We start from the raw sequence: 127,696 nt of genomic DNA, 5'->3' as shown, positions 1-127,696 counted from the left end.
CTCACCTTCCTCCTCACCTGCCGTTGACACCATTTCAGACATTAGCACTAACTGCTGATCTGTGAAGCCGAACAGGGTATGAACAGGAACTGAAAGGTTTAGACCTTACAGCACTATGGAGTAGTAGTACATGTCCTATGTAAATGGCACTGATGGTGGTACTCATATTCTTCTATTTCCCTGGCCCCCAAAGCACCACAAGCCTCCTTCAACAGCTAATTTTTCCTCTTTTGACACCCCATCAGCTTCCAACCTCCCTTGAAACCTTCCTCCTGCCTCCCCACAAGAGATACAACTTTTTGTCAGCTTCCTAACAATCCTGCATCCCCTTTTATCTGCCCCTCCTGTACAAAAGGCCCAACACAACACCCTCTCCTTCTTCCTCAGAAACATCCCCACTCATTTCTCCACTATCACATAATTCAGTTTTCTATATGACTGCAGATCTGTGGAGAACCTGGCAATCACACTTCCACCTGCTAGACATGCTCCCAAGGTCAACAAATTAGAGCCCCCTATCAAAGCCATCTGATAAAACCTAAATTTCCCCTCTGTGTGTGTTCTCTATGTGGTGACCAGCCAGTTTAAAAGCATGAGCATTGCTTTGTTTCCCAAATGGAATGTGTAGTTGTAATTCTTGTGTCAATATACCGCCTGCTCACAAGGAGGGAGCAGACAAACTGGCGGAGTCCTGGCCCCATGTATAAACATTGAGTGCACTGCTTACAGTAACTAGCTAATGAAAAGATTAAGATCTAGCAAGTCCCCTGTAAGGAGGGTGGGGGAGACATCCTATTCTGCACTTGTCCAGGATGGGTCCATAATCTGACAGAAGTGCACTAGGAGGCTTCCCTCTCTAGCAATCTTGGAAGTATGAAGCCTACCCCCGACCCCAAATGTTAAAAGGATTAGTCTAGATCAGGGATGTCCAACCTCTTCATAAGTTAATATGCAGCTCCTTGCATAGGCACTGACTACATGGCTGGAGCTATAGATGCTAACTTTCCAATGTGCTGGGAAGTGCTCAGCGCTCAACACCCTGCTCTGCCCCAGGCCCTGCCCCCACTCCATCCCTTCACCCAAGCCTGCCATGCCCTCGCTCTCCCCCGCCCTACACACCAGAGCCTCCTGCACACTGCGTAACAGCTGACCGCAGCAGGCGGGAGGAGGGAGCGGGATGCACTGATTGGTGGGGCTGCTGGTGGGCAGGAGGTGCTGCAGGTTGGAGTGGGGGGAGTTGATGGGGGACTGCTGACATAATAGTGTGGCTCTTTGGCAATGTACATTGGTAAATTATGGCTCCTTCTCAGGCTCAGGTTAGCCGCCCCTTGTCTAGATGAAGGACTAAGTTGGCCACCAAGTTGAGGGGGCCCTCAAGTTAGATACCAAAATAAATCAGGCCACTGTTTTGGGGTTTTTTTTAGGAGAGATACTGAGGACCCACAATTTCCATGGAAGTTACTTGCCACTTATTTGGATGCCTAAATAAGGTGCCTAACCTAACGTTGGAAATGTTGGCCTAATTGCCCTTTTTCATTTAAGACCAACTTCAGTTTTGCTTTGTTTTAAGTACTAAAGTCTCACACTAGAAAATTTAACTTTTTCTGCCACTCAAAATCATCGCTTTCCCTGCACATCACCTCAGAACAATTCTCATTTGTATTGGCCAGTGTCAGCCCAATGGGTTTGGAAGAGGCATAGGCTGAGGTAGGGTAAGATTAGGGGAGCTTGTGGTCCCTCCCCACTCTTCTCTCTGTCCATAGAAAATAACATTGCTGCCTCTATGGCAGTAGCTTGGTGAAGCTCATGTTACATGAGCCAGGCCTGCTAGAACTTGTACTGTATTTCAGAAACCCATAACCCCACAAAGAAAGCTACATGAGCAAAGTTAGCTTAGATTTATACACCCAAAAAGGGTATCTACCTCGTGCGCTAAGATCCTGACATAACTGAAAAATACTCCAGAGTTCAATGCACCGTACTCCTAACTAGCAACCCAGGGACAGTACAAACCTTAAGCATCCCTCCCAATTCTGTCCCACTTTCAAATCCCTGGGAAAGAAGGATGTGCTTTGCAGTATGCCCTTAAGGACATCAGACTTGGGCTAATTTGGACTGGCAGCCGCTTCATAGGTCTGCTCAACAAGACTTCAGCGTTAGCAGCCTACTGATTTCAAGTGTGAAGCTGGGAGGGAGGCAAGACTCCATACGCAGGTGAGTCCAAGGCCAGATGACTCTTCCCACTTGCCCACAACTGCAGCTAACGCCCATTCCCCGACTTCTGAGAGTGAGGTTGGAGGCAATAAGGCTCAGTAACCCTGTTCAGAAGTTGGTCCACATGGAGAAACTACTCCCAGCCCTTTTTGCCCATTCTGGCAAAGGGAATAGAGCACAAAGTCAAAAAGCAACTCGAGGTCTGAGCCAAGTCCCCCTCTAGCATCTTTGCATCTGCCTTTGCTCAGGCCCCTGCAAATCGCAAGGCTGGCCTGACTCAAGGAAAAAATTAGCTTAGAACTGTGTGTCATTAAGTTACCTCCCAGCAGGATTCAGACATGGGAAATGCTTTTTGATTATAGCCCCTCTGTGCGTGCTTAATGGTAAGAAGTGTCTAATTCAGAAAAGATTAGCAGAGGAAGTAGTTTTAATTGCTGATTTTCAGGCCTAGATAAATATCCCAGCAAAGGCTCCGAAACATGTTTAACTTGCCTTCAAAGTGATAATGTCTGTAGTACACAGGGATTCATTGGATCACAAACCATCTGCAGGAGCCAAAATGCATTTAGAAAACAAAGCTGAGAGGCCCCAAGTTCCAGTTCTTGAGATAAAAATATCCAGTTCAAGGGCAGCATTTAGCTACAAGGAAGGTATTAGACTGTGAAGCTCTTGGCACTAATAAATGTAATACCTCTGGGTGCATTCATCACAGATTGAGCAGCACATGCTTATAAGAAGGTTGTACGGTCTTCAGTTTGATGCAGGTGAGGGACTGAGGAGCAATTCCCATACAACGTTACCCTATGGCTTCGGCAGAGGCATGGCAAGTGGGGAGCTTGAGGCTTCCTGTCTGTAGATAGACTCTTCTGCCATTCAGACAGGCTACATGGGCAGTTAGGAAGGGAAGAGAACTGGGGAGAGGGCCAGAGCTCAGGTTATTGTGGGGGCACGAGCAAGTAGATAAAGGTGTTTGGGACAAGTACCTCCATGAAGAACACTGAGGACTAGGACCCATGAAATTATTTATCCATCGTGTCCTAAGACTTTAAAATGTTATACTAAGGAACAAGATTATTCTTCTAGACTTTTTTCTATCACACCAAAAATATCAACCAAACCCTCAATCAAAAAATGTTTATCCTGTGAGCACCTAAAAGGGTTTAGTGGGGCAGTCAGCATGTATATAGTACATGCTTGTGTTTCACTCTTGTAGTCTGATTTTAGACTCTCCCCCCTAGGAGCTTAAAACCTAAGACAACACAACAGAGATATAAGATGCAGCAGCAGATCCGGAGGGGAGTTTAATTTAAAAATAAAACAACAAAAACTAAAAGAGACACACCAGCATTTTCCCCAGGTAGCTTAGCATTGAGCTAGGCACGTTCACTGTAACACGTTAAAGTGCTCACCTACCACACCTATTTGAGTGTGGGATGGATAGATTAGATAGATGCTAGTGAGTTGTGGGTCTTGTGGAAGAAGTTTTGTGAAAGGATTTGAAAGAAGAGAACCTAGCTGCCAGGGATACAGCTATTTCTGATTAGTTGCATTAGTTTTCTCTTTTACTAACAGTAAAGCTGATGACAAAAATGGACTTGTAGAGTTAAACAATGATATGGAACCTTGAGACTGGGTGAGTTTCCTTTTGTTGCTTTCTGCCTAGTAATTTATTACTCTTGCTCGCATTATTGGTTGCTGTCATCTCTCTCTAATAGGCAGTAGACAAGATTCTCTGTTATAATTCTTTTCTGGGAGTCAGGCATCCCAGGGAATTTTTCTTCTTATTGCTCCACTGAAAAGTAAGCAGAAATCCAAGAAATTTACAGTTGGCAGTTATGCTCTAGATTTTTGATGGATCTGACTGTAATATACAAAGCAACTGAAACAGACTAGAAATACTCTGAATACAGTAACTTTGTTTCATCTCCTTTGAATTGAGAACTGGAGGGACTTCACTAAACAAATTGAAAGTGTCTGTAAATGCTGGATCTTTTGCGGAATGCTGTTTAACTTTTCATACTCTTACTCAGTGATTCATATCTAGAGCAATAATACACAATGAGGACTCTGAGGATGTGCCACCTTCTGAGGAATGATTGTCTTGGGAAACAAATAGGAGCTAAAAAATTACTCATCTGCTGGTAAAGAAGAAGGTGCAGCAATGAGATGCTAAATGGCAATTTTAGGGCTTCTGTTGTTTGTGTGCTGTCGGGTCCCATCCACCCCCCCACACACCCCATTTAAAGAGCCAGCAGTCAAAGGATTATGCTGGGAAAGGCTCCTATGAGAGTGTGAATCCACACTGGAGAGTCTGGAGATAGAGAGAGAGGGAGAGGTGTAAAGTCATCACCGTACCATCCCAGCACCTAGGGCAACTGGTTAAAATAACTTTAAACATAACTACATACAAAACCTAGATGAACATGTGACAGGGCCAAATCATGCCTCTCCAACTTCTTTGCATGTGCAATAAGAGAACAGAAAAAGGGAAACCAGATGCTTCCTGCATTTAATAATTTCCACCATCACATCCAACACTATTATTTTTCCTTTTGGTCTAGTAACAGAATATCTCTGTCACAAAGGCATGCTGTGATTTGGGGCCCAGGCTCGTACTACACTGATACCAAAGGGTCCTCTGCTTGAAATGCAGAGTGTGAAGCCTATTTCATTCAGAAGTGCATTAGTAACACCTAACTGTGAAGCTATGCCCAGAGAGCCCAGAAAGTTGTGAACATGACCATAATTTGTTTTGACTCAGTATTTGATGCCCATAAATTACAGTGAAAAGATGTAATATAATGTAACAGCAGGTAAAAATTATCTCCCCTTTATCACTATTTCCATGACAAAACAGGAAATAACAGGCCAGTGAAAGATGGAAGTAAATTTAGGTCTGAAACAAAGGATGTGCGTTGAGAGACGGTCAATGCTCATAATGGAAGGAAAATAATGAGGTAGCTGGAAAACTGAAGGAAGCTAGCTAAAAAGCACACCATGGTGAAGAATGAAAAACCTTGTTAAAATAAAAAAGTGGAGCAACACTCAGTAATCTTTCCCTCAACTAGTATAAAGCCCTTTCAAAGAGGATTAATGGGTTACACTGGCTGAGTGGGTTCAGACAATATCACTAGTATATTAAAAACGCAAACTTCTTTGAGTATGATTGGGAAAATAAGCGGTGCACAAGGAGATTGCAATGATTGAACAGTTCAATAATTGTTACAAAGGATGGAGCGAGAGAGAGTCCTGTGGAGGAAGAGCACAGTTTGATGTCCTTAGATGCTGGAGACTGGAGAAGGAAATGCAGTAATTGCATAGTTAGACGAGAACTCTCTTTTTAAAGGTAGGTGCAAAGCCAACTAAGACCTCACAATGACACAGGATCAGAATAAAATCTATAAAAATAAACTAGATAACTTTTTAAAAAGCTGCCCCTCCCTCCAGTTCAGTTTCACAGACCATGGACATTTAGTAAATTAATGGTACTACCTTAAAATGGGAATTAATTTCACAAGTAGGCACCATCACTTGCTACTAGCCCCAGTTAGTTTTGGGGATTCCATATTAAAAGGATCAATCCTGATCGCACTGAAGTCAATGGAAGCCATATTGGGCCCTAAATTACAAACTTAGGGGCATTCACTCTGCCCACGGAATGTCCAGTGGTGTCAATAGGAGTTATGGTAATGAATCAAGATGCTAGTTAAGGTCTTCGATGTGTCAGAAAGCTGCTTATGTGGTCTCAATCAGCTTTGCAAGAGTCAAAGTCTTATTTATCATAATGTTCCTACATTTTCATTATGAATGTGTGTAAATTTAAGGACTTGATCCTGCAAACATTTTCAGTGCGAGTGGTCCCACAGTCGGACTGAGACTTATTTCTGTATGAAAGTTATACAAAATTATCATAAAACATTTCAGTAAATGTATATTCATACTGTGTATACAAATATGTAAGATGTAGGTTGTAATATGTGCTGCTGGACTAATGTTTGCGGGGTGTCATAATTTAGGAACTTTTTGGAGGAACAAGCAAATGACTAGTGGAGATTCAGTAAGCAGGATTTAATTAAGAGACATTTAGGAGTATAGGTAGGGCCCTACCAAATTCACAGCCATGAAAAATGCATCACGGACCATGAAATCTGGTCTCTTAGGTGCTTTCACCCTATACTATACAGATTTCATGGGGGAGACCAGCATTTCTCAAATTGGGGGTCCTGACCCAAAAGGGAGTTGGAAGGGGGTTGGAAGGTTATTTTAAGGGGCTCTCCCTTATTTTTGCGCTGCCTTCAGAGCTGGGCGGCCACAGAGCGGCAGCTGTTGGCTGGGTGCCCAGCTCTGAAGGCAGTGCCTACCAGCAGCAACACAGAAGGGGGCAATATCATACCATGCCACCCTTACTTCTGTGCTGCTGCCTTCAGAGCTGGGTGGCCAGAGAGTGGCGGCTGATGACTGAGGGGCCAACGCTGCAGGCTGCAGCACAGAAGTAAAGGTGGCAATACCATACCATGCCATCCTTCTGTGCTGCTGCTGGTGGTGGCAGCGCTGCCTTCAGAGCTGGGATCCCAGCCAGCAGCCGCTGCTCTCCAGCTGCCCAGCTCTGAAGGCAGCACCGCCGCCAGCAGCAGCACAGAAATAAGGGTTGCAGTACCGCAACATCCCTTTCTATAGCCTTCTGACCAACTCTCAACTCCTTTTTGGGTCAGGACCTCCACAATTATAACACCATGAAATTTTAGATTTAAATAGCTGAAATCATGAAATTTAGGATTTTTAAAATCCTATGACTGTGAAACTGACCAAAATGGACCATGAATTTGGTAGGGCCCTAAGTATAGGCTAGGGAAAAGAAACTGATCTTGCTCTCTTCCTTTGGCCAGTCCTGGAACCTTAAAGACAGACCTCTAGCATGACCACATGGAAGGTGGCCAGCTGTGATGGACACAAGTGAGTGTGCCCATGCACTAACATCACATGGGGGTAGGCACTTCAGGACTGAACGGCTGTCAGTTAATAGGGAGCTGGTCGCACAAAGAATCTTACAGTTCTGGGTATCTTGTTACAGGTTTAACACCAAGTAGAAAGACAGGGAAATTAGTTGTCAGCTCAGTAGGACAGTTTAGGAAATGGAAGACAAGGCATTTTATAAGTGTTCATAGATATTTGGCAGGAGCATATAGGCACTTACCTGGAGCTCCCATACCAATTCATGATGTGAATCAATTAGCTGGATTTCCTCCCTGTTGTCATTATTTTCACATAATTAGCTTCAGCAAGCACAGATGAGCCTGTCTCGGAATCAGGCTACGATGAGCAGCAGCTGTCAGATGCATCTGTGGTTCATAGAGCAAATCACTCATCTCTCTGGATGAAAGCAGTAAATACACATTATATTAAATGGTCATTTTGTTTAGAAAATGTAATGGCAATTATTTGCTCTAGAGCTTTCTAAAGAAGTTTTGACAACTGAGTATAAATAAGTATCAGAGGGGTAGCCGTGTTAGTCTGGTTCTGTAGAAGCAGCAAAGAATCCTGTGGCACCTTATAGATAGACTATGTTTTTGCAGCAGAGCTAGCTTTAGTGTGTGAATTCTCTTCTTTCAGCAAGCACAGTGGAAATTTCCAGGGGGTATGTATATATATAAGCAAGAGCAAGAAGCAGGCTAGAGAATCAGGTAGATCAATCAGGGAGGATGGGGGGGTTGCTGCTGAGGTGTGAGAACCAAAGAAGAGAGGAGGAACTGGGTCTGTAATTGGCAATTCACAGTCTTTACTTTGTTTAAACTGATGTTGTTAAATTTAAATAAAAATTGAGCAGAGTCTCTCTCTTCTCTGTCTCTGGTTTTTTTTTTTTTTTTTTTTGGCCACCAAAAAAATCTATTATGTTGTGTGTGGGGGTGTTGGAGGTTGAGGTGTTCTTTGTTTTGTTTTGTATATTTTGTTTGATTTGTGTCCGTTTATTATTTTTTTTCCCTTTTCCTTGGAGTTTGGCATGCGATGTACATAGCATAGCAGGGCATGCATGGCATATGATATATATTTACATTGGGTGGATGGGTGAATGAACCGGTGATGGTGTGGGTGATGCTGATGTGGGTGTGTTGGTGGTGTGTGTGGGTGTTGTGGGTTGCATAGTGGGCAGAGTTGGTTGTGGTGCATGGATTGGGGGTGGAGGGGAGTTGCTGGTGTGTTGGTGTGGTGTGCAGGTGCTGCTTCAGGTTGGCAGGTTGGCCAGGTTGTGCCTGGTGTGGTCTGGTGGCCTGCCTGTGTGTGATTGTGTGTGTGGGATGGATGTCCAGATGGGATGGGGATGATGATGATGTGATGAGGGGGTTTGAGCTGGGGACTGTGACTGACAGCCAGCCCAACCAGAAAGAAAACCACTCCCACTCCACACCAATCCCCCCTCCAACCCCTCCCCCTTGCCCTTCTTGCCTGCTTTGCACACACCTGCCCTTCCACTGAAGTGGGGTATCAAAAGAAGTAAAGTACAAATTCACATGCTATCAAAACATAAACTAGTCTATAAGGTGCCAGGTGCCACTTGGTGAGTATAAATAAATGTAATTTGGATGCACTCACAATTATATCTCTGACACCTGAGTGTTTGAATACCGGACAAACCTTAGTAATGCCTCAGTTAGATCCTAATTTCCAGCAACCATTTTCACTGCTATTCCCAGAGTCTGCGAGAGGAAAGGAAGAATGGGAATGCTGAGAGAAGTCTTCCCACCCACACTTTTAAAAAGATCACATAATTAGGTATTTAAGAATAACTGTGTTTGTGGGTGACTGCAAATATGGCACGATAACTTCAGTTCCAATGAAAACAAAGTCATTTTTATCTCCTGGAAAAAGCAAAGTTATTGAGGAAAGAAACTAAGATACTGAAAACTATAAGCAAAGAAGGAGTGGGCAGACAGTAAGCTACAGTATGTTAGTTTCCTTGACAGTATGTTTAAGTACTAATGCTAATACTGCCTGAGAAATCTGAGCTCCACATGTAGTTAGTTCTGCGACTCCTAGTAGCAAATATCACGGACGACTGGAGAGGGAACACTAGATCGGGCAGGGCTCTGTGTTACTACCGTGAATTCTTTCCCTGATGTTTGGCTGGTAGGTCTCGCTGAGATGCTCAGGGTCTAACTGATTGCCTTATTTGGGGTCAGGAAAGAATTTTTCCCCAGGTCAGATTGGCAGAGACCCTGGAGTTTTTTGGCCTTCCTCTGCAGCACGGGGCACAAGTTACTTGCTAGTTTGAACAAGAGCAAATTTTGGAATCTTTAACTCATGATTTGAGGATGTCGGTAACTCAGCCAGAGGTTAGGGATCTATTACAGAAGTGGGGTGAGAGGTGAGGTTCTGTCATGTGCAGGAGGTCAGACTAGATGATCATGATGGTCCCTCCTGGCCTTACAGTCTATGGGTCTATAAACTGAAACCTTTCTCTGGTTATTCTTTTATTTTTTGTAGCTAGAGGCAGAAATCAGAATCTTCTAGCTTAGACTCCATTTCCAGTTCTAATTTCTTCTCTATGAATATTACTTTTACTTGACAAAATGCAAGAGCTTCAGTATAAAAATCTTGATTGGTACTGGGACTCTAAAAGAGAGGTTTGAGTTACTATGCCTCTTTCTTCGTTTTAAAATATACTGATTCTCTTTCAAACTACAGCATGTAAGTAGACTGGTATTTGACAGACTTGATGTTCATCTTGCTGAGAACATCAATATTAAGGTTGAAATCTCACTATAAATGTAAACACATACACAACTTGTTCTTAGATATGTTTTAATGTCAGTCATAATTCACAGTATGAAGAAGATGCAAAGTGTCCTGTAGGCAGTCTTTGAAGTATGAAAAACCTGAACGAGAAACTGCTTAAGATTCCTCCCTCGCAACTGTATAACAAATTTATGTTAATCTCTGGTGCATTAAAACAAGTGCTTTTTAGAAGATGGTTCTGAAAGATGTGCTATTTTCAAGACAATTCAGTCTGTGTGAAACACAGAAATAACCAATAAACACTTTAAAGTGGCAAATTAAAGTGAAGATTCTTTTGTAACTCACTAAAAAACCTGAAGAATTGAGTTAAAATGACAGGATAGCTTTAATAACAAAACTAACCCAAGGAATCTGCTGCTGTTCATCCTGTTCTTGCATATGTGTACAATTAAGGCCTGATCTAAAGGTCCCTGAAGTCACTAGGAGCCTTTCCATAGACATCAACTGGTTTTCGATCAGGCCTTTAGACATGCTATCCAACTAACTTTAATATTTTTATTTCTTTAGATCCAGCTACTATGACAAGTTTTCCTCTTTCACATGGAAAGAGTCTGTCTGGGTGTGCTGATAAATGAAAAACTCATTGCAGACTCGCCTTGCAGGCATGTCAGCTGATAACTCTACCAATGGAACCAATGAGAAGAGCCACCTTTTATTACTGAGCTGCAGTTGAATCCTCCAATATTTAAATATATCTAATGTCATAAGTGGATTAAAAAAGAAAAAAGGAGACAAAAGCATGTGAAATGCAGGCAGTCACAAAGCAGTTTCCTGTAAGCAAATTACAACAGACTTCTACAGAAGTGACGCAAATTCATACTATACTGTCAATAGAAGACTTGCATCAGAACTCAGTATCTAAGGAAACTTCTTGTTTCTCCTACAATTAAATTATCAAAATGCTAATCTGCAAATCCCTTAATTACCACAATAAAGCAAAGTAATTGACAAGATTAGTCATTTGTTTTGCTACTAGTTCTATATTTATGGCTCAACGCAGGGTTTTCTGAAGTCCTTGAAATACATTATTCCAGTAAACATACCATAGATGAGCATCCATGGTTAAGGGCAAATCTTCACACTAGGCGAAAGCAAATTGTTCAGAAACGTCTGAACAACTTGATTCATTATTTGAGCTAGAAAGTTAGGAGCTATTCCACGACTGCAGTTGAGTGCTGTGAAGCATGACAACGAAATCAGAGCGCCCTTCAATCGAATATCAAATGCCTGAAGTGCTTTATTGCCAATTAAAGCCAATAAAAATAGAGCTGAACAAAAAACTTTTAGACAAACATTTTCAGTGAAAAATGCAGCTTTGGGGTCTCAAAACATTTTGTGAATTTATTAATGTCACAGAATTGTCTTGGGTGGAATAGCCTAAAAAAAGAATCTGAAGAAAAAAATCAAAATGTTTTGTTTAGACTTCCAAAATGTTTAGATTTTTTTAAATTTGAAACTATTTTTCATTTTGAAATTTCCTTTAATTATATTTAAAGAATTAAACATTTAAAATGCTCAAACAAAACAATTCACACGAACAGCTGAGTGCAACTACTTTCATGTTCACTAGGGAGATGCAGCTGAAAAAAAAAGAACCACTCCAGGGCCAAGTACATCAAATGCTTCTTCCTGATCAGAGCCAAGACCAATACGACACATCCTGTTATGACTTTAGCCATCCCTGTTGCCCTACTGAGATTGCTCTTTTGAAGCCCTAGGCTATTGACTCACCAAACAGACAATTTAGTTTCCTAATTTTATTTGATACTAAACACTCCTCACCTGCATTAGGTGAGGTAAGACCATGTCTTCCCCCTTCCCTGCCCCCTGTGTTTAGCTTTAAATATCTGTAGTAATTTAAAGAACAGTTCAAGTAAGTTCCAGTAGACAAAACCACGTGTGTTTGCAAATAATGCCCATGACTAAGAGAATCCGTTGCAAGAAGAACAAAGGCTGGCCAACATGAGGATAATGTCCTTCTTGTTCTATCATAGGTGTTGTGACCAGATGGAGATGACAAGATTTAAAGGGCCAAATTCTGGTCTGTTACACCAGCTAACAATGGCATAGGGCCCAGCAGAACTTGGTTCAATAAGTTTTCTCTGCATTCCTCAAAGTGAAGTAACCTAAAATAAAAAAGGACTTGTTTCCTCAATTGGACGAATAAAAAAACCCCCACCCTTTTTTTAAACAGAATGTTGAATTAAATATGGTCCTTAAGGCACTGTTTGCAACACTTATGGAGGAAGATGTGTGAAAATGATGTTACATTATATTAAATACAGGGTAGGGAAATTTTAATTGATTGGGAATTTACACAGGAAATTATCTCCATTTTCTCCCCTTGCAGGGCTTCTCCTATCATTCCATTTGACCTCACATTCTCTCCCAGGACGCATTATGTTAAGACTGGATCCTCAATGCCGTGGTCGGGATTGCAAGTGAAGGAGATGGTAATGGCATAGCGAGTGCCCCAGCGAACCTTTTCCACTCGATGAAGGTTCTCCGACCCAGAGGTGAAAAAGGAAACCCGACCTGTAAGAGACAAAAGTAGGAGATTGGTGACAGGGCCTATACCACACCATTGACTAGTGGCTCTCTGTGTGATGTTGCTATGTCTTGGCCCATCTGCTATTTCTTTAGGCTTAACTGCTCCTCTAGTTATCTGAAAACTCAGGACTTTATCACCAGGAAGACAAATGGTATTACAACTGTGGGCTACACTGAGACAGTTTACTAAGCTGATTAAAAGATACATCAATCCTTTTTGCTAAAATGAAGACGACACGGGGTTCAACTGAGCCTTAGAGCTTGATAAAGAGTGGGTAGGGGCCAGGGAAAATATAAAGCCACTTCTAATTTGCCCTGATAAAGATATAGCATTTGTGTACTGAACTGCCAAGAACGAGACTCAGGTTTGATTTTTCACACTGGTCTCTAATTCTATGGACCAAAGGAGCAGGGAGTGCTGCAACGGTAGCAAAAAGTCCTCCAAAGAAGAAAGAAAAATTATGTACCCACTCCACTGAAAACACTCTAGATAACTTAGGAACAGCATGGACTGACTTGCCCCGGAGTCCCATCCACTGACATGTCTCATGGGTGGGGTAGCCTCAGGACTATGTACAGGCTGCAGACGACATCACCCTTTTCTCCCCATAAAAACAGATCCAGAGTTTCATACATCACTATGAACCTGATTCAGTATGGCCCTTACACCAGGGTGCATGGGGAGGAAAGGGGAAGAGCATGAGCAACCTTCTTTGGAAAAGTGCTTGGGTGATCAGGGCCAGACAGTATTACAGTGTCTGCATCTTTAGGGCAAATTGGGATTGTTCCACATGGCACCCTAAGGGGACAGTGTGTGTGTGTCATGGCTCCATCCCTCAAGCACAGGCCAGCAGACTTCACCTGCCACACATGGTGAGGATAAGTAAGTTGCACTCCACAAAATGGGGTAAGTAACTGCCTCCCTGAGGCAGCTTCTCTCTCATTGCTCCACTAGGGCAAGTGGCTCCATATTTCCCACTATGGGCTGCACCTAATTGCAAGAACCTAGCTCTCATCTGTTGGGTGTTTTTACAAGGACTAAAGTCATATAACTATAAAAGACAGTGAAAAGCAGAAGTTTTTAGCTTGATTCTTTTTCTCACTGCTGATTATCCAAGTTCTCAAATACTATCACTGGCTTGGCAACAGAGGCTCTTAAAAAAGCCAGTAACTTACCAAAATTTCTCATTATCAAACATCACAAATCCATCTCATAAGGTAATTTCCCATCCTGGAAAAAGCCAGAGTAGACTTTATAGGCAGCTGTGAAAGGGCACAGGCCATTGTTCAGGTATTTGCAATCGCTTTGTGCACTGTCAGAACATTCATTTTTCAGCTAGATCAGAAAGTTCTATATCACAATGCGGTTCCAATTGCTCTTTCCTTAGAAAGAAAGCAATTCCATAAATGAATGGGTTTGGTGGTTGCTTCATGATGAGCAAATGGCTCTAGTCCTGTAAATAAGTGCTTTACCACCTATGACTTTTCCAGTAGGAGTGTTCCAGAAGGTTTTTTAAAGTACCACAGACTTAGTATGGCCATTCATGCATTCCCAGAATACCGGACATTTTGGCACTTCCAGGAATGGCATGGGCTAACCCCCACTGCTGTGACCTCGCACGTAGGATGCGTATGAGGTCATGGCACATAGAGCTCACCATTTTGAAGAGTGTGCTGGTCTGCCCACATGACCTCACACGCTGAGGGGCAGAGAGGCACACTTTTCAAAGTGGCATGTCTGTTTTTGTCTCAGTACTGGTTAGGGGACAAACCACCCAAAAAGAGGACTATCTAGTTTAAAATCAGACGAATGACCTGCTTACACAGACTTAGAGTGCTATCAAAATAACCAGATAACATTTAAGGCAAAATGCTCAAAGTGAAGCATCAAGAAGAAGGGAACACTAACACTTGCACAATCTTTCACTGCTCCAAATTGCCAATGAACAACGTAGGAGTTTATTTATTTAACAGGAGTTAAGTAACTAAAGGCATGTCTACACTTACCAATAGATGGACATTGCTGCAATCAAGGGAAGTCGAAGGGATATGTAGCCACCGCGGTAAGTAGATCTAACTACATCGACTTCAGTTACATGATTAACGTAACTGAAGTTGCGTAAATTAGATCGATTTACCACGGTACTGTAGACCAGCCCTAACTCAGGCTGAAATGGCATGTTGGACTAGTATTTTTCTTTGCACAGTTGTCCTATCCGAATTCCATGTTCTCCTACTCAGGCAATTTTTCCACTGATCACAGTAGTCTGCGATTTGTTAGAAGTTCATCTTGGGGAACTCCCATATTGAGAATCTGACTCCTGCATGCAATATATTTATCTATGAGATGGTCACCTCTAAGCCACTGGAGTCATTTGGCTGCCTTACTATTTCACTACTGCAGTTTGCACCACACTGAGGTAAATTATTCCAATTATGCAATCTGTACTCCAGAACTGGGCACAAACAGCTAATTATGGGGGGAGAGAGAAGAAATGCTAACTATAAAGGTCCAAAAGCTTTGTCACTGCTGATGTAGGAAGTGCATTTAGATGCTCTAAGTGGCATTCATTAGTCAGAACTCAATAAAATGACAAGTCCTGCAGCCTCGGTTGGCAAACTAATCCCTGCTGTTTGCTTTGTTGAGGCTGACAGCAAATCTTGCCCCTGTGGATTCAGTTGCTGTTCAAATGTACATAGGGAACCTGTTCTAAGAACTAAACAAAAACATTTCAGCAAATAGTAATTTTGCTGAAAAATGCATTTCTTGGAGAACCAAACCTATTTGTGAATTTGGGTCAAATGTGAATAGTGTTAACAAAAAAACCATGAAAACAAAAATATTGGAACTGTCAAAATGAACAATTTCAACACTATTTCAAACTGACATTTCTGAAATGTTTCATTTGACCTCATCAACATTTGTTTGTTTCAGCAAGAAACACTCCCCCTACCCCCCAAAAAAAATCAGTTTAGGCTTGAAACAAACAGAATTTGTTTCTAGATTTGCGGTTTTGGCCACCGAACTGAAATCACTTATTTGGTTACCTCTGTTCCAAACCACTGAATAGCATCGCAAAATCATATGCTGCATTCTGCCCTGCCTGTGGCTGCACGTCAATGGTGGGTAAAGCTATATATAGTATATTAATTTACATGCACAGTTTGTAATGATCCTTGGTGTCCTGTTCTTTTGAATGAAAGGCACTACACATAATAGCAATGTATTACTATCCTTTGAGCATCAACATGAACATGCTGGCATCTTCTCAAGGACTTAATTCAAAGCTTGTTTGCCCTGAGTCTATTTATTTATTTATCTAGTTTTCTCTTTATGCTCCGTCCATGTACCTGGTTCTCTAAATAACCCATTTGTGCTCACTAGCTTTGTCATTGTTCATTTAAACTGACTTTCAAGCATTTTTGTTCAAACTTTTATTAAAAAGATAATGAGCAAATCAAGGTAGTGATGTTTCAATTCATTGTTTAAGCCAGTTAACTAAAGTTGATTCTTTGAACTATCCAGCATGTGATTTTAATTTTCTTCTTTTACAACTGTAACTCTTTAAGTCCAGCTTTTGTGTAAAATGACTTTTATTGCTACTGTGCATCAAATCCCAATTAAACACAGAAGGAAGAAGATACTTGTAGGTACTGAGGCTACGTCTACACTACCGCCCGACGGCGGCGTAGCGATTCGATTTTCAGATCGATATATCGCATCTCACTCTAGACGCCGATATCGATCCGATCCTCGCTCGCTCGGATTCGAACCCACCGCCCACGCGGCGGTGGCGTCGCCGTGATAGGAGACGGAGAGCCCCGAGATCCGCGGTGAGGGGAGAGTAATATAGAAAGATAATATAAGATATATTCAGCTTCACGTTTTCACGTATCTGAAGTTTTATCTCGATTTATATTTTTTTTTTCCCCAGCCCCTGAGTGGCTGAAGAATTCACAATTCCTGCACTGGGGAAATGGAGTCTGTCCTTTTTCCTCGCCTGGGAAGCAATTTTGGTGCAAATAAATTTCAGACACATCTACAACAAATGGCTTTTACAGTAACACTAAATAGGTACCAGTGTAATTTATCAGGTGCATTAAGGGGTTTTTAAGGGTGTGGAAGAGAGAGTGGGGACATTTGAGGCAGAAAGGCTGCAGATAGCAGGAAATGGTAGGAAATGGCAGAAACAGAAACCTGGCTGTGGAGGGGGAAGGCAGCAAAGAGATGGGAAGGACAGTGGAGAGTAAGGGGTGTGAAGGAAAGGCAGGTTGTAGAAAGCGTAGAGTGGAAGCAGCTGAAGGGCAGGGATGGAAGCTGCAGGGTGTGTGTGGAATCCCCAAGAAGCAGAGTAGCAAAAGGTGCAAGCAAGAGAACTGACTCTTGGTGCTGTTCTGGCAACAAGAGAGCCATAAGGTTGGTTCTCTGCCAGCTGAGAATCTTTGGGTTATGGACAGCTGGCACAGCCTCCCTCCTTCTGCTCTTGGCAGTAGGGGGCACAGCTGGAGCATCTATGCTCCATCCATCCCCAGTTGCCCTAATTCTTCTTAGAAGGCCCAGGGAGTTGCTCTAAATTTTGCCAACAGCTAAGCTGGCCCCAGGCCTGGTGAAACACAAAAGTAATCATAGAAATCATAGAAATGGAAGGGACCATGAGAAGCCATCAAGTCCAGCCCGCAGCACTGTTGCAGGGCCAAGTATACCTAGACCAGCCCTAACAGATTTTTGTCCAACCTGTTCTCAAACACCTCTGATGATGGGGATTCCACAACCTCCCTTGGAAACCTGTTCCAGAGCCTTAGAGTTAGAAAGATTTTTTTTTTTAATATCTAACCTAAATCTCCCTTGCTGCAGATTAGGCCCATTACTTCTTGTCCTACCTTCAGTGGACATGAAAAATAATTGATCACGGTCCTCTGTATAACAGCCCTTAACATATTGGAAGACTTATCAGGTCTTCCCTTAATCTTCTTTTCCAAGACTAAACATGCCAAGTTCTTTCAGCCTTTCCTCAGAGATCAGGTTATCTAAACCTTTTATCATTTTTGTTGCTCTCCTCTGGACTCTTTCCAATTTGTCTATATCCTTCCTAAATTGTGGTGTGTCCAGCTGGGGCCTCACCTGGGCCGAGAAGACCAGGACAATTACCTCTTGTGTCTTACATATAACACTCCTGTTAATATACCTGTAATAGTCCCGCACGGGCCGGCCGAGCCAGGCCAACTGCCAACTGGCATTCTGACACGTATAAGCAATTACCTCTTTCTCACCCTCACCCAGCCAAAGCCCCAGATCCAGGCGCCAGCAGTCGTGCTTGTCGTGGTGCCCGCCCCCGTCCTCCCTCTCCTCGACGGGGGCGGGAGTCCTCCGGGGACTCGTGGGGACGGGGTCGGGGTCCCCTCTCCCCTCCGGGTCTCTGGCTCCCTCACCTCCCGCGCCCCGCGGCGGCCGGGGAGGGCGCGCGGTGGGTGGGTGGCGATCGGGGTGTCCGGGCCCAGGATCACCGGGTCCAGGATCACCGTGTGCCCCACCGCCAAGCCCACCCGTCATCCGTCGGGTGGCCCCATCAATAGTCTGGGGGGTGGGGGGCTGGGCACTGGGGTGGGGTCGATATCCCCGTGGATACACACTGCAGTGGATTCAGGTGGTGGTCCCGCGGGCGGCAGCCTGGCAGACCAGCCACGCGGCCACAGCCGGCCGGAGGCCAAGGGCGCCGGGCGCTCAACGACGGCGGCGGCGGCGGGGCGGGTCGCCCTTGGCCCACTGCCAGCACGGGCCCGGCCTTCCGACTTGGCTTGGCACCATGCAAGGGAGCAGGGGGCTCAAGGCAGCAGAACTTCGCCCCCCCAGGGGCCCAGCAGGCCCAGCTCCCCTCCCGCCACCGGCTCGGGCCACCGCCGGGGGTTCGGGTGTGGGGTTCTGGGGTGGGGCGGGTCCGGGCGGGGGGGCGGGGGGGCGGCGGCCGCGCGGGGGGGGGGAGCAGCACGGCGGGACGGGACGGAGCACTTAGCACTTCGGGGGGCGTTCCGCGGGCGGGCGCGCGGCCCGCCCGCCGACCGCCGACCCGCTGGACACGTGAGGCCTCACCGTGACGTGACACGACGCCACGGGACCGTTGGCCTGTGGTGTGGCTGGCCTGTGGCGGAGGACCCAGAAAGGCCCAAGGCGAAAGGAATGGGCCAATCCAATCATCACCGCGCTCGTCCCTCAGGTGTCTGTGTCATCGGGTCAACATTTCTCCATTTTGTAGGTCTCCCCACCTGTTCGGGGGGCCCCTGGCCATCCGCCCCGGGCCCAGGGGGTCGGTCGCGGACTCTCCTGTCGAGCGTCGGTTCAGGACCCCAGCGCAGCCAGAGTCCTGTCTTCGTAGTCCTGCACGTCCTCACGGCCGGCTCGGGATAGGCCTCGGTAGATCGGCAGGGCCAGGCCCCTCGGGCTGGGCCGGATGCTGCTCGGCACAGCCACGGCGGCCTCGCAGGACGAGCGACCAGCATCTCGGGTCCATCCGCCGGCCTCGCCCGGGATCTCCTTGGCTGGGGGGGGCGGGGCGGGGGTGGGTGGGGCTGGCCCGGGCGGGGTGGCGCCGCCGGTAGGGTCCGGCTCCCGCGGGGCCAGCTGCCAGCTGTGCTGGGGTCCTTGCTGGCGTCCCGTTGTTTGGGGTAACTGCTCTGGATGCTGCTGCTGCTGTGCTGCCCGGGCGCTGTGCTGCTGCTGCTGCTGCTGCTGGTGGCTGGGCTGCTGCTGCTGCTGGCTGCTCTGCTGCGCTCTGCCTCCTGTCGCGCTCTGATCTCCTGGGGTCAGGTCTGGAGCTGCTGTCTCTGCTCTCTGCTCTCTCCCGGGGAGTCTCTCTCTCTCTCGTCAAGTCCCGTCAGAAGAGTTCACAAGCGCAAAAGTCACCGAGGCAACAGGGTGCACGCCGGCACCACGTGTGCCGGGGCGCCAAAGGCTTTCGGGGCGCCTGGCCTCAGGCCTCTGAAGGGGTCAGAGAGGCGCCTCCCTCAGGTGGCACCCCCAGGCAGAGGCACAGGTGGTGGGGGGCAGCAGTCAACACAGGGGGCAGCAAACAGGCAGGGCGGGGCAGCAAACGGCAGTCAGGCTCAGGCACCAGCACAGCAGGCAAAGGCAGGCTCAGCAGTAGCGCTCAGCCTCCAGTCAGCTCGCGGCGCGGGCGCAGCCAGCTCGGCCGCAGGACACAAGGTCCGCGCCAGGCACCAGCAGTCGCAGGGCAGCAGCAGCACAGGCCCAGGGGGGCACAAGGGCTTCACACAGGCGGCAGGGCAGGGTTAAGGAGCAGGGCAGGCAGCTCCTCAGGCCGGCAGCGGCACAGCCTCCCCAGGCAACAGCTCAGAGCCGAGCAGCAGCAGCAGGGCGCAGTCAGCCAGCAGGCCAGCTCAGGGCAGAGCAGCAGCAGGGCAAGGCCTCAGGGGCTCAGCCCAGGCATCAGGGGCAGCAAAGCCCAGAGTTCAAGGCAGCAGTTCAAGCAGGGGCTGGAGCAGGAGCAATAGTTCAGGGCTCAATAGTTCAAGGCTCAGGTCAGCAGCACAGGAGCTCAGGCTCAGGTCAGGTCAGTAGCAGGGCTCAGCAGCAGCGGCCAGGAGAGGAGCAAAGGGCAGCAGGGCAGGGGCGGGCAGGCCAGTCCAGGGAGGGCCAGCCCAGGCCTCAGCCAGGCCTAGGCAAGGGTTCAAGGCTCAGGTCCAGTAGCAGCAGGCAGGGCAGGCGAGCAGAGGTTCAGCAAGCCCAGCAGGCAATCAGGCAAGGCTCAGGCCAGGCAGCCAAGGAGCAGGCAGCTGGGCAGGGAGCTGCAAAGCCCAGAGAGCTGGCCTTGCCAAGGGCTCAGAAGGAGCTCAGGTCCTTCAGCAGGGGAGCGCAAGGGTCCTAAGCCCAGGTAAGCTGCCAGGTCTGCAGCTCAGGTGCTGAGCCCAGGCTAGTGCAGGGAGCCTGGCCCATGCCTGGGGGTGGAGTCAGCGCAGGCTTCCAGAGGGTGGCAGCTGTGTCCCCCCAGCGCGCCCCAGTCTGTGGGGTGGCCCTGCCCCACGTGGGGGACCTGGGCACGACACACCCACAGCGGGCCTAATCCGCCACTGTCAGGGAGGGGCCTGGCACCACATCGCGCACTGACACATCACCGGGCGCCCCTGGCCCCGCGGGTCCCTCCTGGACCTGGCTCCTCAGCCGCTCGCGGCTCGCGCGGGCTGGCTCTGGCTCTGGGCTGGCTCTGTCCTGCGCGGGGCTCTCCTCTCGGCTCGGGCGGTCGGGGGGGCTCCGGGCCCTGGGTCAGGGGGTCTCGGGGGTCTCCGGCGGGGGTACCGGGGAGGCAGGGAGGGCGGTACCTCGGGGAGGCTCCGCTCGGAGGAGGCTGGCTCCAGGGGCTCGGAGGCGTCCCGTCCGCTGGGGCTCCGGCCCCGCTCTGGGGCTCGTCCGGTTTGAGCCAGGCTGGGCTTGGCGTCCCCCTGTCGGCGCTGCTGGGCGTGGCGGGAGTGGGCAGGCCCTGGGTGTTCGCCTCTGACTGGCAACACCCTAAAATCATATTAGCCTTTTTTGCAGTTGCATCACATAGATGACTCATATTCAGCCTGTGGTCCACTATAACCCTCAGATCCTTTTCAGCAGTACTGCCACCTAGACAGTTATCTCCATTTTGTAGTTGTGCATTTGATTTTTCTTTCCTAAGTGAAGTACTTGGAACTTGTTTGTATTGAATTTCATTTTGCTGAATTCAGAACAATTCTCCAATTTGTCAAGGTCATTTTGAATTTTAAAATTTGTCCTCCAAAGTGCTTGCAACCCCTCACAGCTTGGTGTCATTTGCAAAATGTCATAAGCATACTTTCTACTCCATTATGCAAGTCATTAAAGAAAATATTGAATAGTACTAGACCCAGCACTGACCCCTATGGGATCCTTCTAGAGTCGCCCTCCCTATTGGACAGCAAACCATTGATAACTACATTTTGAGTATGGTCTTTAATAGATTGTGCACCCACCTTATAGAAATTTCGTCTAGACCAGATTTCCCTACTTTGCTTATGAGAATGTCAAACCTTACCAAAATCAAGGTATATTATGTAAACTGATTCCCCCCACCCACTAGGTCAGTAATCCTATCAATGAAGAAAATTAAGTTGGTTTAGCATGATTTGTTTTTGACAAATCCATGCTGACTATTCCTTACAACCCTATTATCCTCCAGGTGCTTACAAACTGTTTAAGAATTTGCTCCAGTATCTTTCAGGTATTGAACTTAAGCTGACCAGTCTATAAGTCCTCAGGTACTCCTTGTTCCCCTTTTTAAAGATAAGTACTACATTTACCCTTCTCCAGTTTTCTGGGACTTCTCCCATCCTCCAGGAGTTCTCAAAGTTAGTTGCTAATGGCTCTGAAATTGCTTCAGCTAGTTCCTCAACTACCCTAGGATGAATTTCATCAAACCATGATGACTTGAATACATTTAACTTATCTAGTATCAGAGGGGTAGCCGTGTTAGTCTGGATCTGTAAAAGCAGCAAAGAATCCTGTGGCACCTTATAGACTAACAGAAGTTTTGCAGCATGAGCTTTCGTGGGTGAATACCCACTTCTTCGGATTCTTGCATCCGAAGAAGTGGGTATTCACCCACGAAAGCTCATGCTGCAAAACGTCTGTTAGTCTATAAGGTGCCACAGGATTCTTTGCTGCCTTAACTTATCTAAATATTCTTTAACCTGTTCTTTCACTATTTTGGCTTGTATTCCTTCTCTGGTTGTCAATATTAACCCTTGTGTTGAGATCTGGTCATCATTAACCTTTTTAGTGACGACTGAAGCAAAACAGGCATTAAGCACCTCAGCTTGATGCTTGAATCACAGCCACTGTAGTTTGATACTGTATATAGCCTTATCTGCCATTTAAAGGATTCTTCTGTGGCTCACAGAATTAACCTAAAGTGAGAAATGTACCTGGGAACTTTCTAGCTAATACTACACTGTAGCAAAGCACGTAACAGACTAAAATCCGTACCATTCCAGGAGTTCATAAGACAATTTGCAACCTCCCTAAAAGTTGTATGTGATGAATGTCAGGACAGGAATTATACTATTAATGGGAATATTTTCATCTTGATGCAAGGGAATTTATGCATCCAGCTCTCATTAGCACTAGAGATTTATTAACAAAAAAATTCACTTTAAAACTACACCTCTACCCCGATACAACGCTGTCCTTGGGAGCCAAAAAATCTTACCGTGTTATAGGTGAAACCGCGTTATATCGCACTTGCTTTGATCCATCGGAGTGCGCAGCCCTGCCCCTGCCCCCTCCCCCCCCCGGAGCGCTGCTTTACCGCGTTATATCCAAATTCGTGTTATATCGGGTCACGTTATATCAGGGTAGAGCTGTACTAACTGCTTTCTAGTACTTCAAACTCATTCTTCTTCTTCAAGTGATGGTCCCTATTGGATTCCACTGAGGGTTTCACATGCATACCATGTAGGGTGACCAGATGTCCTCATTTTATAGGGACAGTCCCGATTTTGGGATTTTTTTTTATATAGCCTCCTATTACCCACCACCCTCTGTCCTGATTTTTCACACTTGCTGTCTGGTCACCCTAACACCATGCACCCAGAGTCGGAAAATTTGGAAGTAGCGTCCAGTGGCCTACACCCCCACCACACTGCAGTAGTTCTTTATTCTTAACAGGCTAAAAATGCACAAAGGGAGAGCAATCTCCAGAGAATGCTTAATTCTACTCCCAGCAGAGAAAACATTTGAGGAAGCAACTGTATCATCATTATCCAGAGAATCCTGGGAAAAAGACATCAATGAAAATGAAGTGCTACAGTAACAGAGAGACTTTGAGAAGTCAAACGGTTCATAGTTACTTCATCTATTAGACAGAACAAGGGCATAATGAGACATGCATGAAGGCAGAGCACTTATGGTCCTGCTTAGAACAGCGACCGAAGGCAAGAATTATGTATTGTGTGAAAACATCCTGCTTCTTTGGGAACAGCTGGAAGACCCACTTAGAGTTTGAATTTTCTTTGCAGCACCATGTGCTTGCAGTATGAGAGCTCACCCAGAACTGCTGCAGAAATTGCCTAACCAGAAAGATTTTCAGGTAGAACTACAATTTACTTCTCTGTGTACACATGCAGTACAGGCTTTAGACTTTAGACTTCCTTATTGAAACAAGAACCTTCTCTAAGCCACATTCAGGAGCTGTTACAAGTTTCACTATTACAAGAAAACAAAAGATGACTTAGAAAACAGCTTCCAAAAAAAAAAAAAGGGAGTGAGGTCAGACTTAGGCTCTTCCTACATTGTCAGGTTTTCATTTGTCCTAGATACGAATCAACTTTTGGTCCAAGATGTTACACCAGCAAATCTCAAGCTGTGAACCACAATCCACAGAGAGCTGGCCAGTCCCATGCTCTTGGCTCTGTTTCCAGCTGTTAGATTTTGTTAAAGGCAGTTAAAAATATATAACAGAAGATAATATATATATATAATATAGTTAACATTACTTTCTCACATAGCCAACTGCTATAGTTGCCACATGGATGCGGTGATTGGGAGGGGATACGTTCACAATATAACCTCTCTATTTAGAAGTCGTGCAGACTGTGAAAACCCCTTGGGCTGCTAGACTCTATTTTGAGCTTCCATGCAGAAACACAAACTAGTGATGTCTTACACATGGAAAAGAGTAGGTGAGCTAAGAATAGCCATTCATTCCATATGAAACTTGCTTATTATATACCCTTGCATTTCCCTGCCAAGTGTGACTTTTGTCTTACAACTTTACACTGACCTCCTGAGTTTCTGTTATTATCTCCTTTGTACTTTTCTTTCATTCTCTGAGTTGTGAACTGCCTTTGATGGCTGTTTCCCCTCCCTCCATCTTAACAGATTTCTTTTCAAGCACACTTTTCTCCTTCATTAAAGAAGACTTGATTGTTATTTCTCAGCACATAAATGTCAATTTGATTTATGAACACTTCCTGTTAAAATGGCAACACAGGGTGCTCAATACAATCCATGACCAGGAGGTTTAAAAATAAAATAAGATGTATTATCTTAAAATAAAGAAGGAAAATTATGTTATCCCAGTGAGCCTTAAAGAACGAGGAGACATTTTTCCTCCAACCACTTTTTCTGAGTTTTCAGGGAGAAATTGGTCTCTACGTGAGGCCAAGGGAGGCTGCAGCCTGGGATACACGCTTCCCTGAATCTGGAATTTGACACCCAGGCATATAGTCCTACAAGAATGGTCAGTTCTGTTGTTGCAGAATAAGGAGTTGCAGTGTAAGGATGCTGCAAAGTACTCACCAGACCTGACAACACCCCTCTCCTCTCCCACCCCACCCCCCCAAAAAAAATGGCCAGCAGAGGTCTTGCATCTGCAAAAAGGAGACTGTTTCCCATGGATTCTCCAGCAAGCTGAACTGCCCACCAGGTCAGCAGCAAAAATACAAAGGTAGCATGAATCATCCTTTTTCTTATCAGAAGAGCTAACCTGCTGTCTGAAGAATAACATTTCATCCAGAACATCCACAATTCAGTCATTAGTATTTTCCCTGTCACTGCAACTCCTGGACAACTCAGTACTTGCTTAGTTTTAGGAGTCTTCATACCCAGTGGCCTGACCCTGCAAGAGAATTTCTAGACTCAAGGTGTAATAGAAAACCATGGGCCACTCTCTCCATCTTCTACTTCTCCCCTCCTTTGTACAGCTCTGTCCCTCCCTGTAGTGCACAAATTGCAGAGATCAGCGTGGCAGCATGGCACTCCTAGTACTTGGACAGACAGGGCTCCTTGCTACAAGCAAAAGGCACTTGCACATTTTAAATGCACTTAAAACAACAATTTCCTCATAGGGACTCCAGAGCCCTAAACCTTCCCTCCCATCATCTCAAATGCTGCCTGTTTTTCACCCACAACTCTCACTTCAAAATCCTTTGCGCCAGTTCCCACTGAGCTCCAATGTTTCCGGGAAGGCGTGGCACCCCACCCACTTCCCCAGCTACCAGTCACTGTACATACATAGAGAGAATTTAACTGTCCCCTCTGGATACTCTGTGAGGGGATCAAAAGATCCCTCTCCCCTTGTTCTCTCCTTTCCTCCCCATGGACCATATGAAGCACTGATTAGGAGAGTGTGTGGGGTGTAGTCTTGTGACCCAACAAGAACCTTCTGAATGACCATCCAGCCAACAGGTTGAGAATCGATGTTCTAAAGGAACATGGGTCCAGGGAACAAGCCTCATCTGCAGTCCTTCCTGAGAGCCCTACAATGACTGTGATGGCCTTAGCAACCTCAGTCTTTCCATGGGTTTCTAGAACCACTGAAATCTTGCGATAAATGAAGTGTGTGTGGGGCGGGGGGGGGGAGTAGCTCCCTTTTATGGACACCCAGCTAGGCATTAGCTATAAAATCCCTCTTAGTAGCTCTTCTCTAATTGCTCTACCTGTAAAGGGTTAAAAAGTCTCTCTGAAATATATAGATGAAAGGAGTGGGCACCTGGCCAAAACAGCCAATGGGAAGGCTAGAACTTTTTAAAATTGAAACAAGACTCCTCATTTGTCTGTCTGTTCTCGTGGAGAGGCAGACTGATCAGTTATGTTGTGAGAAGCTTGGGCCAGGTATGAAAAATCGTTAGTATCATACCTAGAAACTACTCATCTAAAACCCCAGCTATGTAAGTAGATCAGGAAATGTCTAAGAAGACGTAATTAGGTTTATCCCTTTTATTTCTTTATAGCGTGTGGATTCCTCTGTGCTAACCCCAGGTGCTTTTGTTTTGCTTATTACCATTAAGCTGGACCTCAAGAGAGCTATTCTTGATGTTTAATCCTTGGGGGGGGGGGTTAAATCTAGCAAAAGCCTACGTTTCCAGATGTATTTTCTTCTTTTTTTCTTTATTAATAAAATGTACCTTTTTTAAGAACAGAATTGGATTTGTGTGTCTTAAGAGGTTTGTGCACGTTTAATTAGCTGGTGCAACAGCTGATTTCCCTTTTTCCCCCCCCCCTTCTTTCTTTCTCAGCTCTTCCTCGGAAGGGGGGGTGAAAGGGCTTGAGGGTACCCCACAGGAAGGAATTCCCAAGTGCGCCCTCCTGGGCTCTCAAAGGGGTTCTGCACTTGGGTAGTGGCAGCCTCTACCACTCCAAGGTCAGAGAAAAGCTGTAACCTTGGGAGTTTAATATAAGCCTGGAGTGGCGAGTAAGTTTTAGAGTCTTTGCGGCCCCCACCTTCTGCACTCAAAGTGTCAGAGTGGGGAATCAGCTTTGACAGATGTGCACAGGTCTGGAACTTGGCACGACAAGACCTCAGCTAAGCAGTATATATTTTCCTTCCAAAAAATATATTTAAAATAAAGCTGAAACCCCCTCCCTTGGGGTTCAGAAAATAAACCACAAGCTCTGCTCAAGGGGGTGGAGGGCGGACAGAGTCAACACCCCAATCTCCTTGACAGTACGAAGGAGCCTTGTGGGTGCTTCTCACTCTATTTCTGTCTCTGTGTACCCCAGTGACACCTGCTCTGCTGTTACAAAACTGCTGTAAACAGAAAACTGAAACTGTGTGGGGGAAAAACTGTCACAATAAAACCCCATCCTCTCCACATAAGCCACTTGTCTATGGTGAGAAACTGCCAACAAGATCAATCCCAAATATCTATAAAAGCTGTGCTTTGTCATGACAGGCACCGAGCGCATTAAATGCTATCAGGCTGAGGGAAGCTTGTGTTGTTAATAAAAACAGAAAAATAATGGGGGGGTAGAGGGGAGGAGATAAGAGCTTTATCATTTAGAAAACTTTCCTTCCCCCACTTTCTTTCCTGTTCTTAAGGAGCCGATTCTTTCTCTGTTTCACAGGAGTCTCTTGATTATAAGCCTGAGCATTAGACACAAGATTCAGTGCTGTGAATTCCATTTGATCTTAATTCTGATCAAGAAACCACTGGAATTCCAGTCAGTGACACTGAACAGACTACAGAAGTGAACAAGACTCCAGTACATACAGTAGTAGCTGCTATGTTAGAACAATCACTCAAACTGCATTGGGAGTGGAAACAATAGACAAATACTGGTACACTCTGCAAGCTTTTGCAAAACACCACATTTGTTTTCCCAGTTTTTACTGCGCTGGCAACACTTGCCCCTTGCTGAAGATGAAACTGAAAGAGAATTAGTTTTAATCTCTTTGGCCATATTCAGAGGAGGTAACCACCACTAGAAGACGCTGATGGATAGGTAAGTATCGCATCTGCAAATACAAATCATGTAAGAATCATCTTCATTCCTATCTGGTTCATCCTCAGAAGATGAACCATTTTCAGTATTAACATTATTACCTTAACCTCAATTTGAGAGGCAGTGTAATCTAGTGGACTGAGAAAAGGGAACATTCGAACAGTCCCAGCTATGCTACTGATCTGCCGCATAACCCTGAACAAAGCACTTAATCTGTGTATATTTCCCCATCTGTAAAATGAGGATAATACTTACTGACACCTCCTAACAGGGCAGCTGAGAGGATTAATTCATAAACATCAGTACAGTATTTTGAAGATGTAAATCAGCAATATACATGTTTAGTATTATAACATCCTTCTCTTCCTCTTACTCGGACTGGAAAAATAAATAAAGCAACAAAGTTATAGTATAAATAGTAGAAAATACAAAAACAAAAGGCTCTGGGAGCATAATAAATATAGTATTGAAACAATGGAATGGTCCATCATGAAAAGGAACTACGCTGACTGGGTAATGTCTCTAAGGGCTAGTCTACACTTACCAGCCGGGTCGACACGGTGAGTTCGACTTCTCGGAGTTCGAACTATCGCGTCTAATGTGGACGCGATAGTTCGAACTCCGGAAGCGCCGCGGTCGACTCCGGTACTCCACCACTGCAAACGGCGGTGGCGGAGTCGACAGGAGCGGACTTGATTCCGCGGCGTCTGGACGGGTGAGTAGTTCGAACTAGGGTACTTCGAATTCAGCTACGCTATTCACGTAGCTGAATTTGCGTACCCTAGTTCGACCCCGCTTCTTAGTGTGGACCAGCCCTAATATTAGCATGTGGAAGGGCAGCATGAGTCCTTTAACTCAGTAGCTAAAGGTCATTACACCCTAAACCGCAGGCAATAACAGGCTTCTATAGTTTGCCTGTAAAAACCTATCTGAACTAGCATTGTCCTCTAGGTCTCCCACTGCATTTTGTAAACACTCTCCACTTTAACTGTAAGCTCCTGGTGGCAGTGACAGCACCAGGATGGACTGCAGACTTTGGGTTAAGCTGTCACAGCCTTTTCTGAACCACACAGGAACGTAAAGGGAATAAATGCTCCCCCTTTGCTACCCGGCTTTTTTCAGATTGTGACTAGCCGTGAGGAATAACAGGGGCTACTCACTCAACACTCCACCCTGCAAGCAAATGGGTGGGAAAGGGGGTAGAGAGGAACAGGGGAGTTGGTAGGAGCTCTGTTCTGTCCCCTCTACTCACTGGCTAGAGTAGCTGAGTGAGCACACAGGGGAGACTTAAGCTGCTCCACAGGAGGATGAAGTAACTCTTCCAAAGCAAGGGGAAGCAGGAACTGTTTCTTAAGGGTTCCAGACCAAATCAGGCATTTCCCCCCCTGTGCACTGACAGGTTTGACTGTCTCATATTTACCAGTCTAAAGCTGTTACTCAGGAAAGGAAGACAAATTATGTCTCAGATGCTGAGTAATACTAAGAGAGAAGCCTGAGAAATGGAACAAAATTATTTGGTTATTGTCCTTGTCATCGGTTTAAGATTAATTGCAAATTCATTCTCATATAAAATGTCAAGAAACATTGTATCCCGAGGGAAACAATTGGATCAAAATATTTGCTGTAACACAAGGAGACTTTTATTAAATACGTAAATATAACATGAAATAGGGATTGTTTTATGAGAGTCCCTTGGAACTGCAGTATCCACAAGGGCCTTGACTGTAATGAAAGGTGGAAGCCATACTTCTCAAGTCCCTACTTTCAGGCTGTCTGCAAACTCAGACAACCTCTATTGCTGTACCAGACTATGCTTTCTTTATATTTTCAAGGTTGCTTTCGCAGTCATAAGGACTGGAAACTTATTTTTTTAAATGACTGCTGAGATTCTCTGGCAATGGATGAATTCCAGGGCTGCAGAACCATAGAACATGTGTGGTTCTATGTACAGGCAATATGGCACAGAGCCCAAGCTCTGTAGATGCAGTACTGGACCCTACAGATGTGCCAGTCAGACTCCTTGCAACTGCTTTTCCAGAATTTCTTTGACACTTTGACTTGAAAGCAAGCGCTCCTGAGGTGTCTTCTCATAGCAATGTAGCATTCTACAACCGGCTGCAGAGTTGGTGGCGTGCACTCCCTATGGACTTCCCAGCTCTCAATTCTTATTTTATTCTGCTAATCTGAATTCAGCTCAGGCATGGGCTAAGTTTAACAACTGTCTCTGGATGCTAGAACAGACTAGTAGGTGTTCTGCTAATTTGCAGGCTAAGGTGCAGGAGAGGAGGGAGCAAGGGCACTGGCTGGGGGTAACCTCTATCCTTACTTACAGCAAAGACTTAGTGAAGTCAGTGGTGTTACACAGTGATCAGGCCAAAGCACAATTTGGTCCCTAGGGTCAAATGCTAGTTTATACAATGAATGAAAAGGAGTTTGATGGTGCATAGTGAATATTTCTCTTTGGGTCAAATTACGTGGTGGCTTTTGTGACAATTTGGTACCACTGGCAGTGTGCCTAAGAAAGGCTCAGACTAGCAGGCACACTACAGGACAAAACTGAGGTTCTTTGGTTACGTTTGCATAGAAGGGAAACTTGAGCAGCACTTTGCATCTAGCAACATCCCAGGCCACTGACTCTTCATTTTTATTAATATGAAAGCCACACAATTAAAACACACACCCTCCATATTATAGAAACAGGAAACATGAATTCCTTTTGTAGAATCATAGCTGGCTCTGCCTTCTGTAACTTAATATAATGGCAAACATGAAAAAAGAAACAGGACACAAACCAATAAACATCTGCATCACTAGGTTAACTCTCATGGTACCCTAAATTCTGATTAGCCTGACATAATACAACAAAGCAACTAGTTGCTTCACCAGTGTAAGAAAATGCTATGCTGCTCACCAATGCAAGTCTGATTTCTCACAGAAAGACTGATGCAAGAATAGGATCTGAATTCATCACAGTCACTTTGAGGTTGAGGTGTTTTGGAAAATGTTGCCTAATCTTGGTCTTGCAAACATCAGAGTTGCACACACTAAAGGGACTGACTACAGCTTAGTAACTGAAAAAACAGAAGCAGGCAATTCCTCCTGGCCAGATGCCCAATGTTAATGCCTCATCATCAGAGCTATTGTGGCAGGGACATCTCTTACTCTTTTCCCCCTCAGAGATAGCTGAAAAATCTGTCACACGCTGGAGAAATTAATGCCCAGAGACGACTAAAATTACCATAGATACTGAATAATTATTAGTTAAAATTATTGCTCTGAATTCATTTTCTAGACCCAGAAATTACTAAATCTTTATTAGTAAAATTGGTGATTGACCTGCTGAACTCTTTCACAGCTGGCCTGTAATTCTCTAAATTATTATTATTACTTTCATGCGAACGTTTTTACTTTAAATGCACAAGCTTTTCAAACTTTTTTAAATTATAGTTTTTAAGTACAGAAGTAATTAAGCTGTCCATTTATCACTAAGCATATACATGCTTTTTTAGATTCAACAGACTCCCTCCCTGTCTGTCTTTTTCTATCACCGCAGTTGGCTGCTCAAAATATCAGCAGTTCATACTTCACATTTTAATTCCCAAAGGAAGGCTAACAGTTTAATGGGTCACCTACAAATGAAAACTGCCCTCTCTGCATCTCATCATGACCTCTTCACTCTACTATAAGGTGACCAGATGTCCCGATTTTATAGGGACAGTCATGATTTTTGGATTTCGTATATAGGCTCCTATTACCCCCCACCCTGGGTCCCGATTTTTCACACTTGCTATCTGGTCACCCTACTCTACTACTTCTCCCCGATCCCTTCTTCTCATCCGCATCCTGGTGCCCCAACTCCAGGGCTGTCCCCCCCATTGTCTCTCTCCCAATCTATCCCGTTGCCATCCTTCTTACCATATCCTTGCTGCTGTGCATCACCAACCCCTTATGTGGGCCACTTCCTCTCTCCCTCTTTTTGGAGATGCCTTGAGGGGTGCCCTGAGTTTTTGTGGAAAGATGCACTTACAGCTGGCTCCTTGCAGCAATCCCTCATGTGCCTATCATTTGCTCCCCACACCAGGTTGCAGAATTTATAAAGAAAGGGGTGTTTGGGATCATGGTGAGCTGTGTAGTACAGACTATAGGTGTAGGAAATGGGACTTTGCCTATGTACTTTTTTTAAACTCCATCAATTGTTTCATCTTTATGGGAGAGAGTTCTGGCTTCAATGCAGTGTTGAGTTCAAATGGATGAATTTCAAACTGTTTTTATTACTGGACAACAAACAGTAATATAGCAAATCAAAAATAAAGTTTTATTGAATTGGACATGCCATTGGAGGCATGCAAAAGTGATATGCAACTGTTGCATGCACACGAACAACAAAACAAATTCAATTCTCAGCATACTTAGTTCATTTTGCAAGAGAACACCAGAGTTTGCAATAAGAGCTCCATTAATGCATTATGATGCCTTGCTTCTCAAATGCTAGCATACACATGATGCAGATTAACTCAATCTGAACCAGTTCAAAATCCCTATGTAGACGAACCCTAAGTCTTCGATGTGAACAGATAAAATGACTAACATTGAAGGTCTTTAGTGGGAGCTCTTATTTTAATGAACCACCAAGCTTGCATTCTGCTCCTGATCACAGCAGTGTAAACTCTCCTGATGCTGAAAAGAAATAAGTGATTACTAACAATAATGCTCTGAAACAAGAACCTGATTAAAAAGAATGAGGTTTATGATTAAACCCTAATTACTGACAGCAGAGGTGATGTCAGGAAGAGTGCAAGAGTGTCGAAGGTCAGAAAGCACTTTAAATACCAAAAGAATCTGCTCAGTTACTTTACTGAAGCTAGGGATGTATGTGTATATGATGACATCCTTCCTCCTCCTTCTCAGGATAGAATTTCATCTAGGTGTCATCCCTCCAATCAAGCTGGTTTCATTTAAGAGAATCTGTGATACCTTAATTACCCCCAGATGCTTTCCTCATTTCTGTTATGCATTTTCTTCTTCAGACAATGATGAAATGCTAATCTCCAGGCAAGACACCATAGGGGTCATCATGGAAGTTTAACCGGACATCCATTATCAGCAGACACCTCCATTAATTAATATGTGTAACTCTAGGAAACTAATTTATATGCCTGATTGTAATGGATTATAAAAATATTAACCATTTAATCTCTAAGAGAAATGTTTATTCTTCCACTCTCCCTTCAGCAGGTCCACTGGTAGGATCACTGTTAATGGCCTGAATAATGACTTTGCAACATGGTTCAAAAAAGAAGCATGCCAGTTTGCAGCTCTCAGCTGGAGCTTCCAGGTATCCATCACATTATGGGTCTAATTAAAAGACTAACTCATTTAATGACACCACTAACCCAGCATTAAGGATTACTACAGTAAGAAACTAAGGTCTAGAAGAATGTTCTCCTTCTCAAGAAAACACAAAAAAGAGAAAGGAAAAAGAAAATCCTCAGAGCTCTACAATGCAAAAAAGAAAAAAAAACAGCTGCTGTACAAATTTGCTTCAATGTATTTCTTTCATGATGTTGCTACATGTTACTTCTTCATACCTTTTTTCTACAATTTTTATGCAATCATCTCACCAGTCATCTTTGTAGCGACTTACAGTTTTGTGAGCAGTGCCACCTCAGCTATATGCCAGGTCTATGCATTGCAGTGCTGGTCAGCTGGGAATTACTGTAGCAGCTAATGTCCCCATACATTTACTATGATACTGGACTTCAATAGCTGCCATGTATCTCATGGGGTTCGTAGTTTTCACTGTTGGTGATCTACCACCAGACTGAGATGACCTAGGCCTACTGCAAGAAGCTGATTAAAATTAATCCCCTTGCATTCCAAACTACAAGGCATCTTCCAACTTCATATATACAATGTAAAGAAACATCAAAGCAACTACAAATTTGAGATTAAATGTTAAATTAAAAAATGAGTTCCTATGGCATCATTAACTTCACCATGCTGTGCGTATGTAATATAATACTCGGAATTACGAAATTTATGCTTTAAGTATCATTATCGTGGCTGCCTTACTGTTGCTGTGGGAACTTTAAATCTGAAAATTCTTGGCTTGTGTGTGTTTAGATTTTCCATCGTAGCGTTCTATTCTTGTAGTCTTTAGTAGTGAATTTCCTTGATTTGTTTTTTAAATAAGTTAACAAAAAATATACCCAATAATGCACAGCTAAGATCTCACTTTGAAAAACTATGAATGTGAATGTGAATGTGTCACTGGACAGTCAAATGATGTCTAACCACTGCAATAAAGACAGCCACATTTATTTCAAGAGGTGTACTTACATATGCAAAATCACAGAGAGATCCAGGCGACCATTCTTGGGCCCCAATTCAGAAAAGCACTTCAGCACTTGCCTAAACTCATGCATGTGCTTAAGCGCTTTCCTGAGCAGGAAAGACTGACAAATCAGGGCCTTGAAGCACAGTTATTTCAATATGAATAATGAATGTTGTGCTCTTAAGCTATACAGGATTTCTAAATAACTCAAACGTTCTCAGACTTATAAAACCCTACTTTTTCCAAAGAGGGCTCCATATTGCACAGGTAAAATTTGACAGTCCAAAACGAACCTGGTTTCTGAGTTATCCAGTCACAAAACATGCATCTGGACACATTTTTAAAGCATGAAATATTTGTTCCACAATCTAAACGCAAAAGTTTTCTTCCTCACATTCTCCCACCCATTTAAAAAACAAAATCAACTGTGAGTTGAGAACAAGCACGGCACAGTTCAGGTTAAAGGAAATGTTGTTTCTAAGCAGATAAAAACAAAAGTTTAGAATGGAGGGTCTATTTCAGTCATTACTATAGCATGACACGATCACAGGACTTGAACAGCAATCATGTCTCAAAATGTCAGTCCTTGTACCTGTCTGCAGTCCAAGATTCAAAAATCATGAGATTTTTCAAAAATATTCATTTGGGGATCTTTTTCATTTGCTTTCTGGCTTTTGAGCATTTAGGGTTCATGTTTTCAAGCTCTTCTTCACAGCCACGAAGGCTAGACACTTACTTTAAAAAATAAAAGTTAAACTCTGATACACTCATGTCATCTACATGACTCTAGGAGCTGCGAGTTCAAGAAAAAACATCAAATATTGCAAGAAATCAGAATCACTGTCTGTCCCGGTGTTCAATAGGCACATTATGGTCTTCCTGAATTTTGTGTTTAATCACCATAACAGCTCCACTGAAGTTATTTTTGCATTTCCCTGCACGGAATCACAGAATGGAAATTGTTCCAACTTTGTCATGATAAAGATCTCTCCCACACCAAACCCATTCCTCAAAAGTTGCAGGTTTTTCGTTTGCCTGGACTCCACAGTGGCAACATAAAGAGAGAACTGAAGTCTTGCTGATTGAATTAATGCCTCTGGCATTTTCTAGACATATACTATACGCCCCCTCAAAAAACAATATGTGGTAGGATGCTATCCCTTTAAGAGCAGGGCATGCTGAGAACCCTCTGCAGAATATAAAATAAGTAAGTTACAAGGAGGAAGAAGTCTGGATCAGGCTATCATGGAAAAAAGACATTCAGGCAATGCAGTAAGGGCATAGTAAAAGAACACTGTTTAGAAGTATGGAATGCATCTGATTCTTTTAAATTATTTTTCTCTCACTGCTAGTTAACTGGGATTTAGCCTTCTACCCCTTCAGTCTTTGCAAATTTATCATTTTTAAAACACACAAACAAAAATCATTGCAGGCTTTTTCGATTTGGCCAACGTAGCTTGGACCTAATCTTAGTTGCTCTTGCTATTGCCCTTGGCTAATTAGTTTTCATACTTTAAAGTTCTCTTGGCTTTAATACCCAGACCCCTCGAATTAATAGAAGCAAACTTATGAGGAGAGAGAGGGGCGAGAGTTCTGGCAACTCCGAGAAGTAACAAGGACATCTTTTTGCCAATAATTAGCACTGCCTGTCTGTGCTATTAGTTTTCATTTGCTTCAGGATCTTCAAGGTCCCTGCCTCTGATACACTGATTTTTTCCCCCTTAATGTTTGAAGAAAATAAAGCTTTTCTTTTAAACTTGTAAAGTATCAAATATATAGAACTTGAACTTAGAAGGAACTTGACTTCACCACATCTATTCCAGTTACTTTTATATTAATCAAAGTTTGATGATCTCCCAGAAGTATCCCAGACTAATGCAGTGGCCCTGCTATATTCCACCATTCTATGACCATAATATTTGACACAGAAGCAAATCTTAAAGAGAACTGTGCAGCATAATGTAAGCTCTTCCCTTACTGTTGTGAACAAAACCTTCCAAATGTGAACTGAGAACAAATCAAAGCGAGTGCAAATTGTCCCAAACTTCTTTAGTGGGCAGTTAACTCTGAAAACTAATGACACTTCCAATGCCAACACTTAACTATTTCACTGATGACCATTTTAGCAAATACATTCAGCTAGTGTGATTATCCACAGGGGCAGGCAGGAGGGCAGAATATAGTGGAGCAGGAGTTCAAGCTCCCACAAGAAATCTATAGTTTTTCCTTTGACATGTCTACATTGCAGTTGTGTGCTGTCAGCACACTGAAAACTTAGTACCAGTGTAAACTACATTGAATTTAATATCAACCCCCCCGACCACAAGAAATTCTGTATTGTCTTAATTATTCATTTTTAATGTCTCTAAATCTACTCTGGCATTTCCAGTCTCCTGCAACAGAGAGCCACAGAAGCCAGGTGGGCTTGTCACAGTGTTCATGGAGCCTCAACTACAGAGGAATACTGCTTTGGAGAATCAGATTTTAATTGCTGCTGCATTTAGGTCCTTCTCTTGAGTAAAACTATCCTCATCTCAAGTCTATGATAGTTTAGATTAAGTGTTCTAACAACAGAGGTACAGTTTCAACTTTGGGAAAAGGATAATCAAAGTCTTCTTGTTTCATATTTTTCAACACAGGAATTTCTTTCAAGAACTATGCAGCTTCTACTAATATTCTTGTTGGAATTCTGCATTTCGCTCCAATTTTGGCTACCTTATTTTAAGAAAAAGATTACCAGTTTATACAAACCCCACTAACTTTTGCTGGCATAAAAAATAACTCAAGTATTTAATAGTTGTAGCTGTAATTGGTACTAACAACAGGCAAAAAAGAATGCATCTGGGATATGCTGATTTTACAGCGTTCTGATCATTACTGCTTGAAACGGGGTTCTGCTTTTTCTTTCCCATGAAAGAGTAATCTACTGAGAAATGCAAAGATTTATTGGAACTGATTTTATTTATTATTATTAAAATTATTTTAATTTGGTGAAAAACATTTATTTTTAAAGCACATTATGAACAATATAATCCAGACAGAACCCTAAGAGTTTCCAGTTACAACTGTAGTCAACCTTGTTGGTGCCAGTCAATATCTTCTTTTAAACGTAACTAGCCACTGATGAGAATTTTGACTTATAAACAAATCCCAGAAAGCAAAAGCTGGCAGCTTCCAGGAAGAGTAGAAAAGGAAGCCAGACAGACTGAATCTACATAGGCCAGTCAGTGCACAAGAGGTGGGGGTGCTTTAGAATTCACACCCCTATAGCACACATTGCTGCCTGGAACAGACAGGTCCTATGCAACAAAAACTCTTTAATGAAAGCAGAACTGGCTGAACTGCTGTGAAACGGGAACTGCATTCAGGAAGACTAAAGTTGACTGGGCTGGTGTTGGAGGGGGAGAAGATGGAGCAAATAGACAGAATATTTGAGAAAAACTCCAAGGTATTGATTTTGGAGATGAGAAGGATGAAAAGCAAATCATTTGGGAGCAATAGTCATTACCTTTCAACTGTTCTAATGCTCTTCATTTCAGCCCCAAATGCAATGTCATTCTATCGGGGAGTTCTCTCACTGGTAAGGTACTTACAGCAGGGTCTCAAATTAAACCGAAAGACATGAGTACACGCACACATTATTTTGATTGCATCCAAGCTAGCTAGGGAAAATGGGTTCCTTCCATACAGCAGAGTCTGCTGGCAATTTGCCAAAAGTCTGTACATGTGAATTGGTGAAATAATATAATGACTTGTTTTGCATATATAATACATTCAGCTCAAGGGCCTCTATATTAAGAAGGGATTTTAACTCCTTTAACTAGGTGATCAGCTATATAAAATATGAGTATGGGGCATAAAGGTAATATTAAATAACATGAGAGATGTTTTTAAGAGTTAAACTAGTCAGCATTGTAGTGATGCTAATATCTTTAAGATGGTCCGTATTGTGCTCTCTCTCCCATCCATCCTATTTAATTTGTGAGAAAAGGAAACTTTTATATATTTGCATACAAGTAACATTTTGGGAGCTGATAGAAAGTGGTTTAAAAATTAGTCTCCAACTGTAGTTTGCCATGTCACTGAGAAACTAGTGCATTCACTCACCCAGGAATTATACTCCACTTTCAGTCCTATGAAAAACATTCAAGAGGTAATAGTGAAGTGTGTCCTTGCAGCATTTCTACCCAACAGAAATCCTACAATGGTTTATTGTTCATTTACTATCTCCCTTCAAATGAGTAGTTTTTTGTTCTATTTCATCAATTTGGTACTGTAATCTTTGACACTCAGACAAATTATTGTCAGAGAAGAAACTTAAGCACTTATTTCAGCACATGGTATTGGTTTTCCTGCGCTGCATACTAAAACTGCAACAATAAGAAAGATAAATGTTTTCTACACTCAGAATGATATTCAAGCTATGACACAGCTAAGTTAGCTGGCAAGGAGTCAGAGACCACTGGAAAACAGTTTCTGATAAAAATGAGAATTAAGCAAAACTTATTGACAGAAATTTCATATAACAGTTTTTTTTCTCCCTAAACAGCAGGGGTCAGAGAACAAGTGTGAAGAGCAGAGAAGCATTCTGAAAGTGAAAATTATAACACAGCTTGCTTCCATGATAGAAAAGTCCTCTAGAGTTATTTCTTCTTGGTTAATCAAAAGGACCTTCTCATGCAAGTTATATTTTACCAACATTATTAATTACAGTAGTGCCTAAGAGCCAACTCCATTGTGCTAGGCACTGTACAAGCACCAGTAATAGCTGGTTCCGTCCCAAAGAGTTTACAATCTAAATATACAAGACAGACACAGGGTGGGGGAAAGGGCATACAGGGGTGAACAATGTGATGTGGCAGGAAACATCATGTTACTTGCACAAGTTGGGGGGAGGTAGTTAGAAGGGGATAAGCTACATGGAAAGAAAAGGGAAGGGAGAGGGGACAATGAAAGAGGAAGGGGTGAGGGGGACAGGGCAGAGACAAGCAGATAAGAAAGACAGGTGTGGCGTGAGTGAAGCTAAAGTGAAGAGACTTCTAAGGAAAGGGGAGGTTGGAGCAAACAGCCAATCAACACAGGGCAGAGAAAGTCCAGTCAAAATGGTAGAAAGTTCTCTGAATGTCCAGAGGACCAAAGGTCTCTGCTTTGGCTGCTTCTGATCCTACAGTCTGAAGCCTCTGGATGGCTCCTCTCTGCAGATTTATCTAAGGCCACACAATGGGGAGGGGTTGGGGAAGAGAGAGAGAAAGGCACTATCTGGGTCCTAGACCTGCCAGAGTTTGAGAGGGAGGTCTTCCCTGCACAGCTCTGGGTCCTTGGAGGAATCTTAGCGCTCCACAGCAAGACAGCATTTTACATTGTGCTTTTACATTGTGCTTCATCTCAAATTTCCCAACCCCTTCTCCTTTTCACTCAGGATTCTCCAAATCACTTATTGGTAATGATAATTTATGTAGCACCATAAATGTTAATATTGCTGTACTTAACACAGAAAAGACAGACCTTATGACAAATGACTTTACATCCAACACAATCTAGCTAACCCACCTAATGCCCAACAACTAACTTCCAATGGCAACTGGCTGTAGTGACAGTGCTGACTATTCTTTGGGACGTGTCTGGAAATTACACGATTATTTTCAACAGTCCCTCTTCCAGTTTCATGGCCTTTCTATTGGATTTCTTTCTCAGGAGAGAAGCAAAGCATCAGACTCACCTGAATCAGAAAAGGCCATGCACTTAGACTGCATGTTGTGAGCTCAGAATATTCTTTAGAGCTTTTCTTTTCTGTACCTACTAAACAGATGTTTGGCGTCACCCCACTGAATGAGCACTTATCTGCAAATTAGGCATCATGGCCTAAATTCTCAAGTAGTTAATGATGATTTTGGGTGCCTGTATTTTCAGGTGCCCCGTTTGAGGCACTTCAAAGGACCTGATTTTCAGATGGTGGGCGCTCAGCACTTTCTGAACATCAAGCTCCTTTAAAGTGCCTCAAGTTAGACACCTTATACAGCTGAAGCGTCCATAATCAGCAGTTACTTCTGAAAATTATTCATTTGCCAAAATGCTTAATTTGCCAATGATTAGGAGTTCATTGGAGTAACACCAAAGAGGCCCATATATCCCCACAAAACAAAATTAAGTGGAACTCAAGACACGGTAATGGCCTAATTGCTGTTATCACTATTCTTGGTTATTTGTATTGAGGTAACACCTAGAAGCCCCATGCATGTACCAGGGCCCTGCTGTGCTAGGTGCTGTATGAATGCAGAACAAAAAGACAGTCCTCACCCCAAAGCACTTACAGTTTATGTGATATATTCATTTCTTTTACGTGCCAGTTTTAAAAACATTTGAAGAACGCTTTCCACGTGTCAAAGATATCCATTGAGTTGTTGCAAATCTGAACAGAATAACAGATTACAGGAAAAAAACCTCCTCCATTCCCATAACATAATGCATATTCTTTATATAGCTTTATAAAGGTAATATTAAATAACATGAGAGATGTTTTTAAGAGTTAAACTAGTCAGCATTGTAGTGATGCTAATATCTTTAAGATGGTCCGTATTGTGCTCTCTCTCCCATCCATCCTATTTAATTTGTGAGAAAAGGAAACTTTTATATATTTGCATACAAGTAACATTTTGGGAGCTGATAGAAAGTGGTTTAAAAATTAGTCTCCAACTGTAGTTTGCCATGTCACTGAGAAACTAGTGCATTCACTCACCCAGGAATTATACTCCACTTTCAGTCCTATGAAAAACATTCAAGAGGCAATAGTGAAGTGTGTCCTTGTAGCATTTCTACCCAACAGAAATCCTACAATGGTTTATTGTTCATTTACTATCTCCCTTCAAATGAGTAGTTTTTTGTTCTATTTCATCAATTTGGTACTGTAATCTTTGACACTCAGACAAATTATTGTCAGAGAAGAAACTTAAGCACTTATTTCAGCACATGGTATTGGTTTTCCTGCGCTGCATACTAAAACTGCAACAATAAGAAAGATAAATGTTTTCTACACTCAGAATGATATTCAAGCTATGACACAGCTAAGTTAGCTGGCAAGGAGTCAGGGACCACTGGAAAACAGTTTCTGATAAAAATGAGAATTAAGCAAAACTTATTGACAGAAATTTCATATAACAGTTTTTTTTCTCCCTAAACAGCAGGGGTCAGAGAACAAGTGTGAAGAGCAGAGAAGCATTCTGAAAGTGAAAACTATAACACAGCTTGCTTCCATGATAGAAAAGTCCTCTAGAGTTATTTCTTCTTGGTTAATCAAAAGGACCTTCTCATGCAAGTTATATTTTACCAACATTATTAATTACAGTAGTGCCTAAGAGCCAACTCCATTGTGCTAGGCACTGTACAAGCACCGGTAATAGCTGGTTCCCGTCCCAAAGAGTTTACAATCTAAATATACAAGACAGACACAGGGTGGGGGAAAGGGCATACAGGGGTGAACAATGTGATGTGGCAGGAAACATCATGTTACTTGCACAAGTTGGGGGGAGGTAGTTAGAAGGGGATAAGCTACATGGAAAGAAAAGGGAAGGGAGAGGGGACAATGAAAGAGGAAGGGGTGAGGGGGACAGGGCAGAGACAAGCAGATAAGAAAGACAGGTGTGGCGTGAGTGAAGCTAAAGTGAAGAGACTTCTAAGGAAAGGGGAGGGTTGGAGCAAACAGCCAATCAACACAGGGCAGAGAAAGTCCAGTCAAAATGGTAGAAAGTTCTCTGAATGTCCAGAGGACCAAAGGTCTCTGCTTTGGCTGCTTCTGATCCTACAGTCTGAAGCCTCTGGATGGCTCCTCTCTGCAGATTTATCTAAGGCCACACAATGGGGAGGGGTTGGGGAAGAGAGAGAGAAAGGCACTATCTGGGTCCTAGACCTGCCAGAGTTTGAGAGGGAGGTCTTCCCTGCACAGCTCTGGGTCCTTGGAGGAATCTTAGCGCTCCACAGCAAGACAGCATTTTACATTGTGCTTTTACATTGTGCTTCATCTCAAATTTCCCAACCCCTTCTCCTTTTCACTCAGGATTCTCCAAATCACTTATTGGTAATGATAATTTATGTAGCACCATAAATGTTAATATTGCTGTACTTAACACAGAAAAGACAGACCTTATGACAAATGACTTTACATCCAACACAATCTAGCTAACCCACCTAATGCCCAACAACTAACTTCCAATGGCAACTGGCTGTAGTGACAGTGCTGACTATTCTTTGGGACGTGTCTGGAAATTACACGATTATTTTCAACAGTCCCTCTTCCAGTTTCATGGCCTTTCTATTGGATTTCTTTCTCAGGAGAGAAGCAAAGCATCAGACTCACCTGAATCAGAAAAGGCCATGCACTTAGACTGCATGTTGTGAGCTCAGAATATTCTTTAGAGCTTTTCTTTTCTGTACCTACTAAACAGATGTTTGGCGTCACCCCACTGAATGAGCACTTATCTGCAAATTAGGCATCATGGCCTAAATTCTCAAGTAGTTAATGATGATTTTGGGTGCCTGTATTTTCAGGTGCCCCGTTTGAGGCACTTCAAAGGACCTGATTTTCAGATGGTGGGCGCTCAGCACTTTCTGAACATCAAGCTCCTTTAAAGTGCCTCAAGTTAGACACCTTATACAGCTGAAGCGTCCATAATCAGCAGTTACTTCTGAAAATTATTCATTTGCCAAAATGCTTAATTTGCCAATGATTAGGAGTTCATTGGAGTAACACCAAAGAGGCCCATATATCCCCACAAAACAAAATTAAGTGGAACTCAAGACACGGTAATGGCCTAATTGCTGTTATCACTATTCTTGGTTATTTGTATTGAGGTAACACCTAGAAGCCCCATGCATGTACCAGGGCCCTGCTGTGCTAGGTGCTGTATGAATGCAGAACAAAAAGACAGTCCTCACCCCAAAGCACTTACAGTTTATGTGATATATTCATTTCTTTTACGTGCCAGTTTTAAAAACATTTGAAGAACGCTTTCCACGTGTCAAAGATATCCATTGAGTTGTTGCAAATCTGAACAGAATAACAGATTACAGGAAAAAAACCTCCTCCATTCCCATAACATAATGCATATTCTTTATATAGCTCACAGACTATTTTTTCCCTGCTTTATTCAGTTTGTACTAATGTGTTCATTCAGTGCCTAGGCCACATACATTCAGTATAAAAACTATTATGAGAAATGTGCAAAAAACTGGTCCTCCTAAGAAAAAAGACTCTTTCCACTACCCCCACATCCTTCTGCTCCTCCGATCTCTCCAGTAAAAGCCTGGGAGAACAAATGGGTCTTAGAGTGTGACCTGGAAGTTAAAAGGCTTGGGGTGAACAGAAGTGGCTTCCAAGCTGACGACCTCTTGCAATTAAATCACGGGAATGTTAACTAGAGCACCTCAGCTGATCTCAACACCTCAGGATTTGGTTAAGAGAGAGCTGCTCTCCACACTAACCAGAATCCAACACATTTAAATCTTTATTTGTTAAAACTGACACTTTTGAATTACACCCAGAAATGAACTGACAGCCAAGGTCCCTGGAGCAAATACTTCTCAAAATACAGGTGGCAGCATTTTGCACCAGCTGACGTTTCCAAGTTTAGCCTATCTTCACTCCACCCTCAAGACACAACAAGGCAACTCTCCTCATTCTTGTGGCCAAAGCCAGGATACAGATACCCTCAGAGCCCAGGCAAGCCTCTGCTTAACTGGACAGAGATCAGCAAGAGATGAACATTCACACAGCTCCCTCTTCCCAGGAACAATTGCCTCCACAGCAGTTCCAGCCCCAGCTGGCTTAGGGAGTAGAAGACTGGAAATCAACCTTAGGGAAAAGGACTTCTTAGCCATAAAGGAGAAGGCTTTAGAAAGACAATCTTGTGAATCCTATTTAAGGAAGGCTGTGACTTTTCAGGCAGTTATTCCATGTGTCTGGCCAGTCTCAGGTGAACTCAAACCTTGGCCATTTCTAGTCTATTTCACCATTTCTTCCTAAGTAACTGAACTTTTGCCAGAAACAGGATGAATTTTACTGCCTTCAATCCATTAATCATTATTGTGGCCTATCCACTGTCCCAGGTCACGTTACTGACTACCCACTTGGAACACATTAGGCTTAATTCTATCCTGTCATACTGTGGAATTCGGTAGCACTGGTCTAACTGAGAACAGGAATTGGTCTATGGAGAGTTATGTAGTGAAGGTAAACTGAGAACCCTACCTGCTCGGGGTTCTACAGTCCTGTTAGCACCGACATCCATGAACACAAATCGACCACCACCAAAATCTTCAGTGTAGTCAGACAGATAAAGCAGAGATGTATAGTCAAAGGAGCCGTAGGTTACCTAGGAACAAAGAGAGCACATTAAATTACCTGACTCCAGTCTGGCCTCTCCAGAACGCAAACTCCAGATCCAATAGGTCTGAGGGACTTTTCCAGTTTTTCACATCTTATTTTAGACATTCACTAAAAAGCTCTCTAAAGCTGGGAACAAACTGTTCATTTCCTAGTAGCTTTAGAAAGACTATCGACCTCTGTCAGCCTAACTCCTCTAGCTATTTTTTCTCCTAGCAAAATGGATACCAGCTCCTGACCTGACATTTTGGCCTGATGTTAAAAAAGTATAGAAACACAGAGATAGATATTGTATCAAGGTGAAAACTCTGCAGGGCTGGGGATGAAAAGGATTCTCGCAAACTCTGACTGATTAGTTCCCTCTCTTATCTAATCACAGATAAGAGGGTTATCTGGGCAACTCACCTTTCACTCCCTCACCCGTCCTCCCTTTCATCTGCTAGCATACAAGGACTCAGATGTGCTGATGATTCAGATCTTCCAAGTAGACTGACATCTGTTAGAGGAACAGATCCTCTTTTTTACTTTGTTTTGTTAAAAAAGTTCACAGATGGCTTTGGAAATAAAATGTTTTTCTACAAAGCACTGAGGACCACATGTTTTAAGTTCATCACACGCTGTTCCTTTTAAATGTCATAAAATGCCCTTCAGACTTTGTCCTTAACAATTTCTTTTTTTTTACATTACTAATTTTGCTTGATACCTGGGTTCAAGAGGAACAAAATAGAACTATTCAGATCAATAAATGCCTTGCAAACCCATAAACTGTCTTGACATTTCCAGTTCAATTTTTTTTTTTAAAGTATAGGTGCACCAGTGTCAGATAAAGCCAAAATTTTGACCGAGTAGCAGTTGCATACATGAGCAATGACTATGACAGAGAGAATAAAATGAGATTTGGAGAAAATTAAGATACCAGATGGAGGATGAGGCTCTTCTTTACATTTACTTCATTTTGCTATTTTGAGCCTAAGGATTTAAAAGAAAAGTTACATCAGAAAAAACAAGCTGTATTAAAATCTAAATCTGGAGTAAGGGAAAATTTAAATTTCAGCCTTTCCCCTTTATCCTCTTTGTCTAAACCACATTACAAATGCAAGGAAATGTGGAAGGGCATTAAAGAAAGTGATGTTATTAATGACATTTTAGTCCCAACACCCTGAAGGTTCATCAACTTTTTCAGGCTAGTAATAAATCCCCACTCCATAATTCTGTCTTCCTTGCAGCCAATACTGCAGAGACACTTTCAGCTAAAAGGACATGTTTGCTTGCACTGGAGATGAGACCACAGGTTGCTTCAGGAATGGGAAGGCTGCCTCTCTCATTTCACAGCGTTCAGTGCAACTTACTCTTTCTCTTCCGCGCTTGCAAGTCTGAGGCTTTAGGGGCTTTCATTATGGTATACAATCAACAGTGCAGTGCTCCTCTCTCCCTCAGTGATGTCCTCCATTCTCTCTCAACCCACCCCACCAACTCTGACCCTATAACCTACAAAAAAAATGGCTATGTGGCTACCTATACTTTTTCAGACACTGAAAAGGAGACATTCCTCTGACTGCAAAGTTAGTATATCCAGTTCCTCCTCCTAATTTATAAACTTGAAAAAGAAATTGCAAAACCTTATTTGTCTATGTTTTCAGCAAGGCCCTGGCTAGTCCTCTCCAAAACCAATTTTTCAGCAATAGTGCATTTGCACCAGTGATACTAACCATTGATACTAATCTGAGGTTTTTGGGTTTTTTAAGTCAGCATGTCTATATAACCTTTAGCAGCAAATAGCTTTTCCTATTACTGTTCTTCACGATTGCTAGCACTCAAAGGTAGATCAGTATTAAGAAGTGGTGACTATTTATAAGTGGTCACTGAATGACACTAAATTATAACAGCCTCTCTGGAATAACACAACATCCCATGAATATCAAATGCATTTATTATCCCACTCACATTAAATATCAAAAGGCTTAATAAATTACATGAAAAAAAACTCTATTATAATTGAAACCAACTAATAAAAGTCATACTGACAACTACAGACTGATCAATTTTCAAAAGTTCTTTATGAATAATTTAACTTAAAACATATGGATCTGGCAAAGCAAAAATCATTTAGACATTTCTGCTAGTTAGTTTGCACAGTCATTCAGCATGAGCCAAAATGCACTATGTTAATCTGTACACCCTTTATAATTTGCATACCAAAATGACAGATTTAATAGCAGATGCTAATTTAGGCCTCATGTTACTAAAACTGCTTTATTTTTTTCAATGACAATATGATTAGCACATTATGAAGTGTTATATGTTAAACTAAATTACAACTGTCAAAATTAAGATATTTTGTAATGGATCCTCCTTGATTTTTTTTTAAGTTTTGTTTATTTGCTTACTCACCAATTTGATCATTTCAGTAATGTGAAATAGGTTTCCCTGTTATCATTAGCAAGGATATACTTTTTATTTGTGTTGTGCTTCAAGATACAGAGACTAATGTGAATAGGCCTGAATTTGTACCCTATCCATTTTCCAATCACACGGTGCATGGCATATGAGGAAACTGATAGATCAGTAAACTGGTTCTGAGCCCAAAATAAGAACCCCATTCAAATGCAAACCAGCTATGATGCAGAAAAACTGCCTTCTTACAGAGATGAACAACTGTGCCCCTATTGGCATTCAGATCTGTTCAGGTAGTCCCTGGAGCCCATTCAGAGCCGCACTGAACTCTCTGGAACACACTGTACAAAACTGTAGGAAATAAAGTGCTTTCATCTTGTTGACAAATCTCAAAAACCTTGGAAGAAGAAATGTCAATGGCCAGGAGCTGATAAAAAAAAACTCAAAAATTAAATAGTAATATATTCAGGGAGGAAAAATGATTACCTCTCAGAGGGAACAGCACTGATTAATACTTCCAAAGCATAAAAATCGATAATAGATTGGGAGCCAATTAATCATTGATTGATTCGAGCTAGGTTTCAAAACACAATACATGAAACTGATATTTATACAATGTTATACACCAACAGACAGCTATAATAAGATCAATTCTGCAGTTGCCTACAAACTGATTGACAATATTCCCAAGCTTAACACCTGCTTAATAATGGGAGACTTTGATTATAAGATTGGGAATGACAACAACAGAGTGGTGAAAGCAATGGGCAAGCATACCATGGTTCCCAAAATCAGAACAGCAAATGACTTCTAGGACTGTGGCTGGTGTCAGCGCTCATAATGGGTGGAACACTACAGTAACTCCTTGCTTAACATTGTAATTATGTTCCTGAAAAATGCTCCTTTAAGCAAAACGATGTTAAGTGAATCCAATTTCCCCATAAGAATTAATGTAAATAGAGGGGTTAGGTTCCAGGGAAATTTTTTTCGCCAGACAAAAGACTATACACACACATAAATACACACACACACGTATACACAGTATATGTTTTAAACAAACAATTTAATACTGTACACAGCAATGATGATTGTGAAGCTTGGTTGAGGTGGTGGAGTCAGAGGGTGGAGGCGGGTGGGATATTTCCCAGGGAATGCCTTGCTGCCAAATGATGAACTAGCACTTGGCTGAGCCCTCAAGGGTTAACACATTATTGTTAATGTAGCCTCACACTCTACAAGGCAGCATGAATGGAGAGAGGAGACACAGCATGGCAGAGAGAGAAACACACACATTGTGTGTGTGAGTGAGAGTGTGAGAGAGATGCACTGCCCCTTTTAAGTACGCTGACTCCACTCTAAGTACACTGCCTTTTTAAGTAGATCAGCACATTGAGACGTAACTACTGCCAGCAAGTTCCCTTCGTCCTGAGCCCTGTCATGCCCCCCCAACCCCACTCTGTGGAGATGAGGTACAAGAGCGGGGCGGGAGGCAGCAGCGTACAGGAGCGGGGGACACCCTGACATTAGCATCCCTGCCCCATCCCCTCCCACACAGCAAGCAGGAGACTCCTGGGAGCAGCTCCAAGGCAGAGGGCAGGAGTGGTACAAAGCAGTGGGGGGAGAGACAGCAGAACTGCCTGGCAATTGATAGCCACACAGGAACTTAGGGGAGCTGATAGGGGGGCTGCCTGGCCACCCTGGTTCCAAGCCCCCACCAGTTAGCTCCAAGGGGCTGCTCTTTCTGCAAGCAGTGGACAAAGCAGGCGGCTGCCAAACAACATTATAAGGGAGCTTTGCGCAACTTTAAATGAACATGTTCTCTAATTGATCAGCAACCTAACGACGAAACAGAGTTAACCGGGACAACGTTAAGTGAGGAGTTACTGTATTTGCACATAGATACGCACAAGTAACTTGGAATGTTTCAGATGGAGTCACCAGGAACCAGACAGATTGTCTATGTAATGGAAGGAAATTTAGAGCAACTCTCCAAGGCATCAGAGCATACAGAGATGACAATGTTGAAAGAAAAATAAAACCCCCAAAAGAGGCAAGAAAGTTAGCAAAAGGCAAACAGAGAAGACATTACAGCAGCAATGTCAAACTGAACTAAAGAACAGAGTATAGATGCTGTAGGACTGAGAACCACTACAAGAAGTCAACATTGACATGTCATGATCCTTTCTGCATGACGGTATCACAGATGCTGCAATAACTGTAGTTGGTTTCCAGACATGCAAACCTAAGGTCTGGATAAGTGAGGATATGTGGAACTGTGTAAAAGAAAGGGATAAGCCAAAGCAAACATTCACTCTTCAAAAACACCTCCAGAAAAAGCGGCAGCAAAAAATCTGTTTAACCCAAAAGACACAGCAGTGAAAAGCAGCATGAGAAGAGACAAGAGGAAATATATGGATAACACTGCCGAAGAAGCTGAGGCAGCTGCTGAAAGAGGTGATTGTAAGACACTTCATCAATTCAACAGCGTTCTAAGTGGCAAGTTTACACCAGCCAGAGGGCCTGTTAAGGGTAACTAAAGAATGACCTTACCAACAGAAGAAAAAAAAAGAAAAAAAATGAGTGATGGGCAGAACACTTTCAAGAGATGTTAAAATGACCAAAGCCAAAATAAATTGTTGACTTTGACAAAGAAATTAAACACCCAGAAATAGATAGCACAATATTTCATATTGTAAAAGATGCACTAAAAAAGTGAAAACCTGGGAAAGCTGCAGGCGAAGAACAGGGAAATTCTGGAAGTTTGTGCTGATGAGATCATCAGTAAAATCACCAAACTTTTCAATAACACATGGGACCAGGTAAAGCCTTCAAGACAATGGAAAAATGGCATTATTGTCAAAATGCCAAAGAAAGATAATCAAAATAACTAACAACCGGTAAGGTGTTACACTTCTTTCAGCAATAGGCAAAGCCTTCTGCAGTATCATCTTAAGCAGAATAAAGGAAGCAGTTGAGCTACCTGAAAAGCAGGCTGGATTTTGATCCAGTAGATCACAAGTTGACCAGATTTTCACCCTAAGAATAGGGTATGGAGTAACAAAACCCACTTCCCAGAAACTTCACAGATTTGAAAAAAACATTTGACAGTCTCCAGCCCAATTTATTCTGACATCGCTTGAAGTGTTATAGTATGCCAACAAAACTAGCTAACATCATCAAGGCTTTATATCAAGGTGCAGCTTGTACAATTAAAGAAACACAGACTTGAGTGAATGGTTAACAGACACTGGCATCAAACAAGGATGCATTTTTTCACCTCTACTGTTTGGCATTGCCATTGACTTCATTATGGCTTGGTCTACACTCAAAAGTTAGGTTGACAAAACTGCATCAGTCAGGGGAGTGAAAAAACCAAACCCCTGACTAACCTATGCCAACCAGTGGAGATGTAGCTGTGCTGATGGAAGAATGCTTCTTTTGCATAGGTACCGTTGCTCAGGGAGGTGAGGTTCCCACACCGATGGAAAAACACCTGTCTGCGTAGGCTGTGTCCACAGTACAGAGTTATGTCAGCATAGCTATGTTGGTGTAATGTAGACATGCCCTTATGAGAAAAAGCGTAGACATACAACACAGGCATTGCACGACTTAAGAAGATTTAGATTTTGCTGACAACATAACTCTAGGTGACAGTTCAACCAACAAGCAAGCAAAGACCAAGAGACTGTCCAGCTATGCAAAAAAGACTCTTAATAATTAGTTATGAAATAACAAATCTGTGAGATCCCCAGCAACTCCCTATTCAAATCTTACATTAGAAAGCAAAGGAATACAAGAGGTGAGAGTCAATCCACATATGTTGGCAGAAACCTGCAATCAAATGGGGGATTTCCAGAAGGAAATAATGTCATGAATTAGCAAGGCAGCAGCTGCATTCACCAGTGTAAACAAGATTTGGTCATCAAAAATCTACACATTAAAGACCAAACTACAAAACTTCATCTCACATGCTGTTTCCATTTAAACAACTGGATTTGAAAGCTGGAAATCCACCAAAAGTACAGACAGATGACTAAGTGCCATGAGTACAGGAGACTGGACTACTGACCTCTCGAGGTCCCTTCCAGTCCTACTATTCTATGATTCTAAAAACAAATGCCTGAGGAAAATAAGAGATATTAAATTGAATTAATTTATAACAAACGGTGAAATACATCAGCGTTCAACTCCTCATCTCCAGAGTTATCTGGAAAAGGTAATGAAAATATCTGGGTCACGTGTTAAGAAAGAAGCCAGAGCATCTGCCATGCTAGGGGTGTCATTGAGCAGCTGGAGGATCATGTAAAAGGCGCTAAACAAAAGAATCCCTCCATCAAACATTACTCAGAGATAGAAAACTTCTGAGACTTAACATCAGTAAGGGCATGAAAAGAGTGGAACAGGATAGACAGGGATGGCGGAGCCTTGTTTGTGACTTAAGTGACTTTTGATGGCATGGGAAGTATTTCAGATTCAGATGATAACTAGTTTCTGTCCCTTTTGCATCAGTCCTGTGAAATAAGAGAGGTAGGGTTCTTTGGGAAAAAAATAATGTGATTACATAATAAAAGGCTGTATTGAGATGCATACACACAAGGGGACAGAACTTCACGGACAATTGTAAAAATCACATATCCCAGCCTTAAAGTGCTTAACTTTGCAACCTAAACATTCATTTAACATACAGGTTTTTTGCATGGAATTTTCTAGGTTTTGGGGGCTATTTTTTAAATCAATGGTAAAAATTTTCCAAAGCAACTAAACCTTTTCAAAAGTAACTTAGACACTTCAGAGTCTAAATCTCATTGAAAGTTCAATTGGTCTTAGGTTTCTATATACCTAAATCAATTCTGGGATGGGGCTTAAGTGTTTTTGAAAATTTTGCCACAATTCTTTGTGTGCAACTGAAACAATCCCTACATCATGCATCAGCAGCAGTGTTTGAACCCTGAACCTTCAGCACTGCAGTACAGACAGCTACCATTTAAGGTGCAGGCAGATGGCAGGACAAGGCTGTTGTCCCAGAAGGAGGATAGACCGCTGGGTCTAGATGCTGCATCTGGAAGGTATCTGTCTGTCTCCTTCCCACACTCAGGAGTTGAGAGAGCTCCTGCTCCATGTGCTGCCCTAGAATGGAAAGGCTTGGCTACTGTGGTCATACGCTGAATCAACAGAGTGGTTGTATGGAGTCGAGTTTGTCTCTCTCCCCCATCCCATTTCTTCCCACCCTGGGAGAGCTCTGGCCCAGTCTTCTGAGAGCAATACATGAAGGGGGCATGATCCACTAGAGCTATGTACTGGGTCCTGAGTGGGTGAGGAGAACCCCTCCAAGTCCCCTATATACTCACCCACACTGCTGCTCCAGCAGTTCCCAGTATAGTGTGGGTGGGTGTGTAGGGGAGTCGATGGGAGAGCAATCGGCAGCCGATTTAGTGGGTCTTCCTTAGACCCGCTAAATCGACCCCTGGTGGATCAATCACTGCACGTCAATCCCCCAGTAAGTGGAGACAAGTCCAAAGAAACAGTTGCAACTATCTTTTATAATTGAAATGTTTGACAACCTAAATATAGTGGTTTCTACCAGCTCCCCTCATAATTCCTATAGTATGGTCTAAGCATAGAACCAATATATCTTTTAGAAAGCAACTTTTACTTCAATATAGGTCACATTTTCATATCTTATGGACTCTGGGTGACTTTCTGAGCTTCAATGCTTCAATAAAATAAATAATCATGAACATATTGACTGACATATTGTCTCAGTCATCCCAGATGGACACAATCACATCTTCATTAGTATCACAATCATGTTACCAAATTATTTACCATGACAAGAATCAGTGTATAAATTTTACACGATGCATTTAAAAACTATGTTACACTTTTGTTGCTGTTAATAATAGAAAAACAAAAGCCATTCAACCAGTTGCATAGCAGATCTGCTCCCTTGACAGCCCATAGTTCACCTGCAAGATGATAAATGAGGTGTGCACAAGGACACCTGGATCGGAACAGTAAAAATGCAACCTGCTGGCTGCTCTGCATGTGCATTGTCAGGATACTAATACAGAGAACTTTGACAACTTTCATAAAGAAAAATTCTCCTGCTGAAAATAAATTAGTTTCCATATGACAGGATAACTTGAAAATTTTAGGTGTGGCCTCAACAGAGACATCTGCTGCCCAGATTAAATGACCACATTATTAATTTGCTGATGCAAAACAAATGTGGAAAATAGTAAAGAATGCAGGAGAGAAGGAACAAATATAGTGCTCAAATAATGCAAACACATGACAACAATAGTTAGTAGCTACAGAATTCAAAAATTCACCCTAATGTATGAAAAAGAGACAAAAAATGGACAAACAATAACTACTACAGTTACAGCTCTTTCCTCCACTGTGTCACTCATTCAAATGAGTTAAAATAACGAGCTCATCTTGTTTTCCTTCCACACACACACAAATCCCCATTCCCCATTTCTACCTTGAAAGTTCCCCAGATTGTAATGACAGCACTCAGAGAGGGTTCTCGTGCGATTACTAGTGAGGACAGGGATAAGCATTGCCAGCATTGTCTGTTGTGTATATTTTTTAAGTTAGTTTTCACTGAATTTTGGATCATTTCATGATAGAATTCACAGATGGTATTCCAACATGCTATTCACGCAAGACACTCCTTTCTGGCCCAGCCTATGGAACAGAAGAAGAGTCTTAATGCAAATCGTGCCTACCAAAGCCATGGAATTCCTTCCCAGGGAGGAACCTCACTAAAGTGAAATCCCAGCACAAAGACTGTGCATCACTGATGTCCCACTTAAGCCTTATTTTAGAATTCAGAAGATACGGTACTGGCCTCAGCACAGGGATGAACAATTCTAGATACACTCTGAGGACCACACAGTGCTATCAACCAAAGGCCTCACAGTCTTTGCTCCCAAGCCTTGGTGGCAGGGGGCTCCGTGTTATGGATATCACAGTTTAATTTCCTTTAGTTTTTAAATATTCTCTCCCAGCCTGTTATCACTTTGATTAAAATACTCTTGGAATTTCAGCTATACTCTTCAATCTTATTCAGCCCACTCTGGCTCCTAGGATGATGTCTGTGACACAATCATAGAGTTCAAGGCCAGAAGGGACCACCAGATCATCTAGTCTGACCTTCTAGCCTAGGGGTGGGCAAACTACAGCCCGTGGGCTGGATCCAGCCCCTCAGGGCTTTGGATCTGACCCGCAGGATTGCCAACTCTGTGGCGCAGTGGGCCCCGCGCTGCTCCCAGAAGCAGCCGGCACCACGTCCCTGTGGCCCCTGGGGGAAGGGAGGGCAGAGGACTCCGCATGCTGCCTTTGCCTGTGGGTACCTCCCCCACAGCTCCCATTGGCCAGGAACAGGGAACCATGGGAGCTTCGGGGGAGGTACCCACAAGCAAGGGCAGCATGTGGATCCCTCTGCTCCTCCTCTCCCAAGGGCCGCAGGCACATGGTGCCGGCCGCTTCCCGGAGCGGCTCAGGATGGGGCTGGGGGAGGGGCAGGCAGGAAGGGAGCCTGCCCTGACCCCAGTGCATGCCGCTGCCACCCCGGAGCCACTCCAGGTAAGCGGTGCTGGGCCGGATCCCACACCCCGCACCCCAACTTCCTGCTTGCACCCCAACCCCCTTCCCTGAGCCCCCTCATATACCCCGCACCCCTACTCTGCCCCAACCCCTTGCCCTTAGCCCCTTCCTGCACACCGCACCCCCTCCCACACCTCGCACTCCCTCCCGCAACCCAACCCCCTACCCCAGCCCTACATTCATGGCCCTGCATGCAATCTCTCCATCCAAATGTCGCCCTCGGGCCAAAAATTTGCCCACCCCTGATCTAGCCTATACATTACAGGCCGCCAACACCACCTAGAACCCACACATTAAACCCAACAACCAAAATTAGACCAAAGTATTACAGTCCACAAGAGACCAGACTATTATGTGACACAAAGAGAGAACAGGAGGGACGGAGGCACACCAGTGCCTGAGCGCCCCCCGCCCCAATGACATGGTGATTATTTAAGTGAGATACACCCAGGTAATGTGTTCTTGCTGGTGACGAGCATACAGCCAGGAAACAAATGGAAAATCACCAGCTCCAATAGGAAATGTAAACTTCACTCATAATCATTTGAACAAAGTAATTGTTCATATTACTATTTTCCCATTCCGAGTACTCTTACCAAGTTCTATGAAACCCATCCTATTGGTACTTTGCAAGTTCATTGGCTGTGGAATTATATTTGTATTAGTCAGTCATAGTAGTCATGATAGAGGTTTGCCTTCTAATGCAACACTTGAGTTGGGAGTTGCTGGGGTTCTCCAGCCCTTGGGTAAACTGAAGAAAAACTGCCTAAGAGAAGATGACCATAAAAAGAATGGTGTTTATTTTACAAGGTGGGGAAAACTCAACAGTATTTCTCCGCCACACCTTAGTTAAGAACAAGTGTGAACATGATCAGTTTCACTTGACATAATCCAGGTTCAGAAAAAAAGCAGAGGCTTTTTTGGGTCATTTAGATTGTAAACAGGGCCATAATCCCGGAGGCAGAGGGAAAGATGAGCTGCAGAGGATGTGAACTCTAGCTGACCTCTGTTCTGAAAAACAGCCTAAAAAATAGTCTCCAAAAATTAGTGAATTGGCCGAGACATTAATAGACTGTAGCAGCCCAAATTACCTTCATTAGTTTTAAGCAAAAGTCATTGTTAAATAGATACAGTATCTCCAAATAAAACATTGACCTGGGATAGTGTATTCCTATTACATGTTCACTTATTACACAGCTTGTCAAATTCTTTGCTGACAAAGTTTCACTGTGCAGAGCAGCAGCATAAATACGGGATGTATCTTCTCATTCAAACTACCTCCAGTTACATCTTCAAAAACTGACAAAACACATGGTGCAATCCTCAAACCAGTTACCATTTTTGAGTAATTCTCCTTCTTTCTGGCATTACACAGACACTTTTTTCTTCTGTTTATTATAGATTTGTAGTAACCTAAAGCTGCTGTGGAATGGTGAAGATGCAACAGTTCTTTTGAGAATAGACTAACAAGGAGAGTCAGAGTGAAAACATATGATGTCATTGCATTTCATGGAACTGGAATCTTTGCTATGATGGGGTCCCCTGTAACAGACTGGAGCATGTGATGGAACTGCCAGAAGCCACTTCAGCACTATTTTCATTCTAGATACAGTCCTTATTAGGATCAGTTTGGTTAACCTGCACTGCATAAATCCTCCCCATCTATGTTACTCTGTATTTACAGTACCCCTTTAACCAACAATATTCAAAAAGCTGGTGTGGATTATCATTGCTTTATCAATGGCTCTACACTTGATCTTGCATTACTATCCTAATTTAAACTGAGGCTGCCTCAAGCATTGTCAGCCTGTCACAACATCTTCTGAAGTTCAGCACTGCAGAATGAGCACTTTGTTAATGAGAGAGCCGCCAGTTCTATGAACTGTTAATCAGTTCATAGAAAGAACAGGAGTACTTGTGGCACCTTAGAGACTAACAAATGTATTTGAGGATAAGCTTTCATGGGCTACAGCCCACTTCATCCGATGCATGCAGTGGAAAATACAATAGGGATATATATATATATATACACAGAGAACATGAAACAATGGGTGTTACCATACACACTCTAACGAGAGTGATCAGTTAAGGTGAGCTATTACCAGCGGGAGAGAGAAAAACTTTTTGTAGTGGTGATCAAAATGGTCCATTTGCAGCAGTTGACAAGAAGCTGTGAGGAACAGTGGGGGGAATAAACATGGGGAAATAGTAGAAGTTCAGCAAATCAAAGGTGACTACCACAGCTTTGACTGATGCTGTCAGAAACATGGACAAAACATAAGAACTAAGTATTTATTAATTATTATTCCATGCAACTTGATCCTTTTAATATCAAGTATTTTTCCTGGTAAGAAATATTTCTTTGTGTGACTTCTAATAAGGGATGTTCAAGTCATGCCCTTAGAAGCCGGCCTACTAATAACTTTTACCTACTGACAGTGAGGCACTGATAAGCTTTTGGATGGCTGTATATCTTAGATCTGGTTCGGCTTGGGTGGGCCATGATTCTGGAGCAATTCCAGTTTTTAAATCTCTGCTGAACTCCCAATTTATTTAGCTATCTGGCTCTCTCACCAGTACTTTGAGTTCTGCTTATTTACATAGATCCCCTTGGATGCAATGTATGTAACTAAACTCAAAACCAAGACTCACTCAGTTCAATCCACTGAGAACGTCACAAAAGGTCATAAGCTATGATCTCAGAGATGAAAGACCCCTGCTATGTTTACAAAATCACTCAATAAACCTTCCATAATTACCAAAAACAGATCATGAAAAAGTCACATCTTCTCCAAAGAACATGCAATAAAATAAACCTTGCACATCACTGATGCATAGACGTGGGAAGTAGGAGTGCAGAGATTGCTGCAGCACCCCCACGTTTTGCACCCAGCATCCTGGCCACCAGCCCCGCACACCTGCTGTCCTGGGTCCCAGCCGCCAGCCCTGCTGCTGCCTGGGGGCTCCGCTGCCGGCCCCGGGTCCCACTCAGCCCCCAGCCCCAGGTCCCGCTCAGCCACCGGACCTGTGCCCAGGGGCTCCGCTGCTGGCCCCAGGGTCCTGGCTGCCAGCCCAGGGTCCCGCCCAGCCACCGGCCCCAGTATCCTTGCCACTTGGACCAGGGTGCCAGCTGCCGGCCACACACCCCAGGCTCTGCACCCACTCCTAGCTGTGGCCCCAGCCTCCACGCCTTAACCATGTCCGCATCCTCCACCATGCAGGCAGGGGTAAGAGGTGCAGCTCAGCACCCTAACTCCAAAAACTGTTCCAGTGCCACTGCACTGATGCCTAAGTATTTAAGTTATCTGTGCATATTGATAAGTGCTTTAAGAGACTGAGTGTTCATCACACCTCTGAAACCAGGGCTGGCCTTCAACCAACTTCTTGGGGTGTCAAATCAACAGCCGAGGACAAGGAGAAGCTTTTGCTCAGCCAGTCTGCACAAGGGGTGCCAAAATCATTTTCCATCCTAGGACCTGAAACAGTGATTATGAGAGATGTCTGAAAGTTTTCCGAAAAAGAGTTTTCCATCAGGAAAATGCTACTTTGACAAAACTGAAATGTTCCACAGGAATGTGTTGATTCTATTAAACTTTCAAAAGAGACCAGGCAGGCAGGCCAGCCAACCAACCCTGCCTGGTTTCCTGCCAGCCCAGACTGCCCAGGGCTCCTTCACAAGCTGCCAGGGTGTCAGGAGTCCCTGGGCTCCAGGTCTTCAGCAGCCCATCTAGTGAGCTCTCCCAGAGCTAGGACTCCCCGGCAGTTTGCTTGGCAAGCTGACACTTAGCTGGAGAGGCTGGACCAGAAATTTTCAAAAAATCCCTTTTCAGTTCTTCTGAAACTGATTGTTTTAAAAATGTCCATCCCACAGAAAATGTTACATATCTGACTTTTCATTCGGATCCAGAATGAAAATTTTTCAGAAATGAAAAACGTTTGGTGGGATGAAAATTCTAGTTCCTGCACAACACCAACGTTTACCATCATACAACATATCCCATAGCACAAGTACACTAACTGACACAGAAAAAACTGCTTGCAACAAAACTCTTACCTGGAGCTTTGTGGATGTCAGAAGCAGAAAGAATTTTGTTTGCCACTCAACACCCTCATATTGGGCTTTCCAAGACAGACCATGGATAGATGAAACACCATCTCTCTGCTCTTCTCACACCCTCAAAATAAAGCTGTTTTTGGCTCAAAGAAGTTTTTTCTTTTCCAGTTTATGTGCATGAGTGCTAAAAGGCTGTAGTTAAAACACTACTTGGGAGGTGGGTGAGTGATTAATCAGTCCATTTATTAAAGCACTTGTCAAAATCCACCCCTAATTTTAAAAAACAGATCTCAGCGATGAGCAGATGACAAACTTTTCTGCTTTGTTTAACATTCAGGAGTGTTATTGAGTATCTTAGATGGGGTAGCCCCTCTGCAGAACAAAACAATCAGACATTTTTCTTTTTCATATTGTGCAAACCAGAAACATGTTTGATAGGACTGCTCAGTCATCGGAATCCCTGACTGCATTTTTTCTCAAAGAACATATGACTGTTTTCTCTTGATGCCTGAATAGTAATAAACACGATCAGAAATACAAAGGGAGGCGGGAGTACCATATGTATTTACACAGATATGCCTTTCTCCTTACAAAATTTTAGACTGACAAGCATTGTACATTACAGAATGTTTTTATTCACCTGCATATCACAAAGTTATAAATCACCAAAAGAGAAGGGAAAGTGTAATATACACAGAGATCTACTAACTAAAGCAACCTCAGTATACCCACCATAATTAGCCAACAGCAAAGGATATTAAACTCTAACAGATATATCACATATAATGAGATTACTGCTACTAAGTATGGGTGAAGTGTCCCACCACAAGGGTATCCTGAATATACACTAATATTTATAGGCACAGGATTGGGATATGGGAACATCATGGCAGATGCTATTAAGTATGTGTCACAATTAAGAGTTGCATCATCTTTTATCTGACACCAAGACCCCCAAACCTTTTGATCTGCTAGGATTGGAGGAACAAAGCTCACATTAGAATCAGTATTATATGGCAAGGTATTTTTTGAGACAAAACACTGCCTTTGTGTTTATGTTATTTTAAAATGTGTATACACACACACACACACACACACACACACGACAGATATCTCTCCTTTCAACTGGTGTTGATACAGTAAAAGCTGTGTTATCCGGCACTTTGTCAGCCAGTAAGCTCTATTAACTGGCACTTCTGATATCTCCCAATACAAATCTTCAAATCTAATAACCGGGACTAGTATACTGCACAGGACATTATGCAATTGCACATTCTGCACTCTACTTTTGTGCAAAAGAGGCAGAATACAAGTAAGCAAGCTGATATCAGGGATTTATTCAAAAAACAGCTTCCGGAGTGTGTTATAGGGTCATTATAGATTCAGCTCAATCTCCTACACCTTCGACATCTACAATGATAACTGATGTTGATAATGATGAGCCTGAGGCACTGAAAGATCCTGAAGTGCCTTCTGAATCATCTAAGAACAATTAAATTATGTTCAGTATAGTTTTAGTGTTAAGTGTATTTTTAGTGATCTGGGTGTACGCCATGTGCTGCCCATAGTGATATGTAGTGTCATAAGAACCTACTGTATAGAAAAGTTACTGTATAGAAGCTTTACCTGTATACACCTAAGTGCTTCAAGAACGAACCACTCTGCAGTGCAATACTACTACTGGATTGGTGAGTACCTGTATACTATTTTATACTTTATTCATTTTATTGTATTCTAATTATTTGAAAATTGGTATTCCATTGGTAAGATAACTCTTAGTTAACCGGCACCCTTCATTTCTGCAACATACCGGATAACAAAGCTTTTACTGTATTTACAGAGTATCTCATGGTTGAAAAATTCTAGCAGAAAATACCAAAGATTTCAAAGGAAAACTACATAACATAACATAAGAACATAAGAAAGGCCGTACCGGGTCAGACCAAAGGTCCATCTACCCCAGTATCTGTCTACCGACAGTGGCCAATGCCAGGTGCCCCTGAGGGAGTGAACCTAACAGGCAATGATCAAGTGATCTCTCTCCTGCCATCCATCTCCATCCTCTGACGAACAGAGGCTAGGGACACCATTCTTACCCATCCTGGCTAATAGCCATGTATGGACTTAGCCACCATGAATTTATCTAGTCCCCTTTTAAACATTGTTATAGTCCTAGCCTTCACAACCTCCTCAGGTAAGGAGTTCCACAAGTTGACTGTGCGCTGCGTGAAGAAGAACTTCCTTTTATTTGTTTTAAAGCTGCTGCCTATTAATTTCATTTGGTGACCCCTAGTTCTTGTATTATGGGAATAAGGAAATAACTTTTCCTTATCCACTTTCTCAACATCACTCATGATTTTATATATCTCTATCATGTCCCCCCTTAGTCTCCTCTTTTCCAAACTGAAGAGTCCTAGCCTCTTTAATCTTTCCTCATATGGGACCCTCTCTAAACCCCTAATCATTTTAGTTGCTCTTTTCTGAACCTTTTCTAGTGCTAGAATATCTTTTTTGAGGTGAGGAGACCACATCTGTACACAGTATTCGAGATGTGGGCGTACCACGGATTTATATAAGGGCAATAATATATTCTCAGTCTTATTCTCTATCCCCTTTTTAATTATTCCTAACATCCTGTTTGCTTTTTTGACCGCCTCTGCACACTGCGTGGACATCTTCAGAGAACTATCCACGATAACTCCAAGATCTTTTTCCTGACTCGTTGTAGCTAAATTAGCCCCCATCATGTTGTATGTATAGTTGGGGTTATTTTTTCCAATGTGCATTACTTTACATTTATCCACATTAAATTTCATTTGCCATTTTGTTGCCCAATCACTTAGTTTTGTGAGATCTTTTTGAAGTTCTTCACAATCTGCTTTGGTCTTAACTATCTTGAGTAGTTTAGTGTCATCTGCAAACTTTGCCACCTCACTGTTTACCCCTTTCTCCAGATCATTTATGAATAAATTGAATAGGATTGGTCCTAGGACTGACCCTTGGGGAACACCACTAGTTATCCCTCTCCATTCTGAGAATTTACCATTAATTTACCACACTTTTGAAAAAAATGAGTGATCCTGTCCTGTCCTCCCAGCATGACAAAGGCAAGCTGGCGTATTCTTCATCCATGTTCCTTTAACTGAACCAACTTTTATATCACCAGCCTATAAACATCTTCCAACTGCAATTGTTATTATGGTCTGGTACACTTGGGTACTTGGGTACTGAGTCTCCAAAGTGATTTAATCCCAAGGAAACATATTCTGCCTCTCTGAACCTGCCACTTACCTTGTCAATGTGCGGGTGCCAGTACTCATCATGCGTTGTCTTGGCCTCTGTGCTGTTTATTCTTGAGAAGAAGGTTGGCTTGGTCAGATACATGGAAGAGGAGCTGATACCAAATGCCTGAGCTATTGTTTGCTGAATTCTCCGCCTTACATCACTGCAAAGAAGAACACGACACAGCACCTTAGACACAGGGTATGACACAGCACCGTGGCACAGGTTCCTATCTAAACCAGAGTGACATTATTGTTCTGCTGCTTCTTTCACTATGGTTTACTGATTGTCCACTGTCACTGCTCTTCCTAGCCTAAATTTCTTCATCAGATTTACCTCTGTAAATATTTCAGGGAGATTGGATTTTTTTTCTCCCTTTGTCTTAACAAACCTGGATCAGAGCTATAAGAATCCACCATCTCTAATCGCTTTCCTTTCTTTTTATTCTCAGAAGCTAAAAAGCAATATTTCTCTTTTCTTTTTATATATAAAGTTTGGCATTTTGCATACAGGCTTCTAAGAGGGCATAACAAATAGAAGAATGAAAAAACATATATAAGCTAGTTATATCATGCAGCTGCTCTTTTCTTCTCCACATCCCTCCTCCCAACCCATTTCTTTCTCGTGTCTCCAACAATGAACCATACTCCCAAGTCAACCCAATAAAACCAAAAAGTTAATAGAATTGCAAGAGAGGAAGAGAGACAGACACACAGACAGAAACAAGGCTCTAGATTTTAAGTTCCTTGGGGCAAATTCTGTGGCCCCAATCTTTTTGTAAAATGCCACATACACCTATAGGCTTAATAAATAATACAAAATTAAAACAGAAAATATTTGACAGATATCCCTTTAATCTGCAGCAGGCAACCAGGTAAGAAATATGTATCTTCAAAAACTTGCATCTTGAGAGAGATATTTCTAAGACAAGCATAACAAAAGAAACTAAGTGTTCAGATGGGAAGACCAAGTTTTAATCTTAACATTGTTTTGTTTTCTTTCAGTTTTAAAAAATATTTTAAATTCTTCAATTATTCTCCTTGTTCTTGCTTTTCAAGTGCAGATTAAAAAAAAAAAGGCACATTGAAAAGGGTTTCATTTGAAGTAAACACATTTGTAAAGCTTCCCAGTGGAACTGCATCACAATTTTTGTAGCTTATACTCATTATTAAAAGTTTCTCCAATACGAAGTACTAGACTTCAGAGAGATTTCAAGAAATGCTCTCAAATACTTTTCTAGAGGTTTTAAATAGAGATCGTCACAAGAGTAGCAAGGCTGAAAGTCAGAGCTACCAGCTTTCAGTCAGGTTTGTGGGGCAACTGCTTATCACAGGACTGCCAATCCCATGCATTCAAAACTCCTGAATCAGCCCTCTTATCCTGCCAAATCATGAGATTTTACAAAATAATACATTTGGGGTACTTTTAATTTGCTGTCTGATTTTGGAGCCTTTAGGAGTCACACTTTCCAGATTCTCTCCACAACCATAAGGGTCAGATTTTTTATTTTTTTTTAAATGAAAGATGAGATTCTCATGTAATCTCACACGACTCCAGGAGCTAGGGCTTCAAGAAAAACATTAAGTACCGTGAGAGCTGGCAAGACTGAGGTCAGAGAAATGGAGAATCAAAAAGATATACAGTATTGGGTCTTTGAATCCATCTTCCTGTCCTGGAGGAATGTTTCTAACACCACTGCATATTGCTCACACATCACACTTTATGGTCCCAATTCAGCAACGCACTTAAACACATGCTCATCATGAAGCATGAATAAGCTGAATAGGGATGTGTAAGTACTTTGTTGAATTGAGGCCCAACAGGGCCTCAATTCCTCTGTCCCTCTGTTCTCGTGACCAAGCAGAGATTCAGTGGGAGGCCAATCCTACAAGGCATTGAACACTGTCAATGTGCATTTTGCTTCACCATGAATTGAGGGCACTAATGCTTTGTAGAAATCGTCACTAGAATGATTAACAAGGAGAGGGGTAGCAGCCACAAAGGCAAAGAAAAAACAATCTATCCCCTGGGTTTGATGCTGGTGGGCCCAACCCAGCTGACAGCTACAATATATCTATGCTGAAGTGCTTGTCCCTAAAGGCCAAGAACACGTCATCACTTCATTTTCAGGCCATCCTTCTTTACGCTGATTTAAATCTCAAATATTTATTATCATAATAGCTCAGTGGTTTGAGCACTGGCCTGCAGGGTTGTGAGTTCAATCCTTGAGTGGGGCCATTTAGGGATCTGGGGCAAAAATCTGTCTAGGGATTGGTCCTGCTTTGAGCAGGGGGTTGGACTAGATGATCTCCTGAGGTCCCTTCCAACCCTGATATTCTATGATAATGAAGAATAATGCCTATTTCACAGAGAGCACTTTTCATCTATAGATCTCAAAGAGTTTCACAATCTTTTAAAGATATTTATCCTCACAACTGCTCTGTGAGCCAAGGAAGCATTATTAGCCTCACTGTACAGATGGGAAACTGAGGCACAATGAGGCTAAGTGACTTGCCCAAGGTCACACAGGAAGTCCATTGCAGAGCAGAGAACTGAACCCACATCTCCAACATCCTCACCCAGTGCCCTAACCACTGAACCATCCTTCCTCTTAGTGTCCCCAGGCATCTTGTTTTAAATGCCAAATATTTATAAAGTATATAACATTTATGCCCTCAGAGAACCTTAAAAGCAACACTGATTTCCCTCTTAGTCTGATACCTTTTCCTTTTTAAAACCTTACTACTGAAGCGCATTCTCTAGTCCTTATAAGCTGCTTTAAAGCTTCACTCCCCAATATAATGACTTAGGACAAGACAAGACTGCATGATTTGTAAAATGGGAAGGGGGAAATAAAATTCTGCTCAGATTTTCTTCATATACAAGAATGGCAAGAAAAAGTAACCGGCTCAGGTCTGTCAAAGGTTACTATAAAAGTTTATTTCCTTTTCCTAAGCTTAATTTGCTGCTGAGTAAAAAATAGCACATCCTTCAAGAAACAGAAATCTGCTTCCTGCTTATCAAAACCATCCCAAATTTTCTAGCTCATCTTGAACAAGTCTTCTTCCCCTTCCCTCCCAAAGATAACAAATAGGGCCAAATTCTGGAGTTCAAGTTAATGCAGAATTTGCATCACTAGTTTCATGTCTTTGTGAGCCATCATCTGGCTATAGTAGCTTGTGTTATTCTGAAAAGAAATTAAAGCAATCAACTCATTCTTTTTAAAAAAAATCAGGACCATCTGCAGTGACTATTTTCATTGAATATGTGAAGACAGTCTTTATACAGATTTATTAAATGTGCATGAAACACTAACTGCCCCGTTGAGTGGACATCCGATCCAAGGATACATGGGCTTAGATTTCTCCGAGAAAGACAAAAAACTGGTCCAACAGAAGATGATCTGTGTTTTAATAATTGTCTAGCAATTATCCTCAAATCTGGAAAATTTAGTTTAAAATGCTTAAGAGATATAAATCTGCTAAACAGATCTCAGAAGGCATGTTATAATAAAAAGCTTTATATGAAGAAAAATAAATGTGGTCAGGAAAAAAAACACTTTTTTTTTTTAAATCTGCAGAGGGTTATAAACAGCATCTAGCAGCTGATTTCCCATGATACGGATAGAAAAATGAAATTTAACAAAGCAAATGAACTAAATTACCAGAATTATATTAACTGATTTCACAGTTGTTCTGTTGCTTATTAACACCGAGAGTTACATAGAACTATCAGTTAATAAACAAGCCTATTAAAGCTCCTAGTACAGGAAATCAATGTATTTCTACCTAAAGGAAGTCTCACTCATGCTTTGCATCAAGATGAACCACATGTTGCTGCTTAAATTGCCATTTATTTTGTTTATATTATTGCTTCACACATCTGACTTCAAAGAGATATAGTGGTGCGTCAGAGAATGGGTCTACAACGCCACCTCATTTCCCCACCACCACACACATACACAAGACCAGTATTACAGGTAAAGGACACTCATCATTTAAGTTACAGGCATAGCAGAATGAACAGAAGGGTTACATTTATTATAATAAAAGTTGAAAAACATGGGGGGGGCTGCAAAGTCATGAACAAAATACACCTCTACTTCGATATAACGCTGTCCTCGGGAGCGTTATAGGTGAAACCGCGTTACATCAAACTTGATTTGATCCGCCAGAGCGCTGCTTTACCGCATTATATCCAAATTCGTGTTATATCGGGTGGCGTTATAACGGGGCAGAGGTGTAGTAAATAAGTCTCACAGTGGGAACAGGACACCATCTCCCAGTCTGTTCTAGCCTCCCTCTCAGATTCCGCCGTATGGACAGTGTGAAGTACAAGTTATTTTTAGGGTCTGATCCAACACCCATTGAAATTAACAAGGATCTTTCCATTGACTTTGGTGAGCTTTGGATCAAGCCTTTAAAACCACAAGCAAACATGACAATGAACAAGTACTTCTCAAACAGTTCAGTACGAACACAGGGCCCCATCCAGCAGTCCTTGCTCATGTGAGAATCCTTCTAACTGATACAGGGATGACCCCCTGAGCAAGGGTGGTAGGGATGGGCCCTAAATGGAAAGGAAATATTAGAGACTGAAGAAACTTCTAAATACACACACTCATACACACACCAGGAAAAAAAATTAAAGCACTATCCCCAAAGTTCATAGCTAAGGCTGAACTGTAGGTCACATATTAGGGACTAAGCCTCACTCACCTGGACTTCAGTAGAAGCTCTTCCCAGAGAGGGCCTTCGGTTATGCCTGTGCTGCAGCAGCAGCACACAGATTACATATAACAGTGGATTATGCACTGTTTCAAGAATCCTAAAATACCTGGCAATGGTGCTGGAGCTAGGGGTGGTGCCGCACCCCCTGGCTTGAAATAGTAATAACATACACCAAGTTCTTGATCTCCATCAGCAAGCCCATAATAAAAATTGTTCGAGCACCCCAATACCTGGATATTGTATGGCGACACACAGAGTGACAGGCCAACTCTGTAACTTTGCACTCCCTAGTGTTGTTTTTAAACAGTGTGTGTTGCCAGAGCGATAAAATTGCAATAACAATCTTCATCCGATATAGTTTCTTTCTCAATAACGTAGTCCAATATATTTTAGATTACCGAGAGCTACTGAATAAAAGAAATTATATATACAGTACATACATCCAGAGAAACAATTATATAATACAAAGCAACAAGTAACCCAGTTACAAAGCAGCACCAGGAGAAAATTAAAAGGTAGGCCAAGGGGAATAAAATATGTTTCCTTGTGGTAAGTAAAATGAGATGGAGAGCTGATAAGGCAGAGAGATTCTGGAAACATATTTCAAAAAGCAAGTCCTTATGTCTCCTTCTACCCATGTGTACTTTGCGGGGGTCTGAGAATGTACTTTGCAAGTTATGATATGTGCTAGATGAGGATAAAAGTATCCCTAAACCTACAAACAGGAAATTCAGAGTTAAGTCAGACTACAAAAGTTAATTTGAAACTTAGTTTGTGTTTAATATGTACTTCCCATAAACATGGGACCAGTCCAAAAATCTGCAAAGATGTGAATCCTCATAACATTTAATTAATAGGTCAGGATTTCTAAGCTTGTCAAACTGTTGCAATCCAGAATAAGTTATGATACATATTGGGAAACATAAGAAGCCTACTTTGTGCTCCCAGAAAAAAAAAGGCAACAGGCTGCATGTTTATTTTATATGATTTGAATGCCCTGCATTACTATATTAAAGACAAGTAAATATGATGGAGATCTCACTTTGTATGTAATACTGGTGGACAAAAGAATTCATCTATGGGGCTGATATTCTAGGACAGGACATTTATGCAGAGCAGGCAGCATGTTTTGCTGAGTGCTTTAAACAGCCCTATGTCTCCCCTCCTCTCCTACATATACACTACACTCAGGAAGCCTCCATCATCTATCCACAGCAGATTTGTAACTGAATATTTACCAGACAGCAACATTCTGATCTTCTTCCCACAAAAACAATCTTCTATTCACTCTCTCACTTTGTGATAGTAAATTAACTTTGTGTGTGCTGGAATCAATTGTCTACCCAAGTGCCATGAATCTGAGATATCCCCTTTTACAGGTGCAGATGTTCTCTAGAGTCATACAAATGCCACTTCTCTAGATATATATTAAGACACTAAAGAGCCTTTTCTATCTACAACCATACTATATTGCAGCTCTATTTAAAAAACTCTTGTCCGTGCAAACAAATCCTTGAATTTTCCAAAATGAAAATCATTGTATCTTGCCTCTACTTCATCATTGCAATTGCTCAGGATGTATTCCCACTTTGATCGGACACAATGGAAATAGCTTTGCTAGCACAGATGACATCTGATGAGCGTGAAACCAAGTCAATAGCAGAAAGAAAAGTAGAAAGCTCCCCATAATTTCTGTTGACAGCAACCCTGTGTATTTTCACATAACAAGTCATGGATGATGCGGAAATACATATGACAAATTTAGGGAAGAACAGGACAAACTTAGGGAAGAAAAGCGTTGTGGCACAGTTACAGGAAAGGCGGTAGTGAAATTTACTCTGTACTAAATTAGAGGAACAATGGGGCATAATACTTTGTCAGAAGAGATGGGAAAAACCAATAGTGAGGCTAGAGTCTAAGAATAAAAAGACTTCAAATTAACCCCCTTCGTAAGTTTGGAGCCTACAGCACTGGCATCATGGAGAAGTATGTGCTGAAGGCCTCTTCCCATCAAACTGAATGCTGGAAGAGGGAAATAAAAATAGTTGACATGAAGATTTTTCATCTCTTTGTTGTTTGGACTCTCACAAGGGCTGGAGCTCAGAAATAAAAAGCAGAGATTCCCCAGGGTCGACCTGGATTATGCCCTAAAAAGACATTCAATGCGGACAGATTACCACATCTCTGGGTATGGCTACACTTACGAGTTGCAGCGCTGGTGGAGGCTTTCCAGTGCTGCAATTAGTAAGTGTCCACACCTGCAGGGCACATCCAGCGCTGCAACTCCCTGGCTGCAGCGCTGGCCGTACACCTGGCTCAGCATGGGGAATAAAGATTGCAGCGCTGGTCATCAAGTGTGGCCACACACCAGCGCTGTTATTGGCCTCCAGGTTATTAGCAGATATCCCAGAATGTTTTTATAAATTACTCTCTTTGTTTTGTTATGCAGCCTCTCTTTGTTTCGAGCTCCGTAGCTTCGTTGATCCCGGAGCTGCTTATCTACAAACACAGCTCCTGTTTGCTGTGATCAATCTGTGAACAATCAAATGAGATAATGAGGCAGGCAGGGAGTGAGTGTTTGCTTGACAGAAACGGGGCAGAGGGGAGAGAGGGAGTCCGTTGGCTGCAGGCTGTTTGCAGTTAAGAGTTAAGGGTAAGGGATTGGGAACATGTTCTGATTTTTCAAGGCAGGAAGGTAACACACAGTGTTGGCTCCAAAAATCCACTCTCTCTCGCCCGCTCCCTGTCACACTACGCCCCACCCCACCCCCCTCTTTTGAAAAGCACGTTGCTGCCACTTGAACGCTGGGATAGCTGCCCATAATGCATCACTCCCAACAGCGCTGCAAATGTGGCCACACACCAGCGCTGGTAGCTGTGAGTGTGGCCACACACCAGCGCTGGCCCTGCACAGCTGGACGACCAGCGCTGCAACTACCAGCGCTGCAGATTTGTAAGTGTAGCCATACCCTCTGTCACATTCTGAATCACAGACTGAAATTCATGTGTGCATGTATGCTTGCTTCCTTGAATCTGTAAAATAACTCATTTCTATATCCTAGTTAAAAAAACTTTAGTTAATTTATTACAGGACTGGCTACAAGTGTAGTCTTTGGTGTAAGATCTAAGGTACAAATTGATCTGGGATAAGTGGCTGGTCTCTTGGGACTGGAAGGCACCTAAATATTCTGTGATTTCTGGTATATGTGACCATTTATCACTAAGTCCAGCTTGCCTGGGTGGCAAGATAGACTGGAGAGCCCAAGGTCACGGTCTGTGACTTCATGGTAAGACTGTTACAATGATCTAGAAGTTCACATTTGTTATGGGTTGGTGAAATCCAATTATAGAACATACCACCAGCTGGGGGTGTCTGCCCTGCTTTTGACAGTCTGCCCTGAGGTTGGCACTCTCCGTCGTTAGCCACTCCCGACAGCATGACAATGGGCAAGGTAATAAATACTCTTTGGCTTTCACTCAATTCTTTGCACATCTACACTCTGACAAGTTTTTCAAACACACAAGCCCTGATGGTGTAATTTTCTTCTAATGCCATGGACGGGGAGCAGCTTTTAAACCAAGGATGCATATTCCAAGGTCTCCATTCTGGATAAAGATACAGACAGAAAGGGTCAAACAAGAAGAATTACTATCTTGGGAGCTAGAGGATAAAGCATGAAGGCACAGAAATTATAATTCATTCTGAAGCAGCAGCTATTTTGACACAGACAGTTTAGAAACCAGCCTTCTGGCTCAGAATGTCTGCTCTTGTTTGTTATTGTTGTCATCAGGAACACTCAGATGTGCATTTTATTTAGTTAGTGCTCTCCAGAGTGTATTTTTAAACAGGCCTGGACAGGTAAATGGAAGTAATAAAGTTAAATGCTCCTCAAGATAGCATACAACAATCCATTAAAGATATTTGCTACTGGAGTCATGGTTAAAGAGGAACAAAAGCATTTAATACTAAATTTTGTTTGTGACTTGTCTCTGGGAGGTTGAAACATTCTCTATACTGACTAAGGAGTCCATAATCACTAGCTGCTGCTTTAATCCCCAAGTGGGAGGGGCAGAAATGTGAAGTACTTATACAATTCTTATAAATTCCGGTTTGATTCAAATAGGGAAATACATAAAAAGAAACCCCATAAATTAATCAGATTATTTCTACAGGCTGGGAAGGAAAAAGAGAGAATTATGGTTATTTCTAAATTCTACTAATATGGTGACAGGGGTTGGGAGGTATATACATAGATAGGATTAGATAAAATCTAAAATAGTTTTCATATATAAAAACATCATAGCTCATCTTTAAGATGATGGTATCTAGAAAGGCCAAGTTAGACAAAGATTAGCCATTTAAAGTGGTCAAGTTAAATCAGGCAAAACTACCAGAGTAATACAACTCCAATCCAACTCCAACAGACAGTTCATTCACAAGGCAAAACAAACTTTGATCAGCATCCATAGGAACTTAATGACAGAGCTGTACAAAGAATTGATTTTTTTCCCATACAGACAGTGAAATATATATATTTTTTAAAGTTTGTCTTGAGTCAAACACAATGTTTTGTTCAACCCAAAATAAAACATTTTGTTTCCATTTCAAGTATTTTTAGGTGATTTTTTTTAAAATAAAACAATGAAATTTTTAAACAAAGTCATTGCAAATTCAAAAACTGAAAATGTTTCATTTCAAAAATGTCAAAACTAAATGTTTAAATTTTTTGGGCAATTTTTCATTTATTTGATGTAACAATTTGGTGAATCCACAACAAATTTGCAAAGTGCTACAGTCGACCCAAATCTGCATTTTTCTGCAAAAAAGTTTCACCTGAAAAAAAAAATTTAATCCAGCTCTACTTAACAATAATACTTTAGCCACTAGAGGGAGCTCATATTCCTCCATAACGGCAACAGAAATATACTGAGAGTTACAAGATAAAATTAAATAAACTTGGAATACAAAATTTTCAAACCAAGTCTGCTCTGCAGTTCATGTCAAGATCTACAGTTACACAAAATTCCATGAAAATCAGAATTTATTTACTATGTCCATTCAGCAAAGAAGTAATAAGGCTTGTTCTTAAACGTTGGCTATACATGTCTTCAGAGATAGGAAACTTATTAAAACATGCTGTGCACGTCATGTCAGTGAGTCAATCTGTATAAAAGATTAAACATCACCACCACAAGGCATGTTCCTTTGCAGCAATATTCCATATTCTGGCCCTGTAAAAAAGAGTATTACTTTTCTAACCAGACAACCAGAACACTCCAGAAGAGCCTTTTGCCCCTTAACTATTTCAGTGTCTTGACCTACCCCCTCATCATTATTTGAAGCTCTGTCCCAAACAATGCAACAGGACAGGACTCCCTTCAATTTTTATTACAATATATATCCTAAAACACTCATGAAACAGGGCCTAGAGCTAAAATGCCTTAGACCTCCATCAATGTGCCTTAGTGCTGTCTCTCCAGCCTCTGGATTCAGGTAAAGCACCTTCCTTTCTGGTTGCATTAGTGGATCAGCTGGATGGGCCTATCTGGGACAGGAGTTTTTCAGTGTTAGCGTGGGAGAGGTAGGAAATCTTGTGGAATTGAGAACCTTCTGTTAACATGGCATCTCAAAGGGGCAACTCAGAAAAAAAAATGAAGTTATGTTTTTGGTTCATTCTCCAATTACTGAATGACTTTACCGGTATAATTGGAAATCCTCTTCTGTAAAGACTTCTTGGATTTTATCCCCAAAGTATCTACAAAAACAAGAGAGAGTCTAAGAAGAGGGATTAGAAACCCGATTGTTTGACATTACCAATCTGCATTTTCTCACCTCCCATCCATGCTTCATCTTTTCCACAAATAATCAATAACTTAAACTTGATACAAAAGCCCCCCAAACCTTCCCACTGTTTGAATGTGATGATTAAAGAGATGCACAGCTCCCAAAGTGTTGTTCTAAGATGTTATTAAAATAATAAGAGACCCAAACTCAATAAATATTGATAGGATTTACCAGGCAAAGAAAATATCCTTTAAAATAAGACTGTGGATTTCCCCCTTTTAAAAGGTTGGTGCAAAACCCTGTGTTTCTCCTACTGTTGATATAGCTATGGACTTTGAACTGCACAAAAGTCATTTGCTATCCAGTATTACACAAAGGTAAATCTTACAACTGAAATTACTAATAGCTTCCTAAGAGCCCAGTTCAATAACAATTAATGTCAGATTTGGTGCCACACAAGCTTTCACGGGGTCCAAGAAACTACTGACAATCTATCAAATCCCTAGTACATGAGTCCTTATGCACTGTGAGACGGTAGAACACCCAAGCTGTAGGAGGCTAAAAGGCGAGAGAGTAAATCATTGTCCCACTTTACCTGTACAGATTAACAAAATGCTTCCCCACTGAAAGAGCTCCAGAATGCAAATCCAAGATTGAAGCCTGGGAAAGGAGACAGAAGTAAAAGGGTGGAAAAAAACCAAACTGATAAGCATGGAAAAGCTTGTCATTATTTTAAATCATCTTTCTAACAAACTAGCCTAATTGAATGCTGTTTCCCTCACTCTTCAAACAGAATTATTTGTTCCTCAACAGTCAGATTGATACACAATGTTAACAGCTATTCTCTTGTAGGTCTTTCTAAGGCTCCTATCACTTTGGTATCTAAATGAAAAAGAAGGCACTGAGATTTGAGTTCAAACCTGGTCTTGCCACAGACTTCTTGCACGATCTTGGGCAAATCAGTCTCTCTGTGCCTCAAACCCTCCTCTTACTCACAGTGGCATTGAGAATATGAATTCATTAATGTTTGTGAGGCACTCAGATATCAGTGATATGGGCCATATGTACCTAGATAGAGAAGCATTGGTACCTATCCTCTCCATACCTTTTCTTCAGTTAAACCTTTTCTTTTCCCTCCCCCCAAAACAACAGCAAATTTTATTTCCCAGGAGCCTATCCTGTGCCTTACTCACATTGATAATATTGTAAAATTAAACAAAGAAAGTATGTTTAAGACAGCAGTTATTGATGTGACACCAAAAAGCTAAATCCTCCTAGAGCCAATGGTAACTATTGCATTTCTAACATTTTAGTTATTAAAAATGAAGATCTAGAAGGTAACTACAATTTTTCTCCCCAATCCTGAAAATTCAATCTATTTCCTCAGTCTGAGTCAAGCCATCAGAAACTCAAAACAGATAATGCAGTCTCATCAACTGTTGCCAATCCACTAGTATCTCAGGAAAATTTTAAACAGCAGCTTCTAAAGTTAGACATTTTTAAATCAGCAGGTCCAGATAACTTGCACCCAAGAGTTTTAAAAGAGGTAGCTGAGGTGCTCACAGACCATTAATGTTGATTTTCAAGAAGTCTTGGAGAACCGGGGAAGTTCTAGAAGACTGAAAGAAGCCAATGTTGTGCCAATATTTAAAAAGGGTAAATGGGATGACCCAGATAATTACAAGCCTGTCAGTCTGACATCAATCCCAGACAAAGTAATGGGGCAGCTGACATGGTACTCGATTAATAAAGAATTAAAAAAGAGTAACATAATTAATGCCATTCAACATGGGTTTATAGAAAATAGTATCAAGTTAGTTTGACAGGATCTATTTTTTTGTTTGAGACTACAAGTTTGGTTGATAAATATTAATGGTGATGTCATTTATTCAGACTTCTGAAAGGTACCTGACTTGGAACCACATGACATTTTGATTAAAAAACAGAATGATATAAAATTAACATGGCACACATTAAATGGACTAAAAGATGACTAACTGGTAAGTCTCAAAATGTAATTATAAACAAGGAATCACCATTTAATGGCTATGTTTCTAGTGGGGTCCTGGCAGAGATCGGTTCTTGGCCTTACACTATTTAGTATTTTTATCAATGACCTGGAAGAAAAATTCATCACTGATAACAGTTGCAGATGACATAAAAATTGGGGGAGTGGTAAATACTGAAGAGGACAGGTCACTGATGCAGCTTGATCTAGGTCACTTGGTAAAACAGGCACAAGTAAACAATGTGCGTTTTAATATGGCTAAATATAAATGTTCACGTCTAAGAACGAAGAATGTAGGACACACTTACTAGATGGGGGACTCTATCCTGGGAAGCAGTGACTGAAAAAAGATTTGCAAGTCATGGTGGATAATCAGCTGAACACAAGTTACCAGTGTGATGCTGTGGCCAAGAGGGCTAATGTAATCCTAGGATTCATAAACCAGGAAATCTCAAGTAGCAGTAGAGAGGTTATTTTACCTCTATATTTGATACTGGTGTAACCAGTGCTGGAATAGTGTGTCCAGTTCTGGTGCCCACAATTCAAGAAGGATGTTAATAAATTGGAGAGAGTTCAGCAAAGAGCCATGAGAATGATTAAAGGATTAAAAAAGATGCCTCATAATGCTAGGCTCAAAGAGCTTTATCTAGTTAAGCTTAAAGAGAAATTAAAAGGATGACTTGAACAGTCTATATGTATATGGGGAATAAAATATTTGATAATGGACTCTTCAGTCTAGCAGAGAAAGATATTATACTATCCAATGGCTGGGAGCTAAAGCTAGACAAAAATCGAACCAGAAATAAGATTTAAATTTTTAACAGTGAGGATAATTAACCATTGGAACAACTTATCAAGGATCATTGTGGATTCTCCGCTGGCAATTTTAAAATCAAGATTTACGTCTAAATCAGAATACATTTAGCTGAACCTGATTTAAAAACTGACTCAACTAATGTAATTTTCAGTGTAGGCAGGGGTCCAACTGGCAAGAGATAGTTAAATGAGATGACATCCTTTGAGGTGTACATTCTTAAATATTCTCACCATGGAATCCTGCCCTTCTCAAAGTGATACATACATGGCCTCTTTGCTACCTGTTTAACAGGACCTGTGATCACTCAAGTTGTTTGGATAGGTCACAGGCAATGATAGTTTTGGGGGGAGGAATAGCTCAGTGGTTGAGCACTGGCCTGCTAAACCCAGGGTTGTGAGTTCAATCCTTGAGGGGGCCCTATAGGGAACTGGGGTAAAAATCTGTCTGGGGATTGGTCCTGCTTTGAGCAGGGGATTGGACTAGATGACCTCCTAAGGTCCCTTCCAACCCTAATATTCTATGATCATACCACTAGATGATCTGTCCATACACAATGCAAACTCCATCTTTCCAGCAGGATGTGTTCTAGTGCTCTCATGGCCCTTCTTCATTAGGCAAGAGTCCACATTTTTATCTTTACATGTTATTTGAAGTACAAAGATGCCATACACAGATGACTGGGCTATCTAGTGGCAGCACAGGATATGGATACACAAGACTGCTGACCAGTCTAAGCTAACAATGCAGCTGCAGGTTCACCTCCAGCCTCATGGCAAGGTTTTTCACTCACCATTCCTCTAGGACCATGCTTGGCAAGGACATCGCAAGTAGCCACATGCAGCCTCTTAGCCAGAAAGTGTTGCTGCAACCAGGAGTCTTTGAATGCTCGGGGTTGAAATAGGGGAATCTCAATGGATTCTGCTTCAGCCCCCACAATGAGGAAATATCCCTCTTCCCCCATCCATCCATGTGTTTTAATCAGTCTTTTAAAGTGCATACATTATCAAGTTATTAAAATGGACACGGCATGGAGTGCACAGATCTCTCCAACCTTGTAGCGCCCCCAAAAGCATTTAGAAGACTAATGTAGACAAGTCATCCTACATCAAAAGTCAGCCAAGGAGAGCTCCTGCAATAAGCTTTATTCAAACTTCAGTGTAAAAGTCTTATTTAAGGCCTCAACTTCTGTGCAACAATCTAAGGTACAGCCATAACTGCGGAGTTGCTACAGAAGCTCTGTAATGGTTGTAAGCATTTTTATAGACAAAACCAGGAAATTTTATAACCAGGAATGGCAGGACACATAGCTGAATAAGTAGGTTTAATTTAAAAAACTCCTTTGCTTCTCAACTTCAATTTACCTTAAGCATTCATTCAAAATATCAATTTTCCTCTTGCTTCCTGAAGCAGCATGGGCTTGCAGCAATGCAGGGGATCCAAAACGATCAGTCCCGCTAATGAAAAGGCAGTGGATGGGCTCCCAAAAAATGAAAGATATCCATAGCTGGGAAGATAATGGCTGCAATATGAAGCCTGGAAAGGCAGATGGAGGAGACTGAAAAGAAGCAGGGAAGGGAATGAATAGCCCTCAGCACTGCCTTAGAGAGGGAAAGAAGACTGAATGCCAGAGGTATATAAGGGCTCAATTATACATATACACAGGGCTTCTATTTGTTCAGTTGCTGTCCTGAAAAGAAGCTGAATCACAGCTATTTTCGCATAAAGCTATCTGAGAACATTAGGCGCTTATTGGCCTTTCAGTACCATTTTCTACACTTGGGAAGTTAGCTTGGAGGAAGACTGTGGCAACACTACACCCAAACAAATCTCAGTGCTCTGATCCAGATACGTCACACCTCACTTCAGCTCAACACACCCAGCATGAATGCCTTGATAAAGCTTGTACAGAAATGGCAGGACGACTGCTAACACTTTCCATCCACCTTTTAAGAGTGATTATAATAGAACAATTTCCCTTATGCCATTGCACAGAATTCCTGCTAGGAAGATTCTGGACTTCCCTTGAAAGAATGAAGCACAAATGTAAACATCGTCACATCCCCAAGCCTTGTTAGTGGTTTCTTTGTCTATCATCCTCATATTGGGGAGACAACATTGAACTGGGATTTGCGGGTGCTCAGCAACACTGATGACAAAAGAAACTCACTCCTCACTTTAAAGCAGTGACAAAAGGGACATCTGACCCTTGCTTTGAACACTGTCTGCTAAACAGATGTCAACAAATAAATATCTGTCCTCTGCCTCAGCAACTCAGCTTTCTCCCCACACACACAAACCTTTTATCCCCCTTTGACAAATGGTTATTTAAAAGTGGTTATCTGAAGGGAAGCTGCATGGACACAAGCTGCCCAAGAGGAAAAATAAAACAAAACAGACTCCTGATTTTAGGTGGAAAGGTTGGTATTGCTCAGAACCTGCCTGATTTTCCGTATCTCTTCCACATCAACACTCCTGTGCTTGTGTGTGAAAAGTAATATCAGTTCTACAACCGCCAACTCTTTCTCAGCAGAACCAGACATTACCAGGCCCAACTGTATGTAGTCGTGCTCAGTTCTCAAAACAAATTCCACATTTCAACCTCCACCTCAATTTGAATCTTGAAAGAAGAGGTGCAAGAGGTGAAGTGTTCATCCACTGTGCTGCCTAGGCCTTTTGCAGATTAGGTTCATCAGGTACAATGCACACGAAGTCTAACTCATGTGGAAGTTCCCAGTCAGATTCCAGAGAACACAGGTTACCATAGTTAAACCAATATTTTGCCATGGTATCGATGCACCTTTGCATCGGATACAAATTTAATGCTTCTTGCTGATTAGTCAGGGTCAAATCTTCATGTCATGAAAATCTTGCTTTGTTCCTTTAATCCTGCTACAATTTTGCAAGCTTTATAAGATGACTCATACCCTAACTGCTATGGCTGGGCTTTAATTCCTGCCAAAGGAAAGAAATAAGGTTCAAATGGTTCCTTGGAGGAATATTAGAAACTGTACTAACAGCACTTTGTTGTGAGACACCTTTGGTCAGGGACGCAAGGTAGCAGAAAGGCCAAGATGGGTTGTGAAAGGTGTAGGCAGACAGGTATCAAGAAAAGCCGATTTTAGCGCTTACAGAGAATTAAGGAAAAATGAGGAGTCCTTGTGGCACCTTAGAGACTAACAAATTTATCTGGGCATAAGCTTTTGTGGGTTAAAACTCACTTCATCAGATGCATTAAGTGAAAAGCACTTGGGTTTTAGCCCACGAAAGCTTATGCCCGAATAAATTTGTTAGTCTCTAAGGTGCCACAAGGACTCCTCGTTGTTTTTGCTGATACAGACTAGCACAGCTACCACTCTGAAATCTGTCACCATGCAAGGCAGAGAATTAAGAAGCACCTCACAGGTGATCAGTTCAGCTTTCAGAGCTAGAAAAAGGGCTGGTAGAGTCTGCTTGTGCAGACAAGCCAGGGAAACAACAGTGAGCCAGCAGTGAAAGAATCCAATTCTCTCTGATCAACAAGGGGAAGGAATAGTCCAGGCAACAGCAGGAAATAGCTGGGCGGGACATCAAGCGACGTGGAAGATGCACATTGCCAAAAGAGATGTGGCAGCTACTTACAAAGGGGTAGTAAGATGCTTAATATATGGGAAGAACCAATTTGTGACCTGCAGGCAACGTAAGGGACAAGAAATGGGGAAAAGAAGTGTTATAGGGTGCAGAGGACCTGCCCCATTCCTGGGAAATAAAGAGGTAACAGCAATTCAGGGGTTATACAGATACTCCAGGGCCATGAACCAGGAACAGGATGGGAGATACTGCATGTGAGAAAGCTGTTATTCGCCCAGGCAAGAAACCCTGAGCTGGGGAATGTGTGGGCGCTTGTTACCTCTTTCTGTGACCAAGAAGTACAGTTTTCCCTGCAAAAAGGGGATCTGAACAGCTGACCCCGTGGGTTTGTGCTAAACAAGGAGTAACAGAGAGGCGACTATGGGAGGAGGAAAAGAGACTGCTCTCTGGTGTTTCTACACAAATGCCAATAGCACCAATAATCAACGGGATGAGTTCAATTTACATTGGAGAGAAGTCATGAGAACAGTAATTACAGGGCCATGAAGGAATGAATCACAACTGGAACATTAAACACAAGTAGGAACACAGTGTAAGGGAAGCATAGAAAAGCAAAGGTCACTGTCTTTGTAGAGAAGCAACTAAAAACTAAATGAAGGCAAGTGGCAATCATACCAACGAGAATGACAATAAAATAAAAGAATGATGAGTATAGCTATTTGAGCATCAGTCTGTAGAGAGATTAATCATGGTTCAGAAGCAGCACATAAGTGGGTGAGGTTCTCTGGTCTGTGTCGTGCAGGAGGTCAGGCAAAATTATTGTAATTGTCCCTGCCAGCCTTAAAATCTATGAATATTTATCCATGAATCATTACTGAAGGAGACAGGAGAAAAAGCTTAGCACCTTAACTTGGTGACTTCAGCAATTCAGAAGTTTGCTGGGAATTTCCTAACGTGTGAGGGTGGAAAAGTCAAGGAGAAAATAGTGTCTTACGCTTAAAATTTGTCAACAGAGGGGAAAAGAATAACAGACATAAAGGGAGGAGAAACTGACAGGCCAGAGAACACCGGTTCTTTGAGTTTAGTACATTAAGTCATGATATCGTGTCCAGCCAAAAAAATACCCTGAACCTCAATGACTCCTAAACTAAAAGGCATGGCAGGCAATATCCGGTGTGTCTAGCTGTGAAAAAACAATGAAAGGGTATAGAAAGTTAAGAGAGCTGGAATAGAGTCTACATCTTAATAGGAAGCAACTCAAATCAGGAGGACAATTGCAAACTGTGGAGAGATCAGTTTGGCTAAAAAGAGGTCTACAAAATTAAAAGGGAGGAAAAGGGTTTATATGAAAGATTTGAAAGATTTAAAAGTTAACAACTATCCAAAGAAAAATATGTGCAACTGGACAGAGAGTCATCCAACACACTTTATAAGCCCTAAGAAAATTTAAGAAGCAGGCTAATTCAAATCCAGTTCAACATGTGTGCAGTTTTTTTGGTAGGCGGAGAGAACAGCTAGATGAAATAAAATGTAAAGAAGTCTCTAAACCATCAGGAAAAGAGCGGAGGATGAAAGGCTCTAATGAGATAAGACACTTTTGTCTCGACATCACCAACATCAGACACAACACATCATAATCTGGCCTAACAGCTGAGAGCTTTTTGACTAATGGTGTGGGAAATGCAAGCACAAGCATTAAGTGAGATGGAGCAAAAAAAGACAGGGCAACAGTAGAGGAAAAAATGCATAAGAGAAAGTGAGAGTTAAAGAACTTGTGTCCAAAGGCCTCCCCTCTACTGACATGAAAGAGGATGGAGTAAAGCTTCAGCAAGCATCATGAAGGCAGATGACCCAAAATCTCAGTCCACTGGGGAAAAAAATAAGTCTGTGGTGAAAATAAATAAGACTGCATTTCAGTGGCGCTCTCTGGGTTAAGGGACCAGTGTGAGGATCATGTGTCCTAGGATCAGGCCTGCAGTCAGGAGACCAGAAAACCCAAACCCAAAGGAAGATGGGGGCTGAGGACTCTGAGAACCCCAGAGGTTAGGAATAAAATCACTCTATGGCAGGACAATGAGGGCACCAACTTAATGCAATTCTTTGCAAACCATTCACTAAAGCTAGCAGCACTTGGATAAGGGACATTTACCCTTGCTTCTTTCAAGTGAAGCAATCTGTTACCAATCTGCTGGAAAGCAAGAGCCGCCCCAGCATTCAAGGTCTGAAGCAGCCCACAGCCAAACAGTTTCTCTAATAGCTGCCAATCAAGACATGATTTCACATACTGCAATTATCCTTTATGCTGAGAAGAGTCCCTTGTCCTCAGATAAATCAGTAATCCAATTAATGCTCCCTTAGCCAATTCAAAGGGAATATATGTACCTAACGCTATTTAAAACTGTGCCCAATTCAATTGTTACATCAACATAAAATACAGATCCACAACACAATGATAGCTGATACAGTAATGAAAGAATTAGCTTTACACGAGCAGAGTTGGCATTCATTGATAATGAACTCAATGTTCTGTTCCCTGCAGAGTCAATAATAAAATACTTCCTCAAAATGCGGTGCTGTGAGGATGATTGTACAGTGCTTGGAACATGCTATATAAATGCTAAGTGTTGTTACTATAGCATAAGTGGGAATATTTATGTAAAATGCAAGAGGTTCAGTGGGATGCCCCATTATCTACTGTTCTGTGAATTATTTTCCAAGCCCTCAGATCCTTCCTTTCACCTAATTATTTTTTTTTTTTTTTTTTTACAAAAAGGGACAAAGGAGGAACTAAGAAATAATTCCACGTGTGGGATCCTGGGCACAATATAAAGCTAGATCTACAGTTGACGTGAAGGCTGTCTTCTTCCGAAAGACAATCCAAATACCATTTCTATTTCTACCTAAACTTAGTACCAAAGAAAGCAACATATTTCGTGGGATGATGACAAAACAAAGGAGCTACTGACTCCACAATATATCTCAATCTGGTTCAAATATAATCTGGAAAAATTTAGGATGATAGCTCATACCTACAAGGAGTCCCTGACTTCCTTGTTTTAGCATCTTTATTTAACGTTCAGACACATTCTATGAGACATCAATGTGTTACTGTAGGTGATGCCAGATACTTTTACATCCTCTGCCATAAACTAGTGAACATACTGTATTTAAATACAGAACAAGGTTAGTGTATGTTCCAAGATGTGATGGAGAGGCTGGAATAGATTGGAACTGAGAAACCCCCCCAGGACATTACATTCAATTCCACAGTTGCATTAATTTATTCTACTGCCACAAAACCCATCTTCCTTTCCATGCCCTCCACCCCCGAAACAGCCAGCTATGGATCAAAGTTGAAAATACTCATTGGGAAACATTTGTTGATCATTATTTTTTATCTTGATTTGGACAACAGGTTTTTCATTATGCTCTCCAAATGGCCCAGCTCCACTCCCCAGGCTTTGGCTCCCAGCGCAGAACCTCCTTCCCTCCCAAGTGCACCATGGAATAAGGAAGTTTGTAGCCATCTTATTTCCCCAGGCCTCAGCTACTGCACTCTTTTTCAGGCTGCCTAGCTCATCAGCCCACATTTCTGTCTACCCCATTCCCTGGCAACAAGCTGGATTCCATCTCTCTCCCCCACCCCCAATACCTTGCTACCTGGCTTCACAAAATAGCATCAGAGACATGGACTGTAAATCCAATTAAATCTGCAGAACAAGAGACAGCTACATGCAGTTCCCAGCAGGGCAGAGAGACAGCTATAACATATGTTTTGATTCATATTTGAGGTTCTTTCTGCAACCACAAGGTCTAGAAATGATTTCATATTTTAATGAAAGCTGAGATTCTAGAGCACAATTCTGCAGCAATGGGGTGAATTCCACAACTGCTAAATTGTGGGATACACAGGACCCTGAATAAGATGTTTCCTATCCTTTGTTACATGCTTTGGTAAGCAGTGAAATAATTAAGGATGTTGTCTTTTAAATTAGCATTGCTGCTATCGGAGTTAGAACCCATTGAAATGGAGCAGTTCACACCTGAGAGTTTTTTTTCAGGTCTCTGAAAAGCTGGGAAGGCATCTCTGAATTGGTTACACTCAGCTTGTGTTTTCAAGGTTTTCTTCGCAACCATAAACTGGAGACTTATGGAGGAGGGTTAAAAATGAAAGCTGAGACTTTAGAGGACAAGTGAGAGGCCTGTTCACATTCCCTTAGACAGTTCTTTGCACTCCACCCACAGGGTTACACTGACACTTGGGGAAATTGGCTTTAAAGCAAGAACCTAGTCTCTCGTGACCAAATCATTCCATCTTTACTCAAGCAAAACTCCCAATAATTTCAATGGGGACTTTGCTAAAGTAAGGACTACTGGGGTTTTTGCCATTAGAGAAAAATAAAATTTGTTTGGCAAAGGTTAGTAGATTGGAACTGTATGACTGAATCACATTACATAGAAACAGACATCCAACAGTGCACCTACTCATAAAGCGGGCGGACAGAAATGGGATTCAGGAGGAAAACAAATATTACACCAAACTTTTCCTTGCTTTGACTAAAACAAGACAAAATGAAGTCACTTATTCAGTAGTTAATCAAACTATTAATTTTGTAGCTGCAGCTATATTTCTACACTGCAATGGACAAATCCATAGATTTGAGACCGACATGGTGATCTGAGTGCTTATGTAACTCACCCACCCACCCACACCTCCTTGGGTGTGGTGTTCTGCCCCATCTAGTGGCACTGAGACCACTTAGAGAGAGAGTTAAACAAGTCTGTTCTACAGCTTTAACTAAGAGTCAGTTGGTTTTTAGCTCATGCGGTAGAGGCTCATGCATTAAGCTCCAGAGGTCCCCAGTTTGATCCTGCCCGCCGACGATCAGAGTCTGTCGGCATTACAGAGTCTGCCTGAAAATAAAGGAATATAGCTATGGTAAACATGTCTTGCATTTCCACAGGTTTTATATGTCACTCCACCTGTGCAAGGATTGCAGCTGGAGAGTTGTGGCACTTGGTTAGTGAGAGAAAATAACGGGAACGTAAACTGGGATTACAAACAGCTGAAAAAAAGTCAGGAAAAATAAAGGCTACAACATCAAAAAGTAGCATCAACTGCAGGAAAAAGCAAATGGTATTATTAGTCCGAGTAAATGAAGGCTTTATTTAAAATTTAACATTTAACTCCTTCCCCTCCTAACTTCTCTTCTACCCTTCCAATGTGTATTGCCAAAAAACATCAGCCTTCATCCATTTCTGCAGAGGCAGGTCACAATCTACTTTCTCCAAACCTGGGGGACAGAGAACTCTTCCCAGATGAGTGGTTGTTCTCCATGGGGTTTTGGGGCAGTGCTCATTAAAGAGCTGCTATACTGAGGCCTCCTTGGAAGAGACTTGAACCCTTGATTTACAAACATTTTTTGTTTCTGTGTCTCATTTCCCTCATTCCTTACTGACAAGGATATGTGCATGAAAATGAGAAAAAAAATTCTCAAATTTCTATCAACTCCTTGTTCATTTCCTTTCTAGTCCTAATTAAGCAGAAGATTAAAGCAGGTGCTTAACTTTAAGCATGCAAGTAGTCATACCAGGCTTTAACAATCATGTCATCTTCTACCACAAACTGGGATGTCACAGATTACCAATATAGGTGGGGAATAAGCAGCCAACTCTTCAGAACTAAAGACTCTATTCCTCACACAAATATGCTGGGAATAAAGAGTGAGGGAAGAGAAATGAAAGGGAATGTACATCAAAGGAAGAGAATTGTTTTTTAACAGAATGTTTTTCAAAGGTCTTCTTGAGGCACCAAATACGTTTCATGTTACCCCAAAACTGATCTCTAAGGGGTTTCCACAGTTTATTTTAGAGGCACAGTTTTGAAGAACCAGGAGTCAGAGGTCAATGCACCAGTGCTGTAGTTAATAGCATCCATGTCCATAGCACAATATCATGCACCAGACTGCAGAGTACAGCACGGGTGTTATATTTACAAACTGAACAACAGGGAATGAGTAAGTTCTAATGCAAATGCCATGATCTCTACTACTGAGGAAGAGCAACATCTCCATAAGGAGATCTTGCCAAATCAGGGTTGCCAGAGGAATTATCCATCCTACTTCCTCCCCTTGCCCCCTCCCAAAAATGCATTTAAAACCTGAAAATCTTGCCTTGACAACAGAAGAATGTAAAAGGTAACAGGACGCTGCTCACCCCTCCATCAGATCCTCCCAAGGACAGTCCCCTCTCCGCTATTCTGCAGGTGAAATAACAGTCTCAAATCAGAACTACAGCCAGACCTCTTTGTCCTTAACAATACAATTTACAATGTACAGCTGTCGGGTAAATATTAGCCAACACAACACACGTAATGAGCATTAGTGAAGAGAGTTGTCATTGGCTTGAAATCCTTATGATCTTGCTGTTACGAGTCACAAGCAGGCAAATAAACCCATGATACCAAGAAGGGTAGAGCATTTGCTTGCAAGAAGGCGGCTGCAATGTGGGGCAGTCTCAGTCCTCTTGTGGGAATCCCAAAGACACTTAAAAAAAAAAAAATCCCTGGCTTCCAAAGATATCCTGCCAAACAGGACTAATGTGAAGAGTCCTACTTTTCGATTCTAAGGGCAATAATAGAAAATCTCTACATTATACTGGAGTATCAAAAAAAAGACCAGAATTTGAAAGGGATGGACCCTTGAGTTAGCTGGTGAACAAGCCATTACAACATCTGTGAGGACTGGGATCTATACCAGTCGTGCATCAGCAGGGGGCTAGGAGACTTAAGGCTATGTCTACACTACAGACCTGAGAGTGGTACAGCTGTACTGCTACAGCTGTGCCGCTGTAAAGTCTCGCATGTAGCCACTCTATGCTTGCGGGAGAGAGATCTCTTTGCCGGCATAGTTAAACCACCCCCAACAAGCAGCAGTAGCTATGTCAGCAGGAAAGCATCTCCCGCCAACATAGCGCTGTCCACATTGGCACTTCTGTCGGTGAAACTTACGTCAGATGCGGGGGTGTTTTTTTCACACCCCTGAGCAACAAAAGTGCTAGTGTAGGCAACAAAAGTGCTAGTGTAGACATAGCCTCAGAAGCAGTGTTCTCAGTCAACCCACAGTTTACAATACAGACCACATCACTCAGGCAGCCCCTAGTGTTTGGTTACTGAAAACAACTGGTATTCAATTAGGCTGTTCATCTGCCCAGCTGTGTCAAGTTCAAGCATCTCTTAGCACTTGACCACAGCACCACACACTGGAGTCACAGAGGAAGCCATCTGCCTTACTGCATTTTGTTAGCTCTAGCTCATAGCTCACAGCAGCTCATAGCTACTACTGTACTATGCACAGAAAGGAGATAGGGTTACAAAAAATGGGGGAAAGTCTGACCAGGAACAATGGAGCAAATGAAAATCCCTAATTCAATCCAGGACAATACCATATTTCCTTCTATTGGGGCATGAGTCTTCCTCCCCAACCGCCAGTGAATAAGACAGAGTGTCCCAGATGACTAGAGCAGTCAGTTGCAAAATAGAAAAAGACTTTGGGAAAGATTTTAACACTCTGAACTGTTAGCCTTAGTCCTCAGCTAATGACCTTTGCACCAATGACATGGTGTAAACACTTTCAATGTAATCCCACTTGCCTCTAGTCCAATGCTACTAAGGTGATTTTTTAAGGCTAAAAGAAAAATTACCTACGGATTCTTTCAGCTTCCTCCCTGGTGATTACTGCGTCTGTTATGCCTCTTCCACACTTTCTAGGAGTGCACCCTGGAGATGGACGATAAAAAGCAAAGACTACATTACAAAGAAGCACACACTGAATCTCAATATCCCACCTCCCAGTTTCCCAAGTTTTGTTCTCCTTGAAAGGAAAACGGACAGGTTAAAAAGGATATTTTGGAAACCGATTTCTTGACCTGATTACTATCACCTTAGATCGTTAAAACTAAAACCAATCCAAATTTACATTTCATTTTGAGTCCCAGTTCTCATACATGAGCAAGATATTTGGGTTAAACACAATGCAATGGAATGCCATGCTCTTAAAAATAAACTATTACAATTAACATGAAAACAATTCCTGGAAACATTTATTTTGCTCCTAGGTTTCTGTAAAAATAAGCTTGTTAAAAATAAAAATAAAGGCTTACATGCTAACCTATGTCCCTTTGATAATCTATCAAAATAAAGAGACTCAGTGCAGCCTGAGATTAAGACTTAATGCCAGAGAAGTTAGCCTTTGTTTAGAATGGTATCATGTGTCAGGTATGACTATATCAGAGACACTGTACTTCATTCCTGTACGTATGAAATCGGAAGTGGGAAACATAATGACCTCTCACTTCTTCCCAAGGGCAGAATTAAAGAAGGCAAAGATTCCTGCTTGCATAATGGTCCTTGGAATGCAGAAAGATATTGGCTGGCCTGGCCCCACATGCAGCATTTCAGCCCACAGGCAAGCAGGGGCAAAGAATACGAGATGGTTCAGGGTCTGGCAGTTCTACACAAAGCTTTTCAGCTCATGTCAACAGTTCAAATCCAGCCTTGGTCTGAAACGATTTACTATCCAATGACCTAGGTGCAATGGGTTTTTCATTTCTGTGCATTTTCTAGTGGATGACCATCCCAAATCACGACACACATCTCTACCTCAATATAACGCTGTCCTCGGGAGCAGGGGCGGCTCTAGACCCCAGCGTGCCAAGCAGGCGCTTGGGGCGGCCGTTTCCCGGGGGGGCGGCATTTGGCTCCGGTTGAGCTCCCGCCGGCATGCCTGCGGCAGGTCCACCGGAGCCCGGAACGAGCGGACCTGCCGCAGGCATGACTGCGGCGGGTCCCGTCTTCCCGCGGCTCCGGTTGAGCTCCCGCAGGCATGACTGCGGCAGGTCCGCTGGTCCCGGGCTCCGGTGGACCTGCCGCAGGCATGCCGGCAGGAGCTCAACCGGAGCCGCGGGAAGAGGGGACCCGCCGCAGGACCGGGGAAGGGCGGCGCAGCGCTCCGCGCTGCTTGGGGCAGCCTACTTTCTAGAGCCGCCCCTGCTCGGGAGCCAAAAAAATCTTAACACATTATAGGTGAAAACACGTTATATCTAACTTGATTTGATCTGCCCGAGCGTGCAGCACCCTCCCCCCCTCCCCCGGAGCGCTGCTTTACCGCATTATATCCGAATTCGTGTTATATCGGGTGGCGTTATAATGGGGTAGAGGTGTACCACCACAATTAGCGCCCTAGAAATTATTATTTGTATTATCCTACGCCTATGAGGATGGTCCAGGACCCCACTGTACAAACACAGAACAAAAAGATGGTCCCTGCCCCAAGGAGCTTACAATCTAAGTAGTTTGCAGTCTCAGCAGAAAGGCCAGGGATTGGATTGCCATGGGGAGCAAACGAGCGCCGTGCAAGTAAAGGGAAGGCCCACCAGTCCACCTCTACTGGAAGAATGAGGATTGCCACACAGGGCTGTGGAAGTGAAATATACTAGGAGCACAGGAGTGCATATCAGCTGAATCTTGCAACACCATTTAAGAGATCCAGCTTCAGGACTAACCTTAAGCATCTCTGCAATCAGCCCCATGCTAAGATCTTGGTGGTAAAGAGTTCTAAATACTCTTCTGTGGCCTGAGAAGCCAGCTCATGAAATGATGACCTGAGATGATACTAATCATCCCTTCCCTCCCAGCTGCATAGAAGTGTGCCATGAAGTCAGCAGGCAAGCAATGAAGGGCAGAGAGAGAAAGACAGACTCAAGAATATAACCATGGAGAAGAGGCAGGACCCATAATTCCCAGGCCTGAGGTGCCCTGATTGCATTTATAAGAGTAACTGTCCAAGAGGGCATCTCCGTTGCCTGACAAAGCACCAGAAAGGGTATAACTGGGACATTGAAGACTGTCACCTCCATCAGCTCTGCAATTTTGTAGTGTGTGCGTGTAAACCAATTATTCAAGTAATTTCCCTTTGCTGCTATGTGAGAGCAAAGGGCTACAAGGTGAGACAGAGAAGAGAGGAGACCATGGGGATACAGCTTCAAATTACATGGCAAATAACCTTTAAAATCCACTTCTGCAGAACACAGCAATAATATAAAAGTTAAAAAGAGAAGCCAGCACTACAAATCTCGTACACTCTTTATCTAGTAGTCCTTGAGGAATCACAGATGTCCAATCCAGAGTAGCTTCAGGGCAGGAATAACAACTAAAATGTACTGTAAACCACAGAGTCCTTGAGACTTGGCATTTTATAGATTTTTATTTTTATTTTTTGCAGAGGAAGCGGGGGGGTAATTATAAAGCAATAGAAAAGCCTAGATCCACATATTTGCTGACATCCCCCAGTACACTTACTGCTTGTGAACTGAGTTTTCTCAGACAACTATCTGCTCATCAGAGCACATAAAGGTGCCGGGGGGAAGGAAAGCACTTCTAAAAAATCAGTGAATGCATCTACGCAATCCAACATCATCAGGCAAACTGTAAACAAGAGCAAGAACAGGGCAATGGGAACAAGAAGCAATTGGCATGGGCGAAAGGCATTACAAAACTCCTCTCCCCACCTTGGTGAGAAATAGCTACATCTGTCAGCCTTCTGGACCTGTTCCAAAGTCCAGCCATTTCTCCAAGGCTTAGGGAAGGGAAAGAAGCAAGGAGGGATGCAATTGGTGGGTAGAGTGGGCTACTGTTTTCCTTCAATTGTTAATTTTTGATTACTATTTTCTTGTTTGGGTATAAGAGGAGGCTGATAGTTTTATGATTTGTTTCAAATATCTGTCAGAGGCACTTAGAGCCCTGAATAGAGTAGATTGCATGTATACACACAGTTTCTTTCCCCTCCACACACACACACTTTGTCTGCTCTCTCCAATTATCAATCACAGATCTGTTTTTCCCGAACAAACATGATCCTCATGGCTCAGTACTTCCTGCTTACCCCTGTCAATCATCTCTCTCTGCATTGTCCAAAAAGGGATTTTTTTTCTCTAAATCAAAAAGGGTAAAAATTAAGTAGACAGGGCCAGTAACAAATCCCTGGGAAAGACCATCTAACCGGATTACATACCAGAATGATTAATGGTGTGCTCCATGAGTATTCAACAATAAATCACCAAAGTGTGCTGAAAGATTCATACTCCAAGAAGCAAACAACAATCAATTATTTGGGAAGCGTCAGGGGAATTAGACTATATAATGCAATGCCAGCAAAGAACCTTGCACTGCAGCAGGAACGTAGCAAAGACTGTGCTTAGCTACTACACCAAAGGAACTGTCTGCATCAGTTTTCCCCCATTGCCCTCCCTAGGTTAATAGGGAGAAAAACAGGATCCAGGACCATCACTAAGCGGAAATTACAGTGTTTTGCATCAGACGAGAAACTTCAATATGAACTACTAGGACCGAGCAGGCCATAGAGAGCACTCAGTAGTAATGCCAATCACAAGTATTTAAAAATCATAACTCAGGCCCCAAATAATCACAAGGTTTTGTTTCTGTTTTTTAAAAGAAATACATTGAGGCAAGTTTTCAAGATTTTCCCTGCAATCAGGAAGGCTACGAACTCACCTTTTTTCTTAAATGAATGCTGAAATTTTCACACAATCACTTGACTCCAGGAGCTGAGGACTGTCAGAACACCAAATATTATGAGACTTCTTGTATTTCCAACTCTCATGATTTTATCACACCAGGTCTGAGTGGATGCCCCGCAGCCTCAATTTGTAACAAACCCGTAAACCAAAACCCTTTTGACAAGATTTTTGCCTGCCCAGCCCCAAAAGACACAAGAATTCTATGTTGCTGTGTTTTTAAGAGGCAGCTAAAGAGGGACTGAATTTTGGTTCCCAGAACTGTTGGTGTAAACTACCAGGCAATTTATTTTTAACAGCCTGAACCACACAACCATCACCGAATCTTTTTGCAACAATTACCACCAATAATACCTTGTATAATATATGCTCCTAGTGGTATCTGTAACTCCAATACACCAGTGGTGAAGGAAATAGAAGCCACAGGAAGAATGACTGAGCATTAAGCCTGAAAATTCAGGGAGTAGAACTTGATTGTTTCACCAGAGAACAGGATTGAAAGCCATAGGCCAAGGGGAAAAGATGGATCTTGAGATGAGATTTTAAAGAGAGTCTGGAGGACAACTGAGCAGGGAGGCTTTTCCAGATGGCAAAGACAGCCTGAGGGCAGGGGGAGGCGGGGAGACCTTCGACCTATCGTGGAGAGAATTAGTCTCATACTGGAGGACCAAGGAAAACAAACTGTAGGTAAGAGGAGCTGAGATTCAAGAAACAGAAAGACTGAAGCTGGTGAATCAGGATTAAGCAAAAGCACAGAATAGGAGATGATGACATGAATAAGAGCTTTGACAAAGGTATTCTGAAGGTAACAAAGATTTACAAGCCTAGATATAAGCAATACAAAGATATTTCAGGAGTTAGTCAAATCAGCTAGGCCCTGACAGTAAGAGATGAACACAAAATGTGAGTCTAGGCAGAAGCAGAAGGTGGAGCTGGTTTGTTTGAAGATTATTTTATCAATTATCGATTAGAAAGGTCCCACTTTCAGATAAAGATGCACTTTAAATGGTAACACTTAAAGACAGATTTAAAAATATACTGATATTTTTAGCTTCTACCTTCGCCCTCCCCAACTCCAGACTCTGTTCTTTATTCAAACCAAATTCCTTTACTTCTGTTAGTTTTCCTAGAGAAAAATTTCATAGAAACCTAGGCTGGTTTCACCTTCACAATGAAATTAGAAATGGGGGGGTAGTTTCACAGGGTTTCAAGTGTCAGTAGGGATACTGCGTCCAGTTGATACAAAGACACTCAGTGATATACTATCAGCATCACAGCTTTAAAACTGCAAGCTGCATGTCTTCTCTGACAAGGATCAAGAAGAACGTATCAAGATACTCAACAAGTCAGAGACACACGGCAATCACACAACCTATTCAGTATGTTGGAGGAAGAAAGAATGTACCCAACACCATACAGCTGGCCAGACCTCCTACACCTTACTTTTTATCTGAAAAGCTACATGCCTAGGCACCATACAATGAAGAGGCTGTGGTAACTGGGGAATGCTCCCAGAAGCAAAAAGTTCATTCGTCACAAAGTTCAACTGATGCAACCCATCTCAGAGCAACATAGCAAGAGGGAAAGATGGCTAGGATGACATTCTTGTAACAATACTTGCAGCCTAGTTGCTGGATCTTCTGATCCTACTTGTCACACACGTCCCATCTGCCTTTCTGTATCCACTCCTCTAACCTCTAGATGATGTCACATTGAAGTTACCACCTGGACCTGCCTCATCACTGACAGGGAGAAGTACCATTACAGCACAGAAAGCAATCCGCACAGAAGGTTTATCAGTAGAACCATGACTACCACCATAACTTTAGAGTGAAAAGCACACTTTGAGGAGGCAGCATAAGAAAGGTTTGCACACATGATTTAGAATGCAGACCACAATTCCTATGATCATGATGCACCACATCTTATTCCCTAAATACATAAAGCCAGGAGCTCAGCCTCTGACAAGCAATGCTCTGAATTTCCATATGAGGAATGTTCACTACCATGCAATGGTCAGGAATAAACTTTCAGCTGTGTGACACCAATTACAATATCAATTGAAGCAGACTGGAAGCACAGTGCTTTAAAACCAATTATAATGGCTCAAAATCCAGTCCCGGAGGCCTTCTTTAAGTCTCCTATTGTTGTCACATTGGATGCAGGAATTACCACTTCAAGTGCTGAAAACTCCAAGCTATGGTGTACTAGTCTGGATGCAGAAACCACATTAACAGAAATCTAGGCCAGCATCTGAATGTTCAACTGTATTTGAATCTTTACATGGATTTTAGGTGAACTTTGGAAAGTCGGCCTAAAATATTTATAGGCAGGGATATTCAGCACATTTGTAGCTACTGATGACAGCAGATGATAGACCATTACATTATTTTATACTTCATGAAATACAGCCTCAAATATTTAATAGCAACAGTTTCTTAAGCTTTGGCCCCAATAATAAATAAAAACATAATTTAAAGCAAAAGCTAAGGAGTGAACTTATAGCCACCACTCTGCTTTTGCATTTTAAGACCGAGTGAAAAAACACAGTAGCCTCATTTTTCAAAACCAGCACTTCTGATTTATGGACAGCAACTCCAGACTCTCCATGTTTAGTTCCATATACCTCCAGCTTTCCCTGTGCCATTTTCTCCAAAATCCCATCAAGACCAGCACTTACTTTACTGTCTCTCTTTCAAATAGCCAAGGAGCAATGCAGAGGCACTGTATACAGCCCATAGGAAAAATATACACTCTTCTGGACTGTGTGTCAAGCAGCCCTTGTGGGCAGTGGAGTTCAAAAACAGCCAGGATGTAGTTACCTATATAGGTTACTCCCTCAAATATAGCTGATTATATCTTTGTGTTCTTCACTCATTATGGCCAGAAAGAGGAAGTGTTGTCCCCTATCTGTAACTGACTGGTTTGAAACAATTTGGGAGGTTACAACCCTGGAAAAGTTAACTCATGTCAAAGACAAATTCACTATTATGCATTATGAGCCTCTTTTTTGGATCTGAAACTGGCTAAGCCCATAAGAAACGCTAGCTCTAAATAGATCTAAGAAAACATCTAGTGGCTTGCTGGTCGCTATCCATATACTTTTAATGGTCATTGGATGTTTGTCTGAGCGCTTTGGATAAGCAATGGCAAATAAGTGAATGACTGATACAAGTAATGAACAACAGAACCAGTCAGATTTTGTTCCATAATGAAACAAAACAAGGGTGGAAAAGTCTAGTTTTAATGTAAATAAAGAGCTAGCGATAGTGGTTTTCTTCATGTCTGGGCTTCTGGGTGGAGGCTGAGTGTTTGCAATTGCTGCTAGGCTATGATCAGAGTTCAGACTGTATAAAAAAAATGATCACTTTAACAAATGAGGAATTTTATTGATGATTCTTCTGCTATATCTCAACATTGGATTAAAAGAACCTTCGGGTTCTTCTACAAGAAACTGTGCCAAACCTCCACAGGATGCTGCCAGGCTGAGAATCCCAAGAGGGCTGCAACTGGACTCAACACCAGAGGGCAATAATCGTCATCTTCTTAACTCTTCCCTGAATCCGCACTTCAGAAATGATGACAATTCACAGCTCTGTGCTCAGCTGTATAAAGGGAACAGATTTTGCATGCTGCTACTGCTGGCTCTGGATGTACTTGTAGTTCTATTTTGCTACCTAATTACCCTCTTAAAAATAAATTATTTTACAAAATCAGGACCCAGAAGATACCCCTGACCTAGTCTGTGTCCTTCTTAACAGCAAGGGCTGGGAGCATTTTGGAAACAAGAATCTCAACCTAGAGAAGAGGGGGAGGGACATGGATGGAAATGCCCTCGCATCACTTAAACTCTTAAGACAAATGATGCTGATGAGCTGCAAGAGGGAACTCATCCAGTTTTCCTGAGCTGGAAGGATGGTGACTGCTGAGACTGGGGGACAGGAGCGTAAAGATAAAAGCCATTGGAACATCGTAAACACTGCTGTTGAGGCATCAAACAGTGATGCAGGGAGGAGCTAACTTCTGGCAAATGGCCAAAAGGAGCAGATGTTAGGCTGAAGCAGAATGAAACAGTTAAGGTATAAAGTACAGTTTCCAGCAGACTACTCAAAGCTCTGGAGCTGAATCCAATTTGGCAGCACACCAGGCTAAATGTAATCATCCCTTTTCTGAGTCACTAAGCCACCTGCAAACTACCTTTGGAGCGACAGCAGCTTTCTGGCCTTGTCACAGTATAGCATGGAATATATTTCTTTAATCATCTCAACATCACCCCCTTGTGGAGACCAAGCGAAAGACAAGAGCTGACCAACCACAAAATTCAATACACATCACAATATAAATTGAATTATCTTGTTAATAAAGCAGGTTTGGAAAAGCATCAAATACCTCAGGTGAATTCTTGAAAACATAGCATATAGGGCCAGGTTTTTAAAAAGTAACCACTTACGGTTAAAAAAAATAAAGTATCATAAGTGAAGAAAGATATAGCATCTAATAGCTCAGAAACAAAGTGAAAGGTTTCCTCTACCCAGCTTTAGAATGGCTCTAATGTAGCTCCAAAGCTACTCTCCCTTTATGTGATTGGCTCTGCACCTATAAAGACATCATCTGGGCTAAATAATTCAATCATAATACAAAGCTAAAGGTGTACAGAACTAGTCCATAGTGCAGGAGTATGTAGGGAGTGGCCTGGTCAGTGCTGCGAGGGGAAGCAGAACCCTGGGGGGGAGGGATTGCTGGCCAGCAAAAAATAATCAGATGAATAAAAATAATTTGAGTCCAGCTCACTCACAGTTATTGGGCTTCAGGCAAAGATGACTGCATGAAATTCTCTACCCTGCATTATGCAGGAGGCCAGACTAAATGATCATAATGGTCCCTTTTGGTGATGAGATCTATGAATTAGGAAAATATTTTCACATATCCAGAGCCAAGAAGTTTATCAATCCAGCAAGCTCTCCAGCAGGGATCTACAATATAGCGTTTTCTTTGAGCCCGGGGAGATGGAATAAATCCCAAAAGAGCAGCACCTGCAGGTGTCATTGGCCACACCAACTATGCCCAAATTCCACTGCAACAGATGTGGGAACTACATGGCCCCTGAGTGGGCGTCATGTTTAGTCTGAGAGTCACAGGAATCATCTAACCTTGCCACAGTGGTTACATTTCAGACCAACAGTGCCCAGGTTGGCACCAAGGTATTTAACACCAAGGGGAGATAAAAAGCTTATTCACGCATCCCTGGGAGTGCCACTCAGAACCTGAGCAGAAGACAGCCCACCCTCTGGGAGAGTCCAGCATGAACTTTCCCCATTTCCCAAGGAATCCCAGAACTCATAAGTCATTGTGCTATATCATATACCCCAGAGGAGAGGCAAATCTCACTATCTCTAGAAGCTCCATCATCAGGAACCCAAAGTAATCATAAGTGGATGGGGAGATAGGTAGCTAGTTGAGAGAAAGCAGTCTCCGGAGCTGGATCTATTACTTGGAAGGGGATGTGTAACCAGAGACAGAATCCACATGCCTACTGCATTTGGGAGTGACAATAGCAAAGCTGTGTTTTCATTATCAGTGACCACTTTGCAGGGGAAACTGGCTCTTAACTACGGTACTTAAAGCACATGATTCTGGAAACAACCTGTACCAGAAGCTGGCGCCTGTGTGATTACTGTGTGCTCACAGTGCAGATGGTACCCAGAATTAGTTCCATTATACATCCTGAATTTTATTTACAAACTCCCACTAGAGGTGTCAGCATAGCATGAAAAGGAATGAGATTGGCTTAGCAGGGAGTCTAATTTCACACTGCCCTAATGAAGCAGTTTGGGGTGGGGAAGGTGCACAGAAAGACAGCAAAGTGCTTTTGGAACCAGCAGATCCTGGAGTGATATAAGAGACCTGAGCATTTGGGAAGTCAAGGAATGTGTGAGTTATGATGAGGTACATGCTATAGAAAGAAGAGGTGACTTTAGGGACTCTAGTGGAAATGAGACAAGCCTGCTGTGGCACGAGAGGGCTGCCCTACTCCATGACACTCATGTACAAATACCTTCAAATCTTTTATGGCTGTCGTAGTCCTCGGAGCAGGGCACCTCAATGAATCTGTCCTGCAGACTTTCGCTGTAATGAGCCAGAACCTCGGCGACCCCATCTTCGCTGACCAAGTAGCTCCAGCTCAAGAGGCTAACGAGGACAGCAGAGGAGACTAGGAATGCGACTTTCAGCCACTTCCTCCGTGACTCTTGGTGGGCTCTGCTTTTTCTCACACTAAGAACAGAACACAGATAAATCCCTGTGTAAACAAATAACAATCTTATATACTGTTCTGCATTGCAGTGATTAGGAATCACCTTGGGAGCTAGCTCATCAGCTGGATGAACATTCCCAGCCCTGTATCAACAAACTGTAATAAGCAGGGCCCTACCAAATTCACACCAACGAAAAATGCAACATGGACCGTGAAATCTGGTCTTTTGTGTGCTTTTACCCTATACTATACTGATTCCACAGGGGAGAACAGTGTTTCTCAAATTGGGGGTCCTGACCCAAAAGGGAGCTGCAGGGAGTGTCACAAAGTTATTTTAGGGTGGTCACGGTATTGCCACCCTCACTTCTGTGCTGCCTTCAGAGCTAGGCAGCCAGAGAGCAGTAGTTGTTGGCCAGGCACCCAGCTCTGAAGGCAGCGCCTCCCGCAGCAGCAGCACAGAAGTAAGGGTGGCAATATCATACCATGCCATCCTTACTTCTGTGTCCCAGCCAGCAGCTGCAGCTCTCCAGCTGCCCAGATCTGAAGGCAGCACTGCCACCGCCTGCAGGAGCACAAAAGTATGGGTAGCAGTGCCGCAACCCCACACACACACACACACCACGACTCCTTTTTGGGTCAGGACCCCTACAATTGCAGCTCTGTGACATTTCAGATTTAAATAGTTGAAATCATGAAATTTATGATTTTTCAAAGCCCTATGACTGTTAAATTGACCAAAATGAACCGTGAATTTGGTAGGGCCATAGTGATAAGGCTGCAGATGCTTAACAGAAGTGCATGTGAGTATCTAGGATCATGCCAGACTTGGAAGAATTATTAATTTTTCCTATTTGTTTTAAATCAATCCTGATTTTTTTTTAAATGATCAGTTTAAAGCTTCCCCCCGCCCCATTTCCATCAATCAGGGTCTGTTTCCAGAGGAACCAGTAGGAGTTAGCAGAACTCTTGTAAATTGTAGATGCTCAGAGCTGCACATGGAGCTTTATCATCCCTGATCCTTAAGACTTTAGGATCTAACACTCCCCTGAAGTCTGTTGTATGTTAGCTTTAGAGGTGGGAAGGACTTAAAAGTGGCCTGCAAATATAATATAAATGTTGTTTATTCCAGCAGCAGTGTTCCAGCAGCAGTTAGGGCCCAATTCTGCAGTCCTCACAGAGGCAAAATTCTCACTTGCTTTGATAGGAGTTACTCACACTTAAGGGCTGCATGATTCAGCCCTGCTAAAAGAGGAAACTCAGCACAAACAGATAAAAGTCTCCTTCTTATTCCTTTTCTGGCTTCCAAAGAACAGGTGCATCACTTGTTCTCTTTCCCCTGCAAAACTGCCCAAGCATGCACCAGGCTTTGCCATCAAGGGCATCAGGCGGCCCTGATGAAATACAGAGCCAGAATAATGGAGCTCAGCTGTAAGACCCTGTACCGTTCTGACTGGTTTTTAATCCTCTCTGCATTCCAATGGTTTAGGATTCCAAACCATTCTACGGTGTGTTTTCAGAAACATTTGGCTCCTCTCTAAATCACAATGAAGCTCTAAAAATGGCAATTAATTTACCTTCCTCTTACCAGAACTTGGCTTTCCAACAGGGACCTTGCCAAGAGGAAGACAAAAAAACCAGAAGAAAATAAGTCCCTTTAATGTATTTTTCCCCATACATACATATTTAAGATGGAGGAGAAAAAAAATGGAGCAGCTCCCTCCCTTCGCATCTGCCCCACCCCCATTTTACCTAGAAACTGAGTTTTTATTGCTAACCAAGTAGGAACTGCAGAATGCCATTTAAAGTAGGGGGCATTGATATCCCCCCACATTTGAACCTTCTCTTTCCCTCTCAGGCATCCCCCCTTCCCCACCAGCAGCCTGACCCTCCTGGCCTATTAAACCCTACACCCACCCCCTATAAATGTGAGTGAGTGGCACTGCTACACCTGTACTTGAACAGGGTCACAGCACCACTCAGGTCTGGCCCAAAGCCCCTCCATCGTGACACAAGTCTTTGCAGGATTGGGGCCTTTCTTTGCATTTGCTGATTTGCACATTTAACTATGCAACAGTGTTTTTAATGGAAAAGCTTGTGCCTAACATCGTCTATACGTAACACTGAAAGCCAACCCTAATAAGAACCAATGGATTGGGTGCAGCTCCTTCCTGACCTGTTATTTGGGGAACAGTGCTTCTCTTGCAAAACTTGCTACAGGTAACAAATATTAGGTAAAGTCTCAAGGAACCATCCAAAACCTTCACAAAGGTAAAGTTTCATATTCAGATTTTGGTTTTGTTAAGAATTTTGGATACAGGAATAAATTTCAGCTATCATGAAGACTCGGGGGTAGTATTATCGCTATTGTGAACACCTGTACAGCCTTCATGTACACAGCATGGCTTAGATCTGAGCTGCTCAATCTTTCCCCAGATGGGGCTCTTAAAAGAAAATCTGCCTCGTGGTCTTTCACCCACGAGGCAGAGTGATCAGGTCTGCAGGATGCAAGCCTGGGACGCAGCTTCAAATCCCTGCTCTACCTGTGTAATCGTGGGAAGTCACTTGGTCTCTCTGTGCGTCAGTTCCCCATCCCTACAATGGGGACAGCAGCCCCCGCCAGCTCCCCGGAGTGTGCTGAGGAGCAAGGCACTGGGAGTCTGCGTGGCGCTCGGGCACTCTGCTGATGGGGGCCCCAAGGTGCCAGGATGGGCAGCTCCCTTCGCAATGGCACCAGCTCCCTGCGGGGGCCCTCGGGGACAAGCGGCGGGGTGGGGCTGTTTTAATGCCACATCTCTGCCGCCGGGGCCGCGGCGCCCTGCGGCAGCCGGCCACGCACAGCAGCCCCCTGCAGAGCCGCCGGGCAGCGCGGGGCCTGGGCCCTGCTCGCGGCGCAGCCAGGCGGCGAGTCCCAGGAACCTGCGTCCCTCGCGGCTCCCTCCTGCCCGGGCCCTTCCCACGATCGGGCTCCCGCATCCCGCCCGGGGCAGGTGGGGACAGGGCGCGGAGCCCCAGCCACCCAGCGAGCGGCGCTCCCGGGCACCAGGGGCGCATCTCCGGGCTGAGGCGACGGCGCCCGGCCCGGCCCAGCGGGACCCGCCCCCTCTGCCGGGAAGCAGCCGGGACCCCACGCCCCCTCGCCGGCAGGTACCTGCTGAGGCGCCTCCGCTCCCCCCTGTCCGCCCAGGTCCCCGCGCTGCCCCCGCCGCTCTCGGCAGCCTTGGGCCCCGCCCGCCGCTGCGGAGCCATCGCGCTGCGGACGTTGTCGCTACCCGGAGCCCCGCACTAACGGCCGGCACGGGGAGACCGGAGCGATGCGCTCAAGCAGCCACTGCTGAGGCTGGCGGACAGGGCAGAGCAATCCATACCAGAGACAGGAAGCAGTTCAGGCTAGAGCAATCCATGCCGGAGTGATCGGGCAGGTAAGAAAAGGCAAGTAGATAGGAGCAGTCCGTGTCAGAGCGATGAGCGAAACAGGCCTAAGCGATCTATACCAGAATGACAGAGCAGGAGATATGAAAATTGATTAAGAGACAGGCCAATGCAATCTATATCAGAGTGAAAGAGCATAGGCATGGTTAGAAGCACGCCATCCCAGAATAATAGCCTGTGAAGGGGCAGGCCAGACTAATCCATGTCAGAGACGCTTGGAAAGTAGCCAGGAGAAAGGCCAAAGAAATCTATTACCGAATGACGGCCGGCAGGGAAATGGGTGGCAGGACAGACAAGAGCAATCCATGCCAGAGGCCGGAGCCCTGGAACTGTCTTGCTGCTGCGGGGTCTGAGTGGGGTCGGGAAGGGCGTTAACCCTCGCGGTGCCGGGCGGGCTCTGGACTAGGGGCGGGCGCGAAACCACGGCCAACCCCAGCGCCCACGAATCGTGAGTTGGATCCAAACCCGCCAGACTTGCTCTGGCGGGGGGGGGAGTGGGGCTCCCCAGCCACCCCAGTGTGTGGGGGGGGGCGGGGTCTGCAACTGCCCCGGCCACCCCCAGTGTGTGTGTTCTGGGGGTTGTGTGTGTGTGGTGGGGGGGCTGCAACTGACCCAGCCACCCCAGTGTGGTGGGGAGCCTGCAATTGCCATGGCCACCTTAGTGCGTGGGGGGGTGGAGGCGCTGCAACTGCCCTGGCCACCCCCAGTGTGTGTTTGTGATGAGGGGCTGCAACTGCCACGACCACCCCCAGTGTGTATGAGGTGGGCAGGGCCCCGCAGAGGGGTGGACAAGTGGGGCAATTTGCCCCAGGCCCTGCAGGGGCCCCCATGAGAATATAGCATTCTGTAGTATTGCAACTTTTTTTTATGGAAGGGGCCCCCAATATTGCTTTGCCTCAGGCCCCCTGGATCCTCTGGGCAGCCCTGGAGGTGGGGAAGGAGTTGCAACTGTCCCAGCCACCCCCAGTGTGTGTATGGGGTGGGGTGGGGAAGGGGGCTCCAACTGCCCTGGCCACCCCTAGTGTGTGGTGGAGGGAGGCTGCAACAGCCATGCCCAGCTCCATGGGTGGGACCACCTACATCTGCCCATCCCTTGCCCTGCAACCAGTTCTTTCCCCCCAGCTCCCCATCACGTCTCCCCCCACCCCATCTCTGCTCCTCCTGCAGCTCCTGGGATCTTCACCACCACCACCCCACCAGGCCAAGGCGGGAGACAGCACAATCCATTCTCCCCTCAGCTCTGAGGGTTCTTCCCCTCCCCTTCCAAGGCTGGGTGCTGCATCAAGGGGGAGCAAAGGTGTTGTTTTATCCCTGCTGCTCACAGGAGGGCTGGGGGAGCAGAGCCCTGATCTGCTCAGCTCTTCCTGTTCCTCTCCTCCTGTAAGAAACAGTGTCAGCGCCTGGGACTTCCTACAGACATTCTGATTGGCTGCTCTTCTTGAGGAGGGGGGTGAGTGGGACAGGCTACCAATCAGAGAGGGATTGCCCTGCCCCCACATAAGCAGGACTGAAATTTACAAGAGGGCTAGAGGTTGTAGCCAGGCCAGACGCACTCCCTGGCTCACCAGAGCTGGGGGTACTGGGTCTGAGATTCCAGCGGGCGCTGCCTGGCCAGTGCATCATTGCCAGGGATGGTGGCTTTGTAGGACAAGTTTTTCCTCAGTCGCCCTCAGCAAGGCCCGCACAGCCTCAGGGCCCCGCTTCATTACCCTCACTCAGCTCACTGCTCTCTATGGCAGGGACACAGGTGTGGCCTTAGGGGGGAGGGATAGCTCAGTGGTTTGAGCATTGCCCTGCTAAACCTAGCATTGTGAGTTCAATCCTTGAGGGGGCCATTTAGGGATCTGGGGCAAAAATCTGTCTGGGGATCAGTCCTGCTTTGAGCAGGGGGTTGGACTAAATGACCTCTTGAGGTCCCTTCCAACCCTGATATTCTATGAGTCTAATCACAAATCTGTCAGTGCTGCAGGAGATGGGGGAAGTCTTTCACTTTCCCAGCACTGGGCTTTCTCTGAGGAGCAAAGAGTTGTCAAACTGTTCTGTCACTAAATCAGCAGATGTGATTATGAACAGGCCCTGGGAGCCTGTGTGTGGCATAAGAAGGTGGTGTTTGATATTGTTAATCTAATACCCTGTGGCCTCATACCAATGTCCAGACTCTCGCTTGAGATAGATGGGTAGCCTGGAACACCAAGTGTTTTAGCTGCATCTTCTGTTCACTTACAACATGGAATCAGCCCTCTCTCACAGACATCCTCTCTGACTTTTAACTCTCAGTGTCGCCCTTTCCAAATTTCTCCATCTGTAGCACAGGGATAAGAATAACCCTTTTCTGCTTCCTCACAAAGGGGTAGAGAGGTTAAGTGGCTGCCTGTAAATCACATTCGGATCTTTGAGTAAAAGGTGCTACAGATGTGTAAAATTCACAACTCTCTCCATTGTGGAATTACAAGCCAGGAATCCCTTGTCCGGTTCTGCCCTCGCATGTGCCAGTCTCGTGGATATGATGTAGCTGGGAATAAAACTGGGCCTGCAATCTGTGTTTCAGCACCAATGGTTTAGCTTGTGTTTTTAGTACAGTACCTTCTTATAAATGCAGCTCTTCCCCCAGTTAAGAAAATTGGGCTAAATCTTGCTTACATGAGACTTCTATACTTAAGACCCATATTTAATTGTGGGGGGAAATGCTCCAAGTAATAAGTTTTGCTGCTCTCTTCAAGGTCAAATATTGGGTTTTGCTGAAGACTGTTGCCATGCTAAGAAGATGGAAGAAAACAAAATGACGGTCTCCTCACCATTTGGGCTGCACTTAGTGCACTTGGATCTCAAAGGTGCTCCACCAAAGGTCTCCTACCTGGCTGAGGTAACACACTTATTGCATGCAAGTGGGGTTGTTGAATCATCTCTGAAATGATTCCAGTCCTCAGCTAGAGGTCACACTGGGAATATAATGCAAGAGAGCATGTAGTGGTCCATATGGCTTTGATTGGGGAGAGCAAAAAATTTGGTTTATCCAGAGGCCAGAATGTCTCAATAGAACTTATTTAGGGTGCTTACTGTAAACTGCAGTAACCTCAGTCCTTTCCTAGAAGGAAATAATGATTTAGGACTTCCACTTGTTGCAGATTAAGCTTTCATTCCAGCCTCCTTCACCAGCACTCAATCCACCACACACAATAACTGTAATGCTTTGCAGCTGCATAAGGAATTCAGATTCTAGTTAAGGAAAACCTTAAGCAGAGTCCTCTGTCCAAGTAAAGCATCTGATTGTGGTTGTATCTGTTCACATTTGAGCCAACCAGCTCTGGGCTTCTTGATATCTTGGGTCCTGATTTCACTGTGAATGAAATACTCCACATTGGTGCCAGAGAGACTGCCAAAGAAAAGTTAAGATTCCTCCTCACATCCTGCTGCCTTTGTTACCTTGGGAATTATGCAGGCCAGGACTTGTAAGACATGTGCTTGTTAGTTTTGAACATGGATATCGTTATTACAAGCCAGACACAGATCTGCAGTGGTTTCTTTCTTTTGCAGATCTTTCCTTTATTTCGTACCCTTGGTGCCAATGGCCTTCTCATTGAGTATGAGGACATGTTTCCTTATGAGGGAGAGCTGAAGCCACTCAGAGCAGAGCATGCTTACAGGTATTGCAGTCAAATGAATCTTTCAAGGGTTGTCAGGTGGCCTTCTCATACTGCTATGGAGGAGGCTACAGACTGAGTCCTGGTCTCTGACGCTTGGACTGACCATCTGGAGCAGCTGTAGAAGCTCCTGGGGGTGGAAGGGGAGCATCACATGCCATTCTTAAGAGTCCAGAGGAATCACTGGTGAAACTGCTACTGATGGTTTCCAAAGGGAGTGTCATACAGTCCATGCATGGAAGGATGGTAGCTGCATTTTAGGGGGCATAAGGAAAGTGAAAGTGCATTATGAACGAGATGAAGATGCAACAGTAAGCCTCCCCTCAGTCCTGGAGCCAGGGGGGAATGGAGCAGAACATGTCCCGCTGGTGACTGTGTACACCTCTACCCCGATATAACGCAGTCCTCAGGAGGCAAAAATCCTTATCGTGTTATAGGTGAAACCCCGTTATATCGGGGTAGCGGCAGCAGGGCTCCAGCGGTGATTTAAAGAGCCTAGGGCTCCAGCTGCGGGGAGCCCCGGGCCCTTTAAATCGCCACCTGAGCCCCGCTGCCGGAGCCCCGGGGGTAGCAGTGGCAGGGCTCCAGCGGTGATTTAAAGGGCCTGGGGCTCCCCGGAGCCCCGGGCCCTTTAAAGCACTGCTGGAGCCCCAGAGTTACCGTGCTGTATGTGAACCCGTGTTATATCGGGTCGCGTTATATCGGGGTAGAGGTGTATTTGCTGTTTCCCATTTGTGTCTGTCAGGAACACAGCTTTGGCATTTTCCTTGTTAAATTTTTCTGCATGTAAAATCAGCCCTTCACCTTAAATCTGGTCCACAGTCTTGGGATCTTCTCTGTTGGGCCAAGTCAGGATTTGGCTGGGACTGCTGTCGGGAAAACTCAAGGAAGTAGTGCAGGCGATTCAGTAGATGAGACAGTTCTGTCCAATACAGTGCTGAGCTGAGGTGTGGTCTAATGTACTGAACACGGAGCTGGGAGTCGGGAACTCTTGAGGTTCAATCCTACCTTTACCATTACCACCCTCTGTGGCCCTGGGAAAATCACTTAACCGCTGTGTTGAGTGTCCCCAAGGGAATAATGATACTTACCTATCTGCCTTCTGGGGTGTTGTGAGATTAGTTACTGTAATGGCTGTACAACACTCTGAAAAGCATACAGAGCTATATCTGAGTGCCAAGTACTTGTACTGGACTGACAGCACAGCATGGTATGAAGCAGCTGCCAAAGATGCCAGCTTTTAGACTAGAAATAAAAGCAGGATCCTGACCACACATGGTCACTAAGGATCCCAGGATAATTTTCACAGGTATAGGTAATATTAGCCCTAGTATCCAGGCCAAATGCCAACGGAGGTGTTTCTGTTCTGCTCCATAAATACCCCTGCATTCCAGTTGCATAAGGTAAATGCTTCCCTTCCAGTTGTGTTAGTGTTACTGTCCAATGTTAACTCTATGAAGCCTTTACCTGTGATTTCTGTCTATACAGTGAATTGCAGTCTGTACAGTCAGTAAAGCCTGTGAAGAGCTTTGGGATAAAAGGTGCCTTATACATACTAGAACATCATCCTTCTGAAATTGACATGGTCCTGGCTTTTGTTAACTCTAAAAACCCTGTCCCGGGATCCTGGTGTAAATAACCCAAGTGCGTGTACTCTCACTCTCTCTTGCTTTCTTTCTCTCTCTTTTCCTAGTGCCTCAGAGATTAAAGAGATTTTATATTTGGCAAAATTGCATGAGTTAGAAGTTATCCCTCTGGTGCAGACCTTTGGACACATGGAAGTAAGTGCATGTCTGGATGTTGTGTAGGTTAGAGAGTTCTGGAAAGCAGGGAGTAGGCCGTGGGTCATTGACGTTTCTAGTGTTTAGCATTTGGGGGATAATATTACACTGCACTTTTAACAGCACCTTCCATCCAGCAATCCAGAGCACCCCAATGACACTAGTGAATTCATTCTTTCAACCTCTCCAGTGAGACAGGGAGTTCTCTTATCGCAGTTTTTATGTGGGAAAGCTGAGGTACAGAGGGGGGATGTGACTTCACAGCGGACATAAGTGGCAGCGCCAAGAATAGAACCCAGATCTCCCATTCCCAGGCTTTAACAACAAGATGATTTTTTCCTCCCTAGTAGATAAACTGACAGAATTTTTCTGTTGTAGAATTCCACCCCCCAGCCCAATCAGCCTTCCACACCACCTGCCTTGCCACCCCAGTCAGCACTTCCCTCCCTGCTGTAGGTTTTAGGCACCACAGACAATGCAGTTGTAACCTCCTGAGTTATCCATGTTACCCCCGTATACATATGTTGGTTATAGCAGTGAGATGAGTGTGATGGAGTGCGTGGCTCCCTCTGATCTGGGAGAGCAGCCACTGCTCAGTGGTGTCTGGGCTAAGATGCTCTGTGGAAGGATGGGAGCAGCAGAATGTGTCCTGCCTCTGCTGTGCCTGGCTCTGGCTTGTCCTCTGCCTCTGTCATTCTCCTGAGCATAGCAAAGTTTCCAAAATTGTAACAGTAGCATCCATTGGACCCCAAAGTGACATGAGACAGCACCATAGATGTGTCGATCTTGCAGTCATTTTGTGGTTCGTCTGTACATCTCGTCTCTTTTGTAGTTTGTCCTAAAACACCAAGAGTTTTCTCACCTCCGGGAGGTGGAGATGTTTCCAAACGCCCTCAATCCACACAAAGAGGAATCCCTGATGCTGGTCAGTGCAATGATTGATCAGGTGGTGGCGCTGCACGATGGCTTACGATGGTTTCACATAGGCTCTGATGAGGTATGATTCTCCTTAATGACAGAGGATAATAACGTTAATTACCTACCGTCCTCACGGCGCGGGATCGATGTCCGCGGCTCCCCATGTCGACTCCGCTACCACCATTCGGGTTGGTGGAGTTCCGGAGTCGACAGGAGCTCATTCGGGGATCGATATATCGCGTCTAGATGAGACGCGATATATCGATCCCCGAGAAATCGATTGCTACCCGCCAATACGGTGGGTAGTGAAGACGTAGCCAGAGTTTCTCTCAAGTGCTGAGGGACAAAGCAAGGGTTGACGCAGAAATCTTTTTGTGTCTGGGTGGACCAGGGACCCCGTGAATTTAGTGATGGATGCTGAGGACATGTCTGAGTGGAATTCCCTTTTCAGGCAAGGGAACCAGCAAGATTCCAGGTCTGAGAAGCTAAATCTAAAAGTCATTTTTAATTCTTAATATCTCTGATTGCAACAGAAGCAGTTTATTTTCTTTACTAGGTTGATCAAAAGTAAAGTATTAGCTCCAGAAAAGTGCTTCTAGCTCAGCACTTGGCTTGAATAACCCTGGCTTAAAGGGCTTCACTTGGGATCAGATTTCAAACCCGAGGTCCTGTTGGTTATGTTCAACTATATATTAGCCCCATTGTCCTGGCCAAATTCCTTCTTCTTAGTTAGGCTCTTTGGGGCAGGGACCGTCTTTTTTTCTGTGTTTTTACAGCACCTAGCGCTATGGGGTCCTGGGCCATGACTCCTATCTGCTTCTGCAATACAAATAATAAATAATGCAACATAGGTTCTGCTGACAAAAATGCTCCTGCAGTTTCTGTTGGGTGACATAGTCCTCTCTTCCTGCTGATATGTGCTGCACTTCACTGGTGTGCTAAGTGATTTCTGTCTGCAAAGTGGTTTGGTATGATACGGTCATATTAAAGTCCCAAAAATCAAAGCCATATCCCCTCACTATACCACTTTGTAGAAGTAGTGCCAGGTACATTGGTTAGGATTAAGGATTCTCATAATGAGAACATCCACAGTCACATGAATGGATATATAAAGAGCATTAGGCTGAGGCACTTTTGTTCATTAACCATCTTGGAAATGCCGACCTAGTTTTCCAGGATCATAATCTCTCCCTCACCCCTCTCCAAGCCCATTGATATCTACACATGATTTTCAGTGCCTTAACCTTGTTTCTAGCTGTGATGAGTTTGATGGAGAGCACCCAGGTAATTCTACAGGCAATTGGATGGCAGATGTACAGAGTCACCCTAAGGCAGGGAGCCCAACCCATAGGAACCTTAACCCTTGCCCCAAGTACCCCACCCAGAGGAACTCTAACCCTAGAGTAAGGAGTCTTATCCATAAGAACCCTAACCCTAGCTCCAAGTACCCTTACCACAGGAACTCTAACCCTAGGGTGCAGAGCCACATTCCAACATGCATGTCACTGTGTGATTTGAAAACAGGTGTGATGGCTCTTAGGTAAGCTGACAGGATTGTTCAGGCTCCTGGAGGAGTTATACTTCAAGGTTCTGCCCAGTCTTTCCAGGAGGTGGTTATTCTAACTTGCAGAGTCATTGAAAATGTTTTCTTTAAGTAGTTGAATTCATTAGGATATTTAACCCCTTCATTTCTGTGCAGACTTTCAGCCACCACAGCACACGGGTCATCAGAAGCCTGTAAAGGCCTCCCTGGGCTGTTGGAGCCCCACACGAAAGCTACTGAGACTGGAGTGCTCACCAGCTGTGGGATGGGATTTAAACAGAATTATAGGTCAACATCTTACCAACGTGTGGATGCTCTGTGCTTGCTGCCTGCTACAGGCTCAGGGAGGCTTCGACAGGGAGATTTCTTGGGAAACTCTGAGCTCGTGTCTTCCTTTTGAATAGATGGGGAATCCATCCTTCCCTACCCTTTTCTCTTCTCTTTGATCAGCCAAAGGGAGAATAAGAGGAGACAGGGATGAAGGAGGAGACATATTAAAAGAGCCTCTATGATAAAGCAGTGTCTTTTGGTTGGTGCCCCCAGGTCTACTATCTCGGTGAAGGGGAGGAGTCAAAGCAATGGCTGCAGAAAGAAGAGAACAGCATAGAGAAGCTGTGTCTGTCCCACATGAAAGCTGTTGCAAGTTGCATGGTCTCGTCTCATCCGGAGGTGAAGCCCATTGTGTGGGATGATATGCTCAGGGGAGTGAGTGAGGAAACACTGACAGGTATGTGAGCTGGGCAGGACACCTCTCATAACAACTCTATATACCCACTTTTGAAACAGACTCTACCGGGCAACTCGTCATTCAGTTGTGACAATTAGGAAGAGGTAAGAAGTGATTTCACAAAGAGCTAAGGAGAGGAGAGGGATTGCCCAGTAGTTAGAGCCCTAGCCTAGGACTCAGGAGCCCTGGTGTCAATTCCCTGCTTTGCTGCAGATTTCCTAAGTGACTTTGGGCAAGTCACATAGCCTGTGACTCAGTTTCCCCTCTATAAAATGGGGATAATAGCACTGCCCTACCTCACAGGCCAGTCCTGAGGATAAATACATTACAAATAGTGAGGTGCTCAGATACTGTGGTAACAAGGGCCATATAAGTACCTAACATAGATCAAGATGCCATGTGTGGGTCTTTGTCTTCTCTCTCTGACCATTTAAAAAAAATCTCATGTAGCTTTTCATAAAGACAGAGGTTTGAATCAGTGTCCTTAGCCTCAACTTCCACACACGCCTGGGCAGTGTTTTGTGCACCAGTTAGTAGTTGCTCTCCACAGAAGTGCCTGCATGCCCATGGTGCAGACTAACGGAGCGAAGCCATGACCGGGTGTCTTTGACATTGCCGTTTATCGCTGTGGATATGACAGCGATGTCCAGAACTGAACTGTGGGATTGCTCAGTGGCCTCGTTCACATTAGCCTTTTTCCAACTATTGCTAAACTTGGTGCAGTCCTGGTATAAATAGAGAGCCAGCCAGCCAGCAGCATTGTCACCACGCTAGCATGAAGACCTGCTCTGAACAGTTTAAAATGGGGTTTGGGTTAAACACTGAATTTTTGCAATGTTTACTGATGCTTGGCAGCAGCTTCTGCATGGCCAGGTATTCTTCAGTGTTTAAATCCAAGTGAATTACAAAGTAACTTGGGACCAAACCTGCACCTTTGTACATATAGAATTTGCACTGACGTTGGAGGAAGTTTGACATGTGCAAAGAATACAGGATCAACCCTTTGCAGGATCCTTTGTTCCTGCAACCACATGCACTGGTAAGCCCAGGAGACTGATAATGAGACTGGCTAGAGATGAAGGACTCTTAGGTTATGTCTACTCTACCACCTATCTCAGCAAAACTTATGTCACTCTGGGGTGTGAATATTCCACCCCCCTGAGCAACATGAATTACACCAACAGAAGCATTTGTCGATGGGAGAGCTTTTCCTGCCGACAAAGCTTATGCCACTTGTGGAGTTGGCTCTCTCCTGTCGGCATAGAGCATCTTCACGAGACGTGCTGCAGCGGCGCAGCTGTACCAATACTTCAATTGATATGGCCTTAGTCTGGCCAACAGACAGGTGTCCATCCTATGTCTCTTTGTTGACAGTCTCAGGAAAGAATCTAAGGACTGAATGGAGCCTGAACTGCCTCTCACCTTGGAAGAGTCCTCTCTAAACCAGAGTTTGCAGGGAGAGGCCAGGAGAGACTTCCGCTCTGGAGCTGCCTGTGTTCTTGTCTGTTCTGTAGGTAGAGAACATCTACATCCAAGGCTGACAAACCCATCCCGTGGGGTTTGATGCAGGGCTGATTACTGCAGCATTAACACACAAGCAGCTTTAACTGACCATTTTGCATCACTTAAAATAAATTCTGCTCCTTCTAGAGTCCGGGGTAGCTCAGCTGATGGAGCCAATGATTTGGGACTATGCAGCGGATCTTGACGAGGATGACAAAGGTTTGTACTGTTGGTTCTGAACTACTCGGAGCATGCAAAGTGCTCAGTTAACTTAAAAATGGCCAGTTTCTAATTCTTACATCACATGGTCCCCAGACACCAGAAGCTTTTGCTGTATTAAATAAACCTTCTCCTACTAACTAATATTAATATTAATTTATATTAATTGTAACAATCTCTGTAAGTGATGGAGACAACTATGCAGATCTTGCTAGAATCTGTGCACGCTGATTTATTGCTCCTGGGAAGGTTTTCAAGGGGAGTATGGCCCCTTTCTTTCTAGCAGAATATATGGGAAGATGATCCTACCCTCCCCTTCTGTTAAACTGAATATAGACTTTAGGCATGTCACTTCTTTAAAAAACACCTTATATTTGTCATCAAGAATCTCTCACCATTTTACACTGTCAAAATGAAGTTGTAAGCAAACCCCTTTGCTCTGACTTCATGGCATTGTACCTGTTCCATCTAACTTTATTTTTCTCTCTCCACTCCTGTTGTGAAGGATTTTCATCTGTTAAGATCAAGATTTTCACACCTACCTGTCATCTTGTTTTTATTGGCCTGGGCACTCAGCATAGTCAATAAGGGGTTTCATTTGAAAACGTCCTTAGCGTTGGCTTAACTCTGCTTCTGTTGAAGGTTAATGAGCATTCTTCAGTGAGTCCAGTTAGGCCAACAGTGAGCACTTCTGAAAATCCCACCCTAAAGGCCTCATACAAGTTCCATGGAAGTCAGAGAAAAGGCTCGTGTTTGATTCCCATGGGAGTTGGATCAAGCCTTAAAGATTTTGTATTCAAATGCTTAGGGTATGTCTATACTGCTGGAGCTGCCATTGTAGTGTAGACACTTTCTACAGTGATGGAAGAAATGTTTCCATTGCTGTAGTAAATCCACCACCTCAAGAGGTGGTAGCTAGGTTGATGGAAGAATTCTTCTATTGACCTGGCTGCGTCTATGTTTTTACAGCCCAGAGAAATGTAGCTTGATCGATCTCTGTTTTAGGTGTAGACCAGGACTTAGGTGCTACAGTAACTAACAGTTGTTTGGTGTTCCATAGATTCAGGTATACACCCAGCTTTCTTAGCACTCTAGAGATGAAACTTAAATCTCCCAAGTGTTTGAATTCATTGGGTCTGATTTTCTTCTGATCTGCACCAGTGTAAATCTTTGGGGGCAGTAACTTCTGATTTACCCCAGAGTGAAAGAAGAAATTGGCCCTGTGTGGACTCTGCTGTAACAGCAGGGTATTCCAGATGCCCAATTCTGCAGTCCTTACTCAAGTGAGTAACAATTGGCCATGCGAGGAGTCCTCACATGAGTGAGGTTTTCAGAATCAGATCCTGAATGAAGTACCTTGAGAATATGGGCCTGATCTTGTAGACAGCAAGACTCTCACTAAAAGCCGGTAGGGGACATTTGCCTGCAAATGGACTTTGGCTTCAGAGCCTGCATCCAGAATAGCCTTTGGTTAAAAAAATGGACTGTGTGTCTCAATGAGTGAAAGTGTGACACGCTTATGGCCCCTTCCAGCTCGAACCCAGAGCTGTGTATCTTTTGCAGAAGAGTTCAGGATCCAGAATTCCTCTGAACAGGAGTAATGCAGCTAAAACTGAGCGCCTTGTGCTGTACATGTCCCTTTGGTCTTATATTTCAGTGCTTCTCATTGAAAAGTACCGCAAGTGTGGCTTCCCCAAGCTGTGGTTTGCTAGTGCCTTTAAAGGAGCCACTGGGGCAAATCAGTCTCTAACTCTGATTGGACACCACCTAAAAAACCATCTCCAGTGGCTGAAAGTGGCAAACAGCACCCCTGCTGATATGCTCCAAGGCATCGCCCTGACTGGCTGGCAAAGGTAAGGGCTGTTCTTTAAGCAGTTCCATGGAATGTATGCAAACAAATTCCCACCAAACAATATCAAGATAGGCATAAAGGGGCCCAGGATCCACAGGGACCAGAGAGTGCTGCAGGGAACTCGGGAATACTGCAGTGCCTCCTGTTGCTCACTTATAGCCCCTCCCCAAGTAACTGAGTATTGTTGGTGGGTCTCAAAAGGTTCCTTCCAGTCCTCTGGCCCAGGAGCATTAAGGCCATGGAGCGTGGAGGGGAAAACTGAAGGCTCTTCAGGTCTAAATCCGACAACGATTAATATTTGCTCTACCTGGGAGTAAAAAACTCAGTTAACTCAACTACATTCTTAATGAGGGAGCTTGTGTTTTGTAGCACACTGGGTTAATCAGTAGAAATGACTCTTGTTGGAGACACATCCAATAGTTAAGTCTTAAGGCAAAATGAAGATTGGAATTTCAGCCTTTTTAAATGCTGCTTTGTGCCACCTTGAATTGGGTTTTATTTCACTCTTCTTTTGGGTGGGAGGTGGGGGGGACGTATTGAATACACATTTATTACAGATTATTTTCTGCAGGTGCATGGAGACCACTTTACTCATCCTATGCTAATATTTAACATTGATAGGACTAATCCATATACCAACTAACTTGTCTGAAGACAATGATTATTTAAACAAACCATACCACAGGATGCCCTTGAAATTGTTTGCACTCTAACTCAGATAGCACAAGTTATTGTTATCCTTCATGGGATGAAAATATGAATGTAGCTTGATCTCCCAGTCCAGTTAAACCCTTGAAAATGGGGGCTACCCCATAGAAATGTGGCCAGACGCTTAGTTTCTCCTTCCAATGCTGCTCTAGTTAATACCCAAGTCCAGAGATGGAGTAGTTAAAAGAATAAACTATTGTAATGATGGTTTCAAATACCACAAAGCTGCGTGAGGAAATAATTGTAAGTATTAGAAGGAGAAAAGCGTTTCATGGGACAGAGGTATAATCTAAGACAGGGGTAGGCAACCTATGGCACGCATGCCGAAGGTGGCACGCAAGCTGATTTTAAGTGGCACTCACACTGCCTGGGTCCTAGCCACTGGTCCAGGGGGCTCTGCATTTTAATTTAATTTTAAATGAAGCTTCTTAAACATTTTAAAAACCTTATTTACTTTACATACAACAATAGTTTAGTTATATATTATAGACTTATAGAAAGAGACCTTCTAAAAATGTTAAAATGTATTACTGGCACGCGAAACCTTAAATTAGAGTGAATAAATGAAGACTCAGCACACCATTTCTGAAAGGTTGCCTACCCCTGATCTAAGATAAGGCCAGAACTCCTGAGTTCTAATTCAGGCTTTGACCCTGATTTTCCTTGGGCAAATTACTTAATCTGTTTCTCAGTTTCCTCATCAGTAACAGAGGTATAATTATCCCTTTTTATCTCGGAGTGGGAGTTAGGATGTGCTTTATCCTGAGAGATGGACTAATGTTTGTAAAACACTTCAAGACTGTTGGATGAAATGCTAACATTTAGCACAGTTATAACACCTATTTACAGCAAAGCATTGACTGAATGGACATTTATTTATTTCAGGTATGACCATTTCTCTGTCTTATGTGAGCTTCTTCCAGTGGGAATCCCATCACTAGCTGTGTGTCTACAGGCACTACAGAATGGTACACACTGCCTATATCTTCTATCAGAGCTAATACCTATTCCAAAGGAAAGTTAACTGTGACTAAAGTTCTGCAAGATCAAACCACCTCTTAAATGTAACAGGCATGTCTGTGATCATGAACATTGTTAGATTATAAACAATGTGTTTCTGATCTAATTTCATACTCTTTATAGGCACACAGGCATGACTATGGTAATAGCAACTGCTGTGGTTTCCACCCATTGTGTGGGTCCATTAATTTAATAAAGAACCTTATTATACTAATCCTCTTGTGTTTTTGAGTAGTGCATAAATTGACATTGATTTCCTTTCTCAAGTGTAATCTTTTTTAGCATTAGAAGCTATGAATTGCTTTTGAAACAAATCTGCTTAAACTGATTTTTGACTCATTGCTCATACAGAAATGAGACTAGTTACACATAGACCACATTTCAGTCTAAGGTCTTGTCTACACCCATGAATTGTTCTGCTTAAACTATACCAATGTGGATAAAGGAGGACAGCCCCCCTAAAATGGATGCAGCTATACCAGCATAAAGGTGCTTATAGCAGTATAGCTTATTCCCATATGGGAAGGGGCATAAGCTATACCAGTAGAAGGTATTTATACCTGTATAATGCATCCACACTAGCAACTGAATCGGTATAACCATTTCAGAAAAAAAAAGACCCTTAACCTAAATAGTTATACTGGTAGACTAGGCCTTAGCCTGTAGAATTCTGCAAGGGTCAGTTCTGTCTTCTGCATGTCTTCTTTTAGGGGCTAGGAAAGCCTCCTGAAACTTTTTTTAAAAAACTAAGACGATCTAAAAATATTAAGAGGGAAATGCAATGTAAAGAAAACTAGGCAGACAGGCCTGGGGTGGCAGTAGTAATTTCTCAATGGAGAATTAACACGCTGTACTGAAGTCTGTAGGGAGGATTTTCATAAGTACTCAGTTTTGGCCTAACCCTGCTTCTGCTTAAGTGAATGGGAGTTTTACCATTGACTTCAGTGGAAGCAGAGTTAAAATCCCTCCTTACTCGTATTATAGCTATTTGTATCCCCATTTTACCATTAGAGGCTTCACTTTTCCTCTGCTCCCCTCTTACTTTGACTGTCCTTTGCCCAGGTGGCTATTCTGAAAAGGTTAAAGAAAATGTGGAGAAACAGCTGGGGCTCTCAAGTCTGGAAATTGACACTTTCATGAGGTAAAGCCCCACTTGCTGGATTCAGATGCTTCCTGTTGTGTTGTGATGTAATTCTGGAGACTGACATATTCTCTTTGGACAGTGAAAGTTCAGGGACCTTTCCAGGGAGTGACATCTTCACACTTGTGACTCAGGTCTGCTTCTATTTGAAGCCCTCAGTAGATGAACTTCTTGAAAGAAACAGGTAAGAAAAAAATCAACTTGGTATTTTTGCTGTCTTCTCATAAGTGATTGGCCCATAATGTACATAAATGGTACAAGAAAACTTAAATTGACTTCTCTAAGGTGACTAATGTTCTTAGTTGTGAAGCTTAGTTGGTGGCTAAGGCGTTACATGACCCTCTGCTCTGAAATAGAGTGATACCAGCAGAGGATAACACATTTAGACCTGGATTCAGCAAATTGCCCAAACATTTGCTTAAGTCCATCCCTTTTTAATCACAGCACATGCTTAAATTCTTTGCTGAATCAGAGTTTTACTGCCATTGAAGACAAAATGTAATTTCTGAAAGTTCTAGTGAGAAAAAGATTAGTGTTCAAGTTATAAAGGCAAAATATTGTGCCTTAGGACACAAACTATAATTCTCAACCAAATTCAAAGGTGATGTGTAAAATGGCATAAATTAGACTCCCTTACACTAATTTAGACCGCATTAGATCCATTCTACAACTGTGCAAGGGTGTCTACATCAGTGTGAGGGAGATTCCAACTTAAACCACTTCTTAAATCACCTCAGTCTGGCCTGCAGCTGTCTGTCCCCATCAGTCACCGCTGTTTCAAGGAATATTCAGGCTGAGATGTATTTTCAGGTTTGTCACAGGCTGGTTCAGCCCCTACCACAGAAAGAGGAGGATCGTTCATCCTATAATGATGCATCATTTTCAGCCGGACGCACTAAGGTAACTCAACAGTCCACTTTGCAAGATATTGGAAATAAAGCTTGTGTTTAAAACATCATTCTGTGATTTCAAGCTTGAGCACCACTGTTTGGAAAAAGTCAACATTAAGCAACCTAGTTGTTATAAAACAATCGAACATGAAGCATATAGGTTTTGGGAAGACAGCTACTCAGAAAGGAAATGACTATGCAGTGGCAGGATCTGGAATAGAAGCCGATCCTCTGACTCCCAGTCCACTGCCAATGCAATTCATGGTCTTGTTTAGTATCAGTGTATATTTTTATCTATTTAAATTTTTACAGTTGTGGGAAATCAGCGGGGTGGTGGAGGTCAGACAATAATTATTTGACAGACATTGAGATTCAAATAATTAAAGCTTTATAAGCCAGCTGTTTTAGCAGAGCTGTAAATACATGCTTTTAGGCAGCATTCATTACAACACATTTTATACTCATTAAGGTGGGACTCACACAAAGTAAGGTTTTCAACCAGCATTCCTATCATCAATGGAAATTCTTTTTGGTTGGTTGGTGTGTGTATGTATGGTGAAATCAACATTTACCAACAAAAATCTAATCCTTCCAAAGTTAAAGCCTATTTTGTCAATTAATATGTTATGCTGATTTTTTAAGAGTTACTATGGCAGGGGGAGTTTAAGTTTCAAAAACTGCTTTAGTGACTTAAATCTCTACTAATTCAAGGTCAGGTTTCAAGTACAAAAAAAAAAAGGCACAGTTCCTCATTAACTTATACACCTTTGCACCATTTTTAAAACCACTGAATGAGTGAGATGCAGAAGTTAACTGCCCCCAAAATGTAAGGTACAGTCCTGCAGCTTTAAATCCATTGCAGTCCTGTAAAAGATATGTCCTTTCCTTCAGGAGAAGTGAAACTTTAAAGCTCCAGCACAGTGTGCTAGAATTTCATTTCTTCTCTCTGCAAAGGGTCACCTGGTGATCTCATCTCATCTCTTTTGTCATGACTTAATTGCAAATGTAGTTGGTGCAGTTGGCTAATAATTCTGGTGAAGAACATGAACTGTAGCATGCTCTGTTCACTTCTTCCTTTGGTTTCTGTTTAGTCTTCTAGCCAAGTGGAATGCTGTGATGCAAGAGCTTCAAGCAGCCCTTGAGAGAGTTTTCTACATGTGTACCCTAGAAGAGTGGATGGAGGAGAATGTCCATCCCAGCTTACACAAACTGCAGGAAGTAGTGGATGACCTAGATAAAGCAATACAAGCACAATCCTAGCTGCCCTCAGAAACTGCCAAACGTCTGATCTGAGACCCTGGCTGGTGCAAATTCATGAGTAACTGTATAGCCAGAGCTTAAACCACCCATGGAATAAAGTGGATGCAACTTCACTGAAGTTGAGTTGGACCATATCCACAGCAAGGAATTTGAAGCTAGAATGACGAAGTATGAAGATGTGGGGTTCTATCTTTACCTCCAACCAATGCCGAAACTCAGCCTCTGAAATCAGCTACAGCAATGTGCGTACTTGACCAGACTTACTCCTGTGTATAACAATGAAAGCAAGAATGAGGCCAAGCTTGGCTGTGTCCTTAGTAGTGAGAGTATAAGGAAAGGAGAAAGTGCATCAAGACAGATCTTGAATTTCAAAAATCTCTCTCTTTTAGGTAAAAGTGACCTGAAAAAGTAATGTGGCAAATTCCAGTTGCTCACCAGTATGAGCTGAATGCCCCCCAAGATTCTGCATACTTCTGCCTTGTTGTAGGTCTTTATCTCCTTCCATTATGGCCATCTGATTCTTGCTCAGAGGCACTGTTCCAGTACGCATCCTACTGCAGCATCATGACAAAACTTCAGTCAATCCATGGCTCTGGATACGTTCTGCTTGTGACATTCTAAAGTATAGAAAGGAATTTTAAAAAACAAAAAGCCTACATCCAGCTTTGAGCAGGTTCAGATCTGGAACTGAAGGTCACAATTTGACCTTTTAAAAAAAAAAAGTTATTCAAATACAGGTCTTAACTGGCTTTTTAGGAAAACAGGAGAAAGATTCCTTGAGGGCTGTGACATCACAGCAGGGTGTATGACGGGGCATCAAAGCAGGAGTCAGCTGGCTTCAGTGGACTTACAGGACTTGGAATGAGAGGTGGGAAATGAATTTTTGGTAACATGCTGAACACTGCAGTCTGGTTATTTGAGGAAGTTTCTTAAAGCCTCTCAACATAACAGAAAAGTACCTAAATCACTTCAGACACCCTTCAGTTGTTAGCTTCATAACTATAAATCTGATTTTTGTTGCATCTACTTGCAAAGTTAGAAACTAGTCTGAAGTCAATAGAAAGACACCCACAGGCTTTTGGTGCTTGAGGTGAGGGCTCTTAATGGTTTATACACAAGTTTATGTTTCATAGCTCTTGTAAACTGGTTAACAAGCATATTGTAACTACTGGGCACAAAATAAGTCAGTGAAAACCAGATACTCCAAGTGTGAATTTACAATAAACATTCAAAATACCTTTTAAAATGTTTGCTTCGTTCATTGCTTTCTTGAAACATCTAAATACAGAGTTTCAAGAATGAGTATGGGGCCAACTTCTAATGTGTACTTTGAAATTAGCATATATCTGAACTACTGAGAAATGCAGACAGATACAGTAAATGGAGAGAGGCAGGGTAGAATGGGATTCACAAAAGCTATCTCACTAGGCAGCTCCTTGCCTAAGGTAGGCAGTGGGAGATACCAACCTGAGCGGGGCATGCTAAGCCCATCCCTCTTGGAGATAGGTGCTTAAGTGCTGGGTGCAGGGACATGCATCCCTCTACTTGGGATTCTCAGCTGTGAACCCTCTACATAGGCACCTGTGCTATTTTTGCAAGAAGCTGGGCAAGAGGAAGGCCTTCCTTCAGCTTTTAGCCCAGTGGTTAAGGTACTCACCTGGGATGCAGGAGAGCCCTGGTTCAAGTCCCCTCTGCCACCTGAGGTGAGTGCTCTAACCAGTGAGCTATTCTGATGTCTATTTCAGTAGCTCCTGTGCAAGCTGTCCACTGTGGATAAATACTGCTACTTCCTACACTACTCTAAGGCCTGGTCTACGCTGGGGGGGGGCTTGATGTAAGATACGCAACTTCAGCTACGGGAATAGCGTAGCTGAAGTCGATGTATCTTATTTCGACTTACCTCCCGTCCTCACAGCACGGGATCAACGGCCGCGGCTCCCCCGTCGACTCCGCTTCCGCCGCTCGCCCTGGTGGAGTTCCGGAGTCGACGGGAGCGTGTTCAGGGATCGATATATCGCATCTAGACGAGACATGATATATCGATCCCCGATAGATCGATTGCTACCCACCAATCCGGCGGGTAGTCTGGACGTGCCCTAAATGTCCTTGCCTCAAAGAGGTGGGCCTTTGGTTCACTGTATATGATATGCCTTGCTTTGGACTTCTGGGGAATAAACAAAGATGGGTTAGCCTCAGCACATTTGGCTCAGTTCAGATAAGCCCTTTTGTAGTTCTTTTCATCAGTAGATCTCAAAGCACTTTACAAAGGAGGTCAGTATCATTATCCCCATTTTACAGGTGGGGAAACTGAACCACAGAAAGGTGAAGTGGGTTGCCCAAGGTCACCCAGCAGGCCAGTAGCTAGCTGGGAATAGAAATCAGGGCTCCTGAGTTGCCATCCAGTGCTCTAATCAGAAGCAACGTTATTCATGGTGGGAAGTGGAAGGGATTTAAAGAAAGGCCTGATTGTTTAAAATGTTACCATCCCACTATAGAATGCTAGTTCCCCCATCCCTTTACAGATGTGCCTTATAAATAAAGCCCAAATTAGACTTTAACACACTTCAAATTCATTTATCTTCATTGGTCCATGCAGCTTCCCAACCCCAGTTGTCTGGGACAGTGCTGCCACCCCCCCTGGCTTGAAGTAGTAATAACAAACACCAAATATGTGGTTTCCAACCTTAGCACCCCCACTATAAAAATTGTTCCAGCACCCCTGGACTAGGAGTCACCTTACTGGCTGAAGGAGCTTCACTAGCACCTAGACTGGCAGATGCCTGCTTTAATTCTCAAAACTTGTAGCCATACAGTCCCTTCCTGTCTACCAATAAGAGTAGGCCTCTTCTTTCTGTCCTGCAGACAGGTGCTCCATTCTCTGTTATCTGACCAGCAGCATGTACATATGCCATTTTGGTTTCATTCAGTGGCTCTCAACCTTTCTAGACTACTGTACCCCTTTCAGGAGTCTGATTTGTCCTGCATACTCCCAAGTTTCACCTCTCTTAAACAACTTGCTTACAAACTCAAACATAAAAATACAAAAGTGTCCCAGCACACTATTATTGAAAAATTGCTCTCTCTTTTTACCATATAATTATAAAATAAATCAATTAGAGTATAAATATTGTATTTATCAGTGTATAGTACACAGAGCAGTATAAACAAGTCATTTGCCTATATGAAATTTTAGTTTGTACTGACTTCACTAGTGCTTTTTATGTAGCCTGTTGTTAAATTAGGCAAATATCTAGATGAGTTGATGTACCCCCTGGAAGACCTCTGTGTACCTCCAGGGATACGTATACCCCTGGTTGAGAACCACTGGTTTAATTCACCCTTGTACTCCAAGGGGGGGTGGACATCTGGGTGTTGTGGAAAGCCCCTGGAGCTGAACCTTCTCAGAGCGGATCTGTCTCTCTGTGCAGCTGGGTGTGGCCCTGCCTGTGTGCCTGGAAAAGGCTGGGGAGTCTAGCCCAGCAAGACCAGGTAAAAGGGGGCCCAGGCTGGCAGAACAGTCTGCCTCAGTGGCATCCCAGCACATCAGGTGACTTCCCAAGGGGTCCAATCCATCACAGCAGCCTTCCATTCACCCATCACTTTATCTCCTTCCGTTATGGCCATCTGATTCTTGCTCAGAGGCAGTATTCCAGTTCGCATCCTACTGCAGCATCATGACAAAACTTCAGTCAATCCATGGCTCTGGATACGTTCTGTTTGTGACATTCTTAGTTCTCAGTCTTTGCCCACCCTACTAAAGTCAGATTCCTTAAGGGCTTATACAACTTGTTTTCCCCCATATGGAACCCAGCCGCCCTAACCCACCATGGGACTTATTTTGATTCTCAAAGCCCTGAAGAAACCACCCTTTGAACCGAGGGCTAGCTGTTCTCTCCTCCACCTCTCCCTCGAAACTTCATTCCTGATAGCCATCATTTCAGTTAGATGAATGGGAAAGCTCAGTCTTCTGGCAGGCCAACTATTTACTACCTTCTATCAATACAGTTACACTGCATCACCATCCTCCATTCCTCCCTAAAGTTTCGTCGGAATACCACATTAATTAAAAGGTCAATCTACCAGTGTTCTACCAAAGCCTCATGCCTCCAGAGAGGAAAGCAGCCTACACACACTGGATGTCAGAAAAGCTCTTGCCTTCTACCTTGACAGGAACTAAGACCTTCCAGGCCTCTTCCTAGATTGATTGTATCATTTGCTGAAAGGATGAAAGGACAACCTACTTCCACTCAAAGACTGCTGAAGTGGGTTTCGGGTTGCATTTTAACCTGTTATGAACCTGCTGCCCTCAGAATTACAGCATTCTCCACCAGAGCTCGATCCACATTTCTAGTTCCACTGAAAGTCGTTCTCGTAACAGAAATCTGTAGGACTGCACCTTGGTCTTCCATTCACACCTTTGCCAAGCATTATGCCATCCTACCTGCTTGGGATGATACCACCTGTGGTGATGCAGTCCCCCCAAACCATCTTGGACTTGCTTCCTCAGCACCCACCTCCTCAGTGAGGTACTATTTGGGAATCTCCTATGGCAGAGCACCCATAGGAACATGTACTCAAAAGGAGGAGCGGTTACTTACCTTACAGTAACTTGAGTTCTTCAAGATGTTTTGTCCCTAGGGGTGCCCCACCTCCCACCCTCCCTCCCCTCAGTTGTGGAGGATCTGCTTTGCGATTAAGAGGGAACTGAAAGACACCGAGTCCGCGCCCTTTATAAGCCCTTGTTTGGAGCACAAGGTGCTGCTCAGCACAGGCATGGGCCTGTGGAAACTGCTTTGCATTCTGTGGTCAAGAGTGCTCAGGTGCACATGGATCCTATAGTTGATCACCCATAGGGACAAAAATATCTCAAAGAACTGAAGTTCCTGTAAGATAAATAACCTCTCCTTGGCTTGCCCCACCAGCCCACCCACCCCGCCTGCCTCTATTCCCTAAAATTGGGAAAAAACCTCAAAACAGAAATGCAGGCACAGATATGCAACTCCCTCAGAGATTGCTGCCGTAACACTTACTGCCAAGAAAGTCGGCATCTAGTCTGGCTTTATTCCTAGTGTGCCTTTCAGATCTCCTCCTGCTGACTCAAACCACCATCAACCCTAATACCAGTCTGTAAAATACTAATAGGCAACATGTAACAGGCTGTAATCCTAATTAAAAAGTTAAACTCCAGTAACTATAATATCGAACTGCTAAAGACATGCTTCCTAAATAATCTATACCAAGTAATATCACTTGAATACATTCCCTTTTTACCTTGGGTTAACTATTTGATTTTAACTTACTAATGCTTATCCTTTATACTGAACATATCATGTCAACTTGGTTTAAAGCTAACATTTTTAATCTTATTCCGCCTCCCCCCGTTTAGTGCACCTCCTAGTTTGAGTGCTGGGATATTCAGGGCTTGATGCTTTGGTGCATCTCCTAAACAAAAAGGGGCAGATTATGAAACAAGCAATTTTATCATTTTGAAGTTACTTTGGCCCAATATATTCAACTTTGTTTCCTTCTCACTAATGACAGCTTGGTATAGACACAATTCATGGAGTTTGAGCTCTAGATTTAACATTCTGATCAAGGCAGATGTAGCTTGTCTAAAATCTACTCTTAAAAATAAAAAGCAAGAACCATGTATCAAAAAATATATATTTTACCACATGGGAAACAGATCTTAGAAAAGAGGACAACAATCACAACATATTTGGAGGTAAGGTTTGGTCACGAAGCACTGACGCGTCTAGCTGTCCCGTCCTTCTTAACAAAGAGTATCCAATGCTACAAAGATCTTATCTAATATGCCAAAGACTTTTAAAATAGGGAACACTGATAGAGCTAGGCTGAAGCTTCATTTTAGCAGTTGGCACTTGAAGGGAAAAAAAACCACATACATGGTGGACTTGCCCTGCAATAGCAGATTTTTTTTTTAAATAAATATGTAGAACAGCCTGACTTGAGGCTCCCACATCTACTACTGTTTTATTTGGAGAAGACAATTCCCACCTCCAAAACAGCAGCAGAGGAAATTGAAACATTTCAAAGCTATTGCAAGGCAAGTGCTATTATATTTTATTTAAAAAGAATCACCCCCCTTTGGCTAATCTAGGAAGAATTAATCCACATATGAAATAGACCAATTTTATATCTGAAATTCTGGACCACCACTTTCAAACTTTTTTTTATTTCTATTGGTTTCTAAATGTAAGTAACTTTTTCAGTCCTACTGTACTTGGCGTCATCAAAACTGCCAAGATAGTGGCTTTTTGATCATTTACTATTTTAAGATGCTTAAAACTAAATTTTTTTCCGTGATTAACTCTTTGACTTGAATGACAGGATTTAAATATATGTATCACATTGGAGTTTTACTTTAAAAAAGAGTAACAGAATCTGACATTATAATATAAAGTCACTTAATTCAGTCTTCCTAAGTCCAGATACACTGTACCTGCAATGGATATTTACAGCAACCAGAAGTTTAAATGTGCGACTATCACGTTGATAACTGTAGAATGCAATCCACTAGTTCAAACCAATACATTAGTACATCATTTTTCCTAGATAATTATGAGGTGCTGACAAAGTTCCAAAGCCAGCATTATCAACACCTACAAACTATAAGGCAAAGTAAAATAGCATTTGCTTTGGATTCTATGCAAGCCACGTATGAACAAATCCATACTGAAGCTTCCAGTTGAAGAACAGTTTATGGGGGTGCAGGAATTTAAAGCAATTCGGCATCAGCAGGCACTCCAACTCAGACTTTTGCAGCTGTCGCAGCAGAGGAATTCACACATGTAGGGAAGACACCAAGCCACCAAATCATGAGGGGACTTCTTAGATGCAATGCAGCCAATACAGCTTCCAAGCATTCAGAGAGCTCAGCTTTTTTTACTTCATTATTACTGTTAATACTCGTCCTTGGGTTCGTCTGCATCACTGGCCTCCGTTTCACTGCTCTGCGACAGATCTGGATGGTTCTCTACTTTGTTCAGTTCCAGAAACCTGGTAATGAGCTTGGCAACTGCTTCCACATCACTATGGAAAGGAACGAACAATGTCCGAATTAATGGAGGTGTGGGGCCAGAGCAAAAGCACTTAATGCTGAATACATATCTATCTGAAGGCCCAGTCAATATGTGGAATAAGACTATGATTAGCAACTCGCAGAGGGCCTGTCCAGATTCATAAATGTGTGCAACTTTTCCAAGCTGCGATTATAATCAGAAAAGTGACTAAAGTGGAACTTCATGAGTGCCATTCTCCCAATGACTTTCAGACAAGAGGAGGTTTCCATTCACAGGTCAGAATATTTTCTAACAGCCCCTGCTTTACATTCCCTTGCAAGCTAAAGAACCTGTAGAATTCTTTCTGCTTCTTATCACTAGTAATAAAGATTCCTCAGTTAGTTAATAACTGTACTTATTATGCACAAGGCAGAAGATAATCTGCCTCACTCTCATAGCTGCACTACTTCAGCAGTGCTAACAGAAGGAGAAAGAATGAGAGAAGCAAAAACACAGTTTTAACTTGAAGACACACAGGGAGCAGCACTTTTAGGGAGTATAAATGCACTTGAAATTGGGTAGTCTATTTAGCTTTCAGCATGCTTCCTGCCACACAGAAATATCTGATACAGGTAAAGCTATTGTTACTGAGATATGATGCAAGATTTTAATATCTCCCATTAAGTCAATTACTCTTAAATGGTTTATCTAAAGCCCTTAAACATTTTGTAACGTTCATTATCACTCTCAACCTATCTCAAGACACCACATGCTTCTGACAAGCAAAGCTGTAGGGTGACCTCTACACGCGTTTCCTTCTGGAGAGAGAGAAAAGAACAGCTATAAAAATAATGTCACAGAGACAGCAAGATGGAAGCCATCTATTCTCTCATTAAAATACCCCTCTGCTGCGAGGCCTACAAAACACTCAACAATGGCTGTGACAGCTGCTTGTTACACTTACAAATATCATTGCCAACTTGTGTTCTCGTCTTTTTGTTGTATCTTGATTATACTAAGACCGTGAGCAATTTGGGACAGGGACTGTCTTTTCATGATGTGTCTGTACAGTGCCCATCACAATGGGTCATCAGTATAAATAACAGCAATAATCAAGGGGCCTTTTTTCCTTTTGATTGAACTATAAGTAATAAAAACAACTATTAGAGGCCTAGAATGTCTAATATTGTAGATCTCATTACACAGTTGCTCTTATTCTCAAATGCCTGTGACTCAAATCAGTAAGGGTTTGAAAATCATAACCTGAATAATCCTAAAAATAGATTAAATAAGACTCCCAACAGAGCTTGGACAATTCTCCCAACAGCCTCCTATAATCCAGCCATTGGCCCTATAGTTAACACCTACTCCTCTTATACACACTCATAATCGAAAAGAATAGCTCATACCTTCTACAGCCCAGCACTGCGCTCTGGGTCAGAGGGTGGGAAAATCCAGTGACAAATCGTAGCACTACCAGGTAACCCTTCCCAAAGTAACGCACTTTCTCCTCTTCCACGTTCACATCTCGAATCTCATTCAGTGAAGCCGCCACTGTTAGCAAAAGCAGGGGAAGAACATCAATTACAACCATTCCCAACACTGCCACTTCTGACTTATGTGACTGGGACTCTAAGCTCCCTCTCTCTGCTTTAATAATATGAGCCTCTGAGCGAGGCTTCAGTACTGCTGCCCTCCTCTCACTCAGCTGGGTGTGCTCTATGCATCAGTTCTGGGCTCCCAAACACCACCAACTGTGGTGAGGGCAAACAAACCCGGATCTGGATGCAAAGCAGAATGCACCAACTGGTATAGTTTGCTCTAATGAACTAGTACTGCTGCCCAAAGATTGAAAATCATCCATTTATTACTTATGCTTTCCTGCTGTTTTTCCCTCTTAAAGAGGGTTTGAACTGTTTTCTGTATCAGGTAGTTAACAGTTGTTAAATGTATTGAGACTGAGCAGGTGTTGAAAAATTCACCATTCAGATCAGTCACTTTCAGAGCATCTCCTGGCTTCTGCGTCCCCATGTTAATTAGCATTTGCTCTCTGTTTCTGGTACAAATGCCTACTCTCAAGAAAACATTTGCCTATCGTTCAGGACACAAAAAAAGGGGGAAGTTCATGAACATTAACACTCACTCCTTCCTTCCCCCTCCCCCAAAATCTGTTTGAAATTTCATCATAATATTTAAGGAGGTTCTAAATGCTTTCAAGCCACTAAAAGCTCCCAACTATTTAAACATATTAGGAAGCAGTTTGATTTAGTCAAGCAAGAAGAGCACATGTTTGGAAGTCAAGAACATCCTGGGTTCTAGTTCCAATTTAGCCAAGGCTCACTGTGACCTCAAGCAAGATACTTAACCTGGGTTTGACTACTGTCACTGCAGCTATGCAATTGAATCAGATGCAGGACGCTCAGTGGAAACCAGATGCAGCATTTAAACTGAGCCTTCCTGGATAAGTTCACATTATATTGTGTTATTTTGACAAATAAAATATGCAGAATTTTGCAGAATTTTAAAATATTGTGCACAGAATTTTTAATGTTTTGGTGCAGAATTCCCTCAGGAGTAACACTTGGTACCTACAGAAACACCTACTTTCTTACCTTGTTCCTGGCCTGCTCTTGAGAGGGTCAGTATTTTTTTGTAAAGGTTGAATGTTTTAAGGAAGACTTTTCCCTTGTCCTTGTCAAATACAGCTTCCTGTAAAATTGCAACACAGCATCAATTGTATCCTTTTCTTTTAAGTAGGAAGGTGGCATTTACAACCTCCAAAAAAATAAACAGCCCAACACTCATCTGTAGCAGTTAGTTTCTGTTATCATAGTAATATGAACTTAATAGTTTTACTTAGACCTGGGCTAGCAGGGAGGTTCGAACTAAGGCCTGGTCTACATTAAGGGGCGGGGGGGGGTCGAACTAAGGTACGCAAGTTCAGCTACGCAAATAGCATAGCTGAACTCGAACTACCTTAGTTCGAAGTACTCACCCATCCAGACGCCGCGGGATCGAAGTCCGTGACTCCCCCGTCGATTCCACCACCACCGTTCGCGGTGGTGGAGTTCCAGAGTCGACGGGAGCGCGTTCGGAGTTTGAACTATTGCGTCTAGATTAGACGCGATAGTTCGAACTCTGAGAAGTCGAACACTACGCGTCGACCCGGCAGGTAAGTATAGACGTACCCTCAGATACACAACTTCAGCTACGCTATTCGCGTAGCTGAAGTCGAAGTATTTTAGTTCGACTTACCTGGCTGTCTTCACGGCGGCAAGTCGACTGCCGCGGCTCCCCCGTCAACTCCACTTACTCCTCCTGCCGAGGTGGAGTATGGGTGTCGATTAGCGGATCGATTTATCGCGTCCAGACGAGACACGATAAATCGATCCCCAATACATTGAACACTACCCGCCGATACGGCGGGTAGTATAGACGTACCCTTAT

The 127,696-nt window shown here is 43.1% G+C and overlaps 3 protein-coding genes across 17 annotated transcripts in view; 1 reads left to right on the top strand and 2 right to left on the bottom strand.

Annotated features, from left to right (window-relative positions):
* Window positions 1–11,747: 11,747 nt before the first annotated feature.
* OGFOD3 (2-oxoglutarate and iron dependent oxygenase domain containing 3) lies at window positions 11,748–99,958 on the bottom strand. 5 transcript variants are annotated; one of them, XM_039501048.1, is made up of 9 exons: window positions 99,879–99,958; window positions 96,398–96,603; window positions 86,452–86,527; window positions 84,967–85,009; window positions 72,954–73,018; window positions 72,273–72,329; window positions 61,853–62,006; window positions 44,365–44,488; window positions 11,748–12,540 (listed from the first exon to the last, which is right to left on the bottom strand). In XM_039501048.1, exons 1-9 carry the CDS (start codon window positions 99,956–99,958, stop codon window positions 12,404–12,406), a joined length of 942 nt encoding a protein of 313 aa, XP_039356982.1. In that variant the 3' UTR covers window positions 11,748–12,403. The 5 variants fall into 5 exon arrangements, with proteins under 5 accessions (XP_039356982.1, XP_039356978.1, XP_039356980.1 ...); XM_039501044.1 differs by lacking the exon at window positions 99,879–99,958 and adding an exon at window positions 99,744–99,862 and having other exon boundaries at window positions 96,398–96,615; XM_039501045.1 differs by lacking the exons at window positions 11,748–12,540; window positions 99,879–99,958 and adding exons at window positions 32,334–32,467; window positions 99,744–99,862 and having other exon boundaries at window positions 96,398–96,615.
* Window positions 98,570–117,854, top strand: HEXD (hexosaminidase D). 8 transcript variants are annotated; one of them, XM_039501037.1, is made up of 14 exons: window positions 100,086–100,472; window positions 101,192–101,321; window positions 102,745–102,887; window positions 103,559–103,668; window positions 105,359–105,446; window positions 106,279–106,443; window positions 108,451–108,634; window positions 110,285–110,356; window positions 112,014–112,209; window positions 113,802–113,884; window positions 114,999–115,077; window positions 115,160–115,261; window positions 115,888–115,977; window positions 117,059–117,854. In XM_039501037.1, the coding sequence occupies exons 3-14, from the start codon at window positions 102,789–102,791 to the stop codon at window positions 117,225–117,227; spliced, it is 1,437 nt and encodes a 478-aa protein (XP_039356971.1). In that variant the 5' UTR covers window positions 100,086–100,472; window positions 101,192–101,321; window positions 102,745–102,788; the 3' UTR covers window positions 117,228–117,854. The 8 variants fall into 8 exon arrangements, with proteins under 8 accessions (XP_039356974.1, XP_039356973.1, XP_039356970.1 ...); XM_039501040.1 differs by lacking the exons at window positions 100,086–100,472; window positions 101,192–101,321 and adding an exon at window positions 98,570–98,812; XM_039501039.1 differs by lacking the exons at window positions 100,086–100,472; window positions 101,192–101,321 and adding an exon at window positions 98,570–98,863.
* Window positions 117,855–122,877: 5,023 nt separating this feature from the next.
* LOC120383300 (cytochrome b-245 chaperone 1) overlaps window positions 122,878–127,696 on the bottom strand; it is a 10,111-nt gene continuing 5,292 nt past the window's right edge. For all 4 annotated transcript variants that reach the window (XM_039501256.1, XM_039501257.1, XM_039501258.1 and 1 more), the window contains exons 5-7: window positions 126,862–126,958; window positions 125,659–125,803; window positions 122,878–124,280 (exon numbers count right to left, since the gene is read on the bottom strand). In XM_039501256.1, the coding sequence (XP_039357190.1) occupies window positions 124,151–124,280; window positions 125,659–125,803; window positions 126,862–126,958 (372 nt within the window). In that variant the 3' untranslated portion in view covers window positions 122,878–124,150. The remainder of the gene's footprint in view (window positions 124,281–125,658; window positions 125,804–126,861; window positions 126,959–127,696) is intronic.

This window comes from Mauremys reevesii, linkage group 15 (genome assembly GCF_016161935.1).
Source record: "Mauremys reevesii isolate NIE-2019 linkage group 15, ASM1616193v1, whole genome shotgun sequence".
NCBI lineage: Eukaryota > Metazoa > Chordata > Testudines > Geoemydidae > Mauremys > Mauremys reevesii.
The sequence above is the reverse complement of the archived record's forward strand: the minus strand, read 5'-3'. Positions and strand labels throughout refer to the sequence as shown.

Coding starts and splice junctions, on each gene's coding strand:
- OGFOD3 (XM_039501044.1), bottom strand. CDS start 99,841: ATGGCTCCGCAGCGGCGGGCGGGGCCCAAGGCTGCCGAGAGCGGCGGG. Junction 85,010..86,451: donor GAAGCTGAAAGAATCCGTAG/GTAATTTTTCTT, acceptor TTTCACCTGCAG/AATAGCGGAGAGGGGACTGT. Junction 73,019..84,966: donor TGGGAGGATCTGATGGAGGG/GTGAGCAGCGTC, acceptor CTCCTTTCCCAG/GCTTCAATCTTGGATTTGCA.
- HEXD (XM_039501040.1), top strand. CDS start 102,789: ATGGAAGAAAACAAAATGACGGTCTCCTCACCATTTGGGCTGCACTTA. Junction 106,444..108,450: donor TTCACATAGGCTCTGATGAG/GTATGATTCTCC, acceptor TGGTGCCCCCAG/GTCTACTATCTCGGTGAAGG. Junction 115,078..115,159: donor GAAATTGACACTTTCATGAG/GTAAAGCCCCAC, acceptor CTCTTTGGACAG/TGAAAGTTCAGGGACCTTTC.